Source organism: Camelus dromedarius, chromosome 19 (assembly GCF_036321535.1).
Source record: "Camelus dromedarius isolate mCamDro1 chromosome 19, mCamDro1.pat, whole genome shotgun sequence".
Taxonomy (NCBI): domain Eukaryota; kingdom Metazoa; phylum Chordata; class Mammalia; order Artiodactyla; family Camelidae; genus Camelus; species Camelus dromedarius.
Window position 1 is genome coordinate 20,829,486 of NC_087454.1, and position 135,648 is coordinate 20,965,133.

Consider the following 135,648-nt stretch of genomic DNA (forward strand, 5'->3'; position numbering starts at 1 on the left):
AGATATAACTTAGCTTGTTATCAAATTACAGTTTAACTTTTCTCCCTCGACATTTGAAAACAGCGCTCTTTTGTTATTTTTATTCAGTGTTACTGTCAAGAAATCTGAGGTATATCTAAGTTTTATTCCTTGAGCAGTGCCACCAAAGTGTGATCCACAAACCAGTGTATATTTACAACTGTTTCCTACTAGTTCTTTACGAAACAAACACAGAAATAGAGCATTACAAAAATTTAGAGCAAATGACAGAAAATATTAGGTAAATTGCATCTAATAATAAAATTACTCCTTGTAATCGTATGCCTTTGTTTTTTATTCACTTCATTATATTTCCAGTAATTTATTTCAGAAAAATATGGGTCTGTGATATATAATACATAAAGCAAGAGATATTTACAACAATAATCAAAAGAGAAAAAAAAAAGATTCTTCTCTGCAGATTGTTTGAGAAACACTGCTTGATGTGATTAGAAATTTTGCTCATGCAGATTCAAGGAGCCTTAAGCCAGGAGTCCTCATAATCAGTGGCCCTGAGGACATCCATCAGGACTGGAGTCCTAGGGTTTACAGAGAATTTGCTACTGCCTTCATGGTATATAGATTCTTCTTCTGTGTCACTTACTATCATGCAGATGGGGAGAGCCCCATGGATTTAAGTTTGAAGTAAGGATAGAGTGACCCAGAGAAATTGGCCTGAGTGAAGGAGAAGATGTGGGTTCCATCAGTCATGTTATAGAAAGAAATGTCATTGTCCTCATAATCCAAGAATATCACAATCTTTTGTGGACACTTTTCCACCAGAAGCTTTTCTGGGGAAATGTCGTGGCGATAACTGGTGAGAGCCCTGTATTCACATCCTTTCTTCTCTAAGACTCTGTACTTCTTTAGTAGATCACTTTTTAAATCACTCCTCTCCGTGGGCTTCTCATAAATGCCTAGAGTCCATTCATCCGCATCCCCGACATCCACTTCCCAATAGTATCTCCCTGAAGTGAACCCTGTCGCTTTTAGTGCCGCAAGTTTGCAGTCTCCCTGCATGTCTTCCCTGAAGTTCTCTTTTCTCTCTGGGTAAGAATCGTCCTTATGAAAGTTTTCTTGATTTAAAGTCACAGGAGCTGGAATTTTTTTTAAAAAGGAAAGAAAAGGGCCAATATTGTATATTTCAGAGAACTGTTGTACAGGGCAAACCTTAACAAACAGAGCAAATGTGAAAGAACACTGCTCTGAACGTGTGTGTTGGGGGGGGTTGATGTGCTCTCATCTTGAGTTCGAGGCTACTTACCTTCTCTTATCTACACTGTCAGTGTATCAGCAGAATGCCAGAGTGAGCAGGGGACTTGCAGTATTTATTTGAGAATAGTGTACTGTGTTCTCTGCCGATTAGACCTATGTTCCTCAATTAGTAACAGTCTCCATGTGAGCTGACCTCTCTGCAAAGAACAGCACAATTACTCTTGCTGTTTCGAGCACTTTTCGCTTAGTTTGGGGTCTCCTCAGCTGAGGGGCTCTATTAATTTCTATTTCAGAACCACGGGGACCCCACAAATGAGAAAGCTGTGTCCATATATGAAAGTAGAAGCACTAGCAAAATAGCTAATCCTAGAGGTAATTTTCAGTCCAGGCTAATATTATTTTCATGTTCTTCCCTTGCTTGACCAGAACGGTGCTTCTATCTTTTCAACAAGGAGATGATGTTAGGAAGGAAAAACAGGGTCTCAGAGGGCAGATTGGAAGGGAGCCAAAAAGATAAATAAAGAACCACTTACCAAGTTGGAACTGTTCCTTTCTCCAATCTGAAAAAAAGTAACATAAATTGAAACTGAGATGGAAGCACCCCCAGGGAATGGAAAGGAGGTAAGACGCTTCCTCCCCTAACTCATCACCTTCTCTGCTCAACACTCTCTTCTTCCTCTAAGCCCCACAAACTCTGGTAGTGTCCAGAAACTACAGGACAAAAAGTATGTCTTCTGTGCTCTATGTCAGGCTAGAAACTATCCCACAATTCAGCCCGAAGCTGGGGCTCATTCTCCAGTCTGAGCCAGGCTGACCTGGGGCAGGGTCTGCTGCTCCACATGCCACTCTGCTGTGCTCTCAAGACCTTTATGGACCTCCTCACTAACGTGTTTTTCATTTCATTTCATTTCATTTATATTTTTTCCAGCTTATGACGTTCACAGAGTAAAGCGTAAGTTTATGACCAAGGCATTTAAACTGACTCATTATTTTGTCCTCAATTGTAATCAGATTGTTTATGTTTTTCTCCAGAGACAGATTCCTCATGGGAAATAGAATCGCATCTGTTTCTGCTGCGGCTGTGGTAGAATTACAGGACTTGTGATTTTATTTAAAGATTGAATACCCTCATTAGAGTCTTAGGACAATAGGCAGGTAAGGACATATCCATAACTCTTGATTGGCGCAGCTCTGTGGTCTCTCATGAAACTGGCCTCCTGTAAGAAGTGTTAGCACTCTGATGCAGAGAATCTGTGAATATGTGAGTCAAGGAGGACATATGAGATCATGTAATCCAGTCTCTTTATCTTAGAGTTAAGGACACTGAGGCCAAGAAAGAGAAAATAACCGATTGCTCATCTGTAATTGGTAGAGTTGGAACTAAAACCCAAAGGCCTTCCTTTACACTTTGCTCACTCCTTTAGAAATATAGGAACTTTTATCAGCATCTTATAAAGAAAATGCTTAATAGAAACTGCTTAATCAACTTTAATCCTTGGGAGGAGTTCCTCTGACCTCCTCTTATCAAAGCACTTAACAGGCTGTGTGTAGTTGCCTGGCTCCTAGCTTACTTCCTTCAATGGACTTTAAGTTCCATAGGGTCAGAGATAATAGCTTATACCAACATCTAGCACAATGTCTAACATATAAAAATTGCACACGTATACAGTCAAGGAATGACCTAGTATGTTTCTGAGGTCTAATTCTATATTACACACGCATGCACACCCAGAGTTAGAAAGTCACACAATACATAGACACAGATTTTAGAAGGTATAAAAAATAAGCAATTCCTCCTACCACCAGATAAACACATTTTTGCAAATGATATTAAAATATCTTGAAAGATTGTTTTTCACCTTTTTCAGACATAAACCTTTGTCCCTGTGTATTGAATTTTACTTTCTTTATTTCAAATAGGTAAAATGAGTAAACTTATAATTAAAATATTTTTCCAAGTATTAAATATAAATACATTTTCTGTTTTTTAAACTTTATTTGTAGAATAGAAATGCTGCCATAATATAGAGTATTCTTTAGTCTTCCCAAATCTTATCAAAATCACTCTGTGTTCTGTGTCTTCCTTCTCCATAGTGGCTGGGCTAACAATTCATGTTGAGTCCTACCTTAGCTGCGTTGTAGAATTTACCTGTCAGCAGTTACTTCTCCTTTATCATTAGCTCTGGAAAACAACTGATTATTTGAGCCTCCAAATACAAAATACTACAGAGTGATATCAAATAAATTGTCACAACTTTCACAAGTGTGTGTGCGTGTGTGTGTGTGTGTTTGTGTGTATTTATGATTCTGCTTATGACACTCAGAATACCAGGGGCACTTGTAGAGATCAGGGCCAGATGGTTACGTACCAGGATATAGCAAGGCCTTTTTCCAATCTAAAACAGAACAAATACAGGTAAAATAAGATGAGACATTAATCTGGAGTCTCATATTTCTCTTCCTTTCCCTTGTCTCTCTTCTGCTAATCATCATTAAATCTCTTAGTCTTTCTTTTCCTCAAAGGATAGGGAGCTGAGAAATTGTTGGGCATCAGGACATCAGTTAGCATGAGCATCCCTTACCTTCTCGGTATAATGCCTTTCGCCTTTCTGAAAGAAACAATGTTCATTGAGAGATCCAGAACAGGTGTGAAAAGCAGAACAAATTCTTGTGTAGACATGAGAAGAAACAAGACTCACCAAGCTCTGCCTTGAGGTTTTCTGAAAGAGGAAGAGAAATAAAATCCATCAAATTGGGTTTTAGCTGCTCTTGAGTTTGCTAAGTAGCTGAATTAATTCTATCTGGCCATCTCTTATGGGTCCTATTGTTCAGTGGATGAGAAAGATCAGTAAACATGTATGTCAAATGCAAAACACCAAGTGCTAAGAAAAGTTACATGGAAAGTTTCGTGGGGCCACACAGGAAGGAATGCCCAGGCTTCATGGGAATTTAAGATTCCTTAGGTGTTTCTGAAGCTTATTCTTGAAGCACAAAGGGGAAGAGAAGATAAGGGAAGACATTTCCACAAAGAGAAACAGCAGCTGAGGCTGGGGCACAGAGGCATGAATAGGTATGGGGCAGACTAGGGGCTTCATGACCCCTGCCACAGCTCTCCTAATTCCCCACATGGTTTTCTCCTTTCTGCAAGACTTCCAGCTCTGTGGAATTCTTGGTACCCTGTGTTCTGCTTGGGGTTCTTTGGCAAATCTTTTATTTCCCCAACCACCCAGCGCAGCCTGTATCTGCAACTTTTCCATAAACCTCTGATTTGACCTGCTGCCCTGATTTACCTTTGACTTCAAGCACCTGTTCCTTTTCTCTCCTCATCTCATCCTTTTCATGAGATTCTTTCTTCCTTTCCGTTACTTCTCTTTCTTTGGCTTTATGTTCTCTCCAGCCAGCGTAGCTGATCCCAATGAGGAGAAGCCCCAGCACAGGGAGGGTCCCAGCCAGAGCTGCCTTCCATGGAGACATCCTGGGGAAGAAGGCCTCTGACGGAGGCATGTGGAGACACGGTGAGAGACTGCCCCCTCTCCAAGGGCCTGTCGGCCCTCCGTGCCCTTCACACAGCCCAGCTCTGCCTTGGGGTTTGTGCCTTACTGACCTGGGAGGAAGACGGCCGACACTCTCTCCTGGCCGGAGAGGGTGTTCTGGACGGAGCAGGTCACGTTGCCTGCAGAGCTATCTGTGACCACAAGAGATGCCTCCACATGGAAGAGCCCATCTCCATCTTGGGTCTGAGACTCAGAGAGGGATGGCAGCTTCATTCCCGCCGTGCCGCTCCACTACACCCTGGGTTTGGGGAACCAGCCACCCGAGGAGCACAGAACTCGGATCCCGCCATCCTCGGGCCCCCTCATCTGAACGTGAGGGGCAGATCCCACGCCTGAGGAGAGAAGGCATGTGCCTGAGGCCTGAGGTCCTTGAGGGCTCAGGGAGTCCCTGGGGCGGAAGGCCTAACTGCCCCTCACCAGGCTGATGAGTAAACTGAAACTCAGAGTTCAAGAAACTGCTCACAGCCAGTGCTAGGCTTAATTGTGATTCAGTTTTTAAATCAACTTAATGTCTTTGCACTTGGACTGATAGCTCTGGGGTCATTCCAAGAAGAGAAAAGAACAGGGACAATTACAGTCAGAAAAAAGGAGTTTAATTCTATTAAGTTGTCTTTCTCTGCTGATTGAGAAAAAGAATATTTGAAGGTGTCAGTACCTATCTGAATTCATATAGTTAACTAATTTCTGAGATCTTTTTGGATATCAAAATATCCTCAGAAATATTTCCTTCTTAGTTTAAAAGCAAAGAGTGTATAGTCTTATCCTCACCATACAGTTTACAAAATTGACATTCTACAAGGTAAAGTTGTGTATCAACACGTGGACACTCACAAGAAATGCCGGGTTAAGAGTGCTCTCACCTTCCCTTTTGCTTTACACCGTGACATACACTGTGTGCTAAGTTAACATACCTACAACACGCAGCTCCACAGTGGCTTCTTGGGAGATGCGACCATCGTTAAAATGACACCAATACTGGCCATCATCAGAGGCACGGATGTTTTGGATCAGCAGGGCCACAGCCCCTTTGCCGATGGAGTCCCCCACCAACTCTGTCCTGCCACGGTACTCCAGCATTTGCTCCCCGTCTTGTTCCTGTCCATTCTGGTACACAAGCACAGCGGGGGAGAGCTGGACTCGGTACCACCGGATCTGCATGTGGGCGGCATTCTGCTCAGGGGACAGCTGGCAGGGCAGGGTGGCATCTGCCCCTAGCAGCACCATGATGGGCTGAGCTGGTCCCTTTACAGAAAACCCGGACACTGCATGAAAATCAGAGACAGATGGGGGAATGAGTGAGGGAGATTAGATGATACACCCACCTCCATTTCTTTATTTAGAGACTCAAACAGTTCTTTTTTAAATTATTCCCTTTTTTTAATCCTTTTTTTTTTAATTGAAGTACAGTCAATTACAATGTGTCAATTTCTGGTGTGCAGCACAGTGTCCCAGTCTTACATATACATACATACATTTGTTTTCATATTCTAGTTCTTTCTTATTTGTATTATTTTCCAAAAAACAGTTATATATTATATTTTGTAACCTAACTTCCTCAGCTGTATTCCCCAGAAGTAGCAACTGTTGATATTTTGGCATTTGAGAAGACATGTGTTTTCTATACATTTACAAACAGTATTTATATGTAAATTCTGTAAATCCTATGTAAAAGAGATTTATTGAGAATCAAATGTGGCAGTGTGACATTAAGCCAGTTTCCCTTTTTTGGTGGGAGGAGAATGGAAGGTACTTCTCTCCTCACTCATCCCTTTGTCTCCTACTGCTCTGTTCCTAGGAGGGTAAGTAGACATTTCTGACCTTGAGATTTAGGTTACTGTGCGTTGGGGGTTAGGCAGGATTAATGGCGTTTTATCCCAAAATGAAAAGTAGTATTTATAAAGTGAGGTAGGCCTTTTTAAAAAAATAACTATGAAGGCTTGAAATCATAGAGAATTTTTTTTCATAAAAATTATTTTCTTGAGAGGAGTGTAGGACTTGGAGATCAGTGGCTCCAGGTGGTGAGGCAGGTCAGGCCTTGGCTGGGTTCCCCAGGGAAAGGAAGGAGGATGCTGGAGACCAAAATGAGACTTTGTCTGAATTATAAAATATGCTCCTTTCTCAAGTAACTTACAATCATCTGCTTGAAAATGACTTTAGTATAGAAATCCATGATGTTTAAAAGGAAATGGTAACCCCTGGGCAGGACTTGCCTTGGCTTGCACTAGCAGAGGGCCAGGATATTGTGGATCTGTGAAAGGTCAGGGATTTTAGGCCTGCAAATGCAGTGACTCTGAGCTGGGAAGAGTTCAGAGAGGTGTGGCTGTGTGAGTGCCCACATGTACTGAGCACACATGGCAAGAGCACATGAGCTTAGAGGAAGGTGCCTGTGGCCAGTCTGTCCCAGAGAGCGTGGATCAGGCCATCCTGGGCAAAGAACGTGACATCAGCCATTCTGCTGGACTGAAGCCAAGGTCCCCCTTCTTTTCCATTCCTGTATAAAACCCAGGGTATTGGTATAACTAACAGATATACGTCCTTAGCTAAGTGATACTGAGCTATTGGCCATTCATGTTAAATGAGCCCTTTAATTTGAGAAAAGATATTTGACATTACTTAGAGGTACATGCAGTGGAAAAACTTCATTCTGTTTCACATAAATGGGATCATTATACACCAATTTCTTCAATAAGGAACTTCCAACTATTTTAGTACATGTAGCCAGCTCTACTGATTGTTTTGGGTACTGCCTACGCCATCGTGTTTGAGCTTTTCCTATACTGGTGAATATTGCTTCCAATTTAGTGTTACTACAAACAGCCCTGCAATAAACATTTTAAACATACATGTATATAAACACAGACAGCTTTTCTTTAGGGTAAATTATTATAGAATTGCTGAGTCAACATATATGAAAATTAAATATTTTGATACTTACTGCCTAATTTACTTCAAATTTAAGAGACAATAACAGAAAAGTGTCATTATTGTGAACTCGTAGTTGGTTTCTCTTCAAACCTGGAGTCTGAACACTTTATCTTGAGGAGCCCTTTTATTTTATGAAGGAAGGACTTGTGTTCCAGGAATAATAAATCATTTGTCCAAGATTGTAACCAGATAGTGCTCAGTGATCCTGAGTCCAAATTCTTTGCACTGAAACTTGGGTTTTTTTGGCAGTGTAAACATTACAAAGTATATTTTAATGAACAGTTACATCAGATTTCAACAGGCTGAAATCACTTATATTCAATAAAGATTTAGATAAATATTACAGCTGACTTGTGTGAAGTCAGATCAAAGGAGTAAGGGATGTTGATATGAAGGAGATTACTCCCACCCTTGAAGCCTCTTGTTGGCCGCAGACGCAGCCACAGTTTCCCCAGATATAACTGCCTTTGAGAGGGTGCAGAATTGTGACTGATGGACTCATTACATGAGAAGAGCCACTGCAAACAAACCAATAAATGAAATGCATGAGGGAGACCACTGACCTGCGGAGCACCACGTGGACATCTGGAGAAGGAGGAGAGTGGGGAGAAAGCCAGCAGAGAAGAAACAGGGAACACCCATCATCTTCTTCAGAGCAGAAAGTGGAGCACACTGGAGGCACCAAATGTTCATTCTGACAATGAGGTACTCTGTAGGAGAAGGTGGCGAGAAGCCAGGCAAGTGAAAATTCTAAGGGAAGAAAATACTCCCCTGTTCAAAGGCATACTTTTAGATACAGTTTTTGGTATGTTTTCCCTCACAGACCTTAAGACAAATACCACCAACTCCCACCTTTCCCAATGGGTTTTTTTTTTCTTTCCTCTCTTTTTTTCTGAAAACTAACCGTTTCCCCAGCAGGTGTAGAAAATTGTAAAACGTTCTCTGGTGTCCCGTGGGCTCTCTTGCTTCTGTATGGATTCACCTTCTCAGCAGGGCTCTCTTGAAATTGAAGCCCCTGAGTTCAATGTTGAGAAATGAAGTCAGACACAAAATGTGTCCACTCCTCTCAGTCAAACTATTTTCCTCATTCATTCATTCATTTATTCATTCATTCCTACATACATTTATTTATTTATTTTGACCGCAAATACTCTTGTGGCTTAACTCCTTAAAGGGAAGGGAGTTTTCTCACCACATGACCCAGAACCCAAGCCCTTCTTTTTTCAGGACCCACATGTCCCACAAACACACCTGCACATCACCACACATTTCTCTCTCACCATCCAGATGAGCCAGGGGGTTTCTCAGAAGCTCCTGGGCAGCTCAGTGCATCTACAAAGCCTGGCTCCAGAGACAGTTTGCACCTGGTTGTACTTGTGGTCAGCGTCCAAGAGTGTGTGTAGCTGCAGGGGCTGGATACAGCAGGATTCTAATCCGACTCTGGATTGGGAAAATATTCTTAGGAAGGGGAACAAACAAGGCTGCCAAGAGGCACTTGCACTTGAATGCTTCTCGTAGAATTGGCTAAAGGAGAAGATCACAACCTGCCTCCAGCAAAGTTCTAGTTACTTCGAAAGCGGAAGTAATAAAGGTCATCCCAGCGGACTTTGGACTGGGCTGAGCTACAGAATGACAGGAACTCAAAAGTTTTTTGGTCGAAAATGCTCAGTGTAGGTCCTTCCTGCCACCTGCAAAGGGCTGAAATCACGTGATTCAGGGAGAAGGAATCCTCTTCCTGTATATTCGGGTTGGTTGGTCATCCAAAAGTTCAACTCGAATTTGGAGAATGAGCCCAAGAGAAGCGTGCTTCCTCCTACCACACCGCAGCTGGCATCGGAAGCCGCGTGCAGAGCTGCACAGGGGCAAAGTCAGAGGTCGCAAATGGAAGGTTCTGTGCTCCGGGAAATTTACAGCTGTATTTCGAAAACCTTAGTGTTCCCAAAAGTAGAATAGATATAACAACACAGTTATCAGTGCCAGATACAGAATGGCCAAAAGGCATTTTCTTTCCCTTTCACACTCTTTCCAAATTTAATTAGTGTTTCTTCATATCACACAAAGTTTACAGATAATCAGGGACACAGACAGCAATTGCATAAATATTCTTATGAAAGCCCCTAACTGTCTGGCCAAACAAATACCAAGATCCTAAATAAATATTCTTTAGAAACAGTGGGGATCCATTTGCTTTTCTTAAGAAATAAAATGTATTGAGATATAATTCACATACAATGGAGTGCATGGTTTTAAAACATGCATTTCTATGAGTTTTCACAAATGCTTGCACTCATGTCACCACCACCTTGATCAAAATATGCATGATTTTGGTCTCTTGAAAATTTCCCTCATGCCCATCATCAGTCAGTCCGTTCCGGGAAAAACAAACAGTATTTGATATAAATCATCATAGCTTAGTCCTGTCTATTCTAAAACTTCAAAAACAACAAAATGGAGTCATAGAGTATGTGTGCTTTTGTGTTTGGCTTCTTTGGCTAAAAACGAAAATGGTTTTTTTGAGATTCAACCACGTTATGTGTATCAATACATTTTAAATTTTTTATTGCTGAATAATATCGCATTGTTTGAATATAGGACAATGTATTCTGCAGTTATCTTTGGGGCTGCCTCCCCATCCCATGCAGGCCCTTCTCCTTCTATTCAAGTTCTTTCACACCATGCTGGGCAGCCCTCCACCTCCTCCCTAAGGCCCTCCTGTCTCATTTGGAGTCTGATACCCACCTAATGGTTTAGGTCTAAATACTGAGGAATGGGAAGGGAAAACTGAAGGAGAAAGGGATGGGCTGAAGACACTACTTGCCTCTTCTGTTTACTTGGAAGTGTATGGTATCTGTTTGCATGTGTATTCTATCTCAAAATGGAAATACATTAATATACATTTCCAACAAAGCTTGAAAAATTAAGAAAAAAACAAGCTTGAAAAATTTATATACATATCTTAGATATTTTCCCCAATTACAGAGAATTGTTTGAGTAAAGCCATTAATCTGTAGAAAACATTTTGAGGGAATTATACTGAATGCATACCAGTGTTTGTGTATTTAAGAGAGAAAGGTAAAGGGGGCGGGGAGGAGAGAGAGAGAGAGAACTACAAGGTATTACTGATTTCAAAGAGCAGTTTTTAAAACAGTGTGAACAAAATGACCTTATTTGTATAAGAAAGATCAAAGGATAGACATCAAAATCACAGGAAAATAATGATAGGGTATATATTTCTTACTGGCACAAATGTGGGTGTTTCTATTATTTTTGCTTCTCTCTAATTTTTAGATTTCTCTAACATAAAAACGTAAAGAATATCGTGTGTATATAAAGATTTGTAATCCAAATATAAAGTATATTAGGAAGGATTCACTCATAGGAGATGCAGGATTGGAAAAACAATCAGCATTCTTGGGAATGAAAAATTGGCTTAAAGTAGAAAACAAATAGAAGTGTCACATATCAGAGTAGACAATGCTGAAGATCAAAACTTTGGGCTAGAAAAAAATAGAGTTATTATATTCTCTCAGAATATGGTACATTAAATCAAAGAGATAAAATTGAGGAAATATAAGTTAAGCATACTAGATCCAACACTTCAACATCCACCTAGTATGTTTTCCAAAATGGAAAGGAGATTAGGGACAAGAATCAGAAAAAAGGGCACTTCATAAAAAGTTGGACTATTGCAGAAAAAAATGAGTCATTTATACACGAATTCTTGTAAAGCACAGTGGAGGAAGGGGTTAGATAAGCTTCACACTGGGTCATTCTGTTAATCCTAAGTGGATTTCTACTAATCAAAAATTAAGAGAAATTATTGGATCTCACCAAGTCATTAAGCAAAAGATTTGACGTAGCATAGTTGTTACATTATTTAAAACCCCTGTAACTTCATTTACATGTTCTGGAATGGTTCTGTTCATTTCTGATTAATTGTGATTGAAAAAATTTTTGAGTTCCCAACTGATTTTTGCATTTTTAAGTTCTGCTATGTTTTTAGCACCATGCAATCCTTGAAAGTCAAATGTTCTTAATGAATGCCCCTATCTTCAGGGGAAACCTTGTTTCTTTTAATGATTTCTCTCTGAATGTTATTTTTATTTTAATTTTAATATTGTCATATGTAAAGTTTTGTTAGAATGTGTCTGGTTTATATCTGTTTATTGCTTCTTTTACTATGTCTCTTACAAACCATACATAGATGTTCAATCTTAGGTGCAGAATTTCAAAAATATAAATTAGAGCTTTCTTAATTCTTTCAGGCTTTAACTTGGAGTGTCTTTCTGTCATTCTAAGCAAGAAAAACAAATATTCTAGAACTCAAAGGATCTGAAGGATCTTCAAAACAAAAATGAATTCTGTAGACCCAGGGCAGCAAAATCATCCTCGCCTCTCATTGTTTACAGTATGGAAGGAGGATGAAAGTTTTTGGAGAACCATTTGGGGACTTTCATACTATTTTTCTGCCATCCTGGTTGCGATGGATGTAACCCAGATATCAGTGGGGGAAATTTCTACGTCTGAGAGAAGGTATGAATGGGCCCCTGTCTTTTCAATTCCCTGTCTAATGGAATAAGGGGCCTAACTGGTAGATGAAAATTTATTATCAGAATGGCAGATATATCGAGGTGAACTGAACAAAACATCAAAATAAAAATTGCCAACACTTATAAAGAATGTAAAAATTACTGACGCTCTTCTAAGTGCTTCACATATATTAATTTATGTAATCCTCACGAAAACTTAGGATATGTACTACTATTGAACCCATTGTCAGATGAGGAAACTGAGGCACAGAAAGTTTATGTAACTTGCTCAAAACTTTGAACTTATAAGTAATCTTACCGGGATTTTTAACTCAGGCCATCGAGTTCTAATATTTATGCTATTAACCTGGAAAATATACTTCAGAGAGAAAGAAATCGCTTGTTTTTGATCCTCTCCTTGTAAGTATGTAATTATTAGATGGGTTTATTATCCATGCCTGGTCAAAGTTCTCTTTCCTTATCTTATTTTACTTTCAATTTTGAACATGTCTGCCTAGCAGACCAGAAGCACACTGCTGAGTGGTTCCTGAGTAGGGGCCATCTTTCTTCCCTTCAGAAAGAGTTTTCTGAAACACTAAATAACCACCTAAGGCTTCCTGGGGGCTCCAAGGTTTCCAACATCTGATATTCCCTCGGCATCTTGGAGACCCGCAGGCAGCTGCGAGAGGGTAACCTGGAGGAACGGCAGAGAGTGCGTCTTCCTGGTGCCTGTGGCAGTGAGGGGGAGAAGTTCCAGGATGCCCTCGTCTCTGTAAGAAGAACTCAAAAGATGTGAGTGGGGCAAGAGGGTGAGTGAGGGAATCTGGGCAAGGACCCTGGGTGTTAACAGGACAAGCTGAGTTACATCTGCTCCTTCATCATATAGGAAAGTGAGGGAGAAAGTCTGCTGGGGCCAGAGTAACATTTGTGCTAAAGCCATCTCTCTCAGTGGCTGCTTGTTCGCTGCCTTTCCTCTGTGTTCACATCCATTGGATAAAATGTTCTTCTTGAGAGAAGAATTTAGAAATCTTGTGGTCAGCTTTATCACTGCAGAACATGGCTGTTGAGATGAAGACTGTTTTCTTGGAAAAGGGAAACAAAAGGTCTTCTTTGTGAAAGTCAGTCTTCCCTGATGTTCCCTGAGAAGCTACAGTTGTTTGAGAGCTTCAGGAGGTCATTTCTTAGAAACACTGTGAACCACCTTAGCTGCAATCTTTTCAACCTTTTTGTTTGTTTGTTGTTTGACTCTAGCTATTTTCAGGACCTCGCTCTGTGTCATACTGCTCTCTGCTCTGGGAAAGATGGCGTGTTCCTTGGACTTCTCTTTGCGGAGAGACTTCTTCTTTATCCTGCTTCTCCAGGTGTCCATGTGGGGCTCAGGTGAGAATATTTTATATTTCTGATATGTGGATTCTCTTGTTCTCTGAACAGAAGGATTAAACCACTCCATCATGTCTCATATCTACCTAAGTTAATTCCAAATATTTTATTTTGATATAATAATGTATTTGCCCATACACGATGGCAAATAAATCATTATATGGTCATTTTAGAGAGAAGGACCAGGTAGAATTACTTTAATGATGACTTCTAGTTCATTCAGATCTCAGCTTCTGGAGGAATGCATTTTCTGATGCGCAAGACCTGATTAAAAACTCTAGCTTCATGATTTCCCAGAACTCTCCCCTCCTCCTTCACTGAATTCACCCCCATGGCAATTTAAAAATCATTTGTTTAATACTTGATCATTCTGTTGGTTGTAAGATCTGCAAGGGTAGAAATCCGCCTTGTCTTGTTCACTGCCATCTTCAGCCTGAATTTGTGCTGCAAATTACTGCTGCGTGAGTGGGAGAGAGAATGTCCATGGGGCTCTACTGGGCCAGTACTGACGCTGTTCTCAAATCCAGGCAGGTTATTCTGATATTCTTTTCATTTGTGGCTCTATTCCACAGATTCATTTTCGGTGATTGGCCCCTCGGAGCCCACTGTGGCCATGCTGGGTGCCGACACGGTGCTGCCCTGTCGCGTGTTCCCAGCCATGAGCCTGGAGAACATGGAGCTCCGCTGGTTCCGCTCCCAGTTCTCAGAAGCTGTGTATGTATATCAGGACGGGATGGAGCAGACAGGAGAACAGCTGGTAGATTTCAGAGGGAGAGCAGAGCTGGTGAAAGACTACATCACTGAGGGAAGAGTGGCTGTGAGAATCCACAGCCTCCGCGTCTCAGACGATGGAATGTACAAATGTTTTTTTAAAAAGGGAAGTGATTTTGAAGAAGCCGTTTTGGAGCTAAAAGTGATAGGTGAGTAATTATCTGAAAATGTAGATTACTCTAAGGGAAATGTAACTGTTCTGTGTTTGATTTTGAGGGGAGGATGGTGAACAGAACAAAGACAAAAAGACAGGTTTGCTTGGAGCTGGTCAACATCCTAAACACTGGATTTAACCCCAAATCCTCTTAATCTGTTTATACATGTATTGTTCTGTACTTTAAAATTAAACTATTTCCAGAAATATCTACCATAAAAATAGGTCACTTATTTCCCTCTATGTCTCCTCTCACACATTTTGAAGGAGGGCACCATGATTACCAAAATGTACCATTAATCTCAGAGGCCAGAATCCCATTTGGCTACTGTGTTGCACAGAGGCTTAACCGGGACTGTCAGTGGTCAAGTACTGAATGCACTGTTTGGAGAAAGTGACCATGAGGGTTTGACAGAATAGACTGATATTGCAGAAAAAGGAACAACAACAAAAAAAAGCATCATCCAAGGATTGAGGCTGGAAAATAATTAACATTCAGGAACTTAGTGAAGCAGAAATAGAGAAAACCATTAACAGGGTGGCTTTCGGGGAAATAAAAAGGCCCTGCAGATAGGGGCAACTGTGAAAGGCTGGAATGCACTGAGGACTGGTCCACAGAACATTGAATTGATCACTATGAGTGTTACCATCATTGGTGCTGTTTTGTTTTTAATTGTAATAAAATTATAACTCATTGCATCAAACTCAAACATTTCAGAAAGGTAAGAATATAAATGATTATCTTTTTTTCCCTTCAATATTCCTTTTCTCTTCCTAGGTAACTCTTAATGCCAGACTTCTGTGCCATTTCAGTTATCTCTATTTTTATATAATAAATTTTATATATAGTTATATTTATATATAATTAAATTTATAAATAATTGTTTATAAAATAATAAAATATATTATGTAATTATAATATATAATATATTTATATAGCAGATCTTAATCTCTGTTCATAAATTAATTTTCAAAAATATTTATGTTTACTTATTTAAAAACAAAATTAATTCCGTCTTTAAGCCCTCAGCCAATCAGGCTCATGTGAAGTTATATCTTAGTTCTTATTGGAGCTTCCTGTCCCTTGTTCCCTTGAATAATAGTTGTGCAAGATCCCTGGAGTCTAATGCAGCCCATCACATTCAGGACTCAGTAAACCCCCTCCAGCATTGGTCCCCTACTTGTTAGCACGAGGATGGTCATCATCCCAGCCTCTGTTACATCTTTCCTCACTGACTCCAGAAAGATTGCTACAAATATTATTAAAGACCTTTGATGCAGCTCTTCAAGAGGCACCTAAATATCTCTGTCTCTTCCTTATGTTTTGAGAAATCTCCCCATCACTCTATCAAAATTTATTTCTATTCCCCTTAAGGACACTAGCTCATTGACATTATTTTTCCCACCTGTATTATATAATTGCTGTAACTAACTTACGCATTCAGCAATATAGGAAGAATGAGTTTCTTTATGCTGTTCCTGCTTTTAGCCAAGTAAATATCCCTGAAGCTGATATAATATAATTGGGGTCAGGAGAGAGAAAGACTTAGAGGACAATTCAAGTAACAGTTATTGAAGCACAGTTAAAAACACTATTAAAATGTCAAATAATTTTTGTTTCATATACATATACTGACTCCCTCGTGGACTCACTTCACCTTGTTACCTCCATCTTTTAGATAATCTTTACTCAGTGGAAGAAAGAAAATTTGGAAAAATTACAAAAGGAAATTGTTTAAGGAAGAGACCAGAAGAAGTCTCAATTTCAGCACAGAAAGATAGTCTTCCTTGAGACTCTAAGAAATGGAATAAGCATATGATATAGATATAGAATAGATATACTGATTTTCTTCCTGGAAGAATTCAACATTGGCAAATTTTACTCTGCTCCTTTCCTATTACCCTTCTATGGCCAATTGCAGATATGCATGCACAGAGGAGATAAGACAGGCGTTGGTTATAAGTGTCAGTATCAGATTCATTGCTCTTAAATTTTTGAACCTCAGATACACACTTATCTCATGGAAAAAGAAAAGAAACCCCCTCCATCCATTGAGAACTATGGTGCTTTGTTCATCTCCCCCAACTGGTGTATCTGTGAAACATTAGGGGCTTCTGGACAAAAAAAAATGTCCAAGTCTCAGATAAATGACTTTCCTCTCCAGGTCTGGGTTCCAATCCTCATATTTTCATGGTGGGTCCAGAAGATGGAGGAATACGGCTGAAGTGCACAGGCAAAGGATGGTTTCCCCAGCCTGAAGTTCAGTGGAAAGATGCAAAGGAGGAGAGGATCCCATCTCTCTCTGAAGACCAGACGCAAGACGATGATGGGTTGTTTCAGACTGAGGCGTCTCTCATTGTGAGAGACAGCTCAAAGACAGAAGTGTCCTGTTCCATGAAGAACCCCTTCTTTGGACAAGAGCAAGTGGAAACCATTTTTATCCCAGGTCAGTGTGCTCATTTGGGGGGCAATTCAAGTAACAGTTATTGAAGCACAGTTAAAAACATTATTAAAATGTAAGTAAGAGGGGAATAAGGGTGGGTGAATACTGGGGACCTGGGATGGGATACGCTTGCTTGGTGTATGTTTTTGATCAGGTTTTGGGCACCCTGTGTCAGAGCCCTTCTTCCCTAGGACCTCTCCTTGGAAGGCAGCATTTGCTGTGACTTTCGTGATACTTGGGATTTCCATTGGTGCTATTGTGTATTTGGCTCTGAAAGAAAAACAGGAAAAGAAAAATGTATCAGAAGTTGAGAAGGAAAAGGAGAAAGAAAGAAAAGCCAAAGGTAAAACTGTGAATCAGACTTGGTGGGGATCTGTGAATTTATGGGTTTGTTAACAGGATGGCATCTTTTGGGAACACAGAAAGATATATACGGTTGAGTTAGAGCCCCAAGACCTCCATGAGAAAAAAATATTATTACAGAGTTCATTGGAAAGAAAAAACTCACGGTATAAACATAGGGTTTTTCTTTAATAGTCATAATAAATTTCAATTAAGGTAATTTTTTGTTCTAGGTACATGGAAGTAGCATTCAGGATCTGGATTTAGGAACACAGTCTAGAAAATAAACCTTGGGTTTATTTTTTTTAACCTTAGGTTTATTTTCTGTTAAATCCATTTTATTATTTTCTTTCTTTTTTAGAATCACTTGAGAAGGAGCTTGGTAAGTTTTCCATTTTCTTTGCTCTAATAGAGGAAATAGAGTCCTTACTCTATGCCGTATGTCTGGCATCTCACAGGCTGTTATTCCTTTTCAGCCAGAAGGAAGACATTATATCAGCAAGGTGAGTTATATTGATGTGATGGTTGGGTCGACCATCTCACCTGCCCCTCTGTTCTAGTCACTTCCTATTTACCTTGCTGGTGAGGAAGGGATCCCTACCCTAAATAGTACAAAATGGTCAAACGTATGACACACAACACTGAACAGATGAGATTGATAGCAGTTTTTAAATTACATATACTCACATCCTAGGGAGAAGGACACCATGAGCCATGCAGGACCACGTGGGGGTTGTACTTGAGAGCACAATGAGCTAGCAAGGGCTGTGGGAGGCAGGCTCCGTAGTTACAAGAGGATGAGATGCCTCTGTTTTCTGCGGAAGCATGAAATTGGCTTGTTTGAATAATTTTGCAGGCTGACGGTGAGGTGAAGCTCATTAGGTTAAAGACCAGGTGGGGTTAGGTTGCCTTGGCCAACAGAGAAATTAGCTGATAGGGGAGTTTTCCGTGCTGGGTGGAGGGCATATCGGGTGAGAGCAGGCAAATTAGGCACTTGGAGTCCTGTGAAGCTCAAAGGTGTCAAGGCAGCACATAAAATTTTAAGCTTTCCAATACTTTCACAATTCAAGCCTACCCCTGCCTTTAAAAACAAAACAAAAAAAAAAAACAACAACAAAAAATTAGAAAAAGAGAACCTCACATTTGATCACAAATGTGGAATGTGGAAAACGTGAGAAATGAAGCGGGAGATGTACAAGAGGACAAGCACATCAGAACCGTCACTGAGTGACGGACACGGCAGCGCAGCACCATCGTAACCCTTCCGCTTCCGCGTGGTCACAGCGTTGCCGCGCTCTGAAGTGAAGGTCCAATGAATGGGACAATCTACTTCCTTTGTTTTTTAGGGTTTTGTTTTTTTTTTTTTTTTTTTTTTTTCAGATTGGAGAAAAGCAGAGTTATATGCTGGTGAGTAACTGGTGTTGTCTTGGGCTTCAAGTGCTTCAGGATTTCATGAGGCATTTTCAGGGCAATTTTCAGAAAAGTGCCAACTTTTGGAGATTTTACTTTGAATCTGGGAGTTCAAAAAAAATACAAGGGATAAGGGGATAAGCATCTCACTCGTTCAAAAGACATGTTCTTGGCATATTTTCCCTTTTTTGTTTTTTCTTTTTAGACTGGAGAAAGGAACTGTTCAAAGCAGGTGAGTGACCTTACTATTTTGTCTCACATAATCTTTTCTATACAAATGAGAAAACACTCTATAATACCTAGCTGTTTATTCACTTCATGGCTTTTGCTTCAGTCTGTAGAAATGTGAACAGATTTCTTACTGTTCTGACATCATTCATTCATTCATTCAGCATAAAATTATACAACTATTTATTCGGTGCCGAATGAATATAGCAGATCTTGTCTGACTTCGTGGGAAAGTGCATGTACAAACGGTGATGAATATTATGGAAGGATAAGAGAATGCCATGAGAAAAAAAATGGTGGATTCAAAGAATTCCCCCAAGGAATTGATTTTAATCTGAGACTTAAGTGATATTTAAGTGAGACTTGAGATTTATTCATGCAGATAACATTGACAGAGTAGCTGAGGCAGAAGGAAGTCTACTACATAACCAGTCTGAGACAGAGAAGGGCTTGTTGCATCTCAGTGCAAGTGGAAAATAGCCCCTGATCATCTTAGAGTCTTTCCAGAATTATGAGTCAACTGTTTCTACTGTATGCTACTTAACTCTGAATATCCCTGCGTCCACAAACATTTCCTAATTAATGTAATCCTCCAAAAGTTAAAATATATTCTAATTCCTCACATACAAATTCTTATGAGAAAAATTTTAATTATTGAAGATGTGAGGTTTGCTACTATAGTTAGCACTGGTGCCACTCGCACTGCTGGTGTTAGTGTCACTACAACCATCGGAAGCTACCATTTACCAAGTGCTCATCACGGGCAGGGTAAAGCATTATGTTCTCTGCACACTGTCTCGTTTGCTTCTCACTGTGCTGTGCTGAGGTGTCATCATCATATGCATCTTCATGAGGTTACAGTGAGGTTGAGCAAGGCAAAGGAATTCCAAGATCACAGCTCCTAAAGACAGCGTGGTTATCACAATTCAGATCTTTCTGACCACAGAGTTGGGATTTCGACTATTAGAAATATAATAAGAGTGTGTGAGACTAGATGACTTATTTATTACATAAGCCCACAGAAAAATGACACCAAAGAAGCTCAAATGAAAGTAGATATGCTGTGATTGGCAATATGACACGGCTTAGTTATTAAGAGCGGGCAGTAAAGCAGTCAACGTTTGCATGAGGTTGGAGAAACCCCAACTTGAAATATCTGATCCTGAGGGTTTTCAGATGAGACATCCTTCTTGGCTAAATGGTCTCAGTCTGTCTGGAACACATGGTTATCTAAGGTCCAATCCAACCCTGACCTTCTTTGCCCTACACAACATGTGTCTCCTATGAACTGACATAGAATAGAACATAAACTGTTTTACCTTATCTTCCATTTCTCTCCCTCTTGTTTTTCTTCATTTTCCTTTCCTAGTAATTTGAATCTTTCCTAAAGTCACCCCATCTCCATGGTGGAATGATACTCATTTTTCCCCCCAAACCTGCAGTGGATGTTACTCTGGATCCAGACACAGCTTATCACAAGCTCAAGTTATCTGAGAGCAGAAAACAAGTTTATTTAAAAGAGAATGATCCTCAGAATGGTGACGCCTCAACACACCAAGAGCAAGAAGAGTCTGAAACCATCTCCAGTGTTTTGGGCCAGGATGACCTTACCCCAGGGAGACATTGCTGGGAGGTAGAAGTGAGTATGAAGACAGAAGTTGGATCTGGAACTAGATGTGCTCTGGGTGTTTGTGCAGTTATAGCAAAAAGAGAGGGCTGGTTTGCAGAAAGTCCAGAGAAGAATTTCTGGGTGGTAACATACAAGGAAGGAGAAGTCATTTCCCAGAAAGGGTCTCTGTCACTGAGACAGTGGCCCCGCAGGATTGGAGTTTTCCTGGACTGGGATGCTGGGAACGTGTCCTTTTACAACATGATCGATGGGTCCCACATCCATTCTTTTACTGGAATCTCCTTCTGCGGAGAACTTCGTCCTTATTTTAGTCTTCAGGGTGATGGCACATCTTTGACTATCTGCTCAGCTTCAGATAACAATGAAAATTGTCCTGATTTTTCTGCAAAGGCCTCTGTAACTCATTTGAGTAGTTGTGATCTAAGTGTCCCCGAAGAAGCTAACTCTCTATTATGTCCATAAGAAGTGAAGTGTCGGCACATCTGCTGCCCCCGCCTGAACTTCTTATGGGTGTTTCTCCAAGAGCAGGTCAGCCTCACTGGGTATGAACTCAGCCCCTTGCAAAGAGACAGGGAGACGGGGAGAGAAATGGGAACAGCTGGAAAACGTCTGGGGGAATTTCCTCTAGTGCTACCTTTGGGGAAGCCCTCTTTGTGGACAGCAACGATTTGTCATAAGAAAACTCCAGCTAAACGCATGGGCCTTTCTTCAGTTCTGGCACTTACTGTGTTTTGAAGTAAATATGTTTAAAGCTACATTTAAAAAGAAAATCTCTCTTCCTACTATTTTTGTTATCAAATATGGAGGAGGGTGTGGTGCATGAAGGGAAGGGTCCCAGTTGAGTAAATTCTTAATACACAGGCTACGGTTGGAGATACACAGAAATCTGCTCAAGTCTTTTAAAAGTTAATGACTCAGCTTGTCTTTCCTTAGACTTTGGTGTCCATCAACTTCTAAACTTGGACTTTGCCAAGGGGTGGGGAGGACTAATAAATAACTATAAATCATTTGAGCAGGAGACCAAGCCTTCTGGGAAGGAAGAGCACCCCCCCTCATTTTTTTAAACAAGTTCTCACTGATCAGCAAGTCCAGAATTGTAAGTATGTGAATGTAAAAGGAATGGGCATTGCAATGTATGTTTTCGGAGAAAAAAGTCATTTCTTTCTGACCATGTTCTTCCCGCTGTTGAGGGTTTCCTTTGCCTTTAATCCATCTAAGCCTCTGCAGCTATTTATTACAAAGCTTGCGTCTTCCAGAAAGTAATATATGAGCGTCTCCTGTCAAATAAATCCTGTCTTTCTGACAATAAAAGAGATCAACTTAGACCCACTTAGATTTTTCTGTACAACCAGCTGATCCTTAAATGGCAAGTCCCTTTAACAATTTCTTTTGGAAGATATATCTCTTTGGCAAAATTTCCCTAAAACACGGCCACTAGAGGGCAAAGCCAGTATTTGAACCCAAGAAGAATAAATCCAGATCCCAGAATATTAACTTTACTGAATTAAGGCAACGTTTTAAATGGCAAGAAATAGTAAAAGCGGGAGAGAGGCAAGTAAACGGTGGGAAAATATTAGTAGGTATAATCAAATGGACATGTGGGGGTAACAGCAAAATGGGTACAAATGGTATTGGAAGTATGGCATGGAACAGGAAGGGCAGTGGGTTCAGTTTTGGGTATTTGACTTTTGTTTATACTCAAGACATTCAGCATGAGGTTACCAAATGAGTTTTTAGTATGTATCCTGCAAGAATTAAAAATTCCTAGTTTATTCTATAGCAGAATTCTTCTACCTGTCACTTCACTCACTTTAGTGGTTTTTTGTCCTTCTAACTTAGACATTGGGGAGCAAAGGCTGGAGGTGTTCAGTGAAAGACTATGTGACAGTTGATGCTCTATTGGAATCAGGGTTATAGAAATGTTTTCAGGGACACCACCATCCAACATAACCTCATCTCTAGCTGCGGGTAAGTCAACAAGCAGTGAAGGGTCTCCAAGTAGCCCGTGGTTTCCAGCAATGTAATAATCTTAAATTCACCACCTGACTCCATCAATTGATTCCTATTGCTAGACTACTCTGGCCATCCCATTTTGAGTAGAGTTCAAGAAGATTTGGTAAGACATTCAAAAAACAAAGAGACTTCACTAGAAGAAAGAAATATCTTAGGGCAGGAATTATGTCTTATTAAGCATTTTACTCTAGGACCTAGCCCAGTGAATTCTACAGATAAGGTATTTAATAAATATTCTATTTATGAATCTATTCACACATTCCACAGATGTTTGTTGACCAATGAATAAATGCCATTTTTCTAGGTTGTGAGGATACACAGAAAAGAATAATATCACTGCCTTAATGGAACTTATAGTCTACTGACAAGTGAGGACAAAGTCCTGCAGGGGGGTTGACAGAATTACTCTCTCTGGTTTCTTCCTGTCCTTTCCTTGAAACTGAGATCCATCCAATCTGCACATCTGTTGTGAGAGTTGCCACGCTTTGCATGACTACAGCCAGCCCTCTGTGCATCAGCGGTGAGAAGGAACGGGGTCCTTGATGGGCCGATCCAGTTACTCATCCGTTAGTCACAGTGATTGTTTCCATGTTTGGGGCGTCTTATCCAAGCACCAACCAGTCTCTTTCCCTGTGGGTTTTCTACTTGGAATTGGAACTGAGAAAGTAAATCAACCCCCAATTGGGGAAGCTAACAGAAAATATGTTTCTTAATACATAGTGAAAGATTTTGACTGATGAAAAACACATTTCATGACACTCTCCTAGGGAAAATGTATGTATTTATCTATTGGGCCTATACAAGCCCATAGGACTAACAAGAAAAGAATTAGGTTGAATGGGCAGGCCAATTCAAAAAAAAGAAAAGAAAAGAAAGAAAAGGAAAAGAAAGGACAGTTAACCTCAGACATTATTAAATAAAATATTTTTAATTATATTAAATCATAACAAAGTAACATCAAAAATATTTTAAGGCTGCTATATTTATTAACAAATTTGTCTTAAAAAATATAAGGGGTACATAAAGGTGTGTCAAAAATGTTTGTACCAAAAACATGTAAATCATTTATGAAATCCCAGAAAATGTACAATACACAAAGTGAACCTTGATGTAACTCTGGACTTTAGTTGAAAATAGTGTATCGGTATCAGTTCATGAGTTGTAACAAATGTACTACACTGATCAAGCTGTTAATAGCAGAGGAAACAGAGGGGTGAGAGGAGAGGGATATGGGAGTGCTCCGGATTTTCCACTCAGTTTTGTTGTAAACCTAAAACATCTCTTGAAGTACTGGTACATGCTACAACATGGATGAACTTTGAAAACATTTTGCTAAGTAAAAAAATACAGACACAAAAAAAATCCACATATTTTACAACTGCATTTGCATTTATGTGAAATACCCCATATAGGTAAATTCACAGAGACAGAAAGTAGATTGGGGGCTGGAGGCAGGGGGAAATGGGTACGACTGCTTGACGGTTATAGAGTTTCCTTTTGGAGTAATCAAAATATTCTGGAACTGGATACTGATGGGGGTTGCACATATTGTGAGGGTAAAAATACGAGTGAATTGTACACTTTAAAATAGCTTAAACAATCAATTTTATGTGATGTGTATTTTACCACAATTGAAAAAATGTAAAACTAAATAAAATAAATGTGTAAACATTTGTGAAAGAATAATGCATAGTTTCAAACATAAAGTTATGAGCTTTAAAATGGAGAAAAAAATTATGAACCAGAAGAGAAAACTCTGGAATGCTGCAGAAAAAAAATCTTCGAAGGACAGCAGGAACCGTGGTGTCTGCCTCCCTAGACGGCAGTAGCGTGTCATTTGCTGGTATTCCTCATTCTCACTTCAGATGATTTTCAGACTTTCTCCAAATCTTTATTTCTTCACATTCTTTCTTCTTCTACCTGTAGCTTCTCTTTCCTAATTCATTATGACTTTAAAATATTTTTATTTCCATTGCATTTTATTACTTGTGTTGCATTTATTGCTTATGTTTATTTTACAATTACTAATTTTAAATTGTGTTTTTTTCACTCTAAAAAATAAGTTTGACGTTTTCATATACATGACACATAACTAATTTTTCTCTTGGACTAGAATTTCTGAAAAGTTTCCTCACTCCGTGTTCTCAATTAACTTTCTGAAAAAAGTCTGGTGCAGGGATTCCACACTTCATGGGATTTTCAAGATTACATCTTGGTAATCAGGTTTTTCTCCTTATATTCAGTTGTATTTTCTCTTCCTTGTTTTTAACTATATTTTTGTTTTCTCAGCCCTCCTTGCATAATTAATTGTCACTTTCCTAAAGAAACCAATCAAATACTTGGTCATGCCTTGCACTTCCTCATCTAGGCTAAATTGCATTTCCCACTGGGTTTTCTAAGGGTCCTTTGTCATCCGAAATCAGATTGTGATCAGTGGGCAGGATATCAGAGAGCTTGGATACAATAGGTCACTGAAAGAATCAGTCTTCTGGTCAGATTTGAGGCCAGAGTGTGGTTAAAGCCTCCTGATTGGGTACTTGGGTGATGGTGTGAGTTCCCTTCAGGTGGCTGGTGAAAGGAGAGAAAGGCTGGGATTCAGAATATAATGCCGGTTTCCAGAATCCTAGGTTATTATTTTCCTTGGAGGAGTTGCAGAGGCTCCCTTGGGTGCAGGAAAGATGTCAAGAGAACATACATTAGGGAACCAAAGAATGAAGTGAGGGATGCAGAATTTCAGAGAAGGAAACTGAGGGGAAGGGTATACACAGGGCACTTGCTGTTCATGTTATAAAAGGAGAAGCATCCAGAGGGTGTAGTCAAGGGAGATTCTAATCTGTCCTGGGGACATGTGCAGGGAGAGGAGGAGGAGAGGAGAGGTGATGGCCCAGTACTCATTTCCATAATAACCCATTGCTCAAACCCATTCTCAGATGGCATAGAGATGACTCCACGACATTGTCCTTGGCAACACTCAGGACCAGTGCTTCCCTGTCCCTAAACTCCACCTCTCAGACCCATCTGCCTGACATGAGCCCCTCCTGGCCCAGAGCATTGAGGAGGTTGTGAAATCTCTACAGATCTCTGGCTGCTTGATTGACCTTGGGCCACATGCTCATTTTCCTCAGAAAGGATTGCTTCTGGTGAGCTGTATTTGGGTCCAATGTCTCATTCGCTGCAGAGAAAGAAAATTCATTCTGATAAGAATCAGTATGGGAGCATCTTAAAATACTAATTTCATGATATTAACATCCAAATGGGCAAACAAAAGTTATAGTAACTTAAGAAATTCAAAGTGGGAGAAATTTCTAGGGCACACCAAACAACCTATCAATCCCTGGGAAGTCTTTCCTGGGCATGGTAGAAATAACCAATAAGCATCATATTTGTAATGATTTTAGTGAAATGTTCATGCCAATAGCATCCCAGTTAAGTCTCAGCTCTCAGCCTTGAAAGCAAGGCTGGCTATGCCACATTTTTTCTTCTTCTACCTTAACTGGATCACTTGGGAATGTGGACAGGGGCGGGAGGGTGAAATGATTGTCTTTTAATCCTTTTGCTTCTATTATAACTGTAAACTCTGATCTCATTCAGCACTGATCCTCAATTACACGTGTGTAAGCCATGGACTCTCGTGTTTTATTGATCACTGAATATCCACTGAATGCCTCTGTGTGTGCCTGCTGAAAAGAGAGGCCAGGGAAAGTGTACAGTAAGGTTCCCACCACAAAGCATGCTTCACACTGTTTCTGTTTGCCTGACTTACCTCGTCTACAGCAGCACCTCCAGATCAAGCCTATAGCTCCAACAAGAAGCACTCCCCAAATAATTGGTGTCATCCATGGAAAAGTCATCCTGAACTCTAAAACGGAAACCCCAGAATCACATTAAATCATGAAATTGGGAAAATTTCAAGATCTTCCTTTTCATCTGAGCAGCTCCTGGGCTGAGGAGGAGGGTTAGAATTGGTCCTGTCAAGAAGGAATTTGGTCTGCTCCTCCTTGCTCTGCAGATGCTGAGGAGAGACCAGAGGTTTATGCTGATTTTACTGTTTGCTCCTCTCAGAAACCACCCCCTCACATACACACACACACACACACACACACACACACACACTTCCCTTCTCTTTTCCAATTATATCATCACCATCACTGGAACAACAAGGGTGACAAAAAGATAAAATCACCAAGTCCAAGGCCGTGAAGATAATGTTGAGGAAGATTAGTTTCTAATCCAGAAGAAAACCCATCATGAGGGGAAAAAAGTGATATCATTTTCACAACAGAAGAAAAGAATTTGTAGATACAGTGACAATAGAGTCAAATCTTGGAATTTGGTATGTAACAATGTAACAATGTAACCTTAGAGCTTTAGTTGGGGATTTCTAGAAGAGACTCAAAAGAGTAGAATCTCTAGGTGTCCAGAAGACCAGCTTTGCAAGAGCCATCAAGAGGTTTCATCAGAAAGAAAAAAGGAAAAATAGAAAAGCGACATGATGAGTAAGTCTGGGTCAGTGTGCGTATTTATCTCCCAAAGCTGAGAGGAACGCATGGAGTCACTAACCTGAAAGAGAGAAAGCTGTCACTTTCTCCTCACCAAGAAGGGGGTTGCTGATGGAGCAGGTCACGTTCACAGTGGAGCTGTTTGTGACCAGTAGAAACGCCTCCACGCGGAATAGCCCATGGCTGCCTTGAGTCAGGTCCTGGGAAAACGATGGTATTGCCTTTCCTTCCACGTCCCTCCACTGTACATGGGGCTGTGGGAACCACCCTTCTGAAGTGCACAGTAGCTTTATTTCTCCATCCTTCCAACCCTCCACGGAGATCAGAGGGGAAGAACCAAGACCTGAGGAATAGAAACCAAGGAAGGCAACTTAGAGTCTCTGAAAGTGGTTATATAGTCAGTGACTTCACCGAGAGGGAAGAGGGGGAATCAGAAGTTTGGGGAAGAAACCAAAGTTTATTGGGAAATTACACTCCACTTAGGGATGATGCTAGCAGGAGTCTTTACTTGTTTCCTCTTGTTTACATATTTTTATTTTTATTTTATGTATTCCTAAAATCATCCTAGGACAGGTTAAGGGATCCAATACATTTCAAATCCATTTTTTTTTTCTTCTATACCTGAAACAAAATAACTTTGACCAGGGCATGAGTCATATGGCCAAGAAAGAAAATGAAAGTGAATAAGAGAATACTCTCAAAGATCAAAATCCTATAAATATATGTGTCCAATGGCAAAAATGATAGTGTTCATTTAACTTTTCAACATGCACTCCCATAGATAATTTTTAAATATATATATTAATTTGGATACACCATAAGTGGAAGAAACAAGTAGATTATCCCTGATTTTGGCTATGAACACAATGGAATTTGCTAACATTGGAAAACCAATTTTCACTCATAAATAGAAGCAGTGGGACATCATGACGTGGGGAGTAACTTTGCCTTTCCTCTTCCATCCCTGCCAATACTGTCAATATTTATGATTTTTGCTTCTACAGTGGATCTGGTTTAGTCTTCATCATCATAATTTCTAATAACTATACATTTCCCAGAATTTTAACAACACACTGAAATAATGAGTCCTGTGTAGTTATGGAGTAAAATTTCCAGACTTCACTAGATGTACAGCCACTTTATGGAGATCTAGAGACGATACAAATTCTACACACACAGAATTAAATCTGGTCCACTTGTGTTTCTGGACTTGATGACATCTCTTGCACATTGGAGCGTTTAATATAAATTTGATGAGTGAATGGGCATTAAGAAAATTTTAGTGCTAGAGAAAATTTCCATGAACTAGGAAGTTAAAGCAGTAGAAACAGATGTTGAATTCAAAACATCTATCTAGAGTCCTTACCTACGATCTTCAGATCCAGATTGGCTTCCTGGTAGACACCATCTTTTTCAAAAAGGCACTGGTACTGTCCGTCATCTGAAATTGTGGCATTGTTTATCTGCAGGGTCAGCCTCCCCTCATTGATGGTATTGCTCACCAATACAGTCCTGCCTCTGTACTCGGCCATCTGCTCTCCAGCCACATGGTCCCCATCCATGTAGACATAAACAGCAGGATAGCGGTGGGATCGGACCCACCTAACCTCCATGCTCTGTGCATTAGTCTTAGGGGACAGGGAACAGGTTAATTGTATGTCTTCTCCCACTCTGACCAGGATGGGCTGGGAAGGTCCAATCACCTTTAAGGAAGCTGAAAATACACAATGAAAGATTCAAAATGGAGCAAAGAGTGTCATCAGCAAGAACATTTCGGGTTGTTTAGAACCCAGGGGCATCCCGGGGGGGCTGATAATCTCATCATCATATCATTTAATCCTGTCTCAACCATCTTATTCAATAAGTGGGCTATCTCATTCCTCAAATACAGTAAACCATGTCATGTCATATCATATGATATCATGACTCTTACTTAGAACCTGACACTACATTAGGGATTAAGTTCAATATGTGTATTTTAAAGTGACAAAGTAGAGACCAATGACTTACTAAAATCACCAATAAGTGATTAAGAGCACATACTCTTAAGTCAGCTAGACAGAGATTAGAAGGCAAATATCACAATTTCTTCATGGTTTTCAGCAAACCACATATGTCTCTAAGATTGTTTCCCACCTGTAAAATGAGGACAAATCTATTCATCTTTAAAATTATTGTAAGAAAAGAAAATAACTCCTGAAAAGCACTTGGCATAGTGCCGAGCATATAATTAACCTTTCAAAAAATTAGTCATAATTTTTAAAATATTTGACAGGGTGGGAAGTAGAAATTCAGCCTCAGGACTTCTACAGAAAGCTCAGCTTGCCTCTGAGCGCTTAGGCACAAGCCCTAACAACCAGAGGCGGCTGCGACTCCCCTGGTTCTCTCCATTAACAGCACACCCTTGAAGCTCCTGAGGGCCCAGCCCTCCTCCCGACCAGGAGCCAAGGGAAGCTCCAACTTTTCATCTTGTTTAACTGTGGTCCCAGAAGCTGTGCACAGCTTAGAAACAACATTAGGACATCAGGCTGTATTTTGTGTGCTGGGTCTCCAACGGACACGGCGATTTGGTTCAGATAACTCCAAGAAATGACTCTTCACTGAAAATCTTCCTAAGGGACAGAGACGTGGCTCAACCTGCCCCAGTCACAGGCTTGGCTCTCTGAGCTGTAACTAACCAGTCAAGGTTTCCGTCCTGTCACAAGCAGATGCCACCCCGGGCAGGAGGGCGTCCGACTTGGAAGGTCAGGCTCACAGGTGTGCAGCTCTCCTCCGACTGTGGCGTTACCTTTGACCGTCCCAAGTCCTTCCCCTTTATCTTTATGGCCCAAAGGGGTCAGAAGTGTCACAACAGACTCTGGCAGAGATTGGGGTGTGTTTGCCACCCTAATTTTCCTCTAAAACTCCTACATGGGCTGAAAAGTGGGCTTAAACTCACCTAATGCACAACAAGCATACATACACACACACCTACACACATTTTCCTGTAACAGGTGTTTTGAGCGAGAGCAGGGTATTGGAAGGAGAAAGTGAACGGGCAGGGAGCAGACTGGCCGTAATGGGCTGGGAGAAGAGGACACCAAAAGGAAGAAAAGGAGGAAGATGATAAAGCAATAAAGAGAAACCAAAAGCGGCTCAAAAATCAGTTGGTTATTGTTTAAACCGCTTATCTGAGGTCCAATAAAATAATGCCTGCATCCGACTATTAAGTAAAAAAAAAAAAAAAAAACCAGAAAATTATCACCTCACAGGCTGCATCTAGGAAAGTAACAGCCCCTCCTGACAGTAATGAGGCTGGGCGCACGGGGGCGAGCAGCAGGTGCAGAAACTGCAGCAGGCCGGAGGCGGCAGGAGCGGGTGAGGACCACCGGTTCTCACGATGCCTCTGCACTTACACCAGAAACTCACACTAGGGCTCCCAGAGCTTGGCCGGCCGCTCTGTGCCACCCTCTACACACACCAGAAGCAGCTCCCTTTCCTCCCGCCCAGTAGGACAGAGCTGGCGTCTGCAGCCATCTTGGGCATCTCTCCGAGGCTCACTGGGGTCCCCACAGACACTGAAAGCGGTAGGTTATGGAGGGCAAAGGTGCCTGCGGGAGGCTGCGCTTGCTTTGTGGGTCCCTCCAGTACTAACTGAACGTGAGACTGGGCAGGTCCTGCCTTGGTTTCTCATCTGGATCACGAGCAGTCGCCGTGGCTGCACATGCTTTGTCCAGGGAGCACCACCTCCCTCCGGGGAGGGCAGAGGCTCATCTAGACTCGTGCTTGCAACCGCATCTACGTACCGAGCTCCGTCTGCAGTTTCTCTGGAAAAATAATGAGAATAACATATTAAACATTTTGGTCTAAGGGAAAGGACAGAAAATGTTTCAAAAAATAATAAAATCAAGTCCTCCATTTTATTGATATGCTTGATTCATAAGAAAGAAACTAAATGCAGAAAAATAGTATTTTTTTTCCCATCCATCTCCTAGTGGTCCAGCTGCTTTTCCTTTTCTCTGTACAACAAAAATGCTCTTGGGTCAACCACCTACACACATTTCTACCGCCCTCTGATTCTGTTTGTTTCTGCCTATATTGAACATACTAGTATTTAACTATTTTATTAAAATAATATTATGTTTATAAATGCATAAAATATATGGACATAGACAATTATCACCCATAATTACACACTGAGAGATAAAACATATAAATATATGTATATGTTTTATAATTTATATATATATACATAGTTGGCTCCTTTTGACATTAACATACAATATTTATTTTAACTTTTTTCCCTGTATCCATTTATATGAATAACTGTGTACTTGCATCCTTATATCTAAATATAATAGAGTATGTCCCAAAACTCTTAACACAGTTCGAAGTTTATTTAAAGCCAATAAACTTTACATGATTGGAAATCTCTATTTAAAGGTAGATAGATGAATAGACAGATATAATCTTTATCATTGAGGAGTCCGTCATGATGATTTTTTTCAACCATTAAATTTATTTGAAAATACCATTTTTCCTCAATGCTATAATGTATAGTAACATAATACACTTAACGCTCCACTGTTGTATTGGGTTTCTGGCAGTAGTTTGTGTTGCTGTTTATAAATGAGGCTGTAATTACGATGCTACTATGTAAACAGCTGTCTCCATCTCTGATTATCTTCAGATGATAGGTTCCAAGAAGTAACTGACACAAATTCAGCATAGGAAAACATTCTGGTTGAAAGAATATAGTTATATTTTCTTTACAATGTAACACATACTTGTGAGTAAAGTAAATTAATAAAAAAGAAAAAGAAGGACTTGAAAATTAATCAGGATATATAGTGTATATATTTCTAGCCATAAATAGTTTTATAGTTTTTAATGTATATTACTAAATGTTAGATTTTTTTTCTTGATTAAAAAATACTGGGTGCTATGGAGCTGTCCCTGTGACCTTTCCTGCTAATCTGAGCACCTTGGTCCTAGAGGCAGAGCACTGACCTGGGATGGAGATATGTGACCCCTTCTTCTCAGTGAGCGTGGGGTTGTGGATGAAGCAGGACACGACCTCTGGAAGGGGATTCCTGACCACGAGAGTGCTTTCCACATAGAACAAGCCGTCCTCATCTTGGACGTGATGCTCAGAGACAGTCAGCAACTTTTCTCCCGTGATGTCTTGCCAAGAAACCTGAGGTTCTGGGAACCAGCCTTTTGCAGTGCACGCAAGCTGGACTCCATTCTCCACAGATCCCTCCATGTGAATGTAAGGGGTGGACCCCAGACCTGAGAAAAGACACAGCCCTGAGGCCCAGAGCCCACGGAGGCACAAATAGAGGCTGAGAGTCCAGTGACGGTGCTCAGAGGGAGCGCCAGGAGTTCAGCGTTTTGGGGAGCAAACAGTGGCCCAAAGTCTTCTTCCCATACAAACTGGAGTTTGTACACACTTTATATGAACCCCAGTCTGGTTCTTTATATTTTAGTATATGAGCAGTATTTGTATGCAGATCCAGACAGGAAAATAAGGGGAAAGGACATAATGACATTTTGTTTCCATCTCTAGTACTGCAAACAAAGGTTTATTCATGAACTCCCTCATGCCACAAACTCTGCCTTTTTCATCTTATTGTAGCAGGCACTTTGTCTCACCTGTTGGATGGTAGCTTGACTCTAATTTAAATAGAATATTTAATATAAGGGGAGAAATCACCTCCAGGGAAAATGTTCTTCCCCTTCCTTTTGTTGGTGGTTGTGACCTTGAGATACAAACAGATAACCTGGGGTGTGTAAAGTGGCAAGCTTCATGAGGAGTTCCTCAGCCTAAATATTCCATTCCATGGGAGAATGGTTTTGAAACAGCCCAGTTTTATACAATCAGAAAATTCTTTCTGTATTCAACACAACTCTCAAACCCAAACAAAGGTGATTATATTTTCCATAGATGGTGATTCTGTCTCTATCACTTGCCGGAGGACAGAGACCCACTTTCTCAGCTAGGGCCTTAGAAAATGCATGTTTGGTTTTCGGATATTCCTGGTGAAACCCCTTGGTATGTGCCCTCCACCTTGCACATCTCAGAAGTACGAGGATTCTTTCCTCCACTTTGAATCACCTGGAACATATTAGCAGTAATAATCATAGTCACAGGTCGTACTAAAAAAGGTGTCAGGGAACAGCCTCATGGGGGAGCAAAGAAGGAGGCAGCATCGGCCGGAGACGTTAGCACCTCCAGAGAGCCATTTCTCCAATGAGGGAAAGAGATTCACCTGATTTTGTCTTTAGCACATGATGGAGTTACTCCTGCCAGGGAACCATGTGATAGTCCATTTTTCAGATATTTTGTTTTCCCACAGAGAAATCCTTTCTCCACTCTCCTTCTTCCAACTCCTCCCTACTTTGCCAACACAACAGCATCATACAGAACCTTGCCCTTCACAGTGGGCACGTCCAAGAGCATCCCCGATCCCCCAGTTCACTGAACAGGAGTATATGATAATCCCCACAAAACACAGTGTTCTTAACCTCTTCAGTCTCATCAGGAGCCTTCTAACGGGACGTGTTACACAAAGAAACAAAGTGTTCACTTCTCAGTCCCTGTATTTTCAGGCTGAGTAGAGAACACAGATGTAACTCAGCAACTGACCTGCCCTTGCACGCCAGCCCACGTGGCGTGGGTTCTTGCCTCCGCAAAACTGTTAAAGGCTACATGTCATCAACTGTAAATAGTCCTCAAGAATAGTCAAAACGTGTAACTTAAATCTGGGGAAATTGTGTATGAGTGAGCTCACTTTAAAGACTTCAGAAACACTTGCCTTCAAGTGAATCGGGAATGGAGAACTGGACAGTAGCAATTACCTTGATGGCCCAAAGGGAATTCTTCCGTTGGCAATAAGCTCACCACAAATTAATATACCTCTCTTTCCAAGACCTTATGTCTTTCCCCCGATATTCACCTGCTACTCTGAGCCACAAGCTTGTTTCACCACAGTAGTTTCCCTCTTGGAAGCGGCACCAGTACTTCCCATCGTCGGATGGTTGGATGCTGTGAATCTTCAGAGCCACGGTTCCCTCAGCAATGTTGTCCTGTATCCACTCTGCCCGGTCTCTGTATCCCTCCATCTGCGTCTCCGTCACCTCAGCTCCGTCCCGGTACGCAAACACAGGTGTGCTGGGCTCTGAGCGGTGCCACCGCACTTCCATGTGCGCCGCCGTTCTCCTGGGAAGGAGCTGACAGGTCAGGACGGCATCTTCTCCGACCATGGCCAGGATAGGACGGGCAGAACCAATCACTCTGAAGTCATCTACAAAAGAGTGACAACGAAAACCAGGAAAAGCCGACTGGAGGATTAATATGTTTGCTTTGGGAGGTCCAGCCTCTCAAAATGGAGGCACCTGGAGGAGGGAAAGCTTTATTTTCAATGTTCTAGAGAAATCCAGCATTATGATGTGTGATGGGAAGTGGGGCAAATCCACTATTCTCAATGAGATTTTGAGATTTGGAATCTCAATTTCTTAATCTTTAAGATACTAAAACCTCCATCTTCGGGTTGTTTTTATTCTCAAATAAGTTAATGTATAAATTGATTTTTCAGTTTGTAACTTTATTAGTTAGTGGCTTACTTTTTATTTTATAGTGATTTATTTTATAGTCAGTAATTTCACTTCAGTGACTGAATTATAATCAGTCACTTTTCCTAAAATTTAGGTAATAGGTTTATCCAATAGACTGTTCAGCTTTTCGGGCCTGCTCTTGTCCTAGGTAAAGCTTTTTTGTTTGTTTGTTTATTTGGTTGGTTTTTTGTTTGTTTGTTTTTTGGTCTGGAGCAGGCAAGACTCCAGTGACTGGGGCTGTGTAAAATGTTGTTTTTGTAAGGACATTTTGTAGTGAATTAAGGGCTATGACTTGTGTAGAGAGTTGAAGCCTCCCAATCAAATTTTAAGTCATGTTTGACCTCTTCATTATCTGCAAACTGAAGAGACGTTGAACAATTCTGTCTGTTACTACGCTTAATCATTTCATCTGTTGTGTATATGACTTTTTTTCCTCATCATAAAATGCTCCAGGGCCATTGGCACTTTCTCTGTGCAGATCCAATCTTCCTAAGAAGGAACAGCATCTTGCTTAGTTGCTGCTCGATACCAAATAGACGGTGCTCAGAGGTGACTGTGGAACTTGGGTGGTGATCTGCTTGCTTTCTGCATGGATGCAATCTAAAGATAAAGCCAGAACTGGAGTCCTACCATCTGGTTGGCTTTTTTTTTTTTAACAGGTTAGGAAAGAGCATCGCACAGAGGTTTCTGGCAGCCTCACCACATCATGTAGTTTCTGGCAGCCTCAGTCTTGAGCCTGTGCCTCCTAGGGTCCTGTCCAGAGTCTCCCCACTTTGCCACCCTGTGTGTTCCTTGGGCTCCAATGTTACCCACTGATATCGAATCTTCACAATCCTGTTTCAAGGTGCAATATTTTGACCAACAAACTTTAGCTACTGAGATTTCCAAGCCTAATTCTTGGAGGTCTCCTTCTAGTTTCTTATTTCCAAGTATTTTTATGCTGTTTAATTTATGGTTAAAAGCAGCCACTCTTTTCACCCCCAAAGTGCTGTTCTGAATAGAAGCACAAGAATGGATGACTTAACGTGTTCCAGGTTCTGACTGCAGTGTTTTCCACGTACAGCCTCATTTAATCTTAAAGCCTGTGCCAGCCTATGAGACATAGGTAAGCTGTTATTCTTATCATATAGATGAGAAAACCAAGGCAGAAGGTATTCAGGTAAGTTCCAAAGATAACACAGCTGAGAGTGGAGGAGCCCTTTTTGGAACACAGGTGCTCCGGCTCCTGGATCTCCACTCTTAATGTTGTACTGGCCTTTTGAATTTCGATCTCTGCACCCAGACTGGACCTCTGAGACACTCGAGTACAGTCAAGGGAAGAAGAGCGTCCTACCTGACTGCCTCATGCTGAGCAATACAAAGAGGAAGGAGGCAGCTACGCCAGACAGACTGTATCCTGGAAAATCCACCATCCTCTCTGGAGCAAACACAAGAGAAAACATGACTGCACTTAAATGAGGCTGTGATACAGCGAGCATTTCTGTGGTTCCCGATGGCTGTGCAGACACGAGGGATGACATCAGTGCCTTCCACAGTCAGATGATGCAATGGGCTTGGCTCCCTTTCTCTGCATTTATCCATCATTTCCACACTCTTACTTACTGTGTTGTACTTTAAGCTCTTCGGGGGCCCTGAAGGAAGACTTCTGACAAATGAAAATGTCTTCTGGGCTAAAAGGACAAAAACACTACCATAGACCACCTGCTGTCAGCGTGCTGAAAATCTTTGGCATTTTTTTTTTTTTGTAAATAAATAACCGGACTTAGATTGTAAGCTTTAAATCAAAACATTTTAATTATAAGTTTCTGACATCTCCATTTTACCATTTAATGTAACCACCATTGATATTACCATTGATACTTTGATACTGTCAAGCGATATGATCTAATATGCATGTGTATCATCGAATTCTCAAAAACCCACGTTCCATTTACCCTTCTTTATAAAGTGCAAGTATTAAGATGCAGCGATAAGTGGTAGTTGGTGTTCAGTCAGTAGGTAAATAACCATTCCAAATTTCAAGGTCTATGCATGCACTGTTAAAATTCATGCCAAAGAAAATTACAAATTTCTAGATGTCCTGAGTCACTAGAGGAATTTTTTCAGTTAAAAAAAAAAACTTCAAAAGTTAAATTCTCAGATTGCCAAGTAACCATAAAGGAAAATAAATCAGTTTGTGAAGTTTGAAGCTCATTTATCCATATAAACTTAATAGACAAACGTTTTTAGGAGAGAAAGGAAAGTAAAGTGAGAGTTCTTGGAGATGAGGTGACTTTGTGTTTACCCCTGTGACCTTGAGCATCTTACTTTATTTTCGTGAACCCCTCCTTTCTCTCGTCTCTGAAGGAGACAATCACTCCTAACATTTCTGCAGCTGCACTGTCGCCAGACAAGGAAGCAAGGCTCAGGGGCACAAGCCCAACATCAGACGTGACAAACGAATAACGTGATCCTGGTTTTCTGAGGTCTGGTCTAGAGCCCCTTCCTCGCCCAGCCTGCTTCACAGCAACTTTGTGAGGATCTGGTAAACTCTGGCAGCACTTTGCAAAGTGTAAAGTGGGGTGTGAGTGCAAAATACAGGAGGGAGGCGTTAGGACAAGTGGCTGGGTTTCCCTGCCGGGTGCCTGCGCATCCACATATACACCACGTGTCTCTATGCCCCAGTTCCTCATCTTAGCCACCTTCCCCAGCCTCCCCTGACCATCCTCCACCAGCCACTCTCCAGTCCACTCACGCGTCTCCCTCTTTCCTTGGCGACGAAACCAGGGGCTGCAGGGTCGTCTTCTCACTGGGTCTCAGGTGTAACCTTCATCCACAGGGCAGGTGTCCAAAGACAGGTCAGAGCCTGAAGTGCTGACTGGAGGGAGAATTGAGCACAGCCAGAGCGGGTGGAGGGGCCCCTGTTTCCCCCGGAGCTTTGGGTGAAGGAGGGTTTAAGCCGCCTCCCCTAAACTGAAGGAAGAGCCAAATCCCTGGAGATGAGCTTCCAATCAGACCTGCACGTTCCCCTCCTACAGCTGTAATCCTCTGAAAACTGAAACTCAGATGGTGAGTGACCTTTGGCTGGGCTGAGTTATGAGCTCCTTAGACCTGCAGACAAAACGCTGACACTGACCCTCCCCCTCTTCCCGGGGAAGCCAGGCCCCGGCTGTGCCATCTCGTCAGGTCCTTGCTGCGCACTGCACGCTGGGGTCTGTCTGGACTGTCCCCTCTGCCTCCCTACACATCAAGGACTCCTGTCTAATCCCAAGTTTCCCCCAGAACACAGTGCTCCTGGGGCTTGGAGTGGGAAGCAAGCCCGAATATCAAATACCCCTTCCCCTCTTTTCATGGTGAGAAAACAGAGTCCCAGAGAAAGGAATTACCTTCTCCAGGCTCAGAGCGCCAGGCCAGGGGTCCATCTGAGCCAGTTTATTGCTCTTACAACTTTGGTCCTTTATCTCCCTTTGCTGGCAGATAAAGAGCTTAATTATTTTCAGACATTAAACGGAAGAAATCGAATAAGCTTCTTAACATGATGTTTGGGCACAAAAATTATGATAGAGACACTGTTGTGTTTGTGTTTTGGTTTAGGTTAGATTTTCCTTTAAATTCCCCATAAGTCAGTTTTTCTTGAATCAGAGTCCCAGTACCCGGGGGGTCCACAGACACAGGCATACCTCCCTTTGTTATGCTTCCCAGATCATTGTGTTTTGGGGGGGTTGTGTTTGTTTTGTTTGGGTTGGTTTTTTTGTTTGTTTGGTTGGTTGGTTTTTTACAAATTGAAGTTTTGAGGCAACCCTGAATCAATCAGGTCTATCAGCACCATTTTTCCAACAGCGTTTGCTCTCTTCATGTCTCTATGTCACATTTTCATAATTCTCTCGACATTTCTGACTTTTTCACTTTTATTCTGTTTGTTATGCTGATCTGTGATCAGTGATCTTTGATGTCATCCTACAGCTCACTGAAGGCTGAGGCGATGATGAGCATTTTTTAGCAATAAAGTATTTTTTAATTAAGATATGTACATTTTTTAGACGTAATGCTATTGCACAGTTAGTAGACCACAGTGTGGTGTAAACATAACCTTTATATGCACTGGGAAGCCAAAAAATGTATGTGACTCACTTTATTGTGATATTCGCTTTATCATAGTGGTCTGGAACCAAACCCGCAGTATCTCCGAGGTATGCCTGTATATACTCAGAAATTCAAGAGTTCGCTAGAACAATTTAAATTTAATTCTAGACGTTCATTTCAATGTAAAATACAAGCACATACAACATTATGATGTGAGAGCGTTTAAGTTGATTTTTTTTTTTTCCTGATGTTTCTTCCCCTCCCCTGGTACGACAGCCAGTAGGTACTTGGGCCACCTGATTTGAAATCATTATTCTTTCTTTTTTTTTTTTTTTTTTTTTTGGAGGTAATTAGGTTTGTTTGTTTATTTATTTATTTATTTATTTATTTATTTATTTATTTATTCTTAGAGGAGGTACTAGGAATTGAAAAAAGTAATTAGGCATTGATGAAAGTTTCTTTGCCCTGTTTCTCTCAATTAGAGTGGAGAGGGCAGTGCCCCACTTCACCTTTGGGTCCCACGGTGGCGATGGTGACACAGCTGTCTCTCTCCCACAATAGCTTCAAAGAGAAGCATTAAAGGGAAAGCTACCCAAGGCAAGAAGACACAGCCCTGAAGGCTCAATGCTTGGAATGAAAGTTTGCTGCCTCGAACGCTGGCACGGGATGATGCAGCAAGGGGAGAGGGATGGCGTGCATGTAACAGTCATCACCACTGACATGCGGAGGACGGGGCCAACCAGGGGCAGTGTGACCGTGACATACAGGGGGAGTCAATGCTGTAATGTGAGGTGAGCCTTCCCCACCCACCCTGTACTACCTCCTACCTCAGGACTTAGAAATAACCCTGGGCGGAGGGCCGTTTTTCAACCATTAATAGTTGTGAAAGCCACAGAGTTTAACTGGAAATTACTAGATTAATGCCTTTGCTATAAGACAGTATAGGGTTTGACATAAAAATTAGAATCAGGAATAGGAAAATACAGAAATTTATTTTTTCACACCCAGTTTTGAGGTTTGAAACTATTCTACCCGTTACACATATTCTGTATCATCTTGATGGTATATTGTGTTGGAATTTTCCCAGGACCTTAGGACTTGTCTTTGCATTTTGTTTAGGTCAGTCATGCTACCACCAACTGACCACTTAAAGAAGCTCTGTTTAAATGTTTGTGCATCTCTTCTCAAAAAACCCTTAAAAGAGACACCAGTTTTAAAATAAGAACTATGTCCTGAATTATGCTGTGGATCATGGATGTTCATTTTGTGTAGGGACGTGGTCTGTGGGAAAGGTGGGCGAAGACAAAGGCCCAGAGGACAGGAAACCAGGAGGGAGGAGGATCCCAGCCAAGGCAGGAGGGAGCATGGAAGGAAAGGGAGTCATGCATCCACGTGGCCACCAGAGGGCAGCAGAGACACGCTCACAGTCTGCCCCTCAAGGACTTGAACAGAAGTTCAAGACATGATTCACTCACAGACCTTTCTTCTCCAAGCACTGCTGTGTTGTATGACCCACATTCATGGCTCTCTCAGCCAGTAGATGGCAAAAGGAGCCCTGAACTTAGGATGTCCAAGATTTGAATTCTAGTTTTGCTATAAATCTGGGCAAGCTTCTTTTTTGGATGTCTGTTCATTTTGGGGGTTTTGATTTCCTTAGCTTTAAAATAGGGATCATATGGGCACCACTCAACTTAAACTATTCCTAAAAGGGTAGAGAGAATATAACAATGACACAGAGCCTCTATTTAGGTATAAAGATTCCTTATTGGGAGCAGAGAGTCTTGGAAAGACGGGAGACTAAAACAATAGAGATAAATGAAAATAAGGAAAACGCATTATCGTGAGAGGACCTCTGGAGTCTTGCTATGAATTCAGAGAAAGTCAAGTGATAGCTATCAGCTTCTATTTTGGGGACCTGGTGGAAATCTATTTTGAGGGTTGTCAGGTAGACTTATCAGAAAGACAAGAATTATTTATTTCATGGAGTCCCCTAGCAATGGGTCTTGTAAATGCAGAATTCTCCCCAGGCAAAAGAAACATGATCGACTTAACTCTCAACATCCTGGTGCGTAGCAGTTTGTAATTCTACTGTCTTCGTGGTTTGTTTTCTGACTGGAGGGGAGGGGGCACTGGCAGAGCCCTGAGACGCCCACCCACACGCTGAGTCACGGGCCTAACCTTCCCGCAAGCACTGAAGGAAGGTCGATCCTCAGAGCTGGACGGTGGCCTTTCTTCATAAGCATGACCACCGTTCCATTGGCACCTCGAAGAGGGTGACCCTGTCCTTCTGTTCCTTCCTCCTCCATCACCCTGATGCTCTGGAACAACTACAGACAAGAAAGCCTGACTCTCGTTGTTTGGAAGGAGGCTGAGTCTCTGAAATATTGTTTAAAATCACATCTCTTGGATTTGTTCCTCTTGCAAATGTGTTTTCCTGACACAAACAAACAACAACAACAAAACAGTACTTTAAATGAATCAAACTCTCAAACCCTCATCTCCCAGGGCAGAGCTGAGCCCAGTCACCGTGGACCAGCTCATTCACACCCGGCATCCTGGGAAGGCCCAGCAGCCCAGCTTCTCTGTTGATGCCACAGTTGGCAGTTTTTATTTCACAGACATCAATCTCTTCACATACCAACTTCTGGCCCCTCTCAGGAGGAGGAGGAGAAAAGAAACAGAACAAGAGGAGTTTCTTGCATGGGGATTTGGGAAGGAAATGCCTAGATCCATCTGCCCTCAGCTCCTCTGGTCAGACGACTTCAGCAGGAGATCCATGAAGACTCTGAGCTGGAGGGAAAAGGCGGGAAGGGAAGACAAAGGAAGGTGCTCAGAACTCAAACCATGCAAACACCAAGCGCTGAGGCCCAGATGGCCTGGGTCCAGGTGAGAGCGACCTCATCTCCAAGCCCTCACCGGCTACTCCAAAGCAACATCCTCTCTGGTTCTGGGTTTAGTGCTATGGGAAGACACAGAGCGAGCTGAGGGAAGATTCAGTACAGGGACAGAGACGGAAGTAGACATAGAGGTGGAGAGATATACTTGCGTTTAGTAATTAAAAAAAAAATTCTTCATCACGTTTATGGTCTTGTCTGTGTAGTAGGGAATAAAGGTAGGAACGTTACATTTCCCTGGCTTTCTCTGCCTCTGGTTTCTGAATGGGGCCTGCATTCTGCCAGAGAAACAGTACTATGGGATTCAGGAAGCACAGTCAGGCTGCAGGTTTCCCAGGCAGGTGACACACAGGTTCATAGACAGGAATCCTGGCAGCAGCCTTGTGTTGCCAAGACATCCCTTCCCTTGGGGCTTGGGAGCAGCCATGATGTCAGCACGGGCCCCTGTGGGTCCCGACCTCGTAAAGGCAGGGGTCTGCACTGACGTGCGCTCCTCTAGACTCCCTAACAGTTTTAAGGTATGATTCCCTGAAATAGGGAAGACTTGTAATAAATGATCTTGTTTAGAGGGTCCTCAGGGATTTCTATTTCCTGAATGAACTCTGACTAGTACAGAGGCTCCTCCCCTTTTAATGACACCAAGGCAGCCTCATTCAGGTGTCCTCAGAAATTCCCTCAAACGCACAGGAAGCTGGAGGTCAGGAGAAAACAGGGAACAATGACTAGTGTCCAAAGAGAAACTTCTTTCCCATCACCGAGAAGGGGAACTGAAAGTCTCTTCTAAAGACTCCCCAATTTAGTAATCTCATGAGGAGGACCAATCAGCGTTAAGGTCTAAATGACATCATAAGTTGCTGAGCAACCCCTTGGGTTGAAGGTGCCGTTTCATCATGGAAAATACAGAGATGTGTACTTGCTATCCGTTTATTAAGCATCTTGTAAGAACGAGGCATTATGGCAGCCAGCAAAGGGAAAACATAGAAAAATTATACTTGGTTTTTCCTCTGAAAGAGGAGATGGCAAGTCTAAACCACAGACTCAGACTCTCTACAGAGGCTGACACTGTGGAACTCTCATCTGGCTCATCCCGCTGCCTCCAGAAAACACATTCTTCAACAATTTTAGGGCAGAACTGTGCCTGCAGCCTCCCAGTGATCTAGAAGTCAGTATCGGAGGATGTTCAAAGCCCTTCGATACAATCAGAAAATCAGCAATGTATAGAGTGTTTGTGCTTATAATTTGTGAGCAGAGTGGTAGGGCAGGCTAAGACCTCAGCAGCGCAGAAAACAGTGTGGAAAACTCACCCTAAGCAGATGTGCCATGACTGATACTAAACAGTGGACTCACCGTCTCATGAGCTGCCTCCCTGCCAAGTCTCTTCCTTGGAAGCATTTGGATTCCAGCCCTTTCTATGGATGGTTCAACATTTTCCTTTCTGTTTTGCTACATTTTCAGAAACATGAGGGTCACTGTGTCCTAACTTTCAGTCTTCTCAATAGTGAATGTCAAAGTAAACTCTTTGAATCAGAACTTTTATAATTTATGATGTGAGGAAGTAATGATAAAGCCCTCCTGCAGGTCACCATCTCCAGTCTTCCAGGTAAATAAGCTCTGCCCAGTTTACTCTGTATATCCGTCTATCTGAGTCTTCAGATAAGATGTGGGCCCAGCAGTCGTCTCCAATCTCTGGTCATATTTTAGGTGACAGCAATTAGGAAGAGGGTCCCCCTTCATAGCCTGCTGTTTCTGGTAACCACTGTCCATGTTCCACTGTGTAGCTTCTCATCCCTCCCCAGCTTTGGGAGTGTTGAAACTCAGTTTCTCCTCCAGTGTTCTCTAAATATGGTGAACTGCCAGGGACCCCGAGCTCTTGGGCAGAGTCGGCCACCTTGGAGTCCAGGACACTGGAGGAGGATCCTGAAGCAATAAGAGGCATCTTAAGTGAAGCTCCGTCACTCAGTACTGCCAAGATTTGGGCATTCTTCATAGCCTAACAGTTTGCCTTCTTTTTAGATGACTTGTCCCTTAAATAAATTCCCCAGCGATCACAGCACAGAGGCATGACCTGCCATTAACTCTCACCTTAGGGCATTTCCATTGATTCTCCTGTCACTAATGTGCTTCAGGTATGTTTCTTTCTAGAACTTGGAAGAGTCTGCGAGTGATTGCTAATCATTCTTGAAAACTCGATTTTTTTGGTCTTTTTTGTTTGGTCATGAGTTTGTCTGATTGATTAAGAAGTTCCTTTTCCTTTAATGAACAAATTGTCTCCTTTCCTGGACCCTTTGCAAGAGTCCTTCCCTTAGCAACAGATGTGTCATCTCCAAAGATTTTTCTGATTGGCTGCAGCTCAACTTATTTTAAATTTTAAGCAGACTCTATGACACCCTACATTCTCTTTTCTTGTATTCCTGGCTGTTCTGACCCACCTGTTCTAAACTCTACTGACCCTCATCAAGGCACCTAAGAAGAAAATGGTCATGACTGGGGTCCCAGTCCTAGGAGTTTTCATCACGGTCCTGATGAGACTTCAGGGATCATGGGCTATCAAAGGTAAGTGCTGAGAGAATCAAAAGTAGGGGTTGTAACCTCTGAGAGCATCAGAGAAATGAGCTGTGAACATTTGGAAGATAGTCTTTGGAGTGAAAGAGAAATGTAACGGGTATTATGTGGGTCTGAATCTAGAACTGAAGTAAGTTGTAGTTGGAAGAGTCCTTTCCTCACCACAAATTGGAGTAAGTGAAGCTTAGATTAGGGGCGAAACTCAGACACTGATTAATCCCATCGACTTGGAGATAAACCAGACTTGAGGGGAAATATTTTCTGACAGGCATTAACACGTTACCTCCCTGCACTTTAATTTTTCATTTTGGAAAATTAGTAAAATGAAAGGCCTGACATAATTTTGTGAGGGTTAAATCAGAAAAAATATGAGAATTTCTTGGCACCTGTTCTCAGCTGTTTTAGCCTGTGACTCCTCTCAGCATGTCTGGAGCACAGACATTATACTGAAGATCACGGGAAAGGACAGTCACCAGAAAGCAACCGCCGATCCAGGGGAGGGTGAAAGGCAGGCCTGCTGATATGAGTCACATTTAATTTACTGCCTCCTGGGACAGTGACAGCCCCGGTTACAGTGGATCTTACAATGATCTTAAGTCATTGTCACTAAATAATGTTCCCAAGAGAGCGGGAAGAGTAAAGAAGTGGAGGGTCTGCTATTATTCTGTGCCATCCCCAGAGCAAATGTGCCACTGTGAAGATGTATTGTGAAAAAACACTCCTCACCCAGAGGGACCCCCAAAGAAGGGGGCAGGTAGACTGGAAATAAGTAAAGAAATAACCCAGCTCCGAGACCCATGCTGACAGTTGTGGGTTTGTATTGCCCAGAAAGAGCCATACGTGAGGGTGTTTACCAGGAAAGATAGCTTCCCTGGAAGCTTTCCATTTCCTGGAAATGGAAAGAGTCAGTTAGAATATTTGTGTGTGTGTGTGTGTGTGTGTGTGTTTATAGCTGCAAATGCTAAAAAAAATCCCTAGGTTTATTAATATAGAGTCAAATTTTAAAATCTACCTCTCATTTACATGCACCACAGAATACCCTTTGCAAGAGTCCTTTGATTGCAAACTCCTCGATTGTAACTTATTTCAAGTTGATTATTCCTTTCGTATAGATTATTCTCGCTATCAACTATAATAGAGTATGTCCCATAATGACAGTCTCAACTTAAAGATCTTTAAGATACAAGGGAACGTTGGCAAGGCCAACCTCAACAGAATCCTTCCCTCAGAGGCGTGCACGGAGCGGGTGCGGACCCAGGAAAGTAGGTGTTCTCCTGCACTACCAGGTCTCAGACTTAATTATTTGGGTACCGCAAGCTCCAGTCATATATTCCGTGGATCTGGTCCTTAAACACAAAGCAGTTTCTGACCCTAAAGTACTTGTTATAATCCTGATGGTATGCTAAGAAATTACTTACAACTAGTCTGATTTAATCTTAAAAACAAACCCAATGTAGATGCAAAACCACAGTAGAATATAGTGAGAAAGCATCCTTCTACATAAATGATAAATTAATCTACTCAAGATCATTAGGTAAATAAGTAGCTGAATGAAAATTCAAGATTTACTTTGATTCCAGAGTTCCGAATCCAGTCTTTTTCAACAGTGTTTGTCTCTTGTTAGAGTTACAGTGCTGAGAGACGCCCTGGAATTCGGGTTTAAGTGATTTAATTCCTAGGTCAAGAGAGAACGTTTCTCTTTTAGGAGCTGCTGCTGGATTTCTAAAGAGGAAATCATTTCTTGGCCAGTAACATGGAGCCAAACAAAAGCTTCATGAGACTCTGGGTGTTTCAGCTCTTGTGTCCACACTCTCTGCGTCACCCCTTCATTCCTCCACTTCCACCTCTGAGCAACACGAACGTCCTTCACCCGGCCTCCTCCTCCTGCACAGCCTTGCTCTCCTTCACTCCTCCACTCCACTTGGCCTCTCTTCCCACCACTCCTGCCCACGTGTTTGTGCCTCACATCCTGGGTCCTCCCTCTCTCTCTCCTGGTTCCTACCCTAATTCCCTTTCTTGTCTTTTCAGAGGAACACGTGATCATCCAGGCTGAGTTCTATCTGAACCCTGACAAGTCAGGCGAGTTTATGTTTGACTTTGACGGTGATGAGATTTTCCACGTGGATCTGGAAAAGAAGGAGACGGTCTGGCGGCTTGAAGAATTTGGACGGTTTGCCAGCTTTGAGGCTCAGGGTGCATTGGCCAATATAGCTGTGGACAAAGCCAACCTGGACATCATGATAAAGCGCTCCAACCACACCCCGAACACCAATGGTACCTCTCTCTGCTGCCCTCCTAGACGTGGGAATTGTAGCTTTAGATAGATGCTCAGCTCTCTCTGTTGTGTTATCGTGACTGACTTGCCCTTCCAGGGGCCTGACCTTGCCATAAGCAAACCCAAAATTCTCACATTACCAACCCAAGAACTTTATGAGTTTGTTCCTTTCTGGGTGTGCTCACATCTTGTCTTTGCCACCCATGGTATCTCATAAAGTCTTTGCCTGAATCCATGCTTCCATGCTGGGGGAGCCAAGAATGCGGTCCTTGGAGACCTTGAACCTTAGCATCGGTCGCTGTTCATGGGGAGGGTGTCAGAGCTGGGTATCTGAGACCATGGCGCAGATTCTTAGGGCACAAGCTCAACTGCTTTTTCAGCCTCAGTGGAAGGGAGAGGGGCAGGCCTAAGCAGGGAAGGCTGATTTCTGTCACCTGTCCCCCAGTGCCTCCAGAAGTGACTGTGCTCCCCAACACCCGCGTGGAACTGGGAGAGCCCAACACCCTCATCTGTTTCATCGACAAGTTCTCCCCACCAGTGGTCAAAGTCACATGGCTTCGAAATGGCAAACCTGTCACCACAGGAGTGTCAGAGACAGTCTTCCTGCCCAGGGATGACCACCTGTTCCGCAAGTTCCACTATCTCACCTTCCTGCCCTCAACCGAGGACGTCTATGACTGCAAAGTGGAGCACTGGGGGCTGGAGGAGCCTCTTCTCAAGCACTGGGGTGAGAACCAGCCTTCAGCAGTTCCTCTCGTGATGCCTGGGTCTGGTCCTTTGGAACCCCAACCCCCTAACTGTTTCATAACAACTGCTCCAGTTCCTCCTCCTGGACTTCTCCCACTGCTCAGCTTTCCCCACTTCTAATCTGTAATTCCCTTAATACATCATCCTACCTTCCTCTTATTTAATTAATGAAAAACTATTTTTTGACTAAGTGCCCAATTTTTTGATTAAGTGCCCAATATTTGGTCCTAAGTGCTGCTCCCTATTGCATTCATTACTTCTGTATTCTGTTTTATTTTTCCCCAGAGTATGAAGCACCAGTTCCCCTCCCAGAGACCACAGAGAATACGGTGTGTGCTCTGGGCCTGGTTGTGGCTCTGGCGGGCATCATTGTTGGGACCGCCCTCATCATCAAGGGCGTGCGCAAAAGCAATGCTGCTGAACGCCGAGGGCCTCTGTGAGGCACCTGCAGGTAGGTTTGATGTCAGAAGAAGACATATGTGGAGTGATTCAAGGAAAGGAAACAGAGTTGGGGAAAGGGCATGTGATACCTTTAAGGGAAGGGGAAATGACTAGAAAAGCCATGGCTATTGAACTATCTTTGTTGTTCAGAATCAGACATTGGCATCATCTGGTATCCCAAAGATTCATGGTGCTACACCCCTTTCCGTACATGTGCACCTAAAACCACACCCTCTGTCTTGGGAATTATCTCCAGTAGCTAAAATAATTGTTTCGCATTAGAATTCTGAGTCCCATGATCTGGGAAAGACAACCTCAAGACTAAGACATTTCTTGGCTTATGTTTCCTAAGACAGGACATCAATTCTGAAGCATTTCCAGAGCTTTGCTCTTTGGGGTGTAGGGTAGATTCACAGTATGAAATGGAAATCACTTGGAAACCAATGCCTGTTTTTGCCTCCAATCTGAAAAATGATGTCAGATGGTCTAAGAAAAGGTGAAGCCTGGTATGCTCACTTGTGCTTGCTTGGAAGGTAGGTTAGAGCAGTTCATGTTGGAAAGGCTGTATTTACTAGGGATCACAAATATTAAGAGGCTTTCCCAGAGTTGAAGGATTAAGAGTGAAGAGGAAGGAATCTGAAGGTAAGAGCTCAAAATATTCATCTTAAACTCTATAGTAACTATGTGTGTCTTCCTTCAGGTAATGGATCTGGGTAGAGAGAAGATCAGTGAAGATATTTCTGCTTGAATAGCTTTACAAACCTGGCAATACTCCAGTTGTTCACCTCAGTGAAGACAACCATCCTTCAGGACTTTCCAGCCCTTAGCTACTCCAAGAGTAAAGACGCCTTCTTCAGTCTCCAAATTCCAGTGTCCCGTTATTCCCTGTCTACTGCTTCTTCTTGTATTGGCTTTTCCTCCATTTCTCACTGCCTTGTTATTATCACCATGTAATCTGTTTGGAATAGATCCCATAGGATTTTTTCTCTGCTATGGAGCCTTTTGAATGTTCTCTGGGGGCATCCTCTGTACACTTATTACTTGGAGATTCTTCCAACTGTGATTGTGATTTTTCTGAATGCAATAAACTTGAGTGGGTCTTAAGTGGAGTTTTTGGTTTCTGAGCCAGTTCTTCACACGGGCTGGGGAATATATGTGATCCTTCCATCCTGAGATATTTGAATGTTGAATGTATCTCATAAGCTCTGTAATTAAGCAGAAATATCCCAATTCATTAGGGCTCAGTTTCAATCAGAGAGTCTGCAAGAATCCAGTTGCTGAGGTCCAGTCCTCAGCTGGAAAACCCTAGAGTAGGGTTTATTTGTTCAGAGACAATTTAGCAGTGGGTTCACAATCTGATTTGGGTTCTTAAGCCTCAAAATCAGTGAGCTATTTGGATCGTCAGTAGAGTGAATCTCAAACCCTAAGGTAGGCCTCTGATAATGGGTGAGACAGATGGCAGTGGAGAGCTAAGCAGAATACGGGAGCATCCATATACATAACAGAATTTGCATATCAACACAACGCATTTTAGACTTGAGGAGGAAGGATATTGCACCCTGAGGATTGGCATTACCTCAGTCTTACGGATTTGGAATTTAATAAGCTTGCAGTCAAAGAATATATTCTGTGTGATTTTAATCCTGTGAAATTTATGAGATTTGTTTTACAGTCATAGTATATAGTCTATTTTGTGGATATGCTTCATGAAATTTAAAGAAATATTAGATATAGTCAATTATACACATCAATTACAAATGTCAATTAGATCAAGATGGTTGAAGTATTATTCATATCTTTGATATCCTTACTGATGGTTGTTTGCATGAAACTATAGAGATGTTTTCTACACCGTAATTTATCTGTTCTCTATCTCAAACTTTAGAATGCCTTTTTCCTCTTCTTTTACATTTTTCATAGTGATCTTGGGGGTGTATGTAAGAATTTATCTAGCGTGGAAACACCCAAGATGAAAGTACTGGGTTCTCCAAACTACACAAAGGGGTACACCAACTTATGCTCATATGTCCGTGTGCAGTACTCAAATATAATCCTGTAGAATGCTGTTATTTCACATATTTTATAATCTTTTGATGTAGGAAATTTTTATAATACAGACAAGTTTATCGGGTTTTTTTTTTTAGATTTGGGAAATGTTTTTATTATTCCAAACTCTAGTGCAACAAGCATTCAATTTGATGTCTCCTTGGGCCTGTGTAGAATTATTTCTTTTAAGATAGATAACTGGATATTAATTTTTGTTGTTGCAGCATTTGCATTTTAAATTTAAATAGATACTGCCAATCTGTCACCCATTCGTTATCCTAATAACAGTATATGAGAGAATCCAATTCTATAGAATTTTCTAAGTCCTTGATTTAAAAACAAACTATTATATTTGCCAATTTGGAAGAAGAAATATTTCATCACATTGTTATTTGAACTTGCATTTTTCTGATTTCTAATGAGCTTGAAAAAAATATTTCATGTTTTATTGATCAATCATTGGTATATTCTCTTCTACAAATAGTCTATATCCTTTGCCGAATTTTTTGTTGGATTTTTGTTCATTTATTTATCAACTTGTTGGAAATTTTACATAATAAAAAGACCCAATGTCTGCCTTGTGTGTTGCCAATTTTTTTCTGGAGCTTTACATGTTTTTTCTAATTTTATTTTCTCCATGGAAAGAAAATGTCTATTTTTATTCAAATATATTTTTCCTTTATGTCTTCTGGATTTTTATCTTGCTTAGAAAGGTTTCTTTTCTGCTAAGTTTATTTTTAACAACTTTAGTGGAATACAATTTATATACCACACATTTACTCTTTCTACATGCAAAATTCAATGGTTTTAGTAATTTATAAATGTGTGCAACTACCAACATAATCCAGTTTTAGAACATTTCCATCACCCCCAAAAGTCCCCTGTTTACAGTCAATCCCACCCCCATCCCAGGTCCTAGGCACATACTGATCTGCTTTTTGTGTCTATAAATGTGCCTTTTCTAGATATTTCATGTAAATGGGATCTTATGACATGTAGTCTTTTGTGGCTTCTTTCATTTAATATAATATTTTTGAAGTTCATCTGTCTTTTTTTAGTATGTATAATCATTTCCTTTTTATATTTTTCAGTTCCTTTTTATTGTAGAGGAGTAACTTCATTGTATGGATATAGTATGTTTTGTTTATCCGCTCACTCACTGATGGATATTTGTTTACTGTTTTGGGCTATTATGACCAATGCTGCTACACACATTTGCACACATATATTTGTGTGGACTTAAGTTTTTATTTCTCTTGGGTAGATTCCAAGGAGAGGAACTGCTGGATCATATGACAAATGTATTTTCTGACATTTTAAGAAACAACTGAAGTGTTTTTCAAAGAAGTTGTAGTATTATACACTCTCACCAGCAGTTCATCAGAGATGAGAAAGGGCTTTTGTTTTCAACATAATTATAACAATGACGATGACAGTAATGGAAATAATACAATCTTCAATGTATTAATTTTATACTTTTTTATGTTTCAAGTTTTATTCATCAAGAATCCATTTTGTTGAAAATAATGAGTTTGGGATACACCTTACAAACAACTTTAAACTATCTTAACTGTTCATGAATTTAATTCTGGACCCTGCTCTACTGGTGTATTTAATCAATAATGAATCAATGGGGGGAAATAGTGCTTATTAAAATAGATTTATAATAGGTTTTAGCATCTTTTAAAGTTAGTCACTCCTTATTACGTGTCTCTTTTCAAAAATTGCCCTGGAAAATAGTTTTCCTCATGAAATTAAGTATCAGTGCATTATGTTCTAAAGGCAAACAAATAATGCTCTTGCTTTCATTCATTTATGTATTTATTATTCCTGGTAATTGGCTTATGACTGGCCTTTAATACTCAATATTTTTTTTAAAAAAACCCTCAAACCCTTGAATTGATATCACCCATTAAGAATGTATCATCTTTCATGGGGAAATAATTAAAAATACAAATAATCAAATAAGCTAATAGTACCAGAAACCTGGTTTCCTATTTTAAAATTATTCTCCCTTGCCTCATCTACAGTTTTTTTCTTTCTAAAAAGCAAATGATTTTGCTTCTTTTCTTCCCAGTTGCTTCAGGTGAGTCACGCACACGACAAAACGGTGACTCATGGTTTCACGGTTTGTCTGATTGTAAGGCCTCTGTAATCCCATGGCGCTCCTCACGGGAGGGGAGGGGGGCTAAGGGGAATACCTGGGGAAAGGTTGCTCCTCGTGAAAGAGCACAAGGGGAAACGGTTCCTTTTCCTGCCTTTGAAAGTGATTTGCGAGAACAGGAAGCCTCAGGCTGCCGCAGGCATCCTAGTCCTGTCCCAGGAAAGCTGACATGTAGGGGAGGACAGAGGGCAGTGGGACACACTCCCAGCAGTGTTGGTGATGCCACCAACCTGGTGACCTGACCAGCTCTACCTGGGATCAATCTGCTATGAGAGATAAGTTAAATTACAATAAAGACAATTGATTGAATTTTCTGCTACTAGTAGCAGAGCTCATTGAATATTCATGCCATTCACTTTAATTCTACCTTATAATTCCACACCCCAGGTCTCAGATAAATTGAGACAATTCATGTCTTCATCCCAGAGAACAAATCAAGAATAAAGTTACAACCCTGGGATCAACAGAACTTCCCACAGATTGCAGGTGTTACTATTAATTTACCAAGTTCCCTGTTTCACACAAATAATACACCATATAATTAACTACACATAAAGTAAGCTTTGAATTTGCTTGAAAATAAAATAATAGTTGTCTCTGACAGTGAAGAAATTATGTTCACCTGACTATTCCTTTGAAATAAACTTTTTAATATCTCATCTGCTCTTTAGATCTGATTTACATTTGAAACTGACTCTTCAGATGAATTTCAATAGCAGAAACCATCATCTTCTTAACCAATGTAATTACCTTTCTCTGAAACCTATCCAACTTGTTTATATTATTGAAGTCTATGAATTTTGAACTATATACTGATCTATAACTATGTTTCTGCACTGTTTTATGAAAGGATCAAAACAGTTGATTTTCTTTTCTAGCTTATTTCCCATCATATACATTTTTTTTCAAGTTTGTTTCAATTGTTAGTTTGTTTTCAGTTTTTAGGTATTGCCTTTTTTAACTTTTGATTTAAATTTTCTATTATATACAATATTTTAATGTTTCTCAAGATAAAATTATTAAATAAGATATATTCAGAAAGCCCAGCTTTCATCTTTGTCTCCCTCAACCTTCATTTTGCCCCATAGGCAATGATTTTTTTTAAAAGTTTCTTCTATTGTTTTTACTTACAAATTGTAATAAAACAATATTTCCCAGCATTGTCTCTGATTTCTGCTGAGCAAAGATCCCCGTAGGATTCTCCTGTGACAGACAGAAAGTTTGTCACTCAATCTGGAAGCCCTCAGAAATGCATCTTTTCCATCAATGTTGTGCTTGGTCCTGATGGCCTGAGACTTTTTATGGAGAAGGGTATATTCCAAGCCAAACAGTCGGCACAGAACTGATTTTTATCTGATAGAAAAAAGACTGAAGTGTTGAAGCCCACCCATAATCCAAAGGGGAGTTCAAGAATTACCCAAGTTTAGAGACTTTCTTTTTAAAATAGCAGGGGAAAACATACAAAAGAACATGATTATAAAAATTTTGAAGGCATAACACCCTTATAAGGTACCTGCATTTCTTGTATTTGTTGTCCCTTTCTGTGTCCCATGGTATGAAGGAACGTTTATATTTGTCTTTGAGAATGCAAAGAGGCAAGAGACCACCCCGATATGGGTGAATGAAGGACTTTCTCGTAGCTCAGCTAAATATTCCTAATCACAAAATACAGAAAATTCAAGATAAAACAGAGAATGAAGGAAGGAAAACTACTATGATCCACAAGTGACCAAAATTCAGAAATAAAAATAAAAACCATTATTGTATCTTAATGAAATCCTCTTGTTGGGGTTCAGGGAAGGTTACCCCCAAATATGCCACTATGGCATATTGATAATTTTGAATTAAATTTACTTAAAAAAACAGCCAGTGCAAGAGAGACACTCTGGCTGTCCTTTCTTTCTTCCTGAAAGCAGGAAATAATCTCTGTTGTGAAAGATACATCTGCTACATCCAGAGGTAGGACACACATCACCAAAGACAGGAATTCAGACCAAGAAGGCTTGCTACATCTTTAATTTACTACCCAAGCCCGAACTCTGTTTAGATTCTTCACTATTTGAGCCCCCAAAACCTACGTTTCTTTGTTCTGTCAATTATCACAAATTTATTGTTTCTTTGTCTGAAAAGCACAAAAGCTGCCTGCTTTGGCCACTTCTTAGGTCCTATTTCTATGAGACTGCCATGCATGTGAATTAAAATCCATTTCATTTTCTCTTGTTAATCTGTTTTGTGTCAACTTGATCATTAGTACAGCCACAGGAACTCAAGAGAGCGGGATGGCGGGGGGATTTCTCATGCCCCCCCTTCCCCGCCCCACTCCCTTTCCCTTGAAGCTGTATCAGACAGGTGGTTCCACTCCATGCGTATTTGAGAAAAACTTTGTGAAGAAATGTGGGTAAAAGCTATGTTCAAGTGCAAGGAAGGCCATAAGGGTTGAATGAAAAAAGGACCAGGAAAGAATGAAGATAAGACACTGTCTTCAGTATTCGGGGTTTCCGGGTCAAGGGCAGGGCTGAGGAAGCCAGCAGGGAGGGCATTTTCTGCAGGGTCACTGAACCAGGGGCAAAGCAGACCCTGAGAAGTACTCTCACTGCGGAAGAATCAGAGCTAAGCAGGAAACTGTTTCATGCTGCAAAGAAGCTGGGACAGAAGGTTCTTCCTTGAGCGTTACCACTTTCCCTTCAGCTCAGGAGTCCTGCCAAGAGAGAGAGGACAGTGTTGTTTCCAGATCTAAATTTACAAGCAACTTGTTTACCCCTGTCTCTCAGGGCCTCATGTTAAAGCACGGTGGTAAGAAGGGGAAAAGTCCTTAAGTCTCCCTGATCAAAGCTACTTTAGAGTGCCTGCCTTCGGTTTAGTGGAAGGAAGACACTTTAGTGTAAACTGCTGGATCCGAAGTCAGATCCAAAGTCTTTCCCATTATTTCTGTCTCTTTCCTGTTGCCTCTACAATCTGTTCCAGGGAGACTAAATATGTCTCTAGAAGAGTGTTAATTTAGAGCATTACCTGTTGGCTGAAGTCCAGATGTTCTGAAAAAGAGGAGAAGATGTATACTTAAGAGATATGGAGGTAAATCTGTTCCCAAACTCAATGTTCCCACTCCCCCGCCACCCAGGCCATCACTCTTCTAAGACCTCTAAGACCACAGCCCACATCACAGGATGCCAGGGTAGACAGGAGAGCGGACACTGAGGGCATGGAGCCCTGAAGAGTCTGTCACACAAACCCAGTGAAATGTCATCAGCCTCGGGTCTCTTCCTGCACTTGTCCCAGGATCTGCACCCAGATCTCCGTGTATGTTCTACTTCTTTTTTTCTCTACAAACTATCAACTCTTATGTTCCAAACATCAGTAACTACGAACTGTTGATTTCTGGATTTCCTGGAAATTGAGGTCAATCGGGGAAATAAAGGCTTTATATGGACCACTGATATAAAGAGAACTAACTGAGCAAAACCATCGTTCTTCTTCTAAAAATGTCAGTGGGGAGTCTCAGCTGCCAACAGGCCCCTTACCTTTTTGGTTCCTGAAGTAGACGAACAGCCCCACCCCGAGGAAGAGCAGACCCAGAACGAAGCCCCCGATTCCACTCAGCATCTTGCTCTGAGCAGATTCAGACTGTGCCCCTGAGGAAAGAAGCTAGTTTTAGTGATTTTTACCCCAAATCCAAACCTCCTTAATTGAGACTGAGAACGAGAGCTTTGAGAATGGGGGAAGAGGGCTGCCCTGGAAGAACTAGAATAGCTGGCCTCTCCTAGAAAAAAATCGGAATCACAGTGAGTAGCTACAAGGTTCAGGCATCAAACTCATAAATACCACAGCCCTGACATGAGGCCACACGACTGCAACATCTGATGAATGAGGAGCCTGGGACTGAATGATGCTAAGAAGCTTGTCTAGGGCGACAGAGCTAATTAAAGGCAGAGCTGAGAGAGGACTCCCCTTTGGTCAGGAACGGCCCTACATTGGAGAGGATGTGCCCCTTCTCAGATCACAATGAACTCAGAGCAACAGTGTCAGAAGCACAAGCCCAGTACAAAACAGGGGACTGGTACCCAAAGCCAAGGGGTGACCATGACCTGTGACATCACAGGAAGCTCAAAACAGACACATCTCTTCCCTGCATGTCAGGCAGAATTGCGTCCCCAGGGGGCATAGGTATTTGTAGGACCTATCAGGGGACATCTGTAAACTATCAGAGGATTTCTATCACAGGCTATCACAGGGCTCCCCCAGGAACCGTGCTGAAGGAGAGGAGAACATGGAGCAAATGAGCACATGGTGCTGGGAGAGGAGGAACCTGATACTCAGGAGGAGGCAAGTCCCTCCTCAGGGGGAGATGAATGCATGAGGTCACAAAGCTTCTCACTCCATTCCACTGTGACAGGGCCCGTCCAGCTGGGGTGCTCCACTCGGCAGGTGTAGACCTCCCCACTCTGAGGAACCACTTCAAGCATCATCATGGTCTGGAAGGTCCAGTCTCCATTAGGGATCAGACCTGTGGAGACCACCCCAGCCTCCTCTTCCTGGCCATTCCGGAACCACCTGACTTCAATGTGGCCTGGATAGAAGCCCGTCACAGAGCAGACCAGGAGGTTGTGGTGCTGCAGGGGCTGGGGCTTCACAGGATACACGGTCACCGTGGGCTCCACTAGGAGAGAAGTGGTAGACGGAATAGTGAGGAAGACCCAGTGAGTCTCCTAGCTTTTCCACATCTAGTCTCCAGACCAGACTGCAGTCCCAGGAAGCCAGGCTGACCAGGTGGACCAACTTAGGAGTTAGTGCCATGAGCCTCGACTTCAACCCTTACAGCCTGGGCCCGTTAGAGAGATGCTGAGAATATTTCTGTGTGTGCTTCTATACTGTGATACAGCTCTTCATTGCTGATTTGAATTGTTTACAAATCTTTGCAAGGCAGATAGTGTGTTAGTTAAAGCATGATATCTGAAGCCAGGCTACCTGGGTTCAGATCCAGGCTCCCCCGTCTTAGTGACTGATCCTGGGAGAATGTTTACATTCCTCTGTGCCTCAGCTTTCTCACCTATAAAGGGGGATAATGATATTTACTTACCTTTTAGTGTCATGTGAGGATTAATGCACCAAAAGTATGTAAATTACAGCCATACCTGGAATCTAGCCTTCAATATGTGTTATCTACAGATTATCCTTGTTTAAGTGGGGAGAAAATAGGGTTCACTGCAGTGTGGATAAACTGGGGAGTAGAGGCGGGGTATTCCTAGGAAAGCTGTCTCCATGCACTCACACCTTACAGCACCTCAAAAATGGTTCTACCCTGGGAAGAAGGAAAGACACAGATGATTTTCTAACTCTATGAGTTGAATCTCGAGAAAAGCTCAAGTCCCAAAGGGGAAGGAAAGCAGGAAGGAAAGTCATTCATTTTTAAAGATTCTTATAAGTAAACTCTGCTGATCAATCCCTTTCCTCTGCAAAACAAGCACACCTACTATTGGTATTGTTACAACTTTACATTTGTCTCTCTTTTTAAGCTGGCGTTTGAATTCAGGGCAGGATCCAGGACTCACGATGTGTGCTTAGTGCCTGAGACAACCCCAGACACTACCAGCCTCAACAAATACTTTTTTTAAAGAAGCAATCTGGTGGAAAACATTTTTACAAGATAGATTTAAGATAAAGTAAATTATTTCTAACAATTTTGCAGTATATTTCGTTAAATAAGAATGTTTAAATTTCTAAAATGCAAAATAAAGAACTGAATGAAAATAGGAATCACAACCTGGAGAAAATGTTCTCTCAGACCCCAGACCCATTCCCCCAACCACATCCTCTCTCCCTTCTCACAGTCACTGCTGAAGTCACGCACTGTCTCCCCAACAACACCTTTTTCAGTTCCTTCCTAAATTATACTGGCTCACAGTGCATCCCACCCACCCGGACTCAGTATCTGTCTCTGTCTCTCTCCCTCTCTCTCCGACACACAGACACACCCCCACACACACACACCACCTCTCCCCGGCCACCCGCCCACCCGCTCACCTCGCCGCTGCACCATGAAGCTGCCTATTCCCCAGTAGTTTGATCTGCACAGCGTGTCCACCTTGGCCCGCATCTGCTCCATGAAGTCCTTCTGCTGGTTCCAGTACTTGGCGTCCGGCTGCCCCAGCTCGGTCACCGCCCTGAACTCCCCCACGTCGCTGTCGAAGTACACATCCTCCTCCGTATTATAGATGTATCTGGCCAAGAACTGCACCCGCTCCAAGCCGTTGAAGAAACGACACTCTCCCTTAAACTGATGCATGAAAGTTGCTGTGAGGACATAAAAGATCTGGTCACTGGGTGGGCTTGTAGGAGAAGACTGACAGTGCTGCCCACCGGTGCAGAGTGCTCACGCACTGCTGGGGGCACTAGGACCCCCACTGCTCCGCTGGCGCCCTAAGCACCAGCACAAGCACCCCAGGGGTCCATCTTTCACCTGCCAGTGGTGGAGGAAGGCCGTCCTGGGGGGAGGAGACTCCTCTGATCCTAAGCCATTTGGGATGCAGTCACTCTGCACAGAGCTGGACCAGGATTTGCCCCATCACCACCTCCTCCTGAATGCCTCCACCAGAAAGACGCTGCTGCCTCCTCTCAGCCCAAACATTTTAGCTATCCCAGAAACACTTACTTGCCTAGGGCTGGCCTGGTGCCAGGTCTGTGCAGCCCCCTGGGAATCCAAAGAAGGAAAAACAGACATCTCCCCTATCTTCAAGGAGCATAAAATGTAGAGAAAGTGATGGGCAAAGCCCAACATATCATACGGGAGTCAGAAATGTCAGAAGAAAAGTGTGGAGTTCTAGAATGGAGAGTAGTTACATCAGGATGTCAGAGAAGTAGCCTCTGAAGAGTGACATTTAAGATGTGACACTGAAGGTTAAGTTGATGTGAGCTAGAGGAAGAGGCCATGTGTGTATGTTTGGGAGAAAAGGGAGGCATATTTCAGGTAAAGGTAAAGGCGTGTGTAGAAGTTTGAAAGAGATGATGAACTTCTGCAATAAACCAGAAGGAAACAGTTCACTGAAGCACAGAGAGTGAGGAAGGAGGGTGAAAGATTCCACTGGAGAAATCACAAGAGTTGGGTACTCAAAATCTTGTAGGCGATCTAGGATTTGAATTTGTGCTAAACATAAATAGGAAACTATTGAAGAGTTTTACGGAGATTAAAACCATGATCCCAATACATGTCCACCATTCCTTCCCTGCATTTCCATATCCAGATAGCCCATAAAACCTTTTTTTTTTTTTTAATTTGGTACCAAACTCACTTGGCAAATCTCACCTGTTGAGGTAAGAGGTCAAATATGTCTCTTGGGGTGAGGGGGTCTGTTCTGTACGCTGTAGGCTGTCTACTAGCATCCCTGGCCTCTAGTCACTAGATGTCAGAAGAAATCTCAGAGTAACAACCAAAACTGGCTCCCAGTATTGCCAAATATTAGGGGGTCGAGGAATAGGGGGAAGGACTGGTCTGTCACTGGGTGAGTGCCACTGGTATAAACCATCTAAAAATTTAATTCCTGAAAATCTTATTCCTGCATGAAATTTATATTTTTTTAAGAATCCAGCCCCAGTGGAGAGCTATTTTTCCAACAAAATAAATTTGTTCACAACTAAGGCTTATTTCTTTGCCTCGCCAACCAATTAAAAGACATATAATTTATCCTTCACATCATCTTTCTTCTTAATTTCTCTGCCTCTGGTCCACTACTCATCTATAACAGTAAACTACAGCCACAGACATTTTATTCCTATTCAAAGCTCCAACCGACTCATCTTCTAACTTTGTCTCCTACACCCAGTAATACCAGTAGGCATCAAATTACCAGCCTTGTCCACATGTAGAATTCTCATTTCTGTAAAGTCCCCTCAGAAAAGGAGAAAAGAAGAAAAAAATGATATATAGACAGTTTACAAAAAAAGAACAGGTCCACAGACTTTGAGTAGAGACCTTCCTTAGAAAGAGGGCAGAGAGGAGGGCTCTCTGGATCAGACCAGGTCTACTGACTATTTAGGAATTCTCTAATATCTTCTTGTCACATGACAAAGTTTAAAAATAATGAGTCACACACCAATCTACCCCAAATCTGTTCACTTTCTCTGTCCCACAGTCTGTGTCACTACCCCACTCAATGAAGCCACAAGCACTTCTGCCCCCGAGAATTCCACCATGTTCCTAAGTGGTGTCCCTGACTCTACTTGTGAACCTTTGGAATCCAGTCTGCAAGCGGTAGCTAGGATTATTTAAAAAAATAAATAAACAAACTGACTCTCCTTATAACCTCTCAGTAGCTTCACATATCTCTATTAATAACAGTCAAAGTTCTCACCAAGGCCATCAGCGCCCAGCATGACTGGCTCCTGACTTCCTCTCTGACCTCATCTTACATGGCTCCCCAACCTGCTTGCTCTGCCCTGGTCACTCTAGCCTCCTTTCTGTCCCTTAAACACAGCAAACACCTCCCCACACTTCAGCCTTTCCGCACGCCCTCTCCCTGGAACACTTGTCCCTTACATCCTTCACATGTCTGGCTTCTTCTCATTGTCTCAGTTGAATGTCACCTCTTCAGGCAGAGCTCTGCAGACACATGAACTGAAGTCAGGTGCATACAGGTCTCTCTGTTCCATACCCCTGAAGTACCCTTTTTTCAGGGCGCTTATTTCTATCTGAAATGTTTTTCCTTGTGCTCGCTTCAGCAGCACATATGCTAAAATTGAGATGTGTTTCCTTGTTAAATGTGTGCTGGATTGTTGCCTTCCACCCCTGTCATTAGGTTAGTTCCATGACAGTAGGGGACTTTTCTGTGTTATTCATACAGAATTCTCTGACCCTAGAAAAGAGCCCAATATGTAATAGTTGCTCAGAAAAACATTTGTGATCAAAATGAATAAACCCAGGGTTCTGGGGACTGATCTTGGTGGGGATCCTGGAAAGCAAGAAGGGGCTCCAGCTCCAACACACTTTTATTCTGATGACACATATCCTTCCCATTTCCTGGGAGAGATTCAGACAAACTTCCTTTTGCTCCTCCTACAAGGTGGAAGAAACATTCACAGGAAAGAAAAAGATCATTTCTTGTAACAACATTATCATATAATGGAAAAGAATCTGAAAAGAAAATATATGTATGTATGTACATGTATAACTGAATCACTCTGCTGTACACCTGAAACTAACGTTGTAAATCAACTACAGGTCAATAAAAACATTTTTTAAGAAAACTAAAGCCTTTATTAAAAAGCATACAGGATTCCATCACTTATACGTGATGCATCTTCTTCATCCATTCTTCTATTGACGTGCACTTAGGATGCTTCCCTATCCTGGCAATTATAAATAATGCTGCTGTTAATAGCAGGGTGTATGTATGTTTTAAAATTAATTCTCATTTTCTGGCTGGCTTTATTCCTTTGATAACTATGTAAGTTTAAAAAGCTAAAGCTCTAAAGTTCTTAGAAACAATGAACAGTACATATATGTAAGTTTTAAAAATATGTGGAGTATATTGTGTATATGTATATACATGCAATATATTGTATCTGTGCAGTATAATTGTAACAATTCTACTTAATAAAACTGAAAAATGAAAAAAATAAAAAATAAAAATAAATTTTAAAAGACATAGAAATTTTCATTAAGTTTTATCTCATCCAGTTGATCTGCTATAGGGCTGACAGTCTGTGTGAATTTTGGGGATTTTCAGTAATGGTGATGACGTAGCTGAGAAAAGAATAGGGAAGGACCAGATGCAGAGGACACCAAATATAGCTAATGAAGGAAATGAAAGGGCATTATTAATGAACCTATGAAATATGGGCCCAAGACCTTGACAGGCCAATGAGCTCCCTTGACCTGCTTATTGGCTTTCAGCCTTGTGGGATGGAAACAGCCACACTCTCTGTACCCTGCTCTGGTGTTATGGTTTGCCATATGAAAATGGTGATATTTGACTACTTTTGACATACAAAAACAGAATTTCCTATAATTTATCCTCCACTAGTTGCATCCCTTCTCATGAGCTCAGGTGAGAGAATGGAGAAATGTGGGTGGAGAAACTAACCACGTAGAAGGATTCAGAATAGCTTTATAATTAACAGTAACCTGTGCCAGGTTTTCTGAAGATTCCTAAAGCTCTTTAAGGCATCAGAGAACACTCCGTAGATGCTCCTGATCCACAGGGTCATTCCACGTACAAAGGATCCCTGGTTTAGCTCCAGGGTGTCTTCCCCAGGAGAAACAAAGAGAAAACTAACCCCAATTTCTATCAGAGAACCTCCAGGGTAGGGATACAGGCCTTTTAAACATTGTGGTTCAGGGAAATAGAAAAAAATAAAATGGGAAGGCACTTTGATACATTCTCACGTATTAGGGAGAGACAGCGACATCACAGATCCTGTTAAGGTTATAACACATGATCTTATGTGAGAGATCTTTCTAATTCCTTGAGATTCCCCATAAAATTTTCAGAGGAACTTTTCCTTTTTCTGACACAACATAATACGGGGAATAGTCTGATATGGAATTATTCTGACATCCTTACTTCTAAATCCTCTTAGGATCCCTAGGGAAGGGGATGTAAGTCTGGAGAGGTTTTACTGGAGGAGAGTTGAGAAGAAATATCCCACAGAAATGGAGGCACCTTAAGCAGCACTCAGAAGGCAAGCATCCAGGGCCCTTGTGTTGTGGAAGGAATGGAGAATCCACATGATCACGATAGGAGATGACTGAAGAAAATGTCACAATTCTTTAAGGGATGTGGTCTGGACAGAGAGACAGAGGTAACTCCCTTCCTTCCCCCGCCCCACGAGAGCTCTCCCCCAAGGTGTGCACTTACGTCGGGTCTCCCTGGCCCAAGCCAAGGGATGGCTCACCACCATCAGCATCACTGTCAGTGCTGCCATCGAGGGAACCACAGACACATCAGGCAGGGGACAGAAGACAGAGTGTGAGGGGAGCAGGTAAGTGTCTCACAGTGAGGACTGGGACCCTCCTCAGCTCACATGCCAAGCAATGCTGACCAATGAACTCTTTGTTCCTGGACTGGGTGACCTAAGTGTTGGAAAAACCAATCAGCTTCAGAGTTGAGTAGCATCATCATTTGCTGGTCAGAGATTCAGCATGAAGATCCTCTTCTGAAACTTAGAATTTCCTCTATAAAAGGATTGTTTTAATTTAGTGTGTTAGAGGTATGATCCAACCGTATCTCAAACATTTTAATTGGGCCCCTACTGTGAGCCAGCTCTGTGCTGGTCAGTGATGTGCCACATATTTGAGCCTTTTAGGAACATTCATTCCTCTTACTTAAAGACAGAGAGCCACCAATGTATGTGTGACTGTGAGGAACTGAGGGAGGGGAGGGAAATGGATTGCAATTTAGGGGAACTTTAATCTGTCCTTTTTGTACCATAACTTAGTGTTGTAGATTTGGGAAAATAACCTGTATTGTTAAAAACAAGGCACTTCGATTTTTCAGGTATTTCAATGCTGAAAAATGCTGTGATTCTGTGGACTCCTGAAGGAACAGCATCCCTGGTAACTGATGATGTGACAGAATTGCAGCTGTTGTGTGGAGAGTAGAGTCTGTACCTCCTGACAAATAAGAATGTCTCTGATCAACTGAAGGAAATTAAAAGTTAGTCAATAATTTAATGTAAGTGCAAATGTTTTCCAGGTTTGTCTCCTGATGCTGTCACTGAATTTAGTGGCACCTGGAGAAAACACAGAGAGAACGGGGCTTATAGGAGGCAATCTACATGGAATGGAGTGTCTTGAAGGTACCTTTGTACCACTTAACCTAACAATGTAATAAAACCAACTGCCCAAATCATAGTAGGCAGGGGGCTGAAAGATGGCTAAAGTCAGCCTTGGGCACAGTAGTTCAGCTTTAGAATGTAATATTTCATATAAAAAAATGTTCAATTCCTCATTCCTGTTTCCCATTAGGATTTCCTCATTTTATTGGGGTTATACCCTCTTATTCAACCTCTCTTGTTTATCCTAAGAAAAGATAAAAGAAGACTTTGCTAATGAATATGTTAAGACTGTTCAGGAAAAAGAACTCTATGGAAAAACTATGAATTACATCCTTTGATATAATCATATAATTTTAAACATATAAATCTACTCTAGATAATTATTACACATTATGCTAGTATAAATGTAGTATCTCAGGTTTAGAATGGACTTTAGACGACAACTATCTGTCCAAAGTTCAGCATTAAATCACACTCCACCCAGTTCTGATAAGCATTCATTCTTCATGTGCCTTAATATTCCCAGGGATGGTACTCATCACGCTGCAGTGAAAAAATGATAACAATTAATTGAGAAATTTTTGTGCTTTTTACTTTGTACCCAGAATTATACAAGGAGTTTTTTACACAGCTTTTAAAAATTTAATTCTCACATTATCTCAGTGATTTTAGTACTCTTTTCAACCCTACAAATGGAAAGAATAAGATGATGAGTGGAGCCTTTGCGAAGATCCAGGGCTAGATAATGGTACATTCCAGATTGAACCAAGATATGTGTGACTCCAAACCACACAAGCTCAGACATTGCATCATACAATGTCACAGTCAATTTCTGAAGAAAACAATGTTCCTTAGGTTGAAACTATTCTCATCACTTTAATTCATGGATATATGTATCAATAAGACCACTCCTTTTAATGAATGACAACTTTTTATGTAAACTGAGACAGCTACTATGTAGCAATTCTAGTTTCTTCAAAGGATTCCCACCATCCGCATTGTTACTCTCCTCTGTAAATGACAAAACTTGCATTTATCTTATGTAATCATCCTCATTGCTCCTCACCAGTCTCCTTCAATTGAAGATAACAGTGACCTCCAAATTCCTATATTCAATCTAGTTCTCAATTATTATTTTAGATTTCTTAGCATAATATAGTGCTAGCCTGAACATTTTGGAATAGAATAGAAATAGAGTCACTTCCTTTGGAAAAATTCATTTCTATTAACATGGAAATTTCAAAATTTCTTGGAGTGGTTGGGTTGAAGCCATTATTGTCCCTGAATCTGAGGAGAATCTACAATAATCCAGTACTGTTGAAAGTTGTGCAATTAACTAGTTGTGACGTGATAATTTGGAAGAGTCACACTAGGGTTCATCTTAGATAATAGAATAAAAGGAATGGTAAAAAAACTAATCATATATGAAAAACATACTGAAATATAGTTAAAGAGAATACTGTCAAAATTGTCTATATAAATTTGACACACATTTACAAATCATATAAATTTCTTTTTTAAAAAGAATTAGCTGTGGGGGGGGTATAGCTCAAGTGGTAGAGCGCATGCCTAGCATGCATGAGGTCCTGGGTTCAATCTCCAGTACCTCCTCTAAAAATAAAAATATTTAATTAATAAAGTAATTGAATAACAAAATAATAAATAAAAATATTTTTAAAAAGAATTAGCTACTGACTATGACCTAAATTCTGTTGTTGTATAGTTCAAGTAAAACAATGTAGCAACTGTCACCAAACTATCAATCCTACAGATGATCTCAAGGCTGAGCTTCTTCACTGAAAGCAGGAGGAGACACAATCCAGCTCAACTCCCGCTGTGTAAGAGAAGTGCTAAATAAGGGCTATTTCCTGATGAAAAGGCAGTTAAATTGGTTTCTGGAAGAAAGTGGTTATCAGTACAGAAGTTCTAGTCTCTGCTCTTGGTGCATGAGAGCATAGGTTTGCTTTTACGGAAAAGAAATCACAACATTCTTGGGAACAAGCAAGTGACATCAGATGTACACAGATTTGTTTTGTTTCCTTTGAACAAGAGGCTGGTTGAAATTTCTTTTTTACATTTTTTATATTTTTTACATTTTTATAGCATTACAGAATGTCTTGAGACTTATCAGTTGTCACAGAATGGGACTCACTTATAGGAAGCCTTAATGGTTGCGATAAATTGGAGGAAATGGGCTTTTAGTTATCAGCAAGCCAGTTAGCACAGAATATCTGTCTCTTGTCCAAGTAGCCTCAGAATATTTTTTGTAGTTTCAGAAAGATACCACCACTAATCTGGAACTTAGTGAGAAGGGTACCTTTATCTAAGGAAAAACTATTATTAGTAAGAAATGGATAAACAGATTCAATTTCTTCTTACCATGAAAGATATGTGTTCTGGGCAGACGTCTGCCATTTACAGGCCACGTTAGCAGGCTCTGTAAGACCCTCTCCAGTGAGAGCTCAGCGATGTCCTCCGTTAGGAACTTCGGGTGGAGCCAGTCTTTACACCATAGTGCTATCTAAGTCAGTAGACGGGTCTTCAACTTCCAAATGACATTCTTTGACTCGATTTACCTGTCCTTTAATATTTTAATACAGGACTTTTTTTTAGAACCAGAATGTTTGCCATTAAGCAGTCCAGAAAGATCAACTAGAATTCACATGGGCCCATCTGTTAATATTGTACGTAGGAGACTTTCCGTTTTCTTTCCCTTTGATCTAGATCTGATGTTAACTGTACTGTGGCAAAGTATCTACCTCCTTATCCAGTAAAAATATTGGCCAGATTATTTTCCAAAATTCCACTTCGTTTTTCCACTAGCAACTGCCCAGTGATTCCACGTGTACCTAGAATGTTGTTTGTTTAAGTTAAATGATAAAAATATTTTAGCAGTCCTTTTGCTAATAGTCCATCCTTAGAGACAAATAAGTTTCTACCCTCAAAAAGTAAACTTACTAGTAATTATTCTCCCCAAGTGGGAGAAGGAGTTCTGAGTCAGCTTTGGTAAATGTGCGGGGCAGATTAAAGAAGGGTGCAAATTATTTGCCTTTCATCTCATGGAGACGTAGATTGTGTTTTCCCTTCCCTTAAATCTGGACTCACCCCGTTCTCACTTAGACCATTAGAATATGGTGGAAAGGATGCCACACAAGTTCTGAGGCTAGGTCTAAAGAAGTCTTGCAGCTTTTACTTCCCTCTCTTGGAGGTCCTGAGCCATCAGGTAAGAAGTTTGTCTTCACTGCTGATAGGACCACATAGGCCACATTATAGACCCTGGAACCATATACAGAATTTCTCGTGCCCCAGATAAGTCTCTAGAGGACCCCAGCGACTATCTGACTGAAGCCACATGAGAGACCCTGTGTGAAAACCGCCCAATAAGCTCGATCAACTCCCAGAACTGTGAAAAATCATTAAGTGGCTGCAGTTTTAGCCACTAAGTTTGGCATGAATTGTTACACAGAAATAGATCATGAAATTTGCTGTCTTTCAATGAGTTTTATCTAAAATATCAAATCTACTGGCACAACATCTTTTATAATATCCTCTTTGTATCTTATTAATGCCTGCAGGACCTGTAAGAATGGCATCCTTTTTATTCTAGATGTTAACAATTTGTAGTTTGGATTTGTTTCTTTCTTTCTTCCTTATCAATCTTGTAGGTTTATCAAAAAAGAAGAAAACCCATGGTTCTGTTGATTTTCTTTAATACACATCTATTTTCATTTGTACTAATTTCCTTATTTTTTTTTATGTTTTTACTTAAATTCACTTCTTCTGGATTCTTAACTTATACTTTCAGATCTCTGATTTTTATATATTTCTTCTTTTATAATATAAGCATTTAAACCTATAAATTTCCCTATAGGGACTGTTTTGGTTTCATAGCACAAGTTTTGAAAATCCATTTTAATATTCCTTTAAAATATTTTCTAATTTATCGTCTCATCTGATTTATTTTTCAATAAGCCATGGATTATTTAGAATTGTATTACTCCACTGCTGAAAACTTGGCTATATTCTCAATCTTACTGATTTGTTATTTAATAGGAATGTTGTCAGAGAATATTTTCTGTGTGATTTTAATCCTGTAAAATTTATTGAGCCTTGTTTTGTGGTTACATCATATGGTCTATTTAGTGTATTTTCTTTGTGAAATTTGAGGAGATATATATCCCATAGTTATAGGGTGTAGTCTATATATGTCAGTTATAAATGTCAATTTACAAAAGATGGTTGGAGGATTATTCATGTCTGATTTCCTCATTGATGTTTATTTCCACGAAACTATGGAGATGTTTTTCTTCCTTCTGTCTGCCTCCCAAGTTCCCACCCCTCAACCACGAACTCAGCAAAAGTTCTGGGAGGAGACTCAGCTGGCAGGAGAAAGGAGCCATATATTATATTTGAGAACTTTATTGATCTCAATCCACACAAGCCCACAGGATTATTTAAATGTAGCTGTTTCTCCTTGCCCCATCACAATCTCCCTTATAGGACCAATCTCCCACCCATGTTGATGCTCAGCAGATGACACAGGAGAGGAGAGTGGATACTCATCCCTGCCCATCTAAGCAGAACTTGTCTGTCTCCAGCATTTGGCCTTGTACTATTGCTTTGTATCTGTAGCATCTTGAAGTCTTTAAAAATAAGATTTTTTTCCAGTTCATCCATTTAGTTTAACTTATACTATTTTTTCTTGTACTTACAGTGGCAGCGGTGGCCCTTACAACTTTCATCATCCTAACTGGCACTACGATTTTTATATTTTTTTCCCAGCCACATTGATATTGAAAGTTCATTCATTCAAAACTCTGTATATTATTCCCTTGTATGACTGTACCATAATTTATCTGCTTTCCATCTGAAATTTCAGAATGTTTCTTTTCTACTTTTTATGTCATTTGGGGCATGTATGTGAGAATTTATCCAGAGTGTCAACACCTAGGATGGAAGTGCTGGATTATCCAAACTGCCCAGAGGAGTGCCAGTCTGTGCTCACATCACCATACACAACACCCAAATAGCAGCTTGCAACATGCTGTCACTTAACTTATTTTATAGTCTTTTGATGTACAGAGCTTTACAATCAAGACAAATTTATCAGTTTTCCTTTTAGAATTTGAAAGTGTTTTTATTATTCCAAACCCTGGTGCAACAAAAATTCAATTAATGTCTCCTGGGGCTCATGTAGAATGGTTTTTAAGATATAAATGTAAACACGTATTTTTGTTGTTAATCAAATAGTATTTGCATTTCTAATCATAAAAGATACCACCAAGATGCCACCCGGTCACAATTCTAGTGAATCTTCTAAATCCATGATTTATAAAATAAGCTATTGTATTTGCCAGTGAGAGGGAAGAAATATCTCATCACACTGTTGTTTGAATTTGCATTTTTCTTATTACTGGTGAGTTTAAATAAATATTTCATATTTACAGACTATTGGAATATTCTCTTCTGTTAATAGTCTATATCCTCCATCTAGTTTTCTATGGGATTTTTGTACATTTATTTACTGACTTGTTAGAAATTTTATATGAGAAGACCCAGTGTCTGCCATGTGTTGTAATTATTTTTCCTGAGCTCTAGATATTTCTTTTAATTTTGTTATTTTCTTCATGTAAAACTATAAATTTTTATTCAAATATATTTTTTACTTCATATCTTCTAGATTTTGTCTTGCTTGGAGAAATTTGTTTTTAAAATATTGTTTTAACAGGTTTATTGAGATATAATTTACATAGCACAAAATTCTCTCTTCATACATGTAAAATTCAATAATTTCAGTAACTTATTGATGTGTATAAATATCAGTGTAATCTAGTTTTAGAATATTTTCATCACCTCAAAAAATTCCCAGCCCCATCCCAAGCTCTGGACACCACTGATCTGCTTTCTGTCTACAAAATTGTCTTTTCTAGATATTTCATGTAAATGGAACCATATGACATGTAGGCTTTTGTGCCTGGCCTCTTTCACTATATAATACTAATTATATTTTGGTAGCATGGTTCATCTTTCTTTTAAATGTGTTTCAAGTGTTCTTTTTTCTTGCTCAATAGTATTCCATTGTATAGACAGGGCACATTTTGTTTATCCATTCTTTGACTGATAGATATTTGGATTGTTTTCAATTTTTATTATTATGACTATACTGCTACAAATATTTGCACTATGTATTTGGGAGGCCATATACTTTCATTTCTCTTGGGTAGATTTCAAGGAAAAAAATTTGCTGGATCATATGGTAAATGTATGTTTAACTTTTTAAGAAACAGCCTGTTTTGCAGAGTAGTTGTAATATGATACACTCCCGTCAGCAATGCATCAGGGTTAGAATGCTTTTTATCTTCCAACGTAATTACAACAATGATGATGGTAGTAATGGAAATCTTATTAACCCCTAATTAACTAATTTTATACTGTTTTTATATTTCCATTTTTATTCATCAGAAATCCATTTTGTTGAAAGAAATGAATTTGGGGAAAATCTTATTAACAACTTGAAACTCTGTGTTAAACTAAACAATCTTTTAGGAATCTAATTTTGGACTCTGTTTCACTGCTGTGCATAACTGATAATCCATGCACACAAAAAAGTGCTCATTAAAATAGATGTATAATAGATTTCACTATTTTGTAAAGCTAGTCATTCCTCATTATGTATCTTTTTTCAAATATTTCCCTGGATAATATATTTTTTGTCATAAAATTATGAGTCAGTGTACTAAGTTCTAGAAACAAACAAATAATTCTCCTGCTTCCTTGTTCTTTGAGGGGAGGGAGGGGGAGGCTATGGTTAGCATTTAATACTTAATGCAAAAAATAAAAAACCCACCTTGGATTAATGTTGCCCATCAAGAATCTATCATCCTCCCTGAGGAAATTACAAAAAAAAAAAGTCTCATAGTACCAGATACTATAGTTTCCCTTCCCTAAAATCACCCTCTCCTTCCCAATATATCATTTCTTTTGCTCTAAAAAAGATGATTTTGCTCCCTTTCTTTCCATGTGCCTCAGGGGAAGCAGGGTGAACAAAGGTTTGTTGAGATACCATTGTAATCTCACAGTCTGCCTAATGTGTGGGGAAGTGAGCTACTGAAAACACTCTGGGAAAAGTTTAGTTGCTCCTTATTAAAGCACTTGAAAAGAAACAGTTCTCTTTCTCTGCCATTAGGATCATCGGTGATGACACTGCCTGATAAGTTAACCCAGTCTGGAGGTTCCTTAACGTGGTTCTGTATAAGATAATAAGTTAAAAGAAAAAAAAGGCAATTAAATTGGATTTTCTGCTACTAGTAGAATATTCAAATATTCAAATTCACTTAAATATTCATGCCATTCACTTTAAATCTACCTTATAATCTCACATCACAGGTCTCAAAGAGAGTAAGGCTGCAAACCACATGAGAGTAAGGCTGCAATCCTGGGATCAAACAGAATTTGTCCGAAGTATGTATACTGTAGACAGGACTATCAGCTTATCAAACTCCTACAGGATGATAACCTGCTTCCGCAAATAATACACAATTAACATATGCATAAAATAATCTTTGAGTTTGCTTGGAATTAAATAATGGTTGTTTCAGACACTGAAGAAATTGTATTCAAATTACTACTATTTTAAAATAAACTTCTGAACTACTCTTTAGATTTGATTTACAATTCAAGCTGACTCTCCAGATGGAATACAATAGCAGAACCATCTTCTTAACCAACTAGTTACCTCTCTCTGAACCAATGCAACTCCTCTATATTATTGAAGTCTATGGCATTTAGAATTATATACTGATTTAGAATTATACTTCTGTAATGTTTTATGCAAGCTTAAAAAAAAAGTTTGATTTACTTTTCTAGCTTATTTCCTATCATACAGTTTTTGTCAAGTTTGTCTCACTCATTAGTTTGTTTTTAGTTTTTGTGTATTATCTTTTAAACTTTTGATTTAATTTTTAGATTACATAAAAATATATAAATGCACCTCAAGTTAAAACTGATAAATAAGATATATTCAGAGAAGTCCAGCTTTAATCTCTATCCCCTTGAACCGATTCCCACATTTTGCCCTAAAGGCAACAATTAAAAAAAAATCTTCTATTGTTTCTATTTACAAATATACGTAAACAACAGAGAGACTGAATGTAGGGGGTAGCTGTATGTTCCTATTCTCCTCCTCTACTTTATTAAACAATGTTGTGTACTGTACACACTCTCCCGCACCTACTGAAAGTGCATTGGGAGATTATTCCAAGCAGGATATTTTCTTCCCCAGCCGCAGAGTACTTCATTGTTTGGATGTACATCACTGTATTTGTATAATTTCCTTTGTTTCCCAGCATTGTTTCTTATTTCTGCTAAGGTAAGACACATACAAATTTTCCTGTTGACAGAGAGTAAGCTTGTGACAGAAACTGGAGGATCTCTGAAATGCATCTTATGGACTAGACTTGTAGCTTTGTCCTGATGGCCTTCTGAGACCTATTTATGCAGGAGAATGCATGCTAAGGCAAAGAGTCAGCATGTCACTGACATTTATCTGAGAGAAAAATGATTGAAGTGTTATAGCGTAATAAAAGAATAGTTTAAGAAATCCCCAGATTTAGACATTCCTTTAGAAAAAAAAAAGGTGAAACAAAAAATAGCATGATTTGCTCTTTATTTCTCAAAATAAAAGTATTGAAAGCATCACATCCTCACAAGGTATCCATATTTCTTATATTTGTTGTCTTATTTCTGTACCCCATTGTGTAAAGGAACGTGTCTTTGAAATGCAAAGATGTAAAAGACCATCATGATATGGGTTCATTACGGCTTTCTCCTTGCTCGGGAAAATACGCCTATGACAGGATGCAGAAAGCCCAAGAGAAAAGCAGGGAAGGAAGGAAGGAAACTTTCCAGTTTCAGTTCTGTGATGCAATTTGTCCCTTTTTCTTCCTACTTCTTTCCTTGAAGCTGTATGAAGCAGATGATTTTCACTCCATATTTATTTGAGAAAAACTTTATAGGTAACGTGGGCAGAATGAGATCAGATGCACAAGAGGCAGTAAAGGTTGAAAACCTTTAAAGAGGATCAGGAAAGAATGAAGATAAGGTATTGCAATCAATATTGGGGGTTCCCAGGTCAAGGGCAGGCTGAGGAAGCCATCAGGGAGGACATTTTCTGCAGGGTCACGAACCAGGAGCAAAGCAGATCCTGAGAAAACACTCTCTTTGAGGAAGAATAAGAGCTAATCAGAAAATTTTTTCATGCTGCAAAGAAGCTGGGACAGAAGGTTCTTCCTTAAGTGTCACCATCTTTACTTCAGCTCAGGAGTCCTGCAGAAGACAGAGTACAGTGTTGCTTCCAGACATAACTCTACAAGTAACACTTTTTTCCCTCCTTTCTCAGGGACTCATGTTTAAACACTGCAATGAGAAGGGGGAAAAAATTCTTAAGTCTCCTGAGCCAAGGCTACTTTAGAGCACAGGCCTTTTGCTTAGTGGTAAGAAGAAATTTTAATGTAAACTGCTTGATCAGAGGTCACATCAAAGTCTTTCACATTATTTCTGTCTCCTGTCTCGTAACCCCTACAATCTGTGCTAGGGAAACTGACTATGACTCAAAAAGAGAATTAAAGAGCATACCTGTAGGCTGAAGTCCAGAGTGTCCTGGGAAAGAGAAGTAAAGATATATACTTAAATATAGCGAAATAAATTCTCCCTAAACACAATGTCCCCAGCCCCAGGCCCCCACCTGAGATTTCTCTAACACCACATCCACATCACATGATGGTGCCAGGGTAGACATGAGGGCAAACACTGAGAGCATGTGACCCATGAAGTTTCTGTCACACAAATCCAGTGTCATTTCATTAGCCTTGTGTCTCTTCTTGCATTTGCCCCAGGATCTCCAGGAAATTGAGGTCAATTGGGGAAATAAAGGCTTTAGATGGAACCATTGATATACAGAGAACTAACTGAGCAAAACCATATTTTTTTTTCCCTCTAAACACTCTACAGGGAATTTCAGCTGCCAACAGGTTCCTTACCTTTTTGGTTCCTGAAGTAGATGAACAGCCCCACCCCAAGGAAGAGCAGACCCAGAACGAAGCCCCCGATTCCACTCAGCATCTTGCTCTGAGCAGATTCAGACTGTGCCCCTGAGGAAAGAAGTTAGTTTTAGTGATTTTTATCCCAAATCCAGCTTTCCTAATTGATAATCTGTGATCAAGAGCTTTGAGATTGGGGTAAGAAGTCTGTACTTGAAAAAATAGAATGATTGACCATTTCTGGATGAGAGATTTAAAAATTACACTGAGTAGCTACACAGTTCTGGCATTGAATTCACTTAAATATTGCAGCCCTGACATAAGGCCACACGACTTCAACATCTGATGAATGAGGAGCCTGGGATAGAATGATGTTAAGTAGTTGGTCTAGGATGACAGAGCTAATAAAAGGCAGAGCTGAGACTGGACAGCTCATGTCAGGAAGGTCCCTACATTGGAGAGGATGTGTCCCTTCTCAGATCACGATGAACTCAGAGCAACAGTGTCAGAAGCACAAGTCCAGCCTTAGGTGGAAGGCAAGACTATGACCCAAAATATCACGGGAAGGCTCAAAATAGGGACATCTCTTCTCTGTTTGCCAGGTAGAATTGCCTCCCCAGGGGGCATAGGTATTTGTAGAACCTATCAGGGGACATCTGTAAACTATCAGAGGATTTCTGTCACAGGCTATCACAGGGCTCCCCCAGGAACCTGTGCTGAAGGAGAGGAGAACGTGGAGCAAATGAGCACATGGTGCGGGGAGAGGAGGAACCTGACACTCAGGGGGAGGCAAGTCCCTCCTTGCGGGGGGAGAGGAACGCATGAGGTCACAAAGCTTCTCACTCCATTCCACTGTGACAGGGCGCGTCCAGCTTGGGTGCTCCACTCGGCAGGTGTAGACCTCCCCACTCTGAGGAACCGTTTCAAGCATCACCATGGTCTGGAAGGTCCAGTCTCCACTAGGGATCAGGCCTGTGGAGACCACCCCAGCCTCCTCTTCCTGGCCATTCCGGAACCACCTGACTTCAATGTGGCCTGGATAGAAGCCCGTCACAGAGCAGACCAGGAGGTTGTGGTGCTGCAGGGGCTGGGGCTTCGCAGGATACACGGTCACCGTGGGCTCCACTAGGAGAGACAAGGTGGAGGGAATGAGTGAGGAAGACAGTTAATTCTCCTTGGTTGACTGACTTTCTGTATCTAGTCCCCTGTTCCAGACTACAGTCCCAGGCAGGCCTCCCTCAAAGCTGGCCATGTAGCCCAATAGAAGTTAGTGACATGAGCCTTTAATTTAAGCCTTAGAACATGGGCCCATTAGATTTGAGAGATATTGGGAAATTTTGTGTGTAGTTTCCCACCCTCCCCCCCGCCAATAACTTGAAACAGTTATTCATTGCTGAACTGAAGTGCTTACAAACCTTTGCAAAGTACATAGTATATTAATTAAAAGTATGATTTCTGAAGCCAAACTGCCTGGGCCCAAATTAAACACTGCCTCTTACTGATTAATTCTGGGAGTATATTCACATTTCTCTGTGCCTCAGCTTTCTCACCTATAAAGGGGATAAGTATACTAACTTACCTCTTACGGCTAAGTGAGAATTAAAGCACCTAAAGCATATAAAACACTGAGAGGAATTTAGGTCTCAATATATGTTTGCTCTTACTATCCTTGTTGAACTGGAGAAAAAACAGACTCAAAGCTGTGTGTACAAATTGGGGAATAGCAGTGGGTAGGTGTATGAAACATGAGAAAGCTGTCTCCATGCACTCACACCTCAGAAATGGTTCTACTCTGGGAATAAGAAAAGACCACAGGTGATTTTCCTAACCCTATGAGTTGAATCTCAAGAAAAGTTTGAGTCTTGAAGGAGAGGGAAATGAGGAAGGAAATCATTTTTTTAAATTCTTATAATTAGACTCCACTGATCAATCTGTCTCCTTTGAAAACAAGTGTATCTACTATTGGAATCAGTATCATTTTACAGTTATCTCTTCTTAAGCTAACATTTGAGTTCAAGGCAGAATATTAATATGTGTGTGCTTACTGTCTGAGATAATCCTTGACACTACCAGCCTGAATAAATACATTTTTTAAAAAGAAGTAACTTGGAAAAAAAAACCAAAAAACACTTACAATATCATGAAATGATAGAATTAAGATTAATGGAAATTATTCCTAACAATTCTGCAGTACATTTCATAAAATAGAAATGTTTACATTTCTAAAATGGAAAATAATGAACTGAATCAAAATAGAAACCACAAACTGGAGAACTGCTGAATCAAATATCAACAGTATTCATTTTACTGTACAGAGAACTCATACATTCACTGAGAAAAACCCCAGGACCCCACAGGTAACAGGCAATAGACAGTTCTGAGAACAGTAACAACAACTAGCCAATAACTATGTGAAAAACTTCAAGAATCTTAGAAATTAAAGAATTAGAAATTTTAAAATGTAAATTTCCAGCTGAGTACTTGACATTTGTTAGACAAATAGGTCTAACAAAGGGGAATATGAGGTTAATTGTTATAAGTATAAAAAAGAATCATATGTAACCGCTCAAATACTATTAGCATTATAAAAATGGTAACACCAGCATATTAAGTAACAAAATCATAATTCAAAAAGTTGATTTCAAAATCATTAATTATGTAAAATATATACGCTAAGGAAAAAGTAGCAATAAATTTAGATCTAAAAGAAGCCTTAGATCAGAAGTGCCTCAGAGGTTCCCCTTCCCCACCTCTCAAAAATCAGTCTGATGCTTTCGTTTTCAATTAATTGTGGATACAGACACAGGCACACTAGTCTCAGGGGTTTCAGGAGGAAAGGGGTATGTGCCAAGAGCAGTTTGTGACTCTTGTCCTCACAGTCTCCCAATTCTTTTACATTCCTCCCCTCCCCTCCCCTAAACCTTCCCCCAATCACAGACACCAGGAAGCCCCTGCATCTCTAACCACCCTCCCCGTCAGGGTTTCCTCCTCCTCCCCTCCCCCAACTGCGCGCGGAGGAGGCCAGGAGCCTCCCTCCCGCCCCTCCCCCCACCACAGCCCCCTCCCTCACGGTCCTCTCAGACCCCGGCCCCCAACCCCCACCACACACACTCTCCCGTCTCACACTCACATGGACAAAATCTCAGTGTCTCCCCTGCAGCACTCTCACAGGACCCCCTCAACTTGTACTCACTCACATCCTACGCTCACCTAGCGCTGTCAGTTCTCTCTCTCTCCCTCTCCCTCTCTCTCCCTCTCTCTCCCTCTCTCACACACACCCACACACACCCCGTCCCCTCCCCTGGCCGCCCCCCGCCGCGCTCACCTCGCCGCTGCACCGTGAAGCTCTCAACAACCCCGTAGTTGTGTCTGCACACCGTGTCCAGCTCGGCCCGCTTCCGCTCCAGGACGTCCTTCTGGCTGTTCCAGTACTCGGCGTCCGGCCGCCCCAGCTCGGTCACCGGCCGGTACTCCCCGCCCTGCTCCCCCCAGTCGCTGTCGAAGCGCACGTACTCTTCTAGGTTATAGAAGTATCTGTCCAGGAACTGCACCCGCTCCGTCCCGTTGGAGAAATGACACTCATGTTTAACCTGCACCATGAAACGTGCTGTGTGGACAGGAAAGAGTCAGTCACCTGGGCGGCTCGGGGGAAGACTGAAGGCCGCGGCCACCAGTGCCGGAAGCTCCGGCGGTGGGAGTGGGGGCGGGACACTAGGACCCCCTGAGGGGCTCCACAAGCACCCCAACTACTAGCACCTCACGGGCTTTTCTTTCTCTGCCCGCTGCAGACGGAGACTGGAGGGGTGAGGAAGGCCGGACGAGGGGCAGAGGAAATCTCCCTTGTCCAGAGCCTCTGGCTCCGCGCTTCCACTCCCTGCTCCTGCGCTTGGCTGGAACCCTTCAACCAAAGCCGGACAAGGATCTGCCCCATCACCTCCTCCTAGAAATCTCCACTGGAAAGACACCCTTCTCTCGTCTTCCCTCCCCCCACCCCAGCTCAGTAGCTGTTCCTTAAACATGTCCACCTCATTGCCTGAAAGCTTGGGCAGGGCTGACCTGGCCAGGCCCATCTTACCCACTGGGAGACCAAAGAAGGAAAAAACAGGTATCTCCCTTCTACTTTTAGAGTTTGAAATTTAGGGAAATTAAAATGAGCTGAGGGGAATAAAGGGGTGGGTGTATATGTTTGGGGTAAAAGAGAGGCACATTTCAGGTAAACATAATACCATACAAACGCTTAAAAGAGTTGATGAACTTACTCAAGAAACCAGAGAAAACATTTCCGTGAAGCACAGAGAGTGGGAGGGAGGAGGGTAAAAGAGTAGACTGGAGACATCACATGGAGCCTGGTACTGAAAAGCCTTAGAGATGATGTTAGGATTTTGACTTTATACTAAATATAATGAGAACTATGAAAGAGTTTTAAGGAGATTAAAACCATAAACCCAATAGGGACACAATTCCTTTTCTGCATTTCCAAATAAAGAAAGCTCAGAAGACCAGGTTTGTTTAAAAAAAAATTTTTTCCAGCAAAATAAATTTGTTCAGGACCAAGGCTTATTTATTTCTTTAACTCACCAACCAATTACAAAAACATATAAGTTATCCACACATTCTTTTCTTTCTTAATTTCTCTGCCACTGGTCCACTACTTATCCATAGTAGTGAACTACAGCAATGGACATTTTATTCCCATTCAAAGCTCCAACTAATTCATTTTTTAACTTTGCTCCTACACCCAATAATGCCAGCAGGCATCAAACTACAAGCCTTGGTCAAATGTAGAACTCTCATTTCTGTAGTCAAGTCCCCTCAGAAGGAGAAAAAGTAAGAAAAAGATGGCATTCTCATAAAGTCAATTTACAAAAAATGAGCAGGTCCCCAGACTTTGAGTAGAGACATTCACTTAGAAATGATGGCAGAGAGGAGGGCACTCTGGATCAGACCAGGTCTACCTTATTATTCAGAAATTCTCTAATAGCTTCTTGACATGACAACATTAAAAAATAAAAATTCATGAAGTTATTTTTCACTGTAGCTTGTATAGTTAGCACCGTTACTCCAGCTCATGTACCCAAATTCAGGTTGTCAGATTTAGTAAATAAAAACATTGGATTCCCAGATAAATTTGGATTTCAGATCAATTGTTGTTGTTGAGCTGAAATTTAAATTTAACTGGATCCTGTAGTTTATTGGACAACTCTTCCCCAACTTGCTAATAAAATTGGAGAGGAAGGAATACATTTAAGACTTCTTTTTATCTTCCTTAGAAATGGATATTATATACTGAAATTCATAGTTACTACAAAAGGATTTGATGACCCATGCTGATAGAGACCAGTTTGTTCTGTTCATCACTCCATCCTCATCAGCTCAGGGAATAACTGGTGTATTCTAGGTCACTAATAATCATTGACTGCACAAATGATTTTTTTTTTTTTTTTTTGCATAGCCAGTCACCTCGGCAAACAAGGACACTCTAGTGCGTCCTTGCTGATGAATGAACACATCTGGTTCTCGAGTCCTCCAGCTTCTCTTCAGTCTCCTTTATTCTTACACTTTAGGTCCAGCTGAATTTCTGATTCTAGGGCACAGTCTTCCCCTGATTTCATCTACTCAGTGTGGCATCTGTAATCCATTCCTCACGCTGCTCCCTTCTCTCTTCAATTGGTCCAATCCAGTTCCTGTCTTGTGTGTACCACTTACTGTAAATGTCGATCCACCAAACCCAGTGCTCACTTCTCTATCACGTTCTCACTTCACCCACTTCTTAGTGGTGCTCATCACAACTGGTCACTCCCTCCCTCCTTGAAAAATCTACTTTCCTTCACTTCCATGCATCACATTCTCCTGGCTTTTCTCAACATCCCTGGTACCCTTTTCTGGTCCCCTTTACTGACTCATTGACTCTTGGTCCTCTGACTAAGACCTTTGCCCTCTTTTTGTCATCTACACAATCTCTCTCTCCTTATGAAATCTCTTCTACTTTCCTGGATTCTAATCCAGTACATGTGTCAATGACCCAGACATACATACCTCCAGCCCTCACCTCCCCCTGAATTCCAGTCTTATATATTCAACTGGCCTCTTGACAGCTTCACATACATGTTAATAAATTATTTCCACTTAATGTAAACAAATCATTATTTCTAACCAGCCACTTCAAATTATTTTCTTCCACAACTTTTCCTATCCCAGTAAACAGCACCATCAAGTTTATTTCAGTTATTCAAGACAAAGTCCTGAGGGATAAAGTTGATTTGCTCCCTCTTCCCCTCATTAACAAGTTACTCAACACTATCCCAAATCTCCTCACTTTATCACTACTACTGTCTCTGTCACTAAACACTAAATAAGGCCACAAGTATGTCTTCCCTGGAGAATTTTAATATGATCCTGAGTGGTGCCCCTGACCACTGATGAATCCTTCTATCCAGTCTCCACATGGTAACTAGAATTATTATTTTTTCTCTGATAAGTACAAAAGTGACTTTCCTTGTAACCCTTCAGTAGCTTCATGTATTTTTTAAAACAAGATTCAGATTTTTCACCATGCCCATCAGGGTCTAATATAATTTGTTTCCTGAATTCCTTTTCAACCTTATCTTATTCCACCTGCCAAATTGCTTGCTCTGCTTTAGTCACTCTACTAGCCTCCTTTCTGTCCCTTAAACACAGCAAAGATTTTCCCACAGTGTCCTTTCCCTGTTCTGGGACATCCTTCACATGCCTGGCTTTCCAATGTTTATATTTCAACTAAATGTCACTTTCACTAGCCACTTGAACTCAAGTCCAGGTGAATACAATTCTCTCTGTCCATAACCCTGATACATTTTTTTTTCAGAGCATTTATTGCTCTCTGAAATGTTTTTCTTTGTTAAATATTTTTGGGTTGTTATCTTTGTCTCCTGTCATTAATTTCATGATAGTAGGGGACTGCTACCTTATCCAAATAGAATTCTCTGAGCCTAGAACAGAACCCAATATATAATAGTTTTTCAAAAAAGAAAATTTGGTTTGAACAAATAAACCCAGAGTTTCGAAAATTGATTTTTGTGAGAATCTTGGAAAGCCAGAGAGGGCTCCAGCTGTCACACTCTTTTATTCCGGTGACACTACGTAACATCCCTTCTACTTGCTGTGACAAATTCAGACAAACTTCTTCTCTGTCCTCCTACTAGTTGTAAGAAACATTCACAGTTTAGAAAAAGGTGATTTTAAGAAAAAAGGAAATTTTCATTAAGTTTCATCTCATCTGGATTGTTACAGTGCTGAAGGTCTGTGCAAATCTGGGATATTTTCAGCAATGGTGATGACATAACTGAGTAGGAATAGGGAAGAACTGAAAAAAGAAGTAACCAAACAGAGCTAATTAAAGAACAGAGAGGGCATGATGAATGAACCTATGAAATTTGGGGCCAGACTCCAGGAGGCCAATGAGCTCCCTTGACTTGCTTATTGAATTTCAGCCCTATGGGATGGAAACAACCACACTCTCTGTACCTTGCTCAAAAATTATGGTTTGCCATATGAAATTGCTGGTATTTGACTACTTTTGACTTACAAAAGCAGAATTTTATATAGTTTATCCTCTACTAGTTGAGTCTCTTCTCATGGGCTCAGGCCAGAGAATGGGGAGATGTAGGAGAAACATTGTATAGAAAGATTCAAAATAGATTCATAGTGAACATTAACCTGTGTCAAGTTTTCAGAGAATGTGTAACTTCTTTAAGCATCATTGAACATTCCCTAGGTGTTCCTTACCTACTGGGTGATTCCAGATACTAAGGATCTCTACTTAAGCTTTAGGGTGTTTCCCACAGAAGAAAGAGAGAAAACTAGCCCCAGCTTCTGTCAGAGAACCTCCAGTACAGGGATGTAACCCTTATAAACATTGGGGTTCAGGAGAAAGGAAAAGATTTAATGGGGAGAGACTCTTTGATACATTCTCATGTATTAGGGAGAGACACCAACAAAATAAATCTTATTGATGAAATAACAGGATTTTCTAGGAGAGATCTTTCTAAGTCCTCTTGATTCCCCAGAAAATTTTTGGCTAAACTTCCCCTTTTTTGGCATGATTCAACATAATAAAGGAAACTGACATTTTGACATTCTCATTTATAAATCTTCTTAAGACCCCAAAGGAATGGGATGCAAAGCTGGAATGGTTTTACTGGAAGAGAGTTGAAAATAAATGGTTCATATATATGGAGGCAACTTACACAACTTTCATAAACAGTCCAAGCACCCAGGCTCCCTTATTGTGGAAAGAATTGAGCATCCTTACAATAAAGATAGTTGGTCACTGAAGAAAATGTCCGGTTTTTTAAGGGACATGGCCTGGACACAGTGACAAAGCTAACTCCTTTCCTTTCCCCACCCCACAAGAGCTCAAAATATGCACTTACGTTGGGTGTCCTTGGTCCAAACCAGGGAAGGGCTCAGCACCATCAGTATCACTGTCAGAGCTGCCATCCAGGAGCCTCCAGAGAAATACAGACACACCATGCTGGAGATCAGGAGAAGATAGCGTGTGATGGGAGCAGGCAGGTCCCACTCAAATGGGCACTGTGACCCTCCTCCAATCCACATCCAAATAATACCAGCCAAGGAACTCTGTATTTGCTCCTGGATTGGGTGAGCTCAGTGTTAGGTAACCAATCAACATCAGAGATGAGTAGCATCATCAGTTGCTGGTCAGAGATTCAGTATGAAGGTCCTCTTCATAAACTTAGAATTTCCTCCATTAAAAGAATTGTTTTAATTGAGTACTTTAAAAATTTGATCCAGTTGCATCTGAAATATTTTAATTGGGCCCCTATTGTGAGCCAGCTCTGTGCTGGTCAGTGATGTGTACAGAAGTTTGACTCTTTTATGAGCATGCTTTACTCTCACTTTGAGACAGAGCTGGTCTGACAAGTGTGTGTGTCAGTAGATAAAGGAGTGGAAAGAAAATAATTGCAAGTTACAAGATCTTTAATCTGGTCCTATTTGCACCATAACTTAGTGCTGTAGTTTAGGGAAAATTACTTAACCTCTCACAGTTGAAAATAAGGCACTTCAATCTTTCAGATATTTCAATATTGTGATTCTGTGGACACCTCAAGAAACAGCATTCTCTGGCAACTGATGACGTGACAGAATTACAGCTGTTCATTGGAGAGTTAAGTCTGTAATCTCCTGACAGGTCGGGATGTCTCTGATAAACTGAAGGAAATGTACAGTTAGTCAACAAATTAACCTGAGTGAAAAGGTTTTTCAGGTTTGTTCCTGATGCTGTCACTGAATTTACTGGAACCTCCAGAAAACACATAGACAAAGGGGCTTACTGAAGGTGATCTGTGTAGGATGGAGGGCCTTGAGGGTACCTTTGTAGAGCACGTAACCTAACAATGTGTGAAGGACTACTGTCCAAAGTATGCAGGGGCTGGGTGGTCAATAAAGGATCAAAATCAGCCTGTGGCACAACTCTGCTTTAGAATAATTAATATTTTATATGAAAAAGTGTTCAATCCCTTACTCCTGGTTCCAATTTCAATTTTCACATTTCATTGGGGATGTGACTCCTTATTATTCATCTTCTTTTGTTTTATCCTTAGAAAAGACTAAGAAAATTTTGCTAATGAATGTATTATAGAATGTTCAGGAAATAGAACACTATGGAAAAACTATGAGTTACATCCCTTGATATAATCATATGATTTAAAATATGTAATTCTATGTCTAGGTAATTATTACAGATTAATTTAATGTCAGCGTAATATCTCAAATTTAAAGTGGACCTTAAAGGTCAACAATTATTCTAAATTTTTGCATTAATTCACATTCCTCCCCAGTTCTGATAAGTAGTCATTCTTTATATACCTTAATAATTCTAGTGCCAGAACTCACCATGCCATAATAAAAATAACTAAAATTTATTGATTAATTTTTAAACATTTAACTTTTTACTACGAATTAATTTTACAGGGCTTTTTACACATCATTTAAAAATATAATTATCACATCATTTTAATGATTTAACTACCTTTTTCATTGCTACAGTTGGAGATAACAAAATGATGGGTGGAGGATAAACAACTTTTACAAGGGTGCAAGTCTGATAAATGGTACACTCCAGGTTGAGCCAAGTTATATTTGTCTCCAAACCCTACAAGCTCAGCCATTACATCACACCACCTCATATTCCATTTATTCCATTTCTGAAGAGAAGAGTGTCGCTTATATTGAAACTGTTTTTATCACTTTAATTCATTGAAATGCATATCAATAGCACTACTCCTTTAATGAATGACAGAATTTAATACAAATGGAAACAGCTATTTTGTAGCAACTCTATTCCTTCAGAAGACTCCTTTCATCAGCATCGTTACTCCTCTGGAAATGACAAAATCTGCACTGATCTTATGTAATGACATACATAGGTCCCCGCCAGTCTCCTTCTTACTGAAGATAACAGTGGCCTCCATGTTTCTAAATCTACTCTACTGTTCTCAATCATTATTTCAGATTTCTCAACATAATTCAGTGCAAGTTGGAATATTTTGGAATAGAATAGAAATAGTATCTCACTTACTTTGGAAAAAATACATTTCTATTAATGTGGAAAGTCCAACATTTCTTGGAGAGGTTGAGTAAAAGTCACTATTGTTTCTGTAGTTGAGAAGAATCTCTATCCCTAAACGCCAATGATAATTTTAGTACCATTGGAAGTTGCTCATTTGCAATCAGGAGAATATTATGTTTAATTTGACAATGACAAAATCATAATTTATTTAGAATTAACTAATTGTGATGTGATAATCTGCAAAAGTCAAGCTAAGTTTCATATAGATTATAGGGTAAAAAAGCATGGCAAAAAAAGTAATTCTGTATCAAGGACATGCTGAAATATAGTTTAAAAGGACACTATCAAAACTTGTTCACGTAAATACGACATACAATTTACAAGTCATACAAATTGCTTTTTAAAAAGAATTAACTGACTGTGACCTAAATTCTGTATATTGTATATATTTATGAATATCAAAAATGTGCTTTTAAAAATATTATATCACACTCTTCTGCTACATTAATTCAACATAAGGACAATTTATGTAAAACAATGCAGCAACAATTATCAAACCATCAGTCCTACAGATGATCTCAAGGCTGAGCTTCTTCACTGAAAGCAAGAATCCTGCTCACCTTCTATTGTGTTTGAGAAGTGTCAAATAAAGGCTTATTTCTTTAAAAGGCAGTTAAATTGGTTTCAGGAAAACTGGTATTGGTACAGAAGTTCTAGTCTCTGCTCTGGATGCATGACACCATAAGTTTGTTTTTATGGAAAATAAATCACAACACTCTTAGGAAAAACCAAGTGACATTGGAAGCACAGACTTTTGCTGAACAACAGGAAGGTTGAAATTTGTAGCAGTACAGAATGTCTTGAGTCCTATACCAGGTGTCACAGAATGGGACTCAATTGTAGTAAGTCTGAAAGGTTGCAATACATCTGGGGAAAACGAGCTCTTAGTTGTCAGCAAGCCACAGTTAGCAAAGAATGTCTGTCTCTTGTCCAAGTAGTCTCAGAGTATTCTCTGTAGTTTCAGAAGCTACCACCACTACTCTGGAACCCAAAGAGAGAAACAAGTCAGTGGTCCCTTTACCTAAGGAAAATAATATTAATAATGTTGTCAGACAAACAAGTCCAATTTCTTCTTACCATGAAAGCATGTGTCCTCCACAGAAGACTGTGCTGTTCACAGGCCATATTAGCCCTCGGCAGGCTTGGTAAGACCCTATCCAGTAAGAGGTCAGCAATGTCCCCTATTGGGAACTTTGGGTGGAGCCAGTATTTACACCATGGTGCTATCTAAGTCACTTGACAGGGCTTCTTCAACTTCTCAGTGTCATCCTATGACTCAGTTTACCTGTGCTTTATGATTCTTTAACACAGCACTATTGTTTAGAACCAGAATATTTGCGATCGAGTAGTCACAGAGAGACAGCTAGAATTCTCATAGGCCTGTGCATTAAAATTGTATGTAGAAAGAGTTTTAGTTTTATTTCTCTTTGCTCTAGATCTTGTGTTAACTGTGCTGTGGCAAAGCATCCACCTCTTTATTCAGTACAAACACTGGCCAGATTATTTTTTTAAATTCCACTTAGATTTTCCACCAGCAACTGCCCAGTGATTCCAGGTGTGAGTTTGGAATGTTGTCTGTTTTATTCAAAGTATGTAATAAAACATTTCAAGTTATGTTGTGAATAGTCCATTCTTATAAATAAACAAGTGTCTACTCTCAAAAAGTAACCTTACTAGTAATTATTCTCCCTCAATGAGAGAAGGAGCTACTCGCTTTGTACTGACATCTCTTCCTACATGGTGCGCCTGTCAAACAAACCAGTCCTTCAGTACTGCAGAGCGATTTTAAGAGCACTGAAGCATATGACCCTCTCTAATTATTGCTAGTATCCATATTTAGGCCACATGTTCATTCCATATGTTACACAAGGAAAATAAGGGAGGGAAACTTGGTGCTACTGAACACTCATCTAGAGGTGCTAAGGATGATCTGGGTGCAAAAGGTATGCTGTCAGTCTCTACAGTTCAGAATTTGGGACCTGACCTTAAAAAAAAAAACCCTTTCAGAGAAGAGAGGAGTCTGGTCAGTTGTTAAATTAAGAACAAAGTATCCAGTTAATAAAAAAATTCTCTAAACTATGCCTATATTATTAACCAGAGGAAAAACTCTTTTTAGTAACCATAGCATAAGATAACATAATGATTATTAGAAATATTAAGCTTCTCCAGAAATTAAGAATGCTTGTTTCTTTTACAAATTCTAAGCTATGGAAAGCACAAAAGCATAACAAGAATTAGTCCTATCAGATTGTTTCTGCCATCTAAGCAAAATACATAGCAGTTGATTTATTTCCCTTTCAGAACAGGTGCTAAACACTAAAATCGTTTAAAGGTCAACATTCCCTTCAGCGCTACTGCTGTTATTAATACAGTATCTCTAATCTTGACCATGTTCTTTTCACCCATAATTTTATAGCCATGTGACTTCAAACCATCCAAAACACTCCAGACAATTCGTTTACCTAGAGAGGCTTCTAAGGGTGTCTCAAGTTGCCCCTCTCTATTAGTAAGAGTCACTAGATGATAAAGATTCAAACTGTTAAGTGAATTGTAAAATTCTAGACAGTTTCCAATATGTTCAAGTAGTCCATGAAGCATTGGGAGTAACTTGTAGCATGCATGAACTTTGGCACATCTCTGGCAAATCACTTTTATAATATCTCCTGTCAAGTCTAAATATAAAACATCTTGGAAAAGTGAAGAGATGTACACAAACTATCCATGGGTTTTCTCACCAAGAAGTGTTGGAAGTAATGCCTGTGTAAATTTACCCAACAGTGACATCAGGAAACTTGGCACAATTCAGGCTGACTTCCTGGGGCACAAACTGATGTGACAGCCCTCTCTGTATTGGACCTTCAGATTTGAATTTTACACCCAGGTAGAAACTCAGAAGACTTCCAGAACTGCAGTCTGATAGAGCCTCCAAAGAGCTCAATGACAGTGTTCTTGAAATGGTAAAGATATCTTGTTGCCCCTGTAACCTTTGTGCAAGGATGCATTGAGTTTCACTAGAAAGCTGGTTGCTGCCATTGAGTCCATAAGGTGTTTTGTGTGGCCTCTGTCTGGGTTCAGCAAAGAGTAAACATCAACTTGCCATATACCCTGATCAGAAAGATGAAAAATATCTTCAATAAGTACATCATTACCCATACATGTGTCTGAATATTATCTCCAAACTCACCAAAAATGATCTTTAAGTTGACAGTAGAATAGTAATGAAAAGCTCTCTAGGTTAAGAAGCCTTATGTAAAGGGCAATCCTTTGACTAAATCTCTCAAAAAGCGTCTCCGGGTCTCAGCTCCTATGGAAAGTCTAAAGTTAAGAATTGTCTTTTAACATTATCTTCAATTTATTTTTCAACCTCAATTATGGAGCTCTACTGATCATATATTTTGATAATGTTTATGCTATAAAACAAAGCTAACTGGGTCATAATGTTCTGATTTTTTTATAATAGTAGATGTAGTGAACATGAAAATAAACAGCCATTATACTAAAAAGCAGTTTTGTTACCATGAATCATTTTAGCACCATCCTCCAAACAGGGGCCGTGAGCCATCCCAGTGACATGAAAAGCCTGCTGTATAGATATCCTACAGCCATATACAATAGCCATTAGAAAGAATTCCACTGTGATACCCATGGTAGTTGTCACCTGTTAATAGGTCAATTGTCCCTCTAGTAAAAACTGTAAAAAGGACTGTTTTCTTAATTTACTTCACTGATCGTTTGTTATTAGCACAGAAATGCAACAGATTTTGTATCGCCATTTTGATGCCTACCACTTTAATGAATTCATTTATTAATTCTAACAGTTTTTTGGTGGTGAGAGTTTTCTACATATTAAATTATGTCATCTGCAAATAGTTACACTTTTACATTCCTTTCCTATTTGGATGGCTCATATTTCTTTTTCTTGCCTAATTGCTTGGTTGCCAATACTCTGTTGAATAAAAGTAGTGAGAGTGGGCATACTTGTCTTGTTCCAGCCCTTAAAGGAAAAGCTTTCAGATTTTCAGCATTGAGTATAATGTTAGCTTGTCATATATGGCCTTTAGTATGTTGAGGTACATTCCCATTTTGTTGACAGTTTTTGTCATAAACGGATGTTGAATTCTGTCGAATGCCTTTTCCGCATCTATTGAGATGATCATACGATCATCAGCTATCTCTCCCAGTCTGGAAGGAGTGGCCTTGTGTGGAGACGAAGCTTATTGTTTAACTGTGGGAGCCCATGATTGGGTTAATAAATTGTAGCAGACCCCAGCCGCCTGTCACCTTTAAGAAGAACAAATGTGCTTAATAATTGCTTTGCTAGCAGGCGCCTGTGCATCCACACTCCAGTCTCCTTGCCATAAAAAGCAGAAACAATGCCTTGCTTGCATAGTTGAGGTTTTAGATAGCACTCTGCTCATTGCAAAGCAACGACTCAGGCCCTCAGCTATAAACGCTGGGCGTGCCCGCTGTTTAGATGGTCTATATCCCCAAGACCAGGAACTGGCTGATCTGGTGGTCTGCTTTGTAATTAACATATCTAAAGAATGTATCTTGTTCCCCTCTCGCCATGATTTTCCTAAAGATAAACTAAGCCTTTGTACTCCTTGTGGATTCTACAATCTCTATCCCATCCCTGTCTTTCCCTAAAATTCCTGCATTCCATCACACAACTGTTAGTGATTATTCCTTTGATTGTACACAATAAATGTGGGAGCATCTGAGAGGCTTGTGGAGTTGGTTCCCAACGCCTTCTCACTCTTGACTCTCCAGAGTCTCGAGTAATTCATTCCGTCTCGGTGGGACTTCTGCTGGCCAGAACCCACATTTAACTGTGCCCCAGCTCTTTGTTGTCTCCCAAACCTCTGCGATTGTCTAAGCAGCCTATTATTTTTTTTTACAGCTCCCAGTTGTTGAGGGTGTGAAGACCTGCCAGTGTCAGGATCTCTCAGTCAGCACTTAGATTCAGACTGATTGGAAGTCAGACCCTCTGGTAGCAGCTTTTAAAGTATAAAATATACACAGTCCTGTAGGACCACAAACATAAGCCCTGCTGTCCCCCAGACTAGGAAAACTGGAGGTGTCCCCTGGCCAACAGTGGCAAAATTTAAGGTTCTGAGTGAGTGTATAAGCTCCTTTCTGGGAGCTTATTCTGTCAAGTTGTAGCAAGTCAGAGGAAGAGTGCAAGGATGGCGTCCCCAGGCCTACGTTCCCTGAAAGCATGTCCATAACTTCGCGATGGGTGCCAAACCTGAAGCCTGCCACCAAGCCCAAAGCTTCAGGACAAGCATATAAGCCTCGTTCACAGAAGCAGTGGGGATGTGTTTCAGTCTGCTGTCTGTGCAGTGCCCTGGGGTTGGTAGCCTGTCAAGAACTGTCCCTCTGGTTGTTACAATCCCATGGGACTCAGGAATGCAAGGCCCCTTGGCCACCAGAGCCAAGAGATCAAAAGGTGTCCCCTGAGTGGCAGCCACAAAAACCAGGGAACCCAGTGAAAAACCAGGGAGCCAGGTGAAAAACTGGAGCACCAGACACATGTAAGAGCTCCCCTCCAAGAGATACTGGTGCTCTGGAGTGTGGCGGAGGAAGAGCACAAAGACAGCACGTGCCTTCTGAGGTCTCAGTTAGCCCTTGCATGTGTGTTTAATAAGAACCCTGCCCCTCAGGCTGCAGCTATGATGGTAAACATATATACTCTTCTTTCACATAAAGACTGAGCTCCTGGGTCTGTTGCCTCCTGCTGTGCCCTGAGGGTGGGAGCTGTTTAAGAAATCTTTCTCTGTTGGTTACCTGTGGGACCCTTGAGCATAAGCCCTGGTGGCCACCAGAGCCAGACAAGGTAGAGGTGTCCCCGGCCACAGTTGCACAAACCAAGGCACCAGAAATAAATACACGGGCTCCAGACGTGTGTAAAAGCTCCCCTCTGGGAGAGACTGGCCCTGTGCAGTGTGACAGAGGGAGAGCATGAAGTTGGCAGCTGCTGAGAGGGGAAAAAAAAGAGATGTATTAGCGAGGCAGACCAGGAGTACAGAGATGGCGCTTGTCAGTTGAAGTGTGAAGTGGCACCCACCAAGGGAAAAACGTCTAGAGTAACAAGTCAAACAAAATAGCACCTGCCAGCTTTAGCAAGGCAGAGGGAGAGCTCAAAAATGGTGTCCACCGTGTCTTTGTCCCCAGACAATATCCCAACAGGTCCCTGCCCCTGTATTCAAGCTTTAAGATTAGGAAATGAATATCTTTCACATATGGGCTCTTTTCAAATGACTGCTTCTGTGCTGGGCCCTGCAGCAAATGAATCTGCCCTTTAAGAACCCTTAGCTGGCCACTGTCCCGCAGGTCTCGTGGACGTGAACCCTGCGGCTTTTCAAAGCCAGATGTTTTAAAGGCTCATCTCTCAGGCAAAGGTCCTAGAAGTTGGACTACCTGATGTTGGGGTACTCTTTGCTTCTCAAAACGAAGCTCTGGGCTTGTGAGTTCCCTCCCAACTAGGTTCGTGTGTCAGGGTTAGAGTTTATGGTGAGACCTTGTCTCAGCCTCTCCTACTCACCTCCAAGTGGCCCTTTTCTTGCCTACAATGTGAAGTAGCTGCTCAGCTGATTTTCAGGTCCTTTTCAGAGGAAATTGTCTCATATGTTGCTGCAGATTCGGCTTGTCCACGGGAGGAGGTGAGTTCAGGGTTTCCCTACATGGGCACCTTGGACTGCCTCAGCATTTTTTTTTAAATGAAAGTTCTCAGGAGAACTGGAAATATTTTTGTGAATACTGGGGCAAATAAAAGAAGGTAAGTGCAGAAAAGAGAGATAGAAAGGAAATATTGTTTTAAATGCAAATGTTGGGGAGAAGGAATGGGACTTGGGGGAAAAAGCTGAGCATTGTGTTCGGTGACAAAGTGCATGGTTCCCGGAAAGCAGCACGTGTGAACCGCAGCAGGACAGTAAGTTATGGAGAATGAGCCAAGGTGGCACCATGGGCCAGGGTTACCAAAGTCTAGTCAGAAAAAGAAGTAATACCTCAGCAGCAGCATTAAGTAAGGATGGTGATTAACATGAAAATAATGGGAAAACATTGGGGAAAGATTACTGATTCCCACAGGATACTCTAGGAGAGCTCTTGATACTCTGTTCTGAGGTCCAAAGTAGGCACATGGCTCCTGCTCGTCTCTTCACTTCATGCACTCCAGCGTTTGGGAGAAGAGAATGAGGGGATGAGAGATCAATCTCCAGAGGTTCTGCAATAGATAATTCCATAACATATCAGAATACAGTTTTGATGAGACTTTTTGTGGATATATTGAGGAGTAAGGGAAAGTAGAATAAAAGACACCCAGCATCCAGAAAATCTTTTGTGATTAGTAATAAATTATAAAATGAGGAGCATCGGGTATCGCCTGGGACATGATCCTGGGACTGGGTAACCCTTGGTCACTAGTCAGTGGGTCCTCTCATCTTCTAGGAAGAACAGTTATCTGTTCCTACATAGGAGAAATTGTGGGAGCCACAGCTACACAGATTGACGGTAGTAAGCGGTAATTTGGTGGAAAGCCAATTTTGTCCCTCTTTTACGTATTTCCAAATCTAATATCCTTGCAGTCAGAAAAATATTCTTGATGCCTATCCTTCATATCTTTTTCCTACAGTGGTATTAACCATTCACTGCCATTTGGTAAATTTTAGCTAAGAACTCACTACATGTATAGGTACATAAGTATGTGATCTAGTTGGGGATGTTCAATTCACAGTAAGTTTACTGAGTGCTTCCTATATGCATAGAATTCTTCTAATGCTGGAGATAAAAGGATATACATGATTCAGATCCTACCTTTAGGAAAACTAAAACCTCACAGTAAAGATAGACTATAAAATTAACATAAAATGATGTGACAAGACCTACAATAGACATCTATAAAAACATCAAAACACAGATTGGTAAAATTAATTTTTAAGATAAAACAATTAAAATTAAGTAGAAACATAATTTGCAACAACAAGGAAGCATTTGTATAGATGTGAGTACAGTCTTACTGAAGAAGTGAGACTTAGAACGTAGAGGAAGGAGTCATGTTTCAGGTTGGTTAGAGACATCTGGGGAATAGAAACAAGGGGGTGGTCAGGAGGTGGCAGGTAGTGAGGGACCCTGTTTGACAGGTATTGAAATTCCTCCCTAAATAATGCTGGGAGATCAGAGTGGATATACATAGTTAAACTATGCTAGGTAAGGCATTGAAAAAATGATAAAGAAGTTACATCTTTCAGAAAGATAGGAATGGGATTAGAAAAAATATTAACCAAGAAAATGTTGAGCAATCCAAGGTTAGTTATGGGGGGTTGGAAGTAGAGACTAGTGTGATAACAGCAGGAATAAGTAATAGGAATACCATGCATTTTGGGATGCCCAGACATGTATTAAAAACTGATATTTGATTTGATGAAAAAGGGAGGAACATGAGGTCTTTTAGAAGAAATATCTTTTCTTTCCTTCTGGGGATAACATGCAAAAGATCAATCCTCATGTTAGACTGGGTGATGGTTCTTTCCTTCTGGGTGAGAGATAATTTGGAGAAATACGAAAGAGAAAGAGAAAGATTTGCTGGAAAATCACATCCTTTCTCAGATAACTGGTTTTTTTTCTATAACCAGTGGGGATAAAGAATGAGGCAGCATCACTTATCTCCAGCAGATACATCTAACCAGAAGGTCTTTATTTAAAGTCTTGGGTAGAAAGCAGGAGAGGACAGAATGACTAAGTTAGTTGTTGATAATAAAGGCTAAAAACATCCGTTAATGGAATGAATTAGGTGATTAGCAAGGAAAGAGCATTTACAGAGCAAAGCAAAATACAGAGTGAGGATTGGAGATGCTAGGCATTTAGAATGATAGAAACATGATGCCTGACTTTTCATACCTATGTGGGAAGTCCCTGGCTGTGATTAAAAAGCACAAATAAAAAGCTATGGTTCTGGTATCTCCCTGCTATTCCTGACCTGGAAGAGATGGAGACTGTGAATGAGATCTATTGTCCCAGCTCTGGGTGCACAGACAAATGAAGGGAAAATCAAATAATGAATTACCATTTATTTTCTACAACGTATCGAGTTACGTACTTCCAGAAGCTATATTCCATTTAGTTCTCATCAGAGCCTTGAAATGGCCATGCGTATTGCACGATATTTTCAGTTAGCTGCTGCATCCCTAGAACGCTGAAAAACACTGATCACTGAGTAGTAATCAGAAATGTTGATGACTAGGTTCTGGTCAGGAAATTAACTATTTTACATTTTAACACTTTATAGTGAAATAGAATACACATATAGAAAAACACATAAAGCATACATGCACAACTTAATTATTATAATGTTTCATATTACAGTAATATTCCAGTATTCATGGAACCACTGCCCAGATCTGGAAAGAGGACATTGGGAACATTGGGCCAACCTCCCATAAGTGTATAATGTCCCTCTTTCCATCCACACTCCTCTGTCTCCCCACCAGGATAAGTCGTTACCCAGACTTCTAAAGCAATCGCTTCCTTGATTTTCAGTGTACCTCCCCAACCTGCTTTGTATCTCTAACATGCTTAGTAGCATTGTATAAACTGAATTATACGGTCTGTTCTCTTTTGTGCCTCTTTTGTGCTCTTTTGTGACCTAATTGTTTTCAACTGAGCAGCCGGGAAAGGATGGTCTTGTCAATAAATGCTGCTGGATCAGTTGGATACACTTTTGAAAAAAATAAACAAAATTTGACACCTGTTTCACACCATATGCAAAATTAATTCCAGTTGAGTTGTATATCTATATGTAAAAAGCAATGCAATGAAATCTTTAGAAGATAATATTAGATGATATCTTTATGACCCTGAAGTATAAAAAGATTTTTAAAATAAGATTAAAAGTTCACTGGTCATAAAGAAAAACATTAACCAGCAGTCGCAAGTATTACATTTAAGCAGGAATGGTATGGATTACTGGGCACGACTACTGAGTGTCACGGATGTGTGAGGAAAACTGAGGAGACCTCTGACAAGTACACGCTGCTGACTAGGCAGCCTCTCGCTAGCCGGGCCCCAGGATGGGTCTAGAAAAAAAGAAACAAGGACAGAGGAGCACACCCTCGGATGCTTTGGAAATCACAGGAGGGAAAGGGAATTAAATCTGGGAAACAAGGTGACCTTTAGGAAGGTGATGAACCAAAGTGTGAAAATGCGAAGAGGGGAGGGGAGAGTGGCATGACAGGGATCGCCTCCTTAATCATCACTTCCAAAGTCAGAACACTCTCCTAATGTCCGTCTTCATCTCTCCTTGATACAACAACATCAATTAAACAGCAAATTTTACCTGGTCACCTCTGAATGCCAAGCATTATGCTAAGTGCTACGTGGACTGTAGAAGCGTGGAGTGACACGGGTGAAATTCGAAGAGCAAACACTTACTGGATACCTCCTACTTTCAGAAGAGAGCGTTGGTGGCCGCACTAACAAGGTGAAGGAAGGGAACACACAGAACGTAAGCCCCGTGAGGCTTGCTCTTTCTTGTGCACCATTCTCTCCCTCAGCTCCTGGAGAAACATCTGGTTCAGAACAGGTAATTATTAATAGTTGTTGAATTAATAAACAATACATTCAGAATAAATACAGGGAAGGGGGAGGGGCAGCACGGGGTAGGGGATAAAGAGGTACAAGCTATTAGGTATAAAACAAGCTACAAGGATGTACAACACAGGGGGCACAGCCAGTATTTTGTAATAACTATAAATGGAGTATAACCTTTTAAAACTGTGAATCACTGTATTGTACACCTGTAACAATAGTATACAGAAATTATACTTCAATTGAAAAAATAATCAATACATTTATAATTATAATGAAAATACCAACAAGTATAATTTTAAAGTAATCAAATTTAAACACAGTAGAAAAAGGATGTATTCATACAGGTTGGAGCATTTAGAAGAAACTTGAAAATGTAGTTCATTTGCAGAAGTAAGACTTGAATCAGAGAAGGAGGAAGATACGATTCAGAAGAACAGCAGAGGAAAAGGAACAATCATGAGTCACAAGAGCAAAAACAGTACCGGCTCAGGCTGGAAATACCGGGGCAAGGAGGGGTGAAGTAACTGAAGGAGAAGCGCTGACTGACAGGAGTGGAGCAGGCTGGGCTAAGAGCAGAGAGGGGAGAGGACCTGCTGTATGAAGGGCCTTAGCGGCTGGGCAGAGCAGGAAGGTAACAAACTGAAATATATAAAGGCAAAACAGCAAAATCAACTGCTGGTAACCTCGATGTCATATTGGTATAAGAAGAGCTTCAAGACTAGGGAGGTGGCAGTGAGACTAGAGGGCTGGTACTACAGGGCATCTTGTACGAGGTACTGCGATTGGATGAGTAGGGAAAGTAGATGCAGAGCTTTTTCGAGCTGTCTCTTTTCTCCTTCCAGGAGTAGTGTTGAAAGACCTAGTCCTTGAATCTTGGGATCCTTCTGTAGCCTGGGCCCTAGAGTCTTTCTTTCTGGATGAAGCAGATCAATTTGCTGAACAAAGATACTTGATGAAAATCCCCACTTCTTATCAATTTCCTTCCTATACAACCAATGTGTGAAGCAACATCACTCATCTCCACCAAATAATGCTACTATAATGCTCCTACTATGAGTCTGGTTTCAAGGTTCTGTGAGAAAGTGGGGTAGGGACAGGTTATGAGTTATAGGGCGAGAAGGATGTCTTATACTTGTAGTTTGTGAGAAGAAACAGGATACGGCCGTGTGGATTGCCAAGAACTCTTCCCCTTTGGTTTTTAGGCATGATTTAGATGGGTGTAAAGTGCTATAGTCAGGATATTTGTTCCTTTCAGGCATCTTTGGATTAGGTGGACAGGAAGTTGCTGTGATGCAAGTATCTCATTGCTGGTAAAAAAAATTTAATCTCTGTGGTGGGAAGGTTGAAAGGAGAGGTGTTCAGGGCCATCTCTCCACCTGCTGGTTATCATAAGAAAGTGCAGGAGCAAAGATGGAAAAAGAATCAATAGTTCCTGGTCCTGATTAAGCATTTTTCAATTATCTCACTTAATCTTTATAACAATTCTGCAAATAACATTTTATACCATTTTTGGAAGTATAGTGGGTGTATAGGAATTCTATCCCAACTTCAAAAAGAGAAGAATATTCAATTCTCTTTGGAGACTATAAACTTAGTAAAAATGTATTCGGGCTGCAATTGTGTAAAGCATTCTTCACAGTGCTGGCATTGCCAGGATGAATGGAATCTGTAGATCCTGTTTCTTAGCAGTTCATAGCCTACATAATCTTTCTATAATATATTACAACAAGAGTAGCAGTAGATTTATTTATAAAGTATAGTGAAAGCATAAACTGATGGAGCCATGAGTTTTCAAAAGTGGGAAAATGATCAAATGGTTTACAAATCTGTAAGAACCTTAAAAATTAAAGATTGGAGTCCTTCATGTGAATCTGAGATAGTAAGAGTCATAAAAAGAGGGGAAAGGATATGTTTCAAGTTAATTACAGAGCAGAAGGGCAAATAAAATATAATGGAATGATATGCAGGGACAACAAAGGATGAAAGATGCAGGCGGGGAGAAGAGTCCTGGCCAATGTGAGAGAAGAGTCTTCCTTAAGGAATAGAAGGCAGGCTACAAAGTGGAACTACCCCCAACAAAGCAAAAGAAGTGTATAGCTGCAAATGGAAAAGGAAATGAACCAAGCCATTTTGGTAATCCCAGTGTGGTTACAAGGTTAAGACATGACAGAATGGAAGGTTTGAATTTACTGAGCACTAACATTCTCATAACTGTGCTAGGAAATAACATTTGATGAAGAGAGAAAAATGAGTCTTTTTAGAAGGAATGCAACTTCTCTCTTTTCAGAGGCAACACCTGCAGGCTCAGACCTCAAACCCAGAATCTACCTCATCAGTTAAGTCAGGTCCAGATTAATTCCTTTTTAGGAAGACATTCCAGCTTTTTACATTGAGTCATTTTAAGAAAGAGAAGCATTCCTGGAAATCCCCATCCTGCCGACCTTTCTCTTCAGCCAATAGGGGTAGAAAATGAAGCAACATAACTCGTCTCCAAGCAGATGTATCTTTTAAGAAAGTCTGATCTTATCCCAGGTCTTGGGGAGAAGGTGGAGAAGGGGCAGGATGACTGATATGTGGTGAGAGGAGTGGCTGACAACCTAGTTTCATGGAAAGAAGTGATATTCCATGTTAGGGAGCCAAGAAACCACATTTTGCAGTTGTGAAGCAGAGTAGAGGGTAACTATTAAGTGTTGGGTGGAAAAGATATTTTTGATATTTTTTCATGCATCTGCGGGAAGTCCCTGCTCAGTTTTGAAAAAGGAGGAAATGGCTATGACACTGAACTCTCCCTGCTACTGATGCACAAGTACCTGTGGTGGACGAGATGGAAACTGTGAAAAAGTCCATGAGCCCACCTGCTGATGGTCATAGGACACTTTGAGCGAAAGTCGTATTATCACATGCTGATGACTTTGCTCTAGAGAAGCAGCACTTCCAGATGTATTCTCTCTCGACTAATCACCATGACAAACCTGGCATTTTTAACTGCTGAATCTACAGCACCTAGAATAGCTCTTAGCACTCAATAACCAGCTAGGCAATTGATTAATAAATGAATAGGAGACTAAGAATTAGTGAGTTTAAGAAATATAAGGTCAAATTATCAGGACCTAAACTTTGTTCTACCTAAGTCCAAATCCCAGGAAATAAAAAATATTAGTTTTTCTGAGATCAGAAGTGTATATGGAATAAAAGTTGAGAGAAAATTCATTCTATGAATTTCACACACCGCAACTTAATATTTCCTCTTCTAGAGGGGAAGAGGGTGTAGCTCAGTGGTAGAGTGCATGCTTGGCTTACGCGAGGTCCTGGATTCAATCCCGAGTGCTTCTGTTAAGGGGAAAAAATAAATAAATTTTAAAAGTCACTTATTTTTAAAAAGTATTTCCTCTTTTAATATTCTTCCAATACAAAGAAACATTTCACTTAATCAAGTTACTCTGGAGCTCAGTTAATGAATATACATTGCAGGTTGGAAAAAACAGTGTTCACTGTCATGAGGTCAGAATTCTGGGGCCTGATCTGTAGCCTGGACCAATGACCTATTCTTTTGAGTTTCTAATTCTTCATCACTATAATTAGGGGATTGAATTATGTGATTTCCCATGTTAATGACTAACTGGTTCCTGGAATGTGATCAATATTAATAAATATTTAGTTTTTATTCCATGTCACTGATCATTTTAGTAACTGAAAATAATTACAGAAAGGGGAGGGACATGGTCTGAAAACTGACTTCAACAAAAAATGAGGATAAATTTTTAATTATCCCAGAGAAAATAGTTCCTCAGCATGGCCAAATAATATTAACTAATGCAAATGTTAGTCAGTTTTCAAGCATCCCTTTGAGATAAGACAAGGACTTTGTTTGTCAAAACTCTCCTTAGGGTATCTGTGTTCATTGTAATTCAAGAGCTAGCCAGCACACTGCTAGTACACCTAACACAGCAATGAAATGGGATCTTCACCCTTGGAGTAGGAAATACATGTCTTCCAAATTAGACAGAAATCTTTGTAGCTTAATTTTCATCATTCCGTATTCACTTTCTAATCAACTGATTAACTGACCATGTAAGTAAAGTTATTAGTTATCCGCTGGCAATACCCTGAAATGCTTCTCTGAAAGCCTGGAATGAGTTCTTCTGTTTCTAAGGCAGATAGACAACTTCATACTATTCTAGGCTTGTCAGTTCCTAGTCAATGGTGAAAAAGCGGAAATTCTTGTTTTATATATGAACAAGGAGATCGTACTGCATGCAGACAGGAGTAGCCTTAAGTAGGATTTAGTGAGGTTTCTTATACGTATCCTTAAACTATAGGAACATCCATCAAGGAAGGAGAGAAATAACCAAGTGTTCTGCCAAACTGCAGCACTGGAAGGAAAACATCAGTGGTTGTAACAGAGCTCTACTTTATGGCTAAAGACTTGGCCCAGAGGGCAACCTCCGTATACACACAATGTATACGGGGAATTGGTCAATGCCTTCTTTGATGATCTACCATGCACAATAGAGTATTTTGACTGCAACACTGACTCACTGTTGTCAATTCCCTCGCTCCCTTTCAGTGGGGTTACTAGATGCTGGAGGAGCTTCAGGGCTTCTAAAATCCAAGTCCATAAAAAGTACTGCAGGTCACATTCTTATTTGTTTTAAAAAATAAAAATTAACACACTACTTTTCTTAGTATATAGTAATACTTGCTCAATGAAGAAGACTGAAAGTCCACATAATTAATAGAGACAAATTAATCTGTCTCTGCTCCAACATGAGATAATCACTATGACCATTTTAATGTATATTTCAGTCTTTTTCCAAAATTTATAATCTCTATTTTTTATAAAAGTAAGTTTATAATATAGATTTTTTTATCTTGCATAAATTGCTTAACACTGTATTTTAAATGATTCCCCATGTCTTCGTTATACTTTTACAAATGTTTGTTAAGGCTTTAATAATTATTCATGAAACCATGTGCCATAATTTTACCCACTCTAATTCATGGCTATAGTGGCAACATGTTTTATTAATTAAACTTATTATTTTGAATAATTGTAGATCCACATACAGTTGTAACAAATAATACAGAGAGATCCTGTATGCCCTTTATACAGCTGACCCAAATGGCTGCTACTTAAAAAATTGTTGTATAATGTCACAACCAAAATATTAACATTGATACAGTCAAGATACAGAGCATTACCATAATCACAACAAACGTGCATGTCGCTGTTATAGCCACATCCGCTTTCCCTCTCACCCCCAACACCCATCTCCAACCCTCACTTTAACCTCTGGCAACCACTAACCTGTTATTCATTTTTATGATTTTTTTTTTCACTTCAAAAATGTTATATAAGGAGATCAACAAAGTAATGAACTTCACTGACCTGCTCCCCAGCAAAACTGATGGAAAGTAGACAATCATTTAAAGCCTCTGGTTTAAAGTCTAAAAGAAACAGCAAGCAATAAAACATCTATTTAAAAAAAATCTATAAAAATTTGGTAAGAAAGGTGAGAGTCTGTGGTATTTGACCAAAGTAGCTGTCTCCTTGTCCACTTCCAGCTCAGCAAGGCAGAGACTCCACTCCAGACTGCTGCAGCCAAGAGCAAGGGCTCCCCTCTCCCCTCAGACCAGAGGACTTTCTTCCCAAGAGAAGCAGGACCTCATCATTACTTGTCCTGTCTTGAGCTATCAGTTGCTTAGGCTAAATAACAAATAAGTGCACTTTAAAGAGGTCCCAGCTTGTGCCCAACTTCCAATAGTGGAACACAGGATCCACCTTGAGTGTGGCATGTCAAAGTCCTGGGTTAACCCTCCAATAACCCTTTCCTTGGCTGATGAGGGTAAGGGAAAGGCAAGCCAAGAGAACATCAAGTCCCTGGCCATCCCCTCCGCAAAGAACTCAGCCCCCAGAGTAAGGGAGTCACCCAAAGAGAAGCTTGCCATTGTCCCTACCCTGGTTTTGGGGCCCTGGCTCAGATATTTTGCCTGGGAGGAGAAATAGGCCATGAAACAGATATCGCCATGAAACAGACACTTCCTTTGGAAACTTCATTTGCAATAGAAATGGAGAAGTTTAAACCTAAAGGCACTCTCATGAGCAGTAAAGGCTATGATGAAAAGCAACTGGGAAGCAATTCGTGGATCTAATGAAGATACAGCTTGCACTACAGGCTGGCTAGTTTGCAGATAAAAACCGGGGAACAAGACAGCTGAGAGGTGCCCTCCCAGGGCCAGAACAAATATCAAACACTGACCTCAGAAATGATTCCTCAGAAGGAGTCACAACTTTATTGGATTCATTTATAGAGGAATTTATGCCTCAGGGCACTGTGGAAATCAATGGCTTTTGGGGCACCTAAATATATAAAACAATTATTAACAGATCTGAAGGGAGAAACAGACAGCAATGTAATAAGGGTAGGGGATTTCAATATCCCTCTTTCAACAATGAATAGATCATCCATATAGAAAATCAATAAGAAAAAGTGGACTTGAGTAAAAATTTAAACCAAATGGACCAAATGGACATATACAGACTGTTCCATTCAACAGCAGCAGAATATACATTCTTCTCGAGCACACACAAAACATTCTCCAAGAGAGATCATATGCTAGGTCACAAAACAAGTCTTAACAATTTAAGAAGACTGAACTCATATCAAGTATATTCTCTGGCCAAAATGGTCTGAAACTTGAGTATAAAAAGAATGAGATTGGTGCAGGGATAGACTTACAGACAAATGAACAAAAACAAAGGGCTCAGCACCATCCCATCCATGCACTGGAGTTGGCACTGGAATTCACTTAGGAAATGGTGCAGTTTTTAATAAATCATCCTGTGAGAACTGGTTATCTGGAGGGAAAACTCAACATGAATATGAACAAGAAAAACTTTTAACTTCTAGTAAAAAATTTAGAAGTTTACTTTTATGAACTTAGGTAAGGAAGCATTTCTTAACAGAAATATGATAGCAAAAAACATTTTAAAATATTGATAATTGACTTTATGTTTCTTAAAATTATATCAACCACTTTAAAAACTATGTAACAAGTTGGATGAAATCATTTTAATATGTTATTTATACAGGATATTGAGATTAAAGAACTGAAATCTAAATCCTATAAATTTATTTCTATCTAGACTTATGGATATTTTTATATATATAAAAATAATAAGGAACTTAATGTCACTGGAAGGGCTAGAGCTAGATTACAAAAAGGAAACACAGCAGGCCAATAGGCATGTAAAGATTCCCAACTTAGTAGTAATCAGCAAAATGCATTTTTAAACCACCAGGAGGTACCATTTAATTCTCAACTGATGGACAAAATGAAAAAGTCTGAAAATACCAAGTATTGGCAAGAAAGTCCATTAGTGAGATTAATTATACACTGATAGTGGAGGTATAAATTCATACAACTAGTTAAATCCAGTAAAGCTATAAAAACACATACAACACACAGCAATTCTACTCTTACATGTGTTCTAAAGACCTTTATACATGTGGACCAGGAGACATGCACAAGGATGTTCACAGAGGCAGAGATGGTAATAGCAAACAAATAAAAATAGAAATAACCAGAATTCTATTATGGAAAAAGTTCTCAGAAAGATTCTCAGAATCTCTTTACCATTTACTAAGGATCCACAGAACCTTTATGGGAAGAGATCATTCAGATTAAAATGCTCAGGGCAAGGGAAGACATCAGTGCTTTTCACTGAATTACTTGGCAGTGCAGTTGGTCTCCCATGACCAACCCCACAAAGCCAGTCACATCCTGGGACATAGTAAGGACTCCCATATTAACGAGATCTCAATAACAGAGATAACTAGCAGAGAAATTTGTCACTTTCAGGATTGTATTGTGATCTCCAGACTCACCAGTTCACAGGAATGAGGAAGTATAGAAGGGAATAGAGATGCTGCCTTTCAGTCTCCAAGTGTCAAAAAGATTCCTAGTCTCAAATTTAAATTAGGCTTTAGAAAATCTACTAGAAGAAAGAGATTACAGAATTTGTAAGCTTAGTGTTTTGATAATGCCTCAGCAAAAGCAAGAAAGATAGAACAAACTACAAGTGAGAAAACCCAAGGGAGCTAAAAAATGAGCATTTTGTGGTACCATCGCTTTTAGAAAATTCTATAATGCAGAGCAAATTAGGGCTGCTTGACCAGTTTTTTCATAGGGTGGAGTGAAGGAAGAGATGGCTCTGGCTAATTTAGCCCAGGCCCTGAAGGGTACACTATTCCAGAAAATATACTTGTGCCCTCACTGATGGCCCAGCTTATGCACAGGGTTTGAGGACTGGCCACCAGCAGGGGGCTTTTTTACTGCCGGGACTCCCAAGCTGGCAGTCATCACGGTTCCAATCTCCATTCAAGTGTGAACTGAACAGATCCCGCCTCCTTACCATTCAAAACTCCAGTCTCTTCAGATATTGAGACAGTGGCCCTAATTCTGACCCAGAGCTGGACACAGTCCTCACTATCATACCAAATAATTTCAGATCCTTCCCATTGTAATGGATTTCCCAAATGCTTTTTTTCCTACCATGAGAAACTTCTACAATGTTGTTACTAATATGTTGGATTCATATGTTCAGAAAGTGCCCTGTAAAATATGTCTTAGTGAAAATTGCCTTCATGATTGGGTGTTAACCTGCGTTCCTCTGATACACTTACGTACAAATAACTTGTTCTTATGTTCTTTCACACATCTTGCGTGAAGATTACTGGCGGATTGACCAGAGACTATATTGCTGTCTAAAATTTACATGGAAAACCTGAGAGAAACTAATAATCCATTTGATGCTTGCAGGAAGTGGGGAGCTATTTGGGAAGTGGTTATTAGGCCAGGGTTGTGGTTAAAGAGGAAGGATGATGACATAAATCTTTGCATAAACCGCATTTATATGTAATCATGATGTATCATAAAATACTTTTCTTTCCAGCTAATAAGATGAAGGAAGAAAGGCAGCGTCATTTGTCTCTGGCAGAGTAAACTGTCAAGAAGGCATACTCAAAGCTGGGAAAGAAATTCCGTTTACATCTCAGTTCAGTGAAGTTTGTCTGTGGAATTTGAATATGGAGCATTATGTAGAATTTCTGAATTTCAGAAGCTCTCTGCCCATGCCATCTCCACTGTGTCTATTCCCTCACTTTCTTCTTCTCCATCAGGATTTCATGATCCCCTTGGGATCGTAGACACAAACTAAGTTTCCAATCTTAGTTGAGCTTTCAAGCCCACTTTTCAATCCTTTCACATACCTTTATTCATTTTTTTTCACTGAAGTATAGGCGTATTAGCTTCAGGTGAACAACATAGTGATTTGACATTTTTACAGATTATTCGTTATAACTTTAGTCATTTCTACTTCTCATTTCCCTCCAAAATATTCTTTTTTTTTTTCAGTCTTTTACCTCATGGAACTAAAATAATTACCACTTTGCACTTCACAAAGGGAAAAGAAGATACATGAACACTCCCCAATCTCATGAGCCTTAAATTCAGAGCCCATGAACCCTGTGGTCCCCACGCACAGATAGAAGAGCAGTATTGATGTTCACACTATTTTTGCTGCAAAAGGAAACTTTTAGAGGAAATGTCCAGTTTGTAGATAAAATACAGCAATTTCTGTGTTGGAACTTCTAGGGTTGGGTGTAAGCCTTGACCCTTTGGCCATGTTTAGCAATGATCTCAGCTCAGGAACATTTCTTTGGTTTTTGATAAAGCTTGAAAGATTTTTTAGCCTCAAAGTGTTTGAGGCTATAAGATTTCTAAGTCTCACTAAATAAAATTTCAGATTCTTCAGCTGATCATCAAAACTCCAAAATATCATCCATTTAAATAACCTGAAGATAAATTATTCTGGATCTCACCAGGAGTGTTCATCCGTGCATACATGAATCAAATACTGTGTCAGGTATAAGAAACAAAGGAATAAAGAAGACCCTTTTCCACTCTTAAGGAGTCCACAGAGTAGAGCTTAGTCAGCTGCAAAAATACAAATTTCCATTTCTTTAGAAGAGTTAAGTGGGTGGTTTTACAACTGGTCCAGTGCCTGTGAGGGGATGTACAGCACCAAGGGCCCTCTGTGCACAGCGTAGTACAAGTGTCCCCCTGGCACATCACCCTGAGATTAAACTGCCTGAGTTTGAATCCTGGCTCCACCTCTCACTAACGGTGTAGCCTTAGGCAAGGATTCAACTCCTCCGTGCTACAATTTCCTAACTGATAAAATGGGGAAAGGAAGTAATAATAATACACCTACCCCATGACATCATGAAGATTAAGTAAGTTAATATAGTAAAAGCACTTCGAAGAGTACCTGGCATACAGTAAGCAGGCAATGTATTGGGCATTATTGTTATTATCATTATTAATTATCACTATCATTATGGCTGGAGGGTAATCTGTCAATCTATCTTCTTATTCTCAGTAGCCTTGCTAGTTTTCAATACATCTGGGGAGAAAGTCTCAGAATCAAAAGCCAAAAGAAGCCTGGCTTTCTTTATGATGAGGAGAAAGGAGAGATGAGAAGGAATTTGAGAGGAACAGCTATGTCGTGCTTTAGAGTCTGCCATTGTTCTAGGTGAGGGAGGGTATAGCTCAAGTGGCAGAGCACATGCTTAGCATGCACAGGATCCTGGGTTCAATCCCCAGTACCTCCTCCAAAACATAAATAAATAAACAAACAAACAAACCTAATTACCTTCCTCCCACCCTCCCAAAAATGTACTAGCTTCTGCCATTGTTCTAGACACCTCCAGGAAACTAACTAGATCCCAGACATCTCGAGAAATAGCTGGGTCCATCCCTTCACCCCATCCTGATTTCCTTTCCACCATCTACACATCCCAGAATTTGCTGGTTGATTCTAAAACTGCAAAAATCAGGTTCACACCAGTAGTTTGAACTCACAGTTGATTTTACGAGTCTATGCAGTTTCTTAAGCAGAGCCTACACCATGAGAGCCAGTCGGCACATCATGAAACTCACTGGGGACTGAGTGGACATAAAGAAATAAGTATCCTCAGCATTTCCAGAAGTAGAAATACTTTAAGAAGTTGGTATTTATGGCTGTCATTTCCCTACAGGTATGTAGGCATGAGCCCATCCTTGGTTTAAGTGCAACACCTGATCATGACCTAGATCAGAAGGGTGATACATGTTCCCTCAGCTGACTGCTGATCCCCTCACTGCCTTTTCATATGGAACATATTTTAGACAGAGGAGCAGAGGACCTTGGAAGGCACACCCATGGTGTGAGTGCTATCTACACTTCCTCATCCCAACCCCCACTCTCCACACCACCACTCCGCTCTAGCCAGGCTTTGGTGACAAACTTTGCAGAAGTAGGGTTTAAGTGAAACAAAAATAAGACATTGGAAACTTTCCCCTCAGGCAAATTAAAATATCTTGTAATAACCTTTAACGAAAACTAATATGAAAACAAATATATATATATATATATGTATATGCATGACTGGTACATTGTGCTGTACACCAGAAATTGACACATTGTAACTGACTGTACTTCAGTCTTTTAAAAAGGGTCCCAAAAATAAATGTAATAATGTAATTTTAGATCAATGTATTATTAAAAGTTGTATTATCAGGTTTATTTTAAAAAAAAATATGGGAGGCAGCAGCATTTGTCTCTGGCAGACTAAGCCATGAAAGACTGTAAGAAAAAGAAAAAAGTATCTGTTAACAAGGGAAAAAAATATAAAACATTGTTATACATTTAGCAAGGAATGTAAAGAGTCAGTGAAAATACTGCAAAACTTTTCTGAAACCACAAAAGAAGATGAATAAGTGGAGGAGAATACATTATTCCGAGAAAGGAATATAATAGTAGATTTAATGCAGTTTCAATCAACATCTACCTGGGATATCATGTTCCCAAAAATCAGTATGAAAAGTACCTGTATGTACAAGACTGCTACTCTATTGAGCAATTTTTAAAAATGATTAGCTTTCTTCTCCACTATATTGCTTAATTTTCAATTTGCTGTTTCTTTTCTGTATCATTTTGTTCTTCTATGGACATGATTTATTTCATTACCTCTGATCACCATATTAATTATTATAGTTTGGACCTAAAGAAATAAATTCAAGAGACAGATTCAAGATACTGGGGGATGGAGGGATGGGGGGCAGGGAAGCCCATCCAGAGTGGCTTTGCGGCTCTGCTTAACTCCCACCCTACCTACCACCTCTTGCCCACAAAGAGAGCATAAGCTAAACTAGGATTTATTGACAAAGAACATTTGCAGAAGTCGTGTCTAAGTGGCACAGCAATCTGTCATTGGACATGTTCTCTCCAGCCAATGAGGATCAGATATAGGACAACATCACTTGTCTCTGGAAAACTAAGCTATCAGAGAACCCACAGGAATAAAGCTACTGTGTACAGAAAAAGTGTCTGTCTTCACAATACAAACAAAATGTAATATGTAACAAATAACAAATATAGCAAAATTTTACTAATGTAACATGAAAAGCTGAAAAGATAACTATAAATCAAATGCCACATGAAATTCTAAAATTAACAGTGTGATTCTAAAAGTTAGTAAGCATGATGGTAACTAGGCAAAACAAACGAACACTTACTAATTTCACCACTTTGATTTATAATTACTCTCTTCTCAGCTATGCTGTTTAATTTTCAAAAGTGTTTCCTTTTCTAAACATGCGTGGAAGTAATAATTTCTCAAATATTTCTTTAGTTTGAGGGGATGAAATATTTCTAAAGTCTGTAGTTGGAAGGAACATACAAGTACAAATTAACTCTCCAGCCCCACACAATATAAACAAAGGGAGGCAGGATTTCATTATGTCTGCAATTTCCAGGGAAGAACCTGAACACTTGCATTGTAAATTTCACCTTACTTCTGACTGTAAATTTACAATCCCTTGTCATCTCACAGCCAGCCAGTAGTGTAAGTGGTATATGTGAGGTATTTGAGAAATACAAGGCTGAATAAAATCCTTCTCAAAAGTCTATGATTGCCTCACATGCTGTAGCCTGGATGTGGGGTCTTGATAAATATATCTACTCTCTCCATAACAGAAACTCAAGGTGTCACCTGCAAAAACTTGTCTCAGTCTTTCAAACTCCACTGCCAAGCTCTTCCTGGCTTATGACAGCTTATATTCAGTTATCTGAAGGACCACAAATTTCTCCTTTTCAAACCCAAAGATCTAGGTGGCTCTAAGGAAAATAGATGCTCATTTTATTCACTATATTAATCCATGGGGTGGGGAGTGAGAAAACAAATTTGCATATTATAGTAGAGTAATTGCAACATCATCTCTTTAATGTTGATGTTACTGGATCATCGCTAATTGAACTGTTCACTACCCAGCCACATCCTAAAAGCTGAGGACTTACAGGTCACATGATCTCCTAGACTCAGAAAGAAGAAGGCCAAGTTGGCAGGAATAGGGGAAGAAAAGCTGTGTGCTAGATTGACATGGTTAGTTGAATCTGAGTTCTAGGCTTGTATATGTATCTTGTCCAGACTTTGCCCACTTAGGAAAAGTAAGATCTACAGATTCCCAAAGCACAGCTTCTATGTTTAAAGTGTCTAGATGATTCTACAAAAATGATTATGGTCCATGGTGAACCTCTCCAAAATATTAGTGGCATTGATTTCATGAACTACTGATATTTTGCTTTGAACTTCAACAGCTTGACTAGATTTTCTTTCCTCACCTACCCCACCTCTCCTTCTACATAGCTGTTTCTCCCTTAGACAGGGTGTCTCATGCTCAGCAAAGAATTTTTTCACTTCCATCCTGAGTTTCCTACCTTTCTAACTTAGGAAATTTTTGGCCTCAGAATAAAGATCTTAACAGCTCACTCTGAGAGCATTGAGTCTTTCTGTTGGCATCAAGACCTGAGTGCCAAAATATTATGATTTCAACATATAAGCAGTACAAAAATAATTAATGAGCTATTTAAAATTCTTTTTGTTCATACTAAGTCTTTGAACTCTGGTATGTATTTGACATGCATAGCACATCTCAATTTTGACTACTCACTTTGCAAGTGTTCAGTAGTCACGCTGGTGCGCGTGTTGGACGGTGCAGGCATAGATGATAAGTGAAGAGAGTTGCAGAATGAGGTATATGAGAATCTGGGATTTCGAAGTTGAGCACTTCCACTTTTAGGACAATGATTTTAAGCCTAAGAGCCTCAAAGGCTCTTGCTGGACTCCACCTTTTATTTTTCCATAAATTAAGGATAATGCTGTACCTGCCCAACAATGCAGGTGTGAGACTTTAACAAGATAGCATCCCTGAAGTGCCTGCCATGCCATGGGTTATCCAAAAACAGTGGTTTTCTCACTGGCTGCTCCCCAACTCCCAAACAGCTCCCATCCATGAGCAGTTACCAACCTTAGCCAGGACTGAGGCTTGCCATGTTTGAAAGCCATACCAAAAACATCTTTATTTAGAGTTGTAAGTTGTGTGCCTTTTATAAAATCTTGACCAATTTTCCAATCCAAATCAGGAAAGGAATTGTTCAGAGAAAGGTATGATGCTCTGTGTTCCCTTAAAGTGTAACACATGTAATTAGATGTCAAGGATTGAAAACCTTAATTCAGAGCCCAAAATGACTGTAAGAGTTTTTTTTTTCCCCCAGCTTTATTGAGATATAATTGACATATTACATTTGTAAGTTTAAGATCCAAATTCTCTTGATTGCTATAGCTTTTTCTTTCTAGTAAGTCTTAAAACCAGGTAGTTCTTCAATTTTTTTCTTCTTTTCTAAAAATTGTTTTGGTTCCGTGGGTCCTCTGCATATGCCTATCTCCTACATAAATGTCAGAATTAGCACAGTAATTTCTACAGAAGGAAAAAGGGGGAGGGGAGCAGAGGGGGTTATAGTCTGCCTGGGATATTGATTATGACTGCTTTGATTCTATAAATCAATTTTAGAGAATTGACATCTTAACAATATTGAGCTTTCAAATTCATTTCATATATATATACACATATATATGTTTTAGATCTTTTTAAATTCTCAGTTGTATTTGTGGTTTTGGATTCAAAGATTTTCATATTTTTCATTATAATTATTTCTATTTATTTTATGGGTTTTGATGTTTGGTTTTTGGTATTGTTCCATTTTTTAAATTAAGGTATAATATACATATAGTAAAATTCACCCTTTTAAATTCAAATCTCAGTGAGTATTGACAATCAAGATGAATAGTTTCATCTCTCTGAAATAGCCACCTCTGTCCCTTTATAGTCAACTCCTCTCCCCATCCTCATAGTTTGCTTCTGCAAATATGTCATAAAAATGGAATTATATAGTATATAGGTTTTAGAGCATATTGACTTGAAATTATCATGCTGTTGCATGAATCTGTAATTTGTTCCTATTTATTGTTGCATATCACCCCATTGTATGCTATGGCGGTTTATTTATCCATTTCTTAATGGAGGGACATTTGGGTTATTTCCAGTTTTTGGTGATTAAAACTTAAGCAGCTTTGTTTTCTTCTAGAAGTTTTATGGTTTTAGGTTTTTCCTTTAGTTCTCTTATTCTTTTTGAGGTATTTTTGTATGGGATGTGAAGTAGGGATCAAAGTTTATTATTTTGCATATGAATATCCAATTTTTCCATCCCCATTTGTTGAAAATCCCATTGTCTTTACACTTAGGCCAAAGATAAATTGATTGACTATATATGGGGCTAATTATCAATAATATTCTGTTCAATTGATAATATACCTGTCCTTTTACCAGCACAAGACTGTCTTAGTGTCTTTGGTTTTAGAGGAAATCTGGGAATCCTCCAACTCTGTTTTGTTTTTTCAAAATTGTTTTGGCTATTCTTTTTGTTTGTTTGATTTTTGCCTTTCTACATAAATTTTAGAATTTCTTTGTCAATTTGTACAAAAACTTCCTGCTGAGAATTTGAATAAAATTGCATTGAATCTATAGATCAAACTGAGGACATCTTAAAAAGATTGAGTCATATTATAAATGGACAGGGTATTTTAGGTCTTCTTTGATTTCTTTCATCAGTGGTCCATAGTTTTTATCATGTAGATTTATATATATTTTGTAAGATTTATATTTAAGTGTTTTATGGGTTTTGGTGCTATTTATATAGTACTTATTTAATTTATTTTTCAATTGTTTATTACAAGTAAATATAAACAAGATTGGTATTTGTATATTGATTTTGAATTGGTGACCTTGACAAACACAGTAATTGTAACAAATTTTGTAGATTGTTTGGATTTTCTATTTCTTTGGAATTTTATACGATATATTTGTCTGTGAATAGAGAGACTTTTATTCTCTTCTAAGATATATGTCATTTATTTATTAGTTTATTTTGTCTTACTGCACCTGTTAAGATACGCAGTATGATTTTTTACTTGGAATAGTGAGAGCAGGCATCCTTTTTCTTTTGTTCCCAATTTTAGGAGAAAAGCATTTAGCCTTTTTTAATTAAGCATCATGCTAGTTATAGTTTTTAACAGATATCATTTATCAGGTTGAAGACATGCTGAGAATTTTTAATCATGAATGGAGGTTAAATTTTGTCAAATGTTGATGCAGCCACTATGGAAAACAGTATGGAGGTTCCTCAAAAAACTAAAAATAAGACTATCATATGATCCAGCAGTTCCACTCCTAGGTGTGTATTCAAAGAAAATGAAAACACTAATTCAAAAAGATACATGCATGTCCATGTTCATAGCTGCATTATTTACAATAGTCAAGATACGGAAGCAACCTAAGTGTCCATCAACAAATGACTGTATAAAGAAGATGTGGTATATGTATCCTATGGAATTACTCAGCCATAAAAAAAAGAATGAAATTAAGTCATTTGCAACAACATGGATGTACCTGAAGGGTATTATGCTTAGTGAAACAAGTCAGACAGGGAAGGTCAAATGCTGCATGTTATCACTTACATGTGGAATCTAAAAACATAAAACAAATAAATGAATACAGCAAAACAGGAACAGATTCACAGATATGAAGAACAAACTAATGATTATCAGTGGGGAGAGGGAAGGGGGAGGGGCAAAATAGGAATGGAGGTTAAGAGGTAAAAACTACTAGATATAAAATCAACAGGCAACAAGGATGTATTATACAGCACAGGGAATAGAGCCAGTATTTTACAATAACTTTAAAAGGAGTATAATCTATAAAAATATTGAATCACTATATTGTACACCAGAAACTAATACAATATTGTAAATCAACTATACTTCAATCTAAAATTTTCTGTTGAATGCTTTTTCTACATCTATTGAGTATATTGTGGGCTGTTTTTTATTCTACTAATACAGTAATTTACATAATATTATGTTGAACAAGTTTGCATGCCTGTAAAGAATCCCACTTAGTCATGATTTATCTTTTCTGTAAATTCTTCGATTCTATTTGATAATAATATTTCACTTAATTTTTTAAATTTTTAATATCTGTCCATGAGGTATATTGACCTGTTGTTTGCTTTTCTTGCAATATATTTGTCAAGTTTTAAGAAGAGGGAAATGTTACTCTCATAAAAAAAATGTTAGTTAAGATATGCTTTCTTTTTTTTAAGTTACATAACAATCCCAGTAGAATTGGTATTATTTCTTTCTGCAGTGTTTGGTGAAATTGCCAGTGGAGTCACTGGACCTGGGGTTTTCATTGTTGGAAGGTTTTTAATTAAAACTTCAATTTTTTAAATAGAAATTAAATTATGCTACCTATTTTTTCTTTTCTTATATTTTCTTATTGAAATATATCTGACATATAACACTGTGTAAACTGAAGCTGTACAATATTAATTTGACACATTTATATACCATAATATTATTGCCATTGTAGTGATAATTAGCACATCTATCATATTACAAAATTATCCTTTCTTTTTCTAGTGATTAGAATAATTTTCTAGTATCTTAGCAAGTTTGATTATTATAATACAGTGTTCACTATACTATACATTAGATCTCTAGGACTTATTTACTACTTGTTGCAAGTTTGTATCCTTAATAATTTCATTTATATGTAGAATCTAAAAAACAAAACAGATGAACAAACATAACAAAGCTGAAACAGAGTTATAGAGACAAAGAACAAACAGGTGGTTGCCAGAGGGGAGAGGGCTAGGGAGAGAAAGTAAGTAGTGAGGGAGATTAAGAGGCATAAACTTCAGGTGCAAAATAAATGAGTCACAGGTATGAAATGTACAGAAACAGAGTCAATAATTATGTAACATCTTTATATGGTGACAGATCACAACTAGATTTGTGGTGCTGATCATTTTGAAATATATAGAAATATAGAATCACGACATTGTGAAACAGGAACTAACATAGTGTTGTAGATCAATTATACTTCAAAAACAAACTCATAGAAAAATGGATGAGATTTGCAGTTACTAGAGGTGGGAAGTCGGGGAAGGGAGAATTGGACATAGGAAGTCAAAACTTCCAAACTTCCAACTATAAGATAAATAAGTACTAGGGATGTCATGTACAACATACATTACATCTCCATCTCCTTGCCAACAGTTGTTATCTCTTGTCTTCTTGATGATAGCCATTCTAACAGGTGTAACATTATAGCACATTGTGGTTGTCCCTTATGATTATTGACGTTGACCATCTTTTCATGTACCTGTTGGCCATTTGAAAGTCCTCTTAGGAAAACTGTCTATAGTTCCTCTGCCCACTTTTTAATCTCATTTTTGTGGGGATTTTTTGTTATTGAGTTGTTAAATTTTTTATATGTCTTGAATATGAACCCCTTATCAAATATATGGTTTGCAAATATTTCCCCTACTCTGTAGGTTGCTTTTTATTTTGCTAATTGTTCTTTTGCTGTGCTGAAACTTTTAAGTTTGATGCAGCCCCTTTTGTTGATTTTTGGTTTCATTGTTTGTGCTTTAAGTGTCATATCCAAAAACTCATTGCCAAGACAGATGTCAAGGAGCTTCTTCCCCGTGTTTTCTTCTAGGAGTTCTGTGGTATCAGATCTTAAGTTTAAGGCTTTGACCCATTTCTAGTTAATTTTTGTGAATGGTGTGAGATGGGGACCAATTTCATTCTTCTGCAAGCACTTGTCCAATTTTCCCAGCACTGTTTGTTAAAGAGTATATTCTTTCCCTTTGGATAACCTAGGTAGCATCCGTTGGCAAATATTAGTTGACCATTTGTGCAAGGGTTTGATTCTGGGCTCTCTACTCTGTTCCATTGCTCTGTGTGTCTATTTTTATGCCAGTACCACACTATTTTAATGCATAGACTTGTAGTATAGTTTGAAATCAGGAGGAGTGATACCTGCAGCTTTGTTCTTCTTCTTCAGGATTGCTTTGGTTATTCAGGGTCTTGTGTGGTTCCATACAAATTTTAGGATTTGCTGTTGTTGTTTATGTGAAGAATGATACTGGTATTTTGATGGGGATCACATTAAGTCGATAGTTGCCTTTGGCTAATATGGGGATTTTAGCAATATTAATTCTTCCAATCCATGAACACAGAATGTCTTTCCATTTGTTTGTGTCTTCTTCAGTGTCTTTCAGCAATGCAGCTGATAAAATCAAAAGCATTATTGAATACTTACTCACTTGATTACAAAGTCCATCTTCTTTTTACTTTATTGCTCTGGACTCTGTTGTTGTTGTGAAGCATCTTTACCTACTTCTAGATGGTGGAGGCTTGGCCCTTTTAGTAAAATTTCACCAATGCATAATAACTAGGGTTGTATCAGGGCAAAATAGTTGAAAGTCAGAACTAAAGAACTTGAAAATACACAGGTTCTTAGTGAACATTATAAATGTTAACTAGAAGTAACATGAGTTCTAGCTAAATAATTTCTTAGAGAGTTTTCAAAGATATGTTATAATGACACCATCCATTCCATTGACAATTTTAAGTATTAAATAAATGGCAGAAAATTAATGCCTTTTAAGAAAATTGTTGGACAAAGAAATATTTTAAACTGCAAATCTCATTTCCACCATTAATTCATGAATAGGGTCTTTTATTTTCCTTTCAGACAAATGTAACAAATTGGTTTTTAAATTGGCATACTATTCCTCTATCTAAGTCTAGTTCACTAATAATTTCACTTTATGTTAAAATTATGACCTGAAGACAGAAGCAAGTAGAACAAGATTCACTGTGTGACTGCAGGAAGAGGCAAGACACAGAGTCAGGTTGAAGACAGAGAGCTCATCTTCTGTCTCTTAGTTAATGACACTGCCTTGCTTGGACTTCCCCTGCATCCCACAGGATGTGAGATCTGAGACTGGACCTTCAACTTCCCATCCACAATACAATTCTGATCTTGCATGCTTAACACCCTAACTTCCTAATTTGAGTTGAATTTATTTAGCTGTAATATTAATTGGTGAAAATCTGAAGCACCATCAAGAAAGGTTTTGATCGTTTGCCAAATCATAAACAATTTCTTTAAGATACAAAGCAGATAAGTCTGGACCCAGGAAAAAGCATAGAAACATGTTACTGCACCAAAAAAAAAAAAAAAAGATGCTTCATGGTAAAAGGAGTGCATCTTAAGTAGAACCTCAAAAAATCCCTCTTGGTCCATAATGGAAGAGACTAGAAAGAACGATGAGGCCATCTATAGGATCAAATATTTATCCTAATTATGTTGACACTGCATTCTGAATCCACATGAGACATCTCCCTCCACAGGAACTCATGACTTGCCTTTGTCACATTTCAGCCCTTCACTCACCAGCTGTGTGACCCTGGGCAAATTCTTTCACCTTTCTGAAATCCATTGTCTCCTTGTAAAATGGGGATGATACTACAACATCATAAGGACAGTTGAAGAGCCCTGGGAACTTTTCAGTCCAGGTGCAGGATATTTATATCCTTCACATCAGTCCAATGAAGTGCTGTTAATGCCTTTGGCCAAGGGCCACCAGGAGTACATCTGTGGACGAGCAAGTTGGTGTTATTGTTCACTGCAGTGAAGGAGACAGCTCACCATGGGGGATCATGGGCATCTCAGTATGAAAATGTCTGAACCAGAGAGCAGCAGAACCTATTGGAGAGATGTATTAAGAGAATTATTGCAAGGAATTAGTTTACACAGTTGTGAGGATGGTCTAGGCAAGTCACATGACATTCTTAAATTAAAAAAAAAAAAACTATACAGCAAGCCAAACAGAGCTTCCTTTAATGTAATCACTGTCCCCCAAATTCTTTTAAAGGTAGATAGGTTCACCAAAACACAGAGCATAAATACTCAAGGCAGGGGAAACATTCAAATGGAAGATCATGCAGTTACCTTAGGCGGCCCTGCATGACATGGTAAGTCCTTTTATTACCCTGGGTGCAGTCAGTGGAGCTTTGGAGAGGATGAGAAGAATAATTTTCTCAACTGGATTTATAGAAGCAGAAAAGGCAGAGGTATTCCTTGGCTACCAACAGCAGAAATCCCCTGGGTCACCCAGTGTTTAGAGAATTCCACACGTGCTAGGGAAGCGAGGAGAAAGACAATTAGCCCACATATGGAGGCCAGGGAAAGGGGAGGGGCTGAGGACTGCCAGGGAAGCGATCAGTTCAAGGGAGAATTCTTGGAAGTTATAACCCAGACAATCCTGTTGGATACCTTATCAGTGATGACCTCATTTATCCATGAGACTGCTCAGAAATTCCCACCCGTCTTGTCACCAGCAGGCAGACACACATGTGAGAGGGTTCTGATTTCATACATTCCCTCCTTTCATAGAAAACTCTGTCAGGTCCAGGGGATTTCCCAACCCCGTCCAGGCCACTTAGTACAAAGTCTTCAACCGGCAACCTAGGCGTCATCATACGGGATTTTTCTGATTGGCCAAAACCTGACCTGGCAGAGTCTGGTTTGGGCGTCTTTAGAGCTCCTTCTCAGCTCAGTCCTCATCACTGCCGTGCAGCCCAGAAGAGCGACTGCTTGCTGAGACCACCTGGAGAAAAGGATGATCCTAAACAGAGCTCTGATTCTGGGGGTCCTCACCCTGACCACCGTGATGAGCCCCTGCGGAGGTCAAGACATCGTGGGTGAGTGCGCGGCTGAGAGACGTGGAGACTAGAGTTGGGGAGCAGAGAATTGGAGAGGAAAAAATGTAGAGATTGGCATAAAGCAGTAGGGGCTCCTCAAAGCGTTCTCAATATTAAGTAAATTTAAAAATTACAGTCGTTCCTCCTTCAGGAAACTAAGGTCCCACCTCACTCCCTGCGCGACCTGGGCTGTTGCGGAGTGCACCAAGGACATCATTCTGCTTCTGATACTGGATCCAGTGAAGATGTCCTGGAGGGGCCCAGGGCATTCATTCACAGTTGCCTCAAAGATTAAAGGTGTTTCCACAAGTAGATGTTTCATTACAAAAATTTCATGAACTACTGCTCCCAAATTTCTCTGAACAAACTTTGAAGCTTTTTATATATATCTCCTGCAGTTTATCTTGTGGTAAATAGTTCCATGAATTACGTGTACTATGTAGATGTAAAGAAGGGTGACCTTTTCTTAGTCTCAGATTTACATACATTTCCAGGCTGGAATCTGGCACAGGTGGGGAATGGGTAAGCGAGTCCAGCGGATGCATTTAGACAAGTCATTTTACCAATGGTCCTCACTTACCTCATTACCTCACATGTGTCATCCCACAAATAAATAAAATGGGTGTGTAGATATGCTTTCTAAGTAGTTAAGACACACAAATGTCAAAAATTATTCTTATTTTTTAGCATTACTATTAACAGGTATAGCTTCATTTTTTCTTTAACAAAACAAGAAATTTCTTTATTTTTATTTAGAATTGAGAACTTTGATGAGAAGTTTGATAAATTAAATTACATTGTTTTCAAATTGTCAGCCCAAATTTCCTGTTCTTCACCTCGTCTGAGGAAGTCCTTCAAGACGAAGAATGGACAAGCACAGATTATTTACTGTGTTCCCTGGGCCCCTCTGCCTTTGCTGTCCACCTCATCCACCTTCTCTTCATACTTTCCTTTATCCTCCTTTCCTTCCAGGATCCATCCCTCCTATCTCATGTCTCTCTTGTTTCATAGACATAAAAAGTGGGTTTGTAAATTCCGAAGTAGAAAGGGCAAATAATTCAAAGGGGAAGTGAAATGGAGTTTCTAACCTTCAGCAACTTTATTCACCATGACTACTCCCATTCTAATTTTGTGTGGTAGTGGAGATTTCTCCTGCTTCTCCAGAGAACTTTCAAATTTTCTTTCTTCAGCATCACACCAGAGAGTCCTGGGCAGCCTTAACTTACACATTAAGCACAGTGGGCAGAATGCCAAGGGCCTGGAAGCTTGTAGGGCTCCATGAAAATATTTTATTTCTTTAATTAGAAGAGAAAATGAACTTTTAGGGTAGAAGAAAAGTTTGAATTTTTAATTTAGCCTAGATTATATTTGTCTTTATACCAATATGGTCATAAAATATAACCTAATATTTTTATGGAGGAGGGTGCACTTAAGCAACAGTGCTTAGGGCTCACAAGTCATAACGCAGCCCTGATCACTGCTGATTCTGACTGCCATAAGTTGTTATCTCTGTATTTGTCAGTCTTCCCCATAATCTCTGTGATCCTAAAGGATAATAATTGACATTTACTACACATTTTTGAGCACATAGTGAGCTAAGTTTTGGGGATTCAAAAATGAAAAGACATGCTTTTGAGGGTACTAAAATTAGTAACGTTAAGAAAATGGTTCAGGAGAGCAGAAGGATTGTTGCTGAGCAGGTCAGTGGACCCAGCTGAGGCTGAAACTATAAGTGAATTGGTTCTAGTTGGCACAGCAGTGTGATGTTTTTCATCAAGAGTTGGCAGCCCAGGACAAGTTACCAGATGAAAAGAATAACTGCATATATTCATGTTTGAAAAAGGAATCAAAAATATTCATTACAAGGATAGGAGGCTTTGTTGGGGGTACTTTTAAGTGATCAACCAAGGGGGGTTATACTGGGTAAGGATGAGAAATAGACAGACTTGAGAGCAGGACATTGGGATAGAGGGGTTGGAGGTTATAATGAGATCAAAACATGTATAATAAGAGAACTTAGCTAAAAAGTCGGTAACTAAGCTGAAATTTCAGTGAACTTGAGAGTGAATTCTTCCAAAGAGTCCATGCACAAACAAGCAGATCAATTAAGTGGCAAACACATACACACAAAAGAAAAAGGGATAATGAATGAAATGGAGATGTCCAGGAAATTCTAAAAGATGATTTCATTTGGGGGAAAAAAAAAAACAGACCCCTGCAAAGACCAAGGAACATGAAAGAATAATGTCATTTGGTTTGATTGACAGCTGAGGTCAGAAGAGTATGCTGGATATGACCATCACAGAACTCATCACAGTATACTGTGCTTGCTCCTTTATTCACCTGACTCTCCCATTATTCAGTTGGCTCCTTGTTGGCAGAGACCATGCCTGATTGGTGTTTCGCTTTTTGCCTCCTGAAATGTCTGAAACCTTGCTGATACTCAGTAAATGAGGAAGGAAGGAAAGAGAAATGATAAAAGGCTCATATGCATCCAGTTAAGCTCATTTGAGTGGAGTCATACTGAGCTGGTTGTCATTCTGCTTTGGCATCCTCAGAGACATACGTTGTCCATTTGAGTCCCCGGCAAATATGTGTTGAATCAGAAAAAGAAGAAGTTTGGTAACCTCCTTAAAGAAAAAAAATAGGGTGGGAAGTGGCAGAAATCCAAAATCTAACAAAACTTCCAATTTTCACTTCAAAAGGAATCAGGTACTCTGCTTTAAAGATCACTACTGTTAGCAAAAAGACACCTTAGAAGCATTGTTTATTCTTAGAACCATGTTTGTAATATCATCACTGTCCTTGTCATAGTCTTTCTTATACCCTATAATAGAGGAAACTTTTCAAATAGTAAGTTCCTATGTGCTTTTCCTTGGTTAAAAAACAAATAAGAAAGGAATCCCTGTGTAGAAGATGTTCTGCTCTGAGTCAGCCCTGAAGGGAGAGGAGCCATAATGAGTGCGTGATTAACTGATGAAAGTGAGAGAGAAAACTTACGAAGCAGTGGGGAGCAAACTGAATCTCTGGGGAAGAAAGTTAATGCCGCGATTATTCATTCATTCCCTTCTTTCTTTTTTCTTTCCGTTATGATCTTTATCATAAGCCTATAATGTGGCAGGCACTGATTTGGGAAGGCAGGAAACAGCAGTTAAACAAGGCCTGTGAAATTCTGCCCTTGTGAAACATATGTTATGGTGAAAAGACAGACTGGATTCTAGCTGAACGAGTGACCAGCCACACTGAGGGGGAAGGAAGCAGGTGCTGGGAGTTTTGCCTAGAGATTGTGCCGAAGGTGAAGCCCACAATGTTTGAAAGTCAGTTTCTTCTGTTATTTTGTTTAATATGGTTTTTTCTCTCCCTGTTTTCCATTTTCCTGCTCTCACCCTCACTTATCAGCTGACCACATTGGCTCGTATGGCACAACTATGTATCAGTCTTACGGTCCATCTGGCCAGTTCACCCAGGAGTTTGATGGGGATGAGCTGTTTTATGTGGACCTGGAGAAGAAGGAGACTGTCTGGCGGCTGCCTGTGTTTAGTGAATTTTCAAGTTTTGACCCACAGGGTGGACTGAGAAACATAGCTGTACAGAAATCTAACTTGGACATCCTGACTAAACGCTCCAACTTTACTGCTGCTATCAATGGTATGTGTCCACCATTCTGCCTCTACTTATTGAGTCTATTTTTTCATACCAGGCCTCACTCTCTGCTTCCCTAAGCATAGATACACTTTACCACTCTATAAAATGATCTCCTTCCCAAGTAGTCCACAGATCTTCTCATAATAATTACTGAACTCTCAGCCTCTCCCATCTCAAAGATCACATATTTCCATGTAATATAAGGACCCTTTCTCCCATAACATATTCCTTGAATCCCTCAAGGAGGAGTCCCAAAGACCTCCCTCCTTAACAAGCATGCCCAAAGAGAGCATGGGGATAAAGTGCAGGCAGTGTGTAGTATTTCCCAAGGAGAAAGGATATAAAAGCTCTTGTACTATCAGACTGGGAAATGTTGGTGGCAGGCTCCCCAGGATGCAATGCTGAACCCCAGGACAGATCTGTTATCATTTCACATAAGTGCTGTTTCCTCACCGTAGAGGTTCCTGAGGTGACTGTGTTTCCCAAGTCTCCTGTGATGCTGGGTCAGCCCAACACCCTCATCTGTCACGTGGACAACATCTTCCCTCCTGTGATCAACATCACATGGTTGAAGAACAGGTATCCAGTCACAGAGGGTGTTTCTGAGATCAGCTTCCTCCCCAAGAGTGATTATTCCTTCTTCAAGATCAGTTATCTCACCTTCCTCCCTTCTGATGATGATATTTATGACTGTAAAGTGGAGCACTGGGGCCTGGATGAGCCACTTCTGAAACACTGGGGTATGTATGAGTCCCACCCCTTTTGGTACCTTCTCTTCTCCATCAAGTACAGAACATCCTGCCTTTTAGCCCTTAAATCTCATAGTCCGAAGCTTGTTTTCCAAACTTCAAGTGTTTCTAATGATATAGTTCACTCTCTTCTCTAAGCCTGGTGCCCTGGGTCTTTGTAGAATGAATACCCGCCCCATCCCATACACACGCACATGAAACAACACTCTGTATTCTGACTTCCACAACTTCACTTTTGCAGAGGCTGAGATTCCAACCCCCATGTCAGAGCTGACAGAGACTGTGGTCTGCGCCCTGGGGTTGATTGTGGGCCTCATGGGCATCGTGGTGGGCACTGTCCTCATCATCCGAGGCCTGCGCTCAAGTAGTCCCTCCAGACACCAAGGGCCCTTGTGAGTTGCACCCTAGAAGTGAAGGTAAGGATTGAGATTTGTCACAGTACAGGAGGAAGGAAAGTGGGAAGAGGTTGCGGACACAAATGTGGTTGAAAAGCTGCAGGAGAATTGGGGAAGGGCATGGTGTTAGCTCAACAGCCCCCTAGGACCCACCCTTCTTGTGTCTGTCCTGCTGCAGGTGCACTGCCCATCTACGACAGCAGAAGAGTGGATGTGTTAGACGAACCATTTTCTGGCCAAGTTCGTCATATACCTTCTCTCCTCCTACACTCCTCCTCTCACCTCTTCTCTGCTACTTAAGATGCTGTATCATCTCAAAGTTCACATATACCTCGGAGTTCTCCCTCTGACTACCTGATAATTTTTTTCTGACCTTAATTGTTGCACACCATGGAATCCCTGGGATATTCCTCCCAGTTACCTAATCCCTAGTGACCCTGATCTGATATCACCATGGAAGCAAAATTTCAAGTAAGAAATAAATTTTAAAAACTTTATTGAACTTTTTCCTGTCTTTCATCTCAGCACTAACTAGGACCATGTTTCCTTATGCCTTAGGCCCCTTTAATTTGATTTCTCAGATTAGATTTTATTGCCAGTAACACAGAAGCATCCTGTATAGACTAATAATATGTTGATATCTTAGCTGAGGTTAATAGTTCTCTCTTCCTTCTGTTCCCACTCTTGGCATTGCCACCTACCCCCGTAATTTAGGCATCAGTGAAAGTAATATATACCCTTTTTCCTTTGGTATAGGTTTCTTATAGAAGAAATACAAAAACCAAGAAATAAGTCTGTGTTCATTTTAACATATCTTTTTAAAGTTGTGACCAAGAAATAGTAGAAAGGAATTTTGAATTTCAAAAGTACCAAAAGTCAAAATTTATTCCCAAAACTTTAAATTTGTGAAGAATGAATGATGATAGTAGAAGCATTCCTCTCCCCTCCTCACCCTTAAGGAGATAAAAATTCTCTAGGCAGAAAAAAAGTGAAATTCAGAAGAGGGTTAGAATAAGACATAATGCAGGTATCTGAGAAGGACCAAATACTTTGTCCTTACTTGGGGTAACAATGAGAAAAGGGATGGGTAGAAACCACAGATATATTTAGGATCCCTAGAATACAGGTGTAATTTGTCTCACCTCCTAGATGAACTCCTGCTAGATACCCACATAGGAATCCTGACATGGCATGTCAGGGACAGTAGAGTGAATATGGCTGCAGAATTTTTCTAGGTAGATAAGTCTAAGCCAGGCTCACTGAATCCCTGTGCATCCCTGATTTCCTGGGGTTATAGCGGAAGACCCTAGTAACCCTAGCCCCTGCCTCTCACCCCTCCTGGCTAAGGAAAACATGAGCATATAAGCAAGAAATCCCAGAAGGGACAACATCATTGAGATAACGTAGCAGCAGCTATGAGTGCTATATTTGCCTCTGGATTTGCTGTCTTCAATGGAAATCCCTGTGGAGGAAATGGATCAACAGATGGGATTCTCTGGCTCACCTGAGTGTGCTTACAACCTCACTCTTGAAAGTTTATGTGACTTGACTTGGAGTCATTTTGCCCTTGAAAATGTTTTAGGCACATTGCCTCAGTCTGTCCTCTTTGCAATTATTGAATCTATATATTGCATCTCAGATGGTATTAGGGAACAGCTATAAAATGTGTGAGATTGTCCCTGTCCATGCCATTTGCATCAGTGAGCTTAAAATATAATTGGGGGAAAAAGGCACAGTATTAACACAATATGATACAGCTTAGTTAGGCACAAAGAAACCTAAGTCCAGATCCAGGACAAAGCACTTTACACCTAGTATTTAAACTTTATAACACTGGGAAAGGATCTAACATTTCTGAGCTGTGTTTTTCTCATCCATTTTGTGAGGCAATGGTACTTTCCTTGCAGAGTTATTGACAGAATTTGAATAATCTAATTATAAAGGAAGTACCTTATGTATAGTGTACAAATATGTGAGAAAACATTGGTAGTTGTATTCACAATTTTTTAAAAGAATCGCTCAAGGGGTGCCAAGATGGCGGAGTAGAAGGACACTCTTTGCTCACCCTCTCTCATGAATACACCAAGAGAAACATCAACTCACCCACCCATTTACTAAGAAACCCTGCTGGGCTTCAACAAGACATCACCTACTTCAAAAGACAAAATTCCTCACAAAATCTTGTAGGAGAAACAAAGAGAAAGAAAAAGGACGTTTGTGTGGGGCCTGTCCCCAGGGCAGGAGCAGCAAGGGAAGAATAGCACTCTTTCACTGGGACACCCCCTCTCCAATGGAGAGGCCAGTGGGGATGGAGGAGGAACTTCCAAGGCTCAGAGGGGTGCACAGCAGCTGCTTGGCCAACAGAACTGAAAGAAACTGGCATAAAGGGTCCCTGCGATCCCCAGCCCTAGACATGAGCTGATGGGGGTGGGCTGGGACTGGCTGCCCGAGCCAGGCAGAGGGCTGGGGCCGACTGTGGAGAGTGTCAGCTTCAGGGGGCTGGAGTGTGCTGTGGGCCATGGCTGGGAGCGTATACAGAACAGAATAGCCTGGGTCCCCCATAAAAAAAAAAGCTACACTGCCAGTGCATGTTGTGGGGAGGGGCACAACACAACTGGGTCATAGTCACTGTCTCCACAGGCCAGCAGCACCATCACTGGCATGTTCTTGTGAGAAGAAACGCAGGGCTCAGCCATAGCCCCCATATTCACTGGTGCACAGCTTCCAGACAGAGGTGCAGCTGAAAGCTGAATCTGTAACCAGGGGCTCCACAGCTTCAGTAAGCAGGACTGAGATTTGTTTACAGCCCTAGGCAGAGGGGACCAATTTGCTCTATGGATGACTTTGTGGACCCTTGCCTCTAAGACAAATGAACAAGGAGTGGAGTTCTGGCACACAGCAGGACGAGTATAGGAGCATCATTTTCAGCAGACCCGCATACCATACTCAGACATGGTGCTGCTGATGGTGCTAATCCAATAGCATGCCTCAATTCAGGTGTGTGAGTCAGATATTGATGGATCTGCATTGGTAGCTCTGAGGGCAGAGAACCTGGGGGGCCACCAGAGCAGAGCACTGACATCCCCACAGCTAAAGCAGGGACAAGGGCAGCTGCAACAAAGAGTACTTGGATACCCCAACCCCACCTACCATGCACCACAGTTCAGAAATGGGTCTGGAAGCCTCCATTCCAACAAAAGGGAAACAGATTCAGCCCCTGTCAGGGCTGTGACAACCATAGAACAAAATGGAAACCCCGCTCAACAATCAGGGCAGGCTTTGGTCACCACAACACTGGCCACACCTACAATCAAAGGGATAACAGCCAATACACACAGAACAAAGATGTGGCAACCATCCATATTAACAACAGACCCTGTGACAAAATTATTAGAGGTGCACAGTCTACACAGGGAAGCATCTTCTTAAAAAAAAAAAACAGCCCTTCAAGACCACAGTATATAACTGATACTCCATAATCCATAATGCAAGGGAGATATAAGTAAAATGAAGAAGCAGAGGAACTATTCCCAATAAAAAGAACAAGAGAAGTCCCCTGAAAGAACAATCAGTGAAATAGACCTCAATAGTCTACTAGATCACAACTTCAAAAAAGGGAATGATAAAAGCACTGAAGGAAATAAGACAGACTGTAAATAAAAATGCAGAATACAATAAAAATGAAATAGAAATTATAAAGAGGAGCCAATTAAAAACAGAAAATTCAATGGTTGAGATAAGAGCGGTCAAAAGCAAACTAGATAATGCAAAGGAACGAATAAGTGACTTAGAAGACAGGATAATAGAAATCACACAATCAGAACAACAGACAGAAAAGCAAGTGAAAACTAACAAAAGCAATATAAGGGACCTATGGGATAATATAAAGCATGCCAATCTACATGTAATAGGGGTCCCTGAAGAAGAAAAGAGAGAAAAGGACATTAAAAGGGTATTTGAAGAAATCATGACTGAAAACTTCCCAAACCTAAAGAAAGAATCAGATATCCAAGTACAGGCAGCACAGAGGGTTCCAAACAAGAAGAACCCAAATAGACCTACACCAAAACATATTATAATTAAGATAGCCAAAGTTAAAGATAAAGAAATGTTTCTAAAGGCAGCAAGAGAAAAACAAAGAATTAGTTACAAGGGAACCTCCATAAGGCTTTCAGCTGATTTCTCAACACAAACATTGCAGGCCAGAAGGGAGTGGCAAGACAGATTCAAAGTTCTGAATTTGAAAAACCTGCAACCTAGGATACTCTATCCAGCAAGACTGTCCTTTAGAATAGAAGGAGAGGCAAAGAATTTCACAGATAAGCAAGTACTAAGAGAATTCAGCAATATCAGACCTATCCTAAAAGAAATATTGAAAGGTCTACTCTAAATAGAAAAGAAGCAGAACGCTATAGAAAGGAGAAAACCATGATTGGAAATGCAATATCTACAATGAATTGCAGTAGAATAAACATGAAGATGTAAAAGAAGACATCAAAATCATTAAAGGTGGTAGAGGGGAGCAAAAAATATATAGATTTTTTTCTTTTTTTTTTTTTTTTTTTTGTTCTTTTTAGGATGTGTTTGAACTTATATGACTATCAGTTTAAAGCAAACATATATCATAATGGGTTAATACACTTGATAAATAGGGTAACCACAAATCAAAAGCATACAATAGAGTCACAAGAACAAAAAAGAAACCAAGTTAATACAAAAGAAAATTATCAAACCACAAAAAGAAAATGAAAGGAACAAATAGGAAATACCAAATCAACTGGAAAACTAAGTTCAAAATGTCAGTAAACACACATCTATCAAAAATTCTCATAAATGTCAATGGACTAAATGCTTCAGTCAAAAGACATAGAGTGGCAAATTAGACAATAAAACAAAAACCTATATTATGCTACATACAAGAGACCCACTTTAGTGTGAAGGACACACATAGATTGAAAGTGAGAAGATGGAAAAAGATATTTCATGCAAATGGAAACAACAAGAAAGCAGGAGTAGCAATACTGATTTTAGACAAAATAGACTAAAACAAAGGCCATAAAGAAAGTAAAGAAAAACATTGTATAATGATTAAAGGAGAAATACAAGATGAGGATATTACACTCATTAATATATATGCACCCAATATAGGAGCACCTAAATACATAAAGCAATACTAACAGACATAAAGGGAGAAATTGATGGAAACAAAATCATAGTGGGAGACTTTAACATCCCATTAACATCATTGAACAGATCTTCCAGTCAGAAAATCAATAAGGCAACAGAGATACTAAATGATACAATAGAATATTTGGACTTGGTTGATATTTTTAGGACATTACATCCCCCCTCAAAAAATATACATTCTTTCCAAGTGCACATGCAACATTCTCTAGGATAGATCATATACTCTGGCACAAAAGAAACCTCAACAAATTTAAGAGGATAGAAATTATTTCAAGCATCTTTCTGACCACAATGTCATGAAATGAGAAATCAACCACAGAAAAAGGGGGAAAAATGACAGCATGGAGATTAAACAACACCTACTTAAAAAAAAAAAAAAACAATGGGTCAATGATGAAATCAAAGAAGAAATTTAAAAATACTTTGAAACAAATGACAATGAAAACACAACCACACAAATTCTATGAGGTGCAGCAAAAGCAGTTCTAAGAGAGAAGTTCATAGCAATACAGGCCTTCCTCAAAAAACAAGAACAATTTCAAATAAACAACCTAAGCTATCATCTAAAAGAATTCGAAAAAGAAGAGCAAATGAAACCTAAAGTCAGCAGAAAGAAGGAAATATTGAGGGTCATGGAAGAAATAAATTAAAAAGAGAATTTAAAAAATAGAAAAAAATCAAACCAAGAGCTGGTTTTTTGAAAGAGTAAACAAAATTGACAAACCTCTGGCCAGGCTCACCAAGAAGAAAAGAGAGAGAACACAAATAAACAAAATAAGAAAGGAAAATGGAGAAAATACAAACAATACCACAGAAAGACAAAAAAAAGAGAATGCTATGAACAACTATATGGCAAAAAATAAGACAACCTAGAAGAAATAGACACATTTCTGGAAACATACAGCCCACCAAGCATGAATCAAGAAGAAATAGACCACTTGAACAGAACAATCACCAGAAATGAATCAGCAATAAAAAACCTCCTTACAAACAAAAGTCCAGAACCAGATGGCTTCACTGGGGAATTCTACCAAACATGCAAAGAAGAACTCATAATGATCCTTCTCAAACTCTTCCAAAAGATTGAAAAGAAGAGAGTACTCCCAAACTCATTCTATGAAGCCACCATTACCTTGATACCAAAACCAGACAAAGACACTAGCAAAAAAGAAAATTATAGGCCAATATCATTGATGAACACAGATGTAAAAATTCTCAACAAAATATTAGCAAACAAAATCCAATAGCACATAAAAAAGATCATACACCATGATCAAGTTAGATTCATTTCAGGGACACAAGGATGGTTCTACTTACACAAATCAATCAATGTGATACACCACAACAACAAAAGAAAGGACAAAAATCACATGATCATCTCAATAGATGCAGAAAAAGCATTTGATAAAATTCAACACCCATTTATGATAAAAACTCTAACCAAAGTGAGTATAGAGGGAACATATCTCAACATAATAAATCAATGAGTTAGAACACTCCCTCATAATAACAAAAATAAACTCAAAATGGTTTAAAGACTTAAATATAAGATAAGACACAATAAACCTCCTAGAACAACAACAAACAGGCAAAACAATCTCTGACGTAAATCTTAGCAATGTTCTCCTAGGGCAGTCTACCCAGGCAATAAAAATAAAAGCAAAAATAAGCAAATGGGACCTAATTAAACATAGGCTTTTCCACAGCAAAGGAAACCATAAGTAAAACAAAATGACAACATACAGAATGGGAGAAAATATTTGCAAATGACGTGCTTGACAAAGGTTTAATCTCCAGAATATATAAACAGCATTTACAACTTAATAATAAAAAAACCTAACAACCCAATGCAAAAATGGGCAGAAGCCCTAAGTAAGCAATTCTCTGATGAAGACATACAATGGCCAGTAGACACACCACCCCACTATGGCCAATTATTTTTAGTCAAGGTATGTTATATGTAGGATATTTATGCGTATTTAATTTGGGAAAGAGATAGGGAAAATTCAAGGAGAAAAAGCTAGCTTGAGGTAGAAATAAGAGAATAATTTAATATAGAGAGTAGTAATTAGTAAATACAGGGAATCTGAACTAGAAGTGATCATGACAACGTAGGTAACAGAGCACAGAAGATTTTTACAGTAGTGAAAATACTCTAATACTATAATGGTGGATACGTGTCATTATACATGTGTCCAAACCCATAAAATATACATCAAGAGTGAGTCCTAAACTGTGAAATTTGGGTAATAATGATATGCCAATGTAAGTTCATCAACTGTAACAAATGTAGGGGATGTTGATAGCAGTGGAGGATACACTTGGTTGAAGCAAGAATATGTGGGAAATATCTGTACCTTCTGCTTAATTTTGCCATGAACCTAAAACTGTTCTAAAATAAAGAGTATTTTTAAATGAAAGAAAATATCAACAATTATGATTCCAAATGTATAAAATAAAAATTTCAGTATAAAAAATATTTAGGTCACCTGAATATGCACAAATGTGCTGAAAAGAGTTTTTGGCAATAGGATTTTAAATAAGAAACTTTAAGTAAATTTCAATGATTCATAAGGGAAGAACTCAGCAATTTGGAGGTGTGTGTGGTGTGAGTGTGTGTGTGTGTTTGTGTGTTATTGCAATATAGAGTTATACTGAACGGTGTTATGATCAGCATCCCAGAAATATACAAATGCTGACCTACACAAGCTACTTCTTCGTGAAGTACTCAGGAAAGCAAATTTAGTGGTAGTTGCATTTTGTCAAAGGGAATCATTCATAAAGTTTTCACATAATTTTAAATAGAAGAACTAAAATTAATTCTAGATTATACCCCCTTTAAACTTATTATAAAATACTGGTTACATTCCCTGTGATGTACGTTACATCCTTTTATTTTATTTATTTTATATCTAGTGGTTTGTAACTCTTAATCCCCTTCCCTTATCTTGCCCCTCCCCACACCCCTCTCCCCACTGGTAACAACTAGTTTGTTCTCTGTAGCTGAGTCTATCTCAGTTTTATATTTTTTCAATTGTTTAATTTTTAGATTCCACATATAAATGAAAACATACAGCATTTGTCTTTGACTTATTTCACTAAGCGTAATACCCTCCAGGTCCATCAATGCTGTTGTAAACGGCAAAATTTTATTTTTTTTATGGCTGAGTGGTATTCTATTTTATATATATATACCTAAGTTTTATGTATATATATATGTGTGTGTATACACATACATACACATATATATATATTCCACATCTTTTTTATACAATTACCTATTGATGAACACTTAGGTTGCTTCCATAGCTTGGCTATTATAAATAATGCTGCTATGAACGTTGGAATCCATATATCTTTTTTTTAATTGAAGTACAGTCAATTACAATGTGTCTATCTTTGGTGTACAGCACAATATCCCAGTCATGCATATATATACATATATTCATTTTCATTTTTTTTTCATTAAAGGTTATTACCAGATATTGAACATAGTTCCCTGTGCTATACAAAAGAAACTTTTTAAAAATCTATTTTTATATATAGTGTCTAACATTTGTAAATCTCAAACTCCCAAATTTATCCCCTCCCACCCTCTTTCCCCAGTAGCCATAAGATTGTTTACTAAGTCTGTGAGTCTGTTTCTGTTTTGTATATATATCTTTTGAATTAGTTTTTTTTTCTTTTCTTCAGGTACATACCCTGGAGTGGGGTTGCTGGATACTTTAACTAAAATATATATATATCTAAAAATATCAAATCACTATGTTGTACACCTGAAACTAATATAACAACATTGTAAATCAACTATACTTCAATTTTTTAAATAAATAAAAATTTAAAAATAAAAAATAAGTAAAATCATAAGTGCTATATAACAAAAAGTTTATGGGGCTGAAATAATTAATATACAATACAAAACCAGAATTAATTAATTAGAATTTATTTTGTGTGAATGATTAGTGAATGTATAGTAAAATTAACAGTGTAAACTAATAAGCTTATACTATTTTAAAACATGTCCTTTATATTACAAATCAGAAATAAGGAATAAATAAATTAATATAAATTTTAAAATGCTTAAATTTAATTCTAAAAAAATAAGAGCAATTATTTTATTTAATCAACTAAAAGTTAAAAGTAGGATCACTAAACAACATTACTGTAAACAAAGTTGGCTATCAGCCCTCATGATTTTAAACTATACGAGTCTTTAAAAATTGAGTTATTTGAATTATTTCAGATTGTATGCATAGAGTAAGACTTTATTAATATCTTATATAATATTATTTAAAAGTTACACAACTGAAAAATCAATTCAGCAAATAATTTGCAAGGAAAAATAGAGAACAGAGAAACTATATGTTTAAAAATACTGAAGAAACATATCAACCAAATGTTAAGCTTTGTTTGGATTCATATTCAAACAAAACAAATGTTGATTTCCAGTCAAGATGGCAGAGTGGTAGGACCACAAGCTTGCCTCTCCTCGCGACTACAATGAAACCACAACTGATTGCTAAACAACCATCAAAAAAAGACTAGAACGTAGGAAAAAGATCTTCTGCAACTGGAAACATAAAGAGGGAGCCATAGCAGGATGGTAGGAGGGGCATGCTCACGATATAATTGGGCCCCATACCCCTTGGGTGGGCGACCCACAAGCTGAAGATTTATTAAGTCACAGAGACCCTCCCATAGGAGTGAGAGCTCTAAGCCCCACATCAGTCTCCCCAGCCCGGGTTCCAGCACTGGAAGGAGAAGGAGACCCCAGGGCATCTGGTTTTGGAGGCCATGGGGGCTTGGCTCTGGGAGCCTCATAGGACTGGGGTAAACGGAGACTCTGCTAACTTGGGAAGCATACACAGAAACTCACATGCACCAGGTCCAAGGGCAGAGGCACTGATTTCATAGGAACCTGGGCCAGACCTGCCTGCTAGATTTGGAGAGTCTCCTGGGGACAAGGGGGACAGCTGAGGCTCACTTAGGGGACATAAAAGCTGGTGGTGGACATTCAGGGAGTGTTAATCTACATGAGCTTTCCTGGAGGCTGACATCTTGATTTAATCATTAGCACCAAGACCTATCCCCCTCAACAGCCTGTAGGAAGCCGCAGGCCAAACAACATACAGGCTGGGAACACAGCCCCACCCATCAGCAGACTTCCTAAGCCACAAAGGCCTCTAGACACAGCCCAACCCACCAGAGGTCCAGGACCAAGCTTCACCCAGCAGTGGGCAGGCACTGGCTCCTCCTGCCAGGAACCCTGCATAAGCCTCTAGTCCAGCCTCATCCACTAGGGGCAGATACAGGAAATAAGATAACAGTAATCCCAAAGCCTGTGGAAGGAATCCACAAACACATAGAAAGATAGATGATATAAGGTAGCAAAGAAATATCTCCCAGGCCAAGGCACAAGATAAAAATCCCAGAAGAAGAAATAAGTGATGAGGAGATAGACAATTTATCTTAGAAAGAGTTTAAAGTAATGATAGCCAAGATGTCCAGAGAACTCAGGAGGAGTATAGATGCACAGAAAGAAGTTTTTAGCAAACAGTTGGAAAATATAAGAAAATACCCAGAGTTAAAGAATAAAATCACTGAAATAAACAATACACTAGAAGGAACCAAGAATAGACTAAATGAGGCAGAAGAACAAAATCAGTGAGCTAGAAGACAGATCAGTGGAAATCATTACTACAGAACAGAAAAAAGAAAAAAGAATGAAAAGAAATGAGGATAGTTGAAGAGAACTCTGTGACAACATCAAGTTCACTAATATTCACATTATAGGGGTCCCAGAAAGAGAAGAGAGAGAAAGGACCTGAGAAAATTTTTGGAGATAATAACTGAAAACTTCCCCAACTTGGGAAAGGAAATTGTCACCCAAGTCCTGGAAGCGCAGAGAGTACCGCACAGAATCAGCCCAAAGAGGAACACACCAAGGCACATAGTCATCTAATTGACAACAAATAAGGATAAGGACAACAAATAAGGATAAAATTAGCAAGAGAAAAGCAATGAATAACATGTAAGGGAACTCCCATAAGTTTATCAGCTGATTTTTCAGCAGAAACTCTACAGGCCAGAAGGGAGTGGCACGATATATTTAAAGTGATGTAAGGCGGAAACTTACAAACAAGAATACTCTATCCAGCAAGGCTCTGGTTCAGACTTGGAGAAATCAAAAACTTCACAGATAAACAAAAGCTAAAAGATTTCAGCACCACCAAACCAGCTTCACAACAGATGTTCAAGGACCTTCTCTAGTTATCAAGCCATAAGAAAAGAGAACAAAAAGAAGAAAGAGAAAAAAAAAAAAGAGAGACCTATAAAAGATTGCTTTGGCTGTTCGGGGGTCTTTTGTGGTTTTTTATAAATTGTGGAATTGTTTGTTCTAGCTCTGTGAGGAATGCCGTGAGTATTTTCATGGGGGTTGAGTTGGATCTCTGGATTGCTTTGGGTAGTGTGGCCATTTTGATAGTGTTGATTCTTCCAATCCAAGAGCATAAGAAATCTTCCCATTTCTTTGTGTCATTTCGGTTTTCAGAGTATAGGTAACCTCCTTAGTTAAGTTTATTTCTAGGTATTTTGTTGTTTTTGATGTAATGGAAATGTCTCTGCCAGTTACAAAATTCTGGTTTTTGAAGTGAAAAAAAAAAAAAACAGTATACTTACTAAACAGCACTTTGGAGTCTTTAAAATTAATTTCTTTTACAAATTAAAATAGTTGACCTTCCTATTTAAGGTCAGCATATTTTATATGAGGCATAATTTCCAGGAAACATTGAGATTATGTAAAGCGTAGTGTAGAAGACATATTTCACATATATATATATATAATCTATTGATTTTTGTTGCTGTCTTTGTTTCAACTTGAAGTATTTTAAAAATCATCATTAAAAGATTAAAATGTCAGGTTTTAAAATCTTCTACAGTTCAGACACTTAGACCAAAATAATAATTGTTGCACCTTACACTCGTAGAAAAAAAAATGAACAGAAAGTTATTCAAAAATTTTAAGCACTTCATGATTATTATAACAATTGTGATAATTTACTGAGTTTCTGCAACTGTAACCTCAGTATTATTTTAAATTTTAATTCCATTGATCTCATTGAGTCCAGATAATAACTTGTAAGGAAGGTTGTTACAGCCCTATTTTAAAAATGAGCAGAATGAGGCTCAGAAGGCTTATGTGGTCACCCTCAGAACACCTTACTAAATAAGTAACATAGGGCAAAATTAGAACACAGAATTGTCTGTATTCAAACCATCATATGTCTTTTTATTGGCTATCTTCATTTCTCTTAGCTTTAAAATTATAGGCATAGTCTTAGATTCCTTCTACAAATAGACATGAGAGTAAATACTCAGATATATAGTGTAGGTATGATAGTTCATATAGGTCTACAGCTGACAAGAATACCCACATCACAAAGGATTTGCTAAGTAAATTTATAAAAGTAACTTCTACCTTTATATAGAAACCAACTCCGAGAGAAAAATATTGTTATTTTTAATGTCATCACTTTTTAATATGCTGGAAATATATAATAAGTAAAATTGATTTAAATGTATTATTTAATGCTTACTGTGTATTTTCAGGAGAATATTTACATTATCAGATAATTCAACTGGCTTATATCCAGAAGGAACCCTACTTCAGGATGACACCTGCACCCCATGTTCATAGCAGCATTATTTACAATAGCCAAGACATGGAAACAGCTTAAATGTCCATCAACAGATGATTGGATAAAGAAGATGTGGTATATTTATACAATGGAATACTACTCAGCCATAAAAACCGACGACATAATGCCATTTGCAGCAACATGGATGCTCCTGGAGAATGTCATTGTAAGTGAAGTAAGCCAGAAAGAGAAAGAAAAATACTATATGAGATCATTCGTATGTGGAATCTAAAAAATAAAAAAATAAAAAAAAACCAACAAAGCATAAATACAGAACAGAAATAGACTCATAGACATAGAATACAGACTTGTGGTTGCCAAGGGGGTAGGGGTGGGAAGAGATAGACTGGGATTTCAAAATTGTAGAATAGATAAACAAGATTATACTGTATAGCACAGGGAAATATATACAAGATCTTATGGTGGCTCACAGAGGAAAAAATGTGACAATGAATATATATATGTTCATGTATAATTGAAAAATTGTGCTCTACATTGGAATTTGACACAACATTGTAAAATGATTATAAATCAATAAAAAATGTTAAAAAAAAGATTTTCTATGGAACAGTGAATTGCTAATATTATTTTCTTATCTATGATTAAAGTATACAATAAATGTACTTTGAATCTCTTAAAAACACATTATAAATACAACATATATAACATTACATATGTATATATACATATATGCAGATATGTAATAAATGCAAATTTTAGGAATTTTTTTTTAAAAAACAACTGTTAAAAAATTCTTATGAGACAATCAAAAAAATAACTGACTGTATTAAGCAATTTTTTACCTAATTTTAAGCATGGTAATGGCGTTATTATATCTCTAGAAAGTTGTTATATTTTAGATTTTCACAGTAAAATATTTATGAATGAAATGATATAATGTCTAAGATTATCTTTAAAATAATCCAGTATGCTTGTAATATTAAGTGGGTAGATTTACAAAATTGTCCATGAATTGATCATTGTTAAAATAAGAC

General features: G+C 39.7%; 7 protein-coding genes and 1 long non-coding RNA gene across 8 annotated transcripts; 3 read left to right on the forward strand and 5 right to left on the reverse strand.

Annotated features, from left to right (window-relative positions):
* Positions 1–295: 295 nt before the first annotated feature.
* LOC105101417 (butyrophilin-like protein 1) lies at positions 296–9,331 on the reverse strand. Its single transcript, XM_010994598.3, is given in 11 exon segments — positions 296–1,115; positions 1,767–1,793; positions 3,603–3,629; positions 3,816–3,842; positions 3,933–3,953; positions 4,524–4,724; positions 4,838–5,119; positions 5,699–6,049; positions 8,276–8,422; positions 8,617–8,727; positions 8,993–9,331. Coding segments are annotated over 9 exon segments (1,557 nt in total). The 5' UTR covers positions 8,406–8,422; positions 8,617–8,727; positions 8,993–9,331; the 3' UTR covers positions 296–624.
* A 4,131-nt stretch (positions 9,332–13,462) lies between these two features.
* Positions 13,463–24,286, forward strand: LOC105101415 (butyrophilin subfamily 3 member A2). Its single transcript, XM_010994597.3, has 9 exons — positions 13,463–13,621; positions 14,194–14,541; positions 16,712–16,993; positions 17,166–17,333; positions 17,694–17,714; positions 17,809–17,835; positions 18,713–18,739; positions 18,948–18,974; positions 20,413–24,286. The coding sequence occupies exons 1-9, from the start codon at positions 13,543–13,545 to the stop codon at positions 21,060–21,062; spliced, it is 1,629 nt and encodes a 542-aa protein (XP_010992899.3). The 5' UTR covers positions 13,463–13,542; the 3' UTR covers positions 21,063–24,286.
* On the reverse strand, positions 23,578–37,730 carry BTNL2 (butyrophilin like 2). The gene is made up of 9 exons (XM_064476360.1): positions 37,443–37,730; positions 36,042–36,125; positions 34,051–34,398; positions 32,102–32,383; positions 30,898–30,918; positions 28,479–28,826; positions 27,174–27,455; positions 26,377–26,472; positions 23,578–25,785 (listed from the first exon to the last, which is right to left on the reverse strand). Exons 2-9 carry the CDS (start codon positions 36,118–36,120, stop codon positions 25,685–25,687), a joined length of 1,557 nt encoding a protein of 518 aa, XP_064332430.1. The 5' UTR covers positions 36,121–36,125; positions 37,443–37,730; the 3' UTR covers positions 23,578–25,684.
* Positions 37,731–44,041: 6,311 nt separating this feature from the next.
* On the forward strand, positions 44,042–48,798 carry LOC105101414 (mamu class II histocompatibility antigen, DR alpha chain). The gene is made up of 5 exons (XM_010994595.3): positions 44,042–44,217; positions 46,255–46,500; positions 46,947–47,228; positions 47,534–47,699; positions 48,390–48,798. The coding sequence occupies exons 1-4, from the start codon at positions 44,139–44,141 to the stop codon at positions 47,686–47,688; spliced, it is 762 nt and encodes a 253-aa protein (XP_010992897.3). The 5' UTR covers positions 44,042–44,138; the 3' UTR covers positions 47,689–47,699; positions 48,390–48,798.
* Positions 48,799–50,956: 2,158 nt separating this feature from the next.
* LOC105101437 (HLA class II histocompatibility antigen, DRB1 beta chain) lies at positions 50,957–62,828 on the reverse strand. The gene is made up of 6 exons (XM_010994621.3): positions 62,747–62,828; positions 57,918–58,187; positions 56,272–56,553; positions 55,418–55,528; positions 54,909–54,931; positions 50,957–54,597 (listed from the first exon to the last, which is right to left on the reverse strand). Exons 1-6 carry the CDS (start codon positions 62,811–62,813, stop codon positions 54,589–54,591), a joined length of 762 nt encoding a protein of 253 aa, XP_010992923.3. The 5' UTR covers positions 62,814–62,828; the 3' UTR covers positions 50,957–54,588.
* Positions 62,829–72,313: 9,485 nt separating this feature from the next.
* On the reverse strand, positions 72,314–82,297 carry LOC105101413 (HLA class II histocompatibility antigen, DRB1 beta chain-like). The gene is made up of 6 exons (XM_064476361.1): positions 82,114–82,297; positions 77,028–77,309; positions 74,546–74,827; positions 73,703–73,813; positions 73,299–73,322; positions 72,314–72,989 (listed from the first exon to the last, which is right to left on the reverse strand). Exons 1-6 carry the CDS (start codon positions 82,295–82,297, stop codon positions 72,976–72,978), a joined length of 897 nt encoding a protein of 298 aa, XP_064332431.1. The 3' UTR covers positions 72,314–72,975.
* Positions 82,298–115,625: 33,328 nt separating this feature from the next.
* Positions 115,626–116,703, reverse strand: LOC135318616 (uncharacterized). The gene is made up of 3 exons (XR_010376847.1): positions 116,553–116,703; positions 116,229–116,416; positions 115,626–115,982 (listed from the first exon to the last, which is right to left on the reverse strand). It is a non-coding gene; the product is annotated as an uncharacterized LOC135318616 (long non-coding RNA).
* A 117-nt stretch (positions 116,704–116,820) lies between these two features.
* Positions 116,821–122,266, forward strand: LOC105101412 (SLA class II histocompatibility antigen, DQ haplotype D alpha chain). The gene is made up of 5 exons (XM_010994593.3): positions 116,821–116,980; positions 120,380–120,628; positions 121,084–121,365; positions 121,616–121,790; positions 121,948–122,266. The coding sequence occupies exons 1-4, from the start codon at positions 116,899–116,901 to the stop codon at positions 121,768–121,770; spliced, it is 768 nt and encodes a 255-aa protein (XP_010992895.2). The 5' UTR covers positions 116,821–116,898; the 3' UTR covers positions 121,771–121,790; positions 121,948–122,266.
* Positions 122,267–135,648: the final 13,382 nt, after the last annotated feature.

What these genes read in the sequence shown, in the direction of transcription:
- LOC105101415 (XM_010994597.3), top strand. Translation starts at nt 13,543, where the DNA reads ATGGCGTGTTCCTTGGACTTCTCTTTGCGGAGAGACTTCTTCTTTATC. An exon ending in TTTGGAGCTAAAAGTGATAG is followed by an intron (nt 14,542 to 16,711) that starts GTGAGTAATTAT and finishes TTTCCTCTCCAG; the next exon opens with GTCTGGGTTCCAATCCTCAT. An exon ending in GAAAGAAAGAAAAGCCAAAG is followed by an intron (nt 17,334 to 17,693) that starts GTAAAACTGTGA and finishes TTTCTTTTTTAG; the next exon opens with AATCACTTGAGAAGGAGCTT.
- LOC105101413 (XM_064476361.1), bottom strand. Translation starts at nt 82,297, where the DNA reads ATGTGGATTGGAGGAGGGTCACAGTGCCCATTTGAGTGGGACCTGCCT. An exon ending in TTGGACCAAGGACACCCAAC is followed by an intron (nt 77,310 to 82,113) that starts GTAAGTGCATAT and finishes CTGTCCACACAG; the next exon opens with CACGTTTCATGGTGCAGGTT. An exon ending in CTTCACGGTGCAGCGGCGAG is followed by an intron (nt 74,828 to 77,027) that starts GTGAGCGCGGCG and finishes TGTCTCTCCTAG; the next exon opens with TGGAGCCCACGGTGACCGTG.
- LOC105101412 (XM_010994593.3), top strand. Translation starts at nt 116,899, where the DNA reads ATGATCCTAAACAGAGCTCTGATTCTGGGGGTCCTCACCCTGACCACC. An exon ending in CGGAGGTCAAGACATCGTGG is followed by an intron (nt 116,981 to 120,379) that starts GTGAGTGCGCGG and finishes CTCACTTATCAG; the next exon opens with CTGACCACATTGGCTCGTAT. An exon ending in GCCACTTCTGAAACACTGGG is followed by an intron (nt 121,366 to 121,615) that starts GTATGTATGAGT and finishes TCACTTTTGCAG; the next exon opens with AGGCTGAGATTCCAACCCCC.
- LOC105101414 (XM_010994595.3), top strand. Translation starts at nt 44,139, where the DNA reads ATGGTCATGACTGGGGTCCCAGTCCTAGGAGTTTTCATCACGGTCCTG. An exon ending in CCACACCCCGAACACCAATG is followed by an intron (nt 46,501 to 46,946) that starts GTACCTCTCTCT and finishes CCTGTCCCCCAG; the next exon opens with TGCCTCCAGAAGTGACTGTG. An exon ending in GCCTCTTCTCAAGCACTGGG is followed by an intron (nt 47,229 to 47,533) that starts GTGAGAACCAGC and finishes ATTTTTCCCCAG; the next exon opens with AGTATGAAGCACCAGTTCCC.
- LOC105101437 (XM_010994621.3), bottom strand. Translation starts at nt 62,813, where the DNA reads ATGGCAGCACTGACAGTGATGCTGATGGTGGTGAGCCATCCCTTGGCT. An exon ending in TTGGGCCAGGGAGACCCGAC is followed by an intron (nt 58,188 to 62,746) that starts GTAAGTGCACAC and finishes ATGTCCTCACAG; the next exon opens with CAACTTTCATGCATCAGTTT. An exon ending in CTTCATGGTGCAGCGGCGAG is followed by an intron (nt 56,554 to 57,917) that starts GTGAGCGGGTGG and finishes CTTCTCTCCTAG; the next exon opens with TGGAGCCCACGGTGACCGTG.
- BTNL2 (XM_064476360.1), bottom strand. Translation starts at nt 36,120, where the DNA reads ATGGTGGATTTTCCAGGATACAGTCTGTCTGGCGTAGCTGCCTCCTTC. An exon ending in GTCACATATCTCCATCCCAG is followed by an intron (nt 30,919 to 32,101) that starts GTCAGTGCTCTG and finishes TTATTTTTCCAG; the next exon opens with AGAAACTGCAGACGGAGCTC. An exon ending in GAGGTGCTGCTGTAGACGAG is followed by an intron (nt 25,786 to 26,376) that starts GTAAGTCAGGCA and finishes CTTTCTCTGCAG; the next exon opens with CGAATGAGACATTGGACCCA.